This window comes from Danio rerio, chromosome 2, assembly GCF_049306965.1.
Source record: "Danio rerio strain Tuebingen ecotype United States chromosome 2, GRCz12tu, whole genome shotgun sequence".
Classification (NCBI taxonomy): Eukaryota; Metazoa; Chordata; class Actinopteri; order Cypriniformes; family Danionidae; genus Danio; species Danio rerio.
In genome coordinates, this window is record NC_133177.1 from 54,595,001 (window position 1) to 54,697,265 (window position 102,265).

The 102,265-nt window shown below is 36.1% G+C and overlaps 4 protein-coding genes and 1 long non-coding RNA gene across 9 annotated transcripts in view; 1 reads left to right on the plus strand and 4 right to left on the minus strand.

Moving 5' to 3' along the window:
• The window catches only part of lrrc24 (leucine rich repeat containing 24), a 65,793-nt gene extending 58,020 nt beyond the window's left edge, over positions 1-7,773 (plus strand). For 2 of the 3 annotated variants that reach the window (XM_689059.9, XM_009298883.5), the window contains one exon: positions 1,790-5,439. In XM_689059.9, the coding sequence (XP_694151.3) occupies positions 1,790-2,964 (1,175 nt within the window). In that variant the 3' untranslated portion in view covers positions 2,965-5,439. Of the gene's footprint in view, positions 1-1,789 lie in introns of all 3 variants that reach the window. The other variant, XM_009298884.5, reaches the window with a different exon arrangement.
• A 15,676-nt stretch (positions 7,774-23,449) lies between these two features.
• pigrl4.2 (polymeric immunoglobulin receptor-like 4.2) lies at positions 23,450-26,278 on the minus strand (the record flags this gene model as incomplete). Its single annotated transcript, NM_001306109.1, is given in 3 exon segments — positions 23,450-24,019; positions 24,114-24,428; positions 26,211-26,278. Coding segments are annotated over 3 exon segments (723 nt in total). The 5' UTR covers positions 26,257-26,278.
• Positions 26,279-33,563: 7,285 nt separating this feature from the next.
• On the minus strand, positions 33,564-64,249 carry pigrl3.9 (polymeric immunoglobulin receptor-like 3.9). Its single transcript, XM_073931097.1, is given in 11 exon segments — positions 33,564-33,863; positions 33,967-34,266; positions 56,524-56,589; positions 56,757-56,810; positions 56,908-56,955; positions 57,066-57,118; positions 57,777-57,947; positions 58,538-58,557; positions 61,769-62,111; positions 63,631-63,951; positions 64,132-64,249. Coding segments are annotated over 10 exon segments (1,191 nt in total). The 5' UTR covers positions 64,238-64,249; the 3' UTR covers positions 33,564-33,863; positions 33,967-34,257.
• A 4,592-nt stretch (positions 64,250-68,841) lies between these two features.
• LOC100332092 (uncharacterized) lies at positions 68,842-77,480 on the minus strand. The gene is made up of 12 exons (XM_073931091.1): positions 76,804-77,480; positions 76,315-76,623; positions 75,094-75,405; positions 74,968-75,004; positions 74,584-74,642; positions 71,927-71,960; positions 71,654-71,754; positions 70,360-70,412; positions 70,201-70,248; positions 70,050-70,103; positions 69,710-69,775; positions 68,842-69,454 (listed from the first exon to the last, which is right to left on the minus strand). The coding sequence occupies exons 1-12, from the start codon at positions 76,847-76,849 to the stop codon at positions 69,449-69,451; spliced, it is 1,125 nt and encodes a 374-aa protein (XP_073787192.1). The 5' UTR covers positions 76,850-77,480; the 3' UTR covers positions 68,842-69,448.
• Positions 77,481-78,298: 818 nt separating this feature from the next.
• On the minus strand, positions 78,299-101,481 carry LOC141379261 (uncharacterized). 3 transcript variants are annotated; one of them, XR_012395775.1, is made up of 4 exons: positions 101,429-101,481; positions 80,206-80,322; positions 79,678-79,764; positions 78,299-79,293 (listed from the first exon to the last, which is right to left on the minus strand). It is a non-coding gene; the product is annotated as an uncharacterized lncRNA (long non-coding RNA). The 3 variants fall into 3 exon arrangements; XR_012395777.1 differs by having other exon boundaries at positions 79,634-79,764; XR_012395776.1 differs by lacking the exon at positions 101,429-101,481 and adding an exon at positions 80,710-80,808.
• Between the last annotated feature and the right edge of the window lie 784 nt (positions 101,482-102,265).

Here is a 102,265-nt window from a genome sequence, read left to right on the forward strand (position 1 = left end):
TCAGTATCGAAAATTATTAAATATTATTTCACAATACATTCAGGAATATTAGGATTTTTAATATGTACTCATTTTATTTTAAATTATCAACATTACTAAGGCAAATAGTATTAATAGTCAAAAACCTATATATATATATATATATATATATATATATATATATATATATATATATATATATATATATATATATATATATATATTTACATTGGTTACACAATGTAAATGCTACAACGTTCCCCAGCGTCAAGCTCCATTAAACGGGGGGTTTTAATCTCTACCATAAACATCAGTGTTTATATCTGAACTCTAAACTGTTCTCCCAGTACTTCTGTGTTATTTAATTGTTTGTAACTAACTGAAAAAAAAGTGTAAAAACTGAATCTCTCTCGATCAAACAGATTTCAATGCAGCGCTTTGAAGGTTTATTAAACATCTGCAAATCATTATCATTTATCATTCATGTTGCGCCGGTTTGAATTGCGATCATAATCTTTTAATGTTTAATCATGCAGCTTTACACTGAATGCATTAATGCAGGCTAAACAAACAGTGACAGAAAATACCTTTAATTAATAGCCTAAGAAAACATTTAGGTATGTCCCACAACTTTTCCGTCATCATTATATTTAACAGGGAAGCCAAAAGGCTTTCATCCACATGATTTGAATGACACTGAAGGCGATCTCTCTGCAATTGTTATAAATGTTGGATTAACCTATGAATTCAAAAAAACTCATTAATCAGCGGGTCAACGTGTGTTCCGAACTGTGGATCCTTATGGATCACGGATAAACCATGATCCATTACACCCCTATACAGAACTCAACGTGTGCCAGCTATCAGCACTCTTCAATATCTTCTATAATGTTGAACAAAACAAACTCATAAAGGTTTAAAACCACTGGAGTGAGAGTAAATGATAAGATCATTTTGATTTAGGGCGAGGCAGTGGCGCAGTGGGTAGTGCTGTCGCCTCACAGCAAGAAGGTCGCTGGGTCGCTGGTTCAAACCTCGGCTCAGTTGGCGTTTCTGTGTGGAGTTTGCATGTTCTCCCTGCCTTCGCCTGGGTTTCCTCCGGGTGCTCCGGTTTCGCCCACAGTCTAAAGACATGTGGTACAGGTGAATTGGGTAGGCTAAATTGTCCGTAGTGTATGAGTGTGTGTGTGAATGTGTGTGGATGTTTCCCAGAGATGGGTTGCGGCTTGAAGGGCATCTGCTGCGTAAAAAACTTGCTGGATAAGTTGGCGGTTCATTCCGCTGTGGCGACCCCGGATTAATAAAGGGACTAAGCCGACAAGAAAATTAATGAATCAATAATAAGATCATTTTGATTTCCACTATTCTACAATATCGCATTGTTAAAACTAAACTAACTAACAATCAGGAAAACCTATATATTATATCTGTGAATCAATGCAAACTGCTAGATGTAATAGCAATGCATTTGGTTTGCACTGGTGCATATACAGTTAGTAATTCCAGCCCTGTTTTCCTCTGTCTAGATTTTTTCTCTCAAGAAAAGCGCCCCATGAGATTACCTCATAAATATTAATTAAATAACGTTTCCTTTGGTAGATAACCTTTAAGTAAACTAATTGATATTCATGATCCAATCCTTTACCACAGTACACTTTTGCAATGTTGTACGAGTACTGCAAAAGCACCACGCTGACATTGGATTTAGATGTCAGATCCGGCTTTACATTTGCGCAAAATGTTTCTGTTTGCATCCATATTTTATAAAGCAGTAGTTTTTTAGAGGCTTATATTGTGTTTGCTCTCCTAGATAACCCATGGCGCTGCGACTGCGCTCTACACTGGCTGCGTGGCTGGATAAACGAAGAAGGTCAGAGGCTTTTAAGCTCAGCCGAGCGCCGGATGTTGTGCGCCGAACCTCCGCGGCTTTCCCACCTCAGTCTGGTCGAAGTTCCTCCAAACAGCCTTGTTTGCATCCCACCCGTGGTCCAACTAGAACCCAGCCATTTGACAGTACGTTTAGGGGAGAGTCTCCGAGTGTCCTGCCAAGCGTCCGGATACCCACAACCACAAGTCACCTGGAGGAAAGCGTCTCACGGAAAAGCCCAGCTGTCTCCCAGAGGTCTGGTGCAGGAGGTCGGGATGGATGGAGACACAAGGAATGGTGGTAGATTGGTAACAGCGAGGCCTGGAGGAAAAGGAGGACCATCGAGTCATGGACCGATCAGAGGAGGAGCTGATGACGGAGCCGACCGGGAAAATTTCGATCCTGATACAGGAAGTGGAATGCTATTTCTTAGTAACGTCACAGTTGCGCATGCGGGACGCTATGAATGTGAAGCGTGGAATCCTGGCGGTGTCGCTCGTGTGACTTTTCACCTTTCGGTGAACATGTCTTCATCGTCATCCCGCTCAGAAATCTGGCCTCGACTGCATTCCTCATCTTACTATCATCCTTCATCGGTGGATGTGAGTCAGGAGCCGCTGTATGAACTCGAAAGCATGGACTTTAATGCGCTGGGCACTGCTACGCAGACGGCCATCGCAGTGGGAATCTCTTTGCTGGCGTTGACTGCGCTTCTGCTGCTCTGCATGATCTACAGCCGACACCGACAGAGGCAGAAAGAGGAGGGCGGATATGGAGCTAGCAAAGAGGAAAGCATCCTTTATGTCAACGACTACTCTGATGGTCCCACCACATTCGCTCAGCTTGAAGAGTACCGGGATGAACGGGGCCATGAGATGTACGTGTTAAACCGCGCCAAACCGGTGCTGGCTCCGCAACCAATGTGCATCCAACAGGGATCTGCAACTCTAAAGGCCAGCGAGTGTCAGGGTGTGTTGACCCCAGGACGAGCCGGAGGGATCGGACCCCGCAGGGCTCCCGCAGAAGGGGGAGAAGCACCTCCGCTTGATCCCGAAGGGCTGTTCATGAACCAGAGCTTGCTGTTTGATACGCAGATTGCGTATGAGATTCACTGCTAATCTGGCTTTCTCGCTGTTGGATACTATCCTGCTGAATTTTTATTTTATTCAGAGAGCACAAATGTTTTTTTGTTTGTTTGAATAGAAATAAGGGAATAACACTATAAAGCTGCGGTGTGCAATTTGAGTACAATGAAATAGACTTGCCAAAATATTGGCTGACTTTCAACATTTTCCGCAGTTAACCGGTTGTACCACTGAGTCATTGTTAATCTTTAAAAAATAAAGGTTCTTTTTTGACATTGATGGACCCATAAAGAACCTTTCATTTTAAAGGGTACATGTCGAGCTCTTCAAATGTACAATAAAATATCATTGTTAACTTCTCTTTAGGGAACCAAGCTGAAATGTCTATTATAATCGTCTCGGCACATGAAACTGAATTGCACACAGCAGCTTATAAGGAATAGTTCATCCAGAAACCATTTGCACATTTTTTTTCTATAGAATCGCAAATAGAGACTTATTGAATGCCATGCAATTCATTTTAAAATACTCTATATATTTCAGATTCAACCAGTTTTAAGGAACATTTACTCATTATCAGTGATGGGAATAATTAAACAGCGTTACTAACGGCGATACTTTTTTAATCAAATGAGTTTCCCCCGTTACAACACCGTTATTGTTACTGACAATAAAATGTTAAAAAGTTACTGTAATTAAAAACACTATAGCAGAGTCTCTCCAACACAATCTCACCGCAATTCGTATCTTTTTCATTTAGTGGCCAATGCGTATGAATTCGTACGATCTAATTCGTACCATTTAGTACGATTTGCTCATCCCCTAATGACGGTTGGGTTTAGGGGTGGGGTTAGGTGCCACGCCTCCTTTTTAAAATCGTACAATTTCGTACGACTGAACTCGTATGAATTCGTAAGAATTAGCCATTAAACTGGAAAAACGTAAAATACTTACGTTTTCTCGTGGAATCAGGCTGGTCTCTCTCAGCCATTTGATTTCTCTGGCTCTGAACACATAATCAACCAGTGATGATGATTGGTGTGTCTGTGAACGTGGTGTACGTAGCTGAGAACGTGATGATTGGCTTAGATCAGGGGGTCACCAATCTTGGTCCTGGAGGGTCGGTGTGTCTGCAGGGTTTAGCTCCAACTTGCCTCAACACACCTGCCTGGATGTTTCGAGTACACCAAGTAAGAGCTTGATTAGCTTGTTCAAGTGTGTTTGATTTAGGGTTGGAGCTAAAATCTGCAGGACACCGGCCCTCCAGGAACAAGTTTGGTGACCACTGGCTTAGATAGAGTATATTTGCCAATCAGAGGCAGAGTAGTGTGGGTGTTCACACAGGCATGCACACAGTTAGTGGCACAGACCAGCAACCAGGAGCCAGACCGATGGCAAATCCAACAAGTTCAAAGCTAGCGCTTGCAAACTGGAAAAATAAGCACTACTTTTCTCTCGTTGTGGTGAAAGGCATGAATGTTTATGTATTGTGCAACTTATGCCCATGAAAAAAAGAGACTCTTTGCATCGGTGACTAGTAATTCTAATCTAACAAAGCACCTCATGTTGTCACGTGCTGCCACAAAATTAGTGGCTAAGAACGCATGGGATAACATGAGCATACATTAATAGTCATAAGGCAAATAATTTTTTTTTTAAAAGTAACGCAATAGTTACTTTCCTTGGTAATTAGTTACTTTTATAATGGTTACTATTTGTGAGAGGTAACTATAGCTAATTACTCTTTTAAAGGAACGCGCCCAACACTGCAGGTATGCATTTATTCTGCAAGGATGAAACAAATTAGTTGAAATGTATTATTATGTTGTTACAAAAGATGTTTACAAGTACATGTTCTGTTTGTTCTTTCAAAGAAAAAGATTCAGTTTTTAAAAACCAACTATTTTATTCATATTAGTAACATTTTACGATATTATTTACGATAGTATTTACGATATGACATTTAATGAAACTATCAGATATTCTTGTGGTTTAAATGTAATTTAAAAGTCTGTGTGAATTGGAAGTTGTTGCAGACTTTTATTTCAATATGAGGATATTTTTCCAACTGAAACTGAATCCTCTCGTCTTTCACTAGCAGCAAACTAAGGGTTGGAGGGGTGTGGCTAAGCATGTTTTACCCCAGGCTTAACAATATATGGACTTATCACACAACACATGGACATGATCTCAATCATATTTGGTTACAGTATGCAACATATATCGTCAATACAAACCAATTCTATCAATACGTTAGCTGATTGTGCAACTTCTCTATCTCTACTGGAGGTGTCAGTATGGTTAAAACCACTATAGAATTACTATTATTCTGTGGGTGTCTGACAATTAAAAATAAGATCTGCTGGCTGATATCGCAGCTCCTTACTTTTTACCTTGCACTTTTTTGTTAACATTTAATATTATATAATTAGGATACGCACTTTCACTTTCTGATTCCAATGCCTGACTATTAAATAGTTAAAATGACTATAATTAAATAAAAAAAAATTAAGTATAAAATAAATATGTGTCCTTTGGAAGAGTGTACTTGCATTGTGATGTCATCCTCATATCGACAATAATATTGTTTATAAAAATAAATATTGTGACAGGCCTATTCCACCCAAGTCATCAAACTGACATCAGAGAAGGACTTCTGTTTCTGAGCAGAAGCTGGTTAGATTTTGATTAAAGATTACCACAACACGTTTGTTTTTGTCAGTGGATTAAGCTTACTCATTTCACATAAAGGGCTCTATTTTAACGCTCTAGCAAAAAGTCTAAAGCACAAGGCGCAAAAGCATTAAGGTTGTGTCCGAATCCATTTAGCCATTTTAGGGATGGAAAAATACGGTTTGTGCCCAAGCGCATGGTCTAACAGGGTTGTGCTTATTCTCTTAATGAGTTAGGGGTGTGTTTTGAGCATAACCAGGGCTTGAAATTAACTTTTTTGAACACCAGCCACTGTGGCTAGTATTTTTCCAACATTACTAGCCACTCGCTATTTTAACTAGCCACAATTTTATTGTTGGAAAAATATATTTTATACACATAAATATGACTTTGAGATGCTAAAATTACTTTTTTTTAGATTTTGCATTATCTCCACATGCCTCCTCATTCATTGTACTTTTTGTGTGTCGGATATGAGCTCAATAACCATGAACCAATCATCGAGTAATTATCCTCTCATACGGCATTCATCTGCTTTCTATTGCTCGTGCGAACGCAATTATTTTTGTCAGTCGTGTTGCTTCTCAATTCCACAATCGTCTTTTTATGCACATTGGACCATCCTTATTGTCGAGCCCTTCTTTTAAGCATTATTATCCGGGAAAATTATTTTCAATCAGCCAAAGTGGCTAGTAAAACTGTCTGTCTTACCCGCCACACACTGTAAAAAATTTCCAGGTTTTTACAACAAGTTACTGTAATTTTTCACAGTAAATTACATTAGTATAGCTTCACAGTATTTAACTGTAAAATTCACAGTAATATGTTGTATTTATAATTTTATTGTGAAATTACAGCAGGTGGCATGATTACAGCAAATTACTGTAAAAAGGGCCATATCTTCTGCATGTTAGTTATAGAAATTAAAACTTTTTTAATTCAACATAAAAATGAATACAAATTAACTTTTATGCTAGTATTGGCACTTTTTGGATATTTAGAAATAACAGGATGTTATTGCAGCCCCAAAAACGATTTGGTTACCAACATCGTTTTGGTTGTACTGCACCTTAATTTAATTTTATAAGGTTAAGATGGAAATATTAAATAATATTTAATGATCATAACTGTGTGCTTAGCCAAAACATAATAAACTGGAATAAAAAGTAATTAATTCATGAAACCAAAGACTGTTAAACAGCCAAAAACTAGGCTATTTGAATGTCAGGGTAAATGTCTGCTTTAGACCGATTCATGCAGCTGAAATCTACCCGCATTTGGGGGGTGTTAATGTCAAGCCCTGAGCATATTGTGCATTAAACCAATCAGAGTCTCCTCTCCCATTCCCTTTAAGAGTCAATTGCATAGCGCCATGGCGCATTTGCTATTTACATGGTGGACTTTGTAAGTGAAAAAAATGAACACTTGCAAGAAAAAAGTTAAACAGCGCAAGGATAAAGAACGAGCCTCCTCCATTGGTTTGACCTCTTTACTTTACACTTTATTTTACTCCTTTACTTTCGTGGATAAGGAAACGGTGTTGTACACACTCCACTAAAAAAACATCCAGTAGCTTACATATTTAATTTAGTTTAAGCAATGATATGTTTCAAAACTATTTCTAAATTCAGGTCTAATTTCCAGCAAGTTAATAAATGAACAATAATAATGAAGTGCGGTCAGAAAACTGAGTTATATCTAAACACACGTCCTGTGCCCAATATGGTCTAAAACCCGACAGGTGGACAAATCTAAACTTGTTTTTATTAAAACAATATAAATATAATAAAAATATCCTACTGAAGCAATTTGTCTTAAATTAATAGAAACTAGATTTGCTATTTAAACAACAATGGCGCAAAACGGGAAAATTTGTGTTGCGTTGGTCTGAAAGTAGCAACAAATCGCGGCAAACACATCTTGCACTTTTTTATGCCTGGTGTATGATAGGGCCCAAAGACTAACAATGTGTGCTAGTAGAATAAACTTTATCATGAAGACTTTAACAGCCTATTATCCATCATGGCCTTCATTTCGAATGACTTAAGGTGAATGAATTTCTGGATGAACTATCCCTTCGTGATAACAGTGCTGTTTCTTTCTAAAAGAAAATACTCATGGAATGAAAGCTGTTACCTTTAAAAGAAGAGGTTGCAAGGAGGAACTACCAAAAAAAAAAAAAAACTGAATATTTTTTGTCTTGTACTGTGAAATGAAGTAATCCAAGCTGAGGTCAGTGATAATGACCTTTTGGATAAGGACTACGAGGACAACAGAAAAGGACATTTGTGTGGTGAAGTCCTTTTGTCCAGCATTATCTATCAGGCAGTGTGAATAGCTTAATGTCCTTCTCGCGAACGCTGTCTACATATTTCTAGCATCCTTTCTTTTCAGATGCATTCCTCCTGTGTGTATTTATTTGTGAACGGCAGGCAGCGGAAGATAAAGGAAGAAGCCTGCTATAAACAAGAACAAAAAAAGCGGAGGGGTGATGTGTTCCTACAAATGAAGCAATCGCATCAGTTTTCAGTCTGAGGCTCGTTTGCTTTCATACTCTTGACCTCTGTTGGAATAACACTGAATAAACAATCGGGACTCTACATTCACAGCTAGCTTTTTGTAAGTTATTAGATATGCCGGTTTCTTTCATATTACAACATTGGTTTTTGTTTGAGAGTGTGGGTATTTTTTCTTCGCTTTTTTTCTTCCTCGGCATTACACGGACAATTGAGTAGTGATCCCATCAGGGTCTCCTGTATTAAAGCATTCATTACAGCTTGTGGAAACATCTCAAGGTGTTAAGCTTACGCTCAACAATACAATAGTTTGTGTATTTCTGTCAAATGTCTATGAAATATCAACCTATTTTATCCGAATAAACAATGCTTTTGTTTGATTCTTATTGCTAGTGTGTGGAGAACCAGAGAAACTGAATGTGTGACAGTCAGCATGAACTAAAATAAAATGAAGTTGCTTTAGATTCATTATGGGAGTTTGTGAAGTAGTGTAGTCGGGGCTATCCGCACATATATTCCGTATGCCTACTTTTTTCCATGAGCTGTTTGCGTATCACAACTTCTGAGGATCAATTATTGCGTATACCCTCGGCACCCTGCTGAAAAATCCAGCTTAAACCAGCCTAGGCTGGTTGGCTGGTTTTAGCCGGTCGACCAGGCTGGTTTTAGAGGGGTTTTGGCCACTTCCAGGCTAGTTTCCAGCCATTTCCAGCCTGGTTTTAGCTGGTCAGGCTGGGAGATGACCAGCTAAAACCAACTTGACCAGCCTAGCCAAGCTGGGAGTCCAGCCCAAAACCAGCTATATCCAGCTTAAACCAGGCTGGTCAAGCTGGTTTTAGCTGGATTTGGCTGGTCATTTTCCAGCCTGACCAGCTAAGACCAGGCTGGAAATGGCTGGAAACTAGCCTGGACATGGCCAAAACCCCTCTAAAACCAGCCTGGTCAACCTGCTAAAACCAGCCTAGGCTGGTTTAAGCTGGATTTTTCAGTAGTATACTCACTTATTTTGCTGATTATACTTCCCTAATGTGTATTCGTGTCCTCTTCAACTGTATACCAAATGTTACTGATCCCCTTGGCCGTCCGCTGTTCACTTTCACTTTCTTCCGCCACTCCCCAACCTCCTTCACTTTCGTCCGCGACAAATCCCACCACTCTTTACTTTCATCCGCGACACTCCTCCGCCATCCAACGCCCCGCCATCCCACCCCCCGCTCTCCACTTTCGTGTGCAGCACATCTACATCCTCGGGTAACATGCCAGATCCGTTACTCCGATCTGTTCTGGGACCTCGCAATTCACAAATTAAGCACTGAATGTTTTCATTTGACCGCAAATTAGAGTGACATCAGAGTGAAACATCATGTGTTGTATTATATTAAAAATTATTTCCTATTATGACTTAGGCCTATTATGATAGTGAAATATGCAAATTTGCCCGTATGTTTTTTTTATATGTTTATATTTATGCCATTTTGAATTTAAAAAGTGGCAGTTTTATTTAATACATGGGAAAAAATACTTGAGAATTTTTGCCTACTTTAAAAGTTTGGGTTGGGTAGTAATAGTACACCACTTATTTTTTTAAGACTAACGTACACCATTGGGTTTGTGCACATCAAACTTGTGTTTTCTTTAAAACCGTACATCTATTTTAGTTCCAGGGCTGTTTTTACTCAAGATGCTAACAAATGAGACACTTAAGGTAAGTAAAAGCAATCCATAATGTAAATGTTTCTATCAAAGAGGTTTTTATTCTTCTTCTCACTAACATTTGGATGTTGAAATCAAATAAACAAGAAATTGTCGAAGTGATTACCATTATGTTAAATTAATATTCAGGCATTTTTCCCTGTTTGTTACCATTACATTCAGAACAAAGCCTATATTAAATATAAAAGTATCCTTTACAAAGCCTATTAACTTTCCTTTAATCAGTTTTTAGGAGATACTTTTTTGCCAATTTTGGGTGTGAACTATTGATCTAAGAAAGCGTTTCACGTCTTACCTGTGCAGTACTGGTGACGGTAAAACATCAAGATAACATAGAGCAGCTGTGAACAATTGTAACAGTTTCACTTTAGGTCTGGTATTGATAGTAAAGTGTAAACGTTTTGGTTTACAGTAAATACTGTCGATAACTGAAGCGCTACTTGAATAAAATGCCAAAAGGTGCGCTGTGATGCAACTGAAAAGAGCACCGACGCCATGACAGTTTTGTTATTGGCGATGTGAACAGCAGCTACAGCCCTCAGTGTTTATTGGGTTAAAACTGATTTTGGGACATGTAAACTGACCAATCAGAATTAAGCATTTCAATTTTCATGGCGGAAAGGCGTTATGTTATGTATCAAGAAGGTTGTGTTGTAAAAAAAAAAAAGAAAAAAAAGAAGGTTGTGTTGTCTTTAAAAAAGATTATTAACCGAAACCAAAATGATTTGGCTTACATTGGTAACCATTAGTGATGTAAACAAACATGCACACACACACACCTCTCTAAGTTACAATTATTAGGTAAGCCATAGGTTTAAGCAAAATTAATTATTTGCTTTATTCTGAGGCCTAATAATCTTATAACAGTTCAAATTAAATACAGCAATTTTAATGTCTTTATTTAAAAAATTGACAATTGGTCAGAATTACAATTTTATTTTATTTTATTTTTGTTTCCAAATTGCCAAATCTGGGTTATTTTATCAAATAATGCTTTTTAAGATTTTCTAAAGCTAAGACAAACAAACTGGTTAAAACTATTTTGTGGTTAGTCAGAGACAACACAAATTTGTCCACTGAGGAAAATGCTTCCTTTTTTAATATAAAATCTTTGACCATTTAAAGACAGTCTTTGCATGGTCTAATATCTATTAAACTAACGAATACCACCATTTTATCATTTAAAAATTATTTATTAAACCATACAGGCAATTACAATATTTAACAACAATAAAAACAACTGTATTCATATTAAGAAAAAAAAAAAACAGTCTGAAAGTACAGTACTAAAGTAGTTATACAGAAGGCTTTATACAATAAAAATATTTTATGAAACTTAAGCCAAAACTACTTGCTGAGGAACAAATAATAAATTCACAAGACTGCAAATGTCCTTTAAATACCCGACAATAAAATCATAGCCTGTGTTTAACCCCTGCACAAACTTCAGAGCCAACCACAAAATCCAGAAGAACTGGCTGTGGTAAGGTGAATTTTAAAATAAAGCGAACACAAATTATTGTTACAAACCATATTTTAAGTTAAAGTGCATCCGGAAAGTATTAATAGCATTTCACTTTGTCTAAATTTTGTTATGTTACAGCCTTTGACATTTTTTTTTTCAAAAATAGATTAAATTAATTGATTTGCTCAAAATTCTACACACAATACCCCATTATGACAATGTGAAAAAACTTGTTGCAAATTTATATTATATATATATATATATATATATATATATATATATATATATATATATATATATATATATATATATATATATATATATATTTATTTATTTATTTATAAAAGCTGAAAAATCAGAATGTACAGAAGTATTCACAGCCGTTGCCGTAAAGCTCTAAATTGAACTTAGGTACATTCTGTTTCCACTGACCATTCTTGAGATGTTTCAGCTGCTTAATTGGAGTTCACCTGTGGACAATTCGGTTGTTTGGGCATGATTTGAAAAGTCGTACACCTGTCTATATGTCCCAGGGTTGACAGTGCATGTCAAAGCACAAACCAAGCATGAAGACAAAGGAATTGTCTGTAGACCTCTGAGACAGGATTTTCTTAAGGCAAAAGGCTGGGAAAGGTTACAGAAATATTTCTGCTGCTCTAAAATTTCCAATGAGCACAGCGGCCTCCATCATCCGAAAGTGGAAGATGTTTGGAACGACCAGGACTCTTCCTAGAGCTGGTCGGCCATCTAAAACGAGTTGGTAGGGGGAAAAAGGCCTTAGTCAGGGAGTTGATCAATAACCCAATGGTCACTCTGTCTGAGCTTCAGCGTTCTTCTGTGGAGAGAGGAGAACCTTACAGAAGAACAACCATCTGTGCAGCAATCCACCAATCAGGCCTGTATGGTAGAGTGGCCAGACGGAAGCCAATCCTCTGCCTGGAATTTGCCAAAAGGCATCTGATGGACTCTCAGACCATAAGAGACAAAATTCTCTGGTCTGTTGAGACTAAAATTGAACTCTTTGGAGTGAATGCCTGGTGATACATTTGGAGAAAACCAGGCACCGCTCTTCACCAGGCTAATACCATCCCTACAGTGAAGCATGGTGGTGGCAGCATCATGCTGTGGGGATGTTTTTCAGCAGCAGGAACTGGAAGACTAGTCAGGATAGAGGGAAAGATGAATGCAGCAATGTACAGAGACATCCTAAATGAAAACCTGCTTCAAAGTGCTCTTGACCTCAGACAGGGGCGACAGTTCATCTTCCAGCAGGACAATGACCCAAAGCTCACCGCCAAAATATCAATGGAGTGGCCCAGCAAGAGCCCAGACCTAAAACCTATTGAACATCTCTAGAGAGATCTGATAAGAGTTTGAGAGGTACTGCAAAGAGGAATGGGAAAAAATTCCCAAAGACAGGTGTGCCGAGCTTGTGGCATCATATTCAAGAAGACTTGAGGCTGTAATCGCTGCCAAAGGTGCATCAACAAAGTATTGAGCAAAGGCTGTGAATACATGTGATTTTTTAGGTTTTTTATTTTTAATAAATTTCCTACAATTTCAAAAACTCTTTTTTTCACATTGTCATATATATAAACATTTAAAAAAAAAAAATACAATTGCATAGCACAAAAGCCATATCCACACAGTATATTTTATGCATTAACTAAAATTCCAAAGCCATTAAAATATTCCTTAATGTACAGCAAATTGCAGCATTTTTTCAATGAATATTATTATACAGTTAGCATATTAATGTGGAAAAGGGCAAAAAAAAAATAATGTCAGCTTTAATAAGATTTCATGCAACAGACCATTATAATACCAAATATTAAACAGCACAAATAAAAAAACAATGCTTAATTGCAAAAACAAACAAGTGAGTGTCTTTTTTCTGGGCTTTTCTGAAGTGGTGCAACAAGTCTTACATTGCCTGGAACTGATTGCTTCCCTTTCTAATGTGGTCATGGCGTGTTTCAGTTTTACTTCTCACAGACCAAAGCGGAACAAAATTCACCTCCACAGACATCTGTGCTAATAAACAGGTGACACTTTCACAATAGTATTATGAAAAAAAAAAATGACACAACCATGACCCCTCATTCAAATGCAACACGTATGAAAATGTGCAGAAGGTTCCTCTTTTTATCTCTCACGTCTTTTGTGGCTTCAATCGTAGGCGGTGTAAAACCGACTAAGATGCCATTACTTCAGATTGCTATATTCATAATATGAACGAGCAGCGTGTCAAAGATCATGTTATTAGTGATGTTTCACAGCGCTGTAGATCACTTCAACTTGGTCAGGAGGATGGCTCTAAGAATGATTTAATAAAACACAAGACAGAGTGAGATGAATTTCAATGAACCACTAATTTAAAAGCACTGAGCTCACTGCACATTATGCATTTCCATGAGATCACCTGCTTGAGTATAAGTAGATTATATTATTGCTGCCCTAAGGAAATATCTTTATATGCATTAGTTGCATCAGCTATGCACTTACTCACCGGCCACTTTACTAGGTACACCTTTATTAGGCTACAATTCACACAGGCTCACCAAAATTGGACAATAGATGATTGGAAAAACGTTGCCTGGTCTGAAGAGTTTTGATTTCTGCTGCAACATTCAGATGGTAGAATCAGAATTTGGCGTCAACTACATGAAAGCATGGATTCATCCTGCTTTGTTTCAATGGTTCAGGCAGGTGGTGGTGGTGTAATGGTGTGGGGGATATTTTCTTGGCAGACTTTGAGCCCTCTAGTACCAACTGAACATTGTGTCAACATCACACCCTACCGGAGCATTGTTGCTGACCATGTCCATCCCTTTATGACCACAGTGTACCCATCTTCTGATGGCTACTTCCAGCAGGATAACCCGTCATGTCATAAAGCACGAATCATCTCAAACTGGTTTCTTGAACATGACAAGGAGTTCACTGTACTCGAATGGCGTCCACAATCACCAGATCACAATCCAAAAGAGCACTTTTGGGATGTGTTGGAACGGGAGATTCGCATCATGGATGTGCAGCCGATGAATCTGCAGCAACTGTGTGATGCTATCATGTCAATATGGACCAAAATCTCTGAGGAATATTTCCAGTACCTTGTAGAATCTATGCCACGCAGGATTAAGGCAGTGCTGAAGGCAAAAGGAGGTCTAACCCGATACTAGTCAGGTGTACCTAATAAAGTGGCCGGTGAGTGTATATAATAGCACTTACGATCGAGTTTCGTTCATCATTCTTTGCTGTCTTGAAGACCACCATGTCATATGTCAATGTACCTTCTGTCTGTCCCTAAAAAGAGACAATAATACTTAAAAAGATTGATTAGCAAAGTACAAAACTGTAAATCTGCCTGATATTGTGTATATGGCAAGACCTAAAACACATACCACTGAACAGGCATCTGGCTTTTGTGATGACAAATCTTTAAAACAGGAAGAATCATATTAAAATAGGAAGAATTACTATAACCGCATGCAAAATGCTCCTAACTGCAAAATAATACACAAATGAGCTAAGTGATATTCATGGGGACTAACATATGAGTTTTCACCAAAGTAATGTAATGCGACGGCGCAATAAATCCTGTGAAATTGGATTTGAGGCATTAGCTGTGGAATAGTGCTTAGAATTGAATATATAAGAGTTGGAACTGACTGTGTTTTTGTATAATCCTCCAGATTACCAAAACCAGCATCAGTAGCAGAAGTAGTGGCACCGCAATACAGAGCAGAAAAACCCAGATCCCGGGCTCCTTCACATTCTTTTGGTTGTCTGTATCATTTGAAGGGTTTCCACCTAAGGAGTTGTTACTAAAAGCAAAATTAGATAACAGCTTAAAATGGCACTCAGACCAAATTTAAACAGTAAAAGTGATTTTTTAAATTAAAAGATGGAAAGATCTTCAAACCAAATCTGTTATCTTATACTCTAATATTCTTTGTCATCCGATTTGTTGATTTAGGTTTTGTAGAATTACTTACGAAAAGGGATCAGCATTATCAGAGCTTTTATCACTTTCAGCTGAAACTGGAAGACAAAACAATTGGTTAAACAAGACTAAACAAGTAATTTATTTATAAACAAATACTGTTTACCAAGTACATACTGCCAAATGTTTAGGTCATGCAACCTAGTCATTGAATTTAGGTGTTCCAGTAATGCAGAGTTCAGACTGCATGATTTTCAAAGTAGTCGTGTCACAGATGTTTTCACACTGCATGACTATCTGGGCTAGCGTTTCGTCACTGCTTTGTTTACACTGCAAGATGGATCGGCGACAGGAACATTCACATTGCATGACTTCACTATAGGAAGAATCGCCAACACCTTCGTCCAAACTACTTCTCACAGCCAAAAACACGTCGTAATTCTTTTGCTATTAACTACATAATGAGAAAGAAGACTTTAATGGGGTAGAACATGTACATGTTTGCTCACCTGGGTTTAAACAGAATTAGCCATTTCTCCTCGACGTTGATAATAAACTAATTTCTTTCTGTATGAAACGTCAAACAGACACGGTTGCTCCTGAGTCCTGTCAAACCTCCACTAGTTTTTCCTCCATTTCGTGGGTCCAAATAAACCGAAAAAGAGCGCTTTTAACTTCTTCACCAGCCTCCCGCTGGCCTGCAGCAGGTACACACACGCACACACAAGTAAGCTGCTGTCTCATTGGCTGTAGGTGATCGCTGATGTTATTTTCAGTCAAAACTCAATTCACACGGCATGATTTGAATCGCCGACAGCTCTAGATATTTAGCACGCCAAATATCTCGCAGGCATCGGCGACTCATCGGCGATTCTCTCAGATCGCGTCTTTGAAAGTTCATACTGTGTGATTGTCACTCACGTGCACAAGCAGCGATTTGCTTGTGATTTCAGGCATTTGTCTGCGATTTCTCAAAACCTGTCGGCGAGCCAAAATCGGGGCTAAAATCACGCAGTCTGAACTAGGCATAACTTTCATGGCTACAGGTGTATTTCCCATCCCAGGCTCATTCTGATTACGTACCCCATCTGGAGAGCGCCAAATATGTCCCAGGAGTTACATATTTTTGCAGTTTTTGTTTTCGCGAATCCACCAGAGGCCGCTGTGTATGCTTTTTCAGATCTCAAATTTTTCTCACGAGTGCCATTCATGCCTGCTGTTCTCAAATAAATCCACCAGAAGCAATAACTGTCGACTGACCGACCAACCAACTGTTCCCCCCTCCCTCCTTTCCTAAACCAAACCAATAGTGTTTTTAAAAGCACCGATTAACCTGCCCACCCACTACCCTATACCCAACCAACAGTGTTTTCAAAAGCAATCCAGAAAAAGAAAAGCCCTTGCGGCTACCTGATTTTTACCACGTTTTCAGATTTTACCACATTCTTACTCTGTTATTTACTTGTTCATTTTGTTTTATGGCTTTTGTTTTTGTCTTACCTGCTTTCTGGAACCTCTCTTCACCCAACTCAAACCGTGTCATCGCGGTCAACTTTGATCTGCGTCTCAAGTCAGCCGACGTACTTGTCGAGCTACCGGACAAACTGACAGCAGTGGAAAAGCCATCTATACGGAGGTAAGCGGTCAGCTGTAAGCTTGAAGAAGAACAGCATCATACCGTCCCGTAGTGTTCATTTTAAAGATGAAAATTAGCCATATGTAGCTCTGCCTACATAATTCGCAATCTCCAGAAACATATTGTAGCGAAGTTCATGGCCACCCGGCCGCTGGAAAGAAGGAGGTGGAGAACTGACGAAGTTTTAAATAATTTTAGTGAAGTTTATTTATAATCAAATTTCAGAAGGATCACGTAATTATGATTGTTCACAGCTCTTCCAACTTTAGCTAATGACTAATTATCCTATAAGATGATTCTTAACTCATTATAAATAACCAGACTTTTCTCATCTCAGTATCTTCGTCTTGAAGAAACCCCCCCACTTAACCCTACTTTCCCTCCTTTCAAACAAGCGACATGGTGGTCAGTAATTAGCGCTGTTGCCTCACAGCAAGAATGCCCCTGGTTTAATTCCCTTCCAAACCAGGCAACATATCTGTGTGGAGTTTTGCTCGTTCTCCCCGTTTTCGCATGGGTTTTCTCCGGGTCCTCCGGTTTCCTCCCACAGTTTAAAAACAAGTACCCTAAACAATTAATCCAAAATATTTTAGCTAAGCTCTGAGTACACCTTCTCAGCATTCATATCTGACACTAAGCTACAATAAGCAGGAGGAGGAGCCATCGAGATCTACCTGAGCTCAAACTCTCTTCTCGCCTAGCAACGAGAGGGAGCCCAGGGCTCGAGGATCTAATAGGCTCAGGGCTCTCTCCTGGGACAGCACGCCAAACAAGCTTTAAAAACAATCATCAGCTAAGTGTGAACTTTTGAAATGAAGAAAAGAAAACAAAAGGACGGCAGAGACTACTGTCTAAACTAAAGTGTTTAAAAGTGTGTTGGTTAAAGTGTAAAAGTGTTTTGTCAGCATGAACAGTTTAAACTCAGGAGTTCATGAGCAGATAAGAATAAGTAAATGATGATGTGCCCCTCCAAGTAAAGTCATGATACAATTATACATTAACAGCTCATGAATTCATGTTGGTGACATTTAGATTAAACTTAAATTTTAATTAATACTTTAATTAATAACAAGTACAAACAAGTAACTAAGGTAGCCCCTTTTCACACATGAACTCTTGCGATTTATGTAGTTAAAGTTAGTTCAAGATTAGTGCGCACCTTAACTGAATCATTAATTCATAATAAAGTCATGTTTAGTTTATATATTTATACATCATTATTCATGTACTGTTATTGTAAAGTGTACCAAAATATTTGTAGTAGAATGGGTTGTTCACAGGAGCTCAGTGAATTAGCTCACTACTAAATATTCCACGGTTAACTTTAGAGCTATTATAGCAAAGAGGAAGTGGTAGGCCACGTAAAATCATAGAGTGGGGTTAGTGCATGCTGAAGTGCACACCAGGACAGTTTTTGCCAACACAGGCTCATTCTGAAAACGTAGCCATATATATATTCTGGAGATCTCGAATTACGTAACCAAAGGTATGTATGGCTGCATTTCATCTTTAAAACAAACGCTATTGGGCGGTATGACACATTCCTTTTCGCACTTACCAGCTGACCACTTACCTCCATGTGGACGGCTTTTTCACTATTACCAGTTTGTCCAGTTAGCTTGCCATGTACGTCGGCATACTTGAGACCCAGATTGAGTCGATCATGACAATGGGGTTCGAGTCCGGTGAAGAACGGTTCCAGAAAGCAGGTAAAAACAAACAAAATGAAAAAATATAATAATAAACAAGTAAATAACAGGGTGAGAATGTGGTGAAATCTGAAAACGTGGTAAAAATCAGACGAGGGCTTTTCTTTTTCTAGATTGTTTTTCTAAAACTGTTTGTTGGGTTTTGGGAAGGAGGAGGGTGGGTCAGTCAATCAGTCAGTCAGGCTGCGTCCGAAACCGCCTACTACTCGGTACTGCATTTAAATTTAAACGTACTACTCTGCTGTTAGAAAAGTACGTGTATGAATGTGAAAAGAATGAATGGAATTCGGACGTACTACATCCGCCATTTTGACATAGTCACGTGACGTACCTGCGTAATTTACTTCGCTTTATTCCCATTCATGAATTCGCTCGCGGGGCATCATGGGATAGAGCAGCATGCATGGGATGCGCACTCTAGAATCTCGCCGGAAGTAGTAAGTCCTCTGGGTACTTCTCGCATACTGTTTTTCGAATTCTATGAATTCGGACATACTACTTGGCTCACATACTGATTTTAGCGGACTATATAGTATAGAAGTATGCGGTTTCGGACGCAGCCTCAGTCATTCATTCCGTTGGTCAATCAGTCAGTCAGTCGACAGCGGCTCCTGGTGGATTTACGTGCAAAGAGCAGGCATAAACAGCACTCGCTAGAGAGATTTGAGATCTGAAAAAGTGTACACAGCAGCCTCTGGTGACTTGGGCGAAGACAAAAACTGCAAAAAACGTAGCTCTAGTGGCACATTAGCGCTTATGTTTTCAGAATGAGCCTGGGTTGGTTTTTGCTCATGCTTCTGGCAACATCTAAAACTTTGTGACTGGTCAAAAGGCATCAAAGGGATCATGCCCGCCAAAGTGCAATACAGCAGACATACTGTATAAGCATCATTCGTAAAGAAACATCTCATGTTCGTTTTTTTGCTCATTTAACTGCTCCACCGATGGGATTGGCACTTTTGTTCACATACCTGGAGCTGCTGAAGTTACACTAAACACAATTTGGAGGCGCTCAACCGCAAAACGATCGAGACAAGCACAGCTTCACTTTCATTCAATGAAGAAAGTGATGCACTGAGGCAAGATGAATGTGGAGCTGCGTTTTCAATTGGTGTCTGAACACAAAAAGCTGTATGATAAATGCGACAGCAACTACAATAATGTTGGCAGGAGGCAGTTTTTATGGAGAGAAGCAAATAGAATTTGATGGTAAGTTTTATTTGACGTTTCTTTCATGACTAGCAAGTTCATCTAACATCAGAAGGTGATTTTGTGCATTCACCTTGCTCAAATTGCCTGGGTTTGTATGCTGAAAAACATCTGATGATAAGAGCCAAGGCGACCTGGGGCCTGTTTCAGAAAGGAGGTTAACTGAAAACTCAGAGTATTTTAACCCTAAAATGAGAGAAATCCTGGGTTTTCCGTTTCAAAATGGAAGGTTTGTTAAACTCGAGAAAGCAGGGTAAGTCAAGCCTGTTTCTGAAAGAGAGGTAACTTCAACTCAGAGTCAGTTACCGTGGTAACTTACTCTGTGAACCTAACCTGGTCAGAAGCAGGTTTTATTCTCTAAACTCAGAGTTTCTGTTGGTCTCCTCCCCTTTGTTAAAGACGAAGCGGTATTTCTCGCCTTAACCTTACGTTTCCACCCACCTATTTTAATGCTCATTTTGGAGATGTGCATAAAAACGATTGATAGAAACGTCATGATGCACATAACTTTTTAAAATATGCATAAAAAACACGCATAACTGAGTAGGATAAACTTTTATTCGATAGAAAATGTGCGCATAAACTACGATGGAAACACTTTTACTGAACAAATTACACTATGTACATTAAAAAGGTCATGATCAAATGATGATGAAAATGTGTGTAAATGGACAAACCAGCAGGCTGAGCACACTGTAACATGTCTTAAATATTGTTTTAGTCATTCTAAAATGCCTTAACTGTTTCAGTATTATTGTATATTATTAATTACCTCCGATTGTCTGGAGCGTGTCTAGAGTCTCCGCCTCTCATGGCTTCAGACGCCCCCACGTGTTCATTGTGTTTCAGCGTTGTCTTCTGACATCGAGGCGCAAGTACATTAATTAAATAAAGAATTAATTGACACAGATTCTTCTACCACAGTAAATTGTTTTTAATGTTGATATTTGGCGGCAGTTAATCAGGAAGTGACGATTTTTTTCTCTTTGACTCGTTGGATGGAATCTTTGCTTTATTCGCATCTTTTATGCAATATTCAAGTTTTGCACATAAATTTATGTAATATATTTGGATGGAAACATAGCTATTGTCTACATTTTAGTCACACACAGAAGAACTGTACGAGAATGGCTTGTCCTTTTTTAATAAATAATTAAATTAAATTTACCTTCGACATGCACTGTAACTAGATTAATGGGATTATTATTCTTTCTAAAAATTATTTTTAGTACTGCTTACCTTCTAAATGTTATATTAACCTCTATCACTTGATCAATAAAAAAGGCAGACACACAAGTGCACTGTTAAATCATTTACAACTAATAAATGTGTATAAAAGTTTAGAAAAAAATTATAAACGTCACACATTACATTACTTATTTTATTATACTTAAATATTTAAATACTTAAAAAGTGAAATTACGCATTAACTTGAGCAGCTGTTTTCCCACGCTAACTGTCTCTTCTTCACTGATGGTTGCTTCTTTTCAAATATATACGCTCATATTTGCTATAACTTTGCATGAGAACATCAAGTTCAGCTAGAGAAAGAAATGGTGATCTCTTTTATAAGATATTGCCATAGTCACTCGTAATGTCTGCGCTCCATTAATAATGCCTTTTTAAAGTCACGGTGCGCGCGCTTAACTCTGAGTTGGTCTACTCGAAGTTGATTGACCCAACTCAGATCAGCTGTTCTGAAACCGAAAACTCTGAGTTTTTAATCTCTCTGTAAATCAACTGAGAGTTCAATTTTTAATTCTGAGTTGTTTGAACCTCCTTACTGAAACAGGCCCCTGGTGTTCAACATTCATGTGGCCTTCAGATTAGCTCAAGAACAGTGAGTAGAGAGCTTCAGGAATGGGCAGATAAGCCATACATCACTAAGTACAATGCAAAAAGTGGGATGCAGCGGTGTAAAACACACCAACACTGACTCTAGAACAGTGGCGATGGTTTTTCGGGAGTGACCAATCACACTTCTCTATCTGGCAGTTTAATAAGAGTCTTGGTTTGGCAGTTTTCAGAAGAAAAGCACTTACTGACTGCATTGTGCAAAGTGTACATTTTAATGGAGGGTGGATTATGGTGTGGGCATGTTTTTTTTTCTCCAAGATTTGGGTTTAGACTCTTTGTTCCATAGAAAGGAACTTAATGCTCAAGCATACCATTTGGGGGAACAGTTTGGAGAAGGGGATTGCTGGTTCAACATGACTGCACATCAGTGCTCAAAGCAAGCTTAGTGGGGAGAAACAGGACTGGCCTGCACAGATACCTGATCTCAACCTGAATGAACATTTTTGGGATGAATTGGAGACTGATGTTTTGCTGTGAGAGACTACAAAGACGTTTGATGTCTTGTGAAAAACTAGAGAAACTAGTGACCTCATATGGCAGAAAACGTACTGAAGTCATTTAAAGAGAAGGGCCTGTTCACTTTCTTCTTCTTTTTGTTTTTACTTCTGTAACCTTTAGAAATTTTAGTTGCAATCTTTGTTGTGTAACAGACCTCATGCTGTTCTTTAATATCAATCACTGTTTTCTACTAAATGCTAGTATGTTTTGAACTGCCTCTGCTGTTTCGTAAAAAACTGTTACTAGCAATATAACACCACTAGCATTGCCACAGAAATTCCTTGAAAAAAATGGAGATTACATTGAAAAAAAAAAACAATTATCATCTAATTTGGATGTCCACTGTGTACACATGCAGTATTTAAATGTATTTGGTGTCCATGTGCATCAAATACCTTTTCAGTTTAGCTCAGTTTATGGGGTATATGCCGAAGCATGCTAATAGGACTTTTAATTTGCCAGTAACCTGGGTTAAGCGCTTCCGGCGAATTGAATGCCAACGCAAAATCCAGTGCGTTTAAGGTCTGTTTTCTTTAAAAATCAGCGATCTCCACTGAGTGATATCCGATTTAAAGTGGGTCTCAGATTGTACAAGAAGCACTGCATTACATTACATTTCCCCCGTCATGTCTTTATAAAATGAGCATTTATTTAACTCCAGTATATTCAATGGAGCTTCTGCGCTAGCCTGCCGATTCTGACGGGCGCGTGCGAGTAAACGGCTTTTTGTCTCGTTTTACGCTTGAGCAACTAAATGAATGCCAAAGTTTATTTAACTGGTTGTATTTTAATTACATTACAACATCGATGCTGTGAAAGGAACCGTATAAAATGGAAAAAAGTTCTCAATAACAGGCCACCGGAAGTTTATCAGTATGGGAACAACACAAGCTCGGCATAAACCCTATTTATATATGTTCACTGACTTGGGGGGTGGGGAGGTTCACAGACGTGAAAGTGAACAGCGGATGGGGAGGGAGGGCGGTTGAGGAGGGGGATCAGTAAAAAGAGGTGCTGAATCTGGATCCAGCGTGTTCTGGCACAAATTAAGCCCTGCCTTTAATGAATGAGCACTGTGCTACGTCCCACAGATCGCACTATTGTGTCTTTATTTTTTTTTTCATTCTTTTAAATTCTTTTATTTTCTTTTAACATATTTTAATCTGTTTTTAATCCTTTTTACTATTTGCTTTTTATTTTCTTATACTTGTCTCTTTTCATTCTTGTTTATGTAAAGCACTTCGAATTGCCACTTTTTATAAAATGTGTTATATAAATAAACTTGCCTAGATCCACTCTCTTCTATATCAAAGGTCGTCATTTATTTATATATTCATATTATCAACATAATACAAAATAATATAACACACACACACACACACACACACACACACACACACACACACACATCAGAATGTATACTTAAATATATAATTTGTTATTAACATACAATATTTATGTGTATAGTTTTATAAAGATAGGACACCAATTTTAAATAGATGCATTTTATATTGTCAGAAGGTAACTGCATAAAAGACTTACATGTGTTTTTGTTTTTATTTTCTCCCTTATGTACTGTAAGTTGAACAGGAACCTGCAGATTTCCAGCAGAGCAGTAATACCATCCAGAATCAGAGAGTCTCAGTCCAGTCATCAGCACAGTGAAGGAGCTTTCACCATCATCAATGATCTGCACTGATGAATTCTGGGATGTGTCAGTCTTCTTCTCTCTGAAACATGTTAGATCATCGATTCTGCACCACTGTTTGAGTTTATTCTGATTTGCAGACCTGTAGAAACACCGGACACTGACATCATCACCTTTATGTCCAGATACACTGCTGCTCAACACAGACATATCAGGAGCTGAAACACAAAAAATATATAAATAAAAAATTTTGTTACATCTAAATTGTTGTTTACATATCAAGAAATAAATGCACCACGAAAAAAACTTTACCTTTTTGAACGGTTAAATACAAATATTTACTGTTATCTACATGGTTGTCAATCTCCACAGCACACCAGTAATATCCAGAGTCTGAGGATGTTGAGTTGTTGAGTGTAACAGTAAAAATATTGTGATCTGGATAATCAGTTATTGTCCATTTCCCTTTATGGTTTGCATAAGCTACAACTGAGCAACCAAGCCAAGTATTCCCATTACACCAGTATTTTTTGTTTAATTTATACTTATTGTCATACAGACAAGGGATTGTAATAGTCTCTCCTTCTATTACAGGCACACGATCTAAAGTCTTCATGCTCAGAGTTCCTGCAAACACAAAAACACACGCTTATTAAACACTTCCTAGTTACAGCACTGGGACAAAATACATGAACTAAAATACAAAGAATATATGCAGGTATATGAATATATAAAGATTATACTTCAAATAATAGTTTTGGATTATTTTGGTCAATGTATATTATTTTTAATATGTAAAGTTTAATAAACTAATTTCGAGAGCATGTGATATGATTGATCACAGCTGGTCTCTCATCTGTAATCAATAATGCAATCTGATTGCCTCCAACAAGAAAACCGATTTCACCCTACTTTGTTTTAGAAGAAAAATTACTACTGTTTTGCTTCTTACACTTTCTTTGCATACCTGAAACTTGCCTATAGCACTTATTCATTGTTGCTTTTATAGTTGTGTAAATTGCTTCCCTGTCCTTATTTGTTAGTCGCTTTGGATAAAAGTGTCTGCTAAACGTAAATGTAAATGAGACTCTATGTTCACATTTTTACTTTTGTTTTTTCTTTGTGCTACACAGTGCTGTCTTTTGCTTTCTGTATCACAATGACTAGATCTGTCAACAAATTACAGTACAAGCAGCAAAATAAATAAATAAATGTCATAGTTTACATCAGAACACTTCTCTAGAACACAGTTATGATGAAGACTAAGTCATTTGACTGTCTTATCTGTACACAATGACATAAAGATTTGTCATTCTGACTGCACTGATATTTTCATTAACACAGAAATTTAGTTTTGAGAGATGAACTAATGATTTTGAGCAGAAAACTGGCCTTTGCAGGTAAATCTACAGTGGTTTGTTTGTACATGTTGTTTTGAGAAATGTACTTACTGTTTTGCAAATTTCAATTGGGATCTGAGAAATGTACCCAAGCGACTGAGAAAAACTGTAATGTTTTTTTCGGAAATTTAGACAACCTACAGAATTAATGTTTTTAGAACAATACACTTAAATTTCACCTTAATATCAATGATAAAAAATATAATTTGAATGTACAGTCCAAGATGATTCATAAATAGAATTGTCAAAATATAATATTAAACACTTATTATAAAAAAGGTTAACCAAGAAGGACGAGTTTTTTTAGCATGCTAGTACAGCAAAGAAACAATACATTTGTGTAAACAACATTGTGTTCAGCATATTTTAATTAATAGCCTATTTTTAACATGTTTTGCAGGATACATTTAATCAATTCCGTCATCTGGAATCAGTGTTGCAATGTTGTTGTTAGCTATCAAAACCTTTAACAAAATGAATTAAACTGTTTTCATAAGCAACGTGAACATCTGTTAGTCATACAAACCACATGCAGCAGGATATAAAATGAACAGCACTAAAAATGAATGATGTTCAATATGCAACCTTAAAAATAAAGCTGTCAAATGGAGACTTTCAGTAATCAAAGAATCACTAAATAATCACCTTTATTTAACCTATAATCACTTTCATTATTATTTTATTACATTATTATTAAATTAGTCATGCTTGTTAACATTCAATACATATAATTATAATTATAATATAATTCAAGACATTAACATCAACTGACATTATTTTTAAAGCTTAGCAGCTTTTTTATTCAATTAATTTGCATTTTTGATGATAGATAGATAGATAGATAGATAGATAGATAGATAGATAGATAGATAGATAGATAGATAGATAGATAGATAGATAGATAGATAGATAGATAGATAGATAGATAGATAGATAGATAGATAGATAGATAGATAGATAGATAGATAGATAGATAGATAGATAGATAGATAGATAGACTCTTTATTACCTGCGGTGCAAAATAAAACAACGATGAGAAGAGAAGGATGAGCCATACTGTAAGTGATGGTCAGACGGTAAAAGATAGAACCTGAAATGAACATTTTACTTCCTTTCTCTGAGATTAATCAAACAGAAATGAGCCCTTCCTGTTTCTGTACTCACTTATGTCATGAAAGTCAAAGTTAGCAAACGCACATCCTGCACACACACTTACTATAATATTGCACACTCTGCTTAACCCCGGATAAAAACACCACTTTTAAACTGCGCTCCTAATCTATTTATGCTGCAAACACATTATATAAATATATTGTACATAGAATTTTTGCTTTCTAAATATCTATTGGATCTAATCTACCTAATAGCAAAAATATGTAGCTCACGCTGAACAGTTTTGTAATGTCTTAACCATAGACGGTCTTGACCCATCCCGCAAAATTGCTACGGGGCCCCCTAGTGGCTACAAATGTTTAACTGCATTTGATAACGTGGGCAAAAATATGTAGAGAGAAGCAATCATGAGAAGCACATATTCATGCTCTAAAAAGAAAAAAAAAAGTAGATTACACACAAAGTTACACAAAAACTTTGAATTATATCTTTTAAACCGCATTTATCCCATTTTACATCTATACCAGTATGTTTTATGTAGCATATTTCAGGTCAGAAAGCTTTTCTTCACTTCATATTTTTAAATTATACAATATTTTTTAAATAAATCATCAAATACCCAAAATAATCTTTGTTCGTTTGGTGTTGATCAGTCTTTCCTCAACCACATTTCTGGAGGTGCAACAGCACTGCAACTTTTTAAAAGTTTCTTGTCAGTAGCTGTGACGTCTCTCATCTCATTTTGGGTGCACTCAAAACATTCTCTGGGTTGTCTGCAAATGTCTTAATTGGGACATTCTCATTCGTTCGTTAGCAAGAACTTTGGCGCAGAGAGTAATACACGATGGCAGGGGCTCTTTGCTTTGAGGCAGTGGAATAAAACCATAGTTCAGGTAACTATCTTTATATTTCCTGCATTTCATTTCAGTATTGCTAGCGCTGTGATGTGAAATGTTTGGAGCTTCCTCACCTGTGTACAGTATGCTTGGGTCTTCATTACTATTAGCAACTGAAGGTGAACAAGTGAGACTTTTTTATGTAGGACACTTACAAATTTGTCCATTTTTTTATCAGCAAGGTAATAAAATGAATTAAGGCAACATGATCATTCTCTTAATTGTCCACTGCCAAAAATAATTTAAAACATGAAACAACCCCCCACAGAGCTCGCTGAGCCCCGCTTGTGAGCTGGGACCCTCCTGTTGAGAACTGCTACCTTTCCTACCTCTGCTAATGTGCTGCTGATCTGAATCAGGTGTGTTTGATACATGTAAATTGTGCAGAGCTGGGGCCTCATGTATCAACGCTGCGTACGCACAAAAACTTTGCGTACGCCAGGTTTCACGCTCAGAATCGCTCACGTTTGGATTTACTAACAATGAACTGAACGTGGGAATGTGCGCAACTTCACGGCAGCTTTCTGGCAGGCGTACGCACATTTTTTGTGTGTGTCTGTTTTATTTCCATTGGCGACTCCTAGAGGCAGTTGTGTTAAATTGCTCTCTACAAAGTGTCTGAGCCTTGCAATGGCAGCTGTATGAGATGGGTTCATCTAGCAGGTATGTAAGGTTTCCATACCATACAGTTGACCAGCTAAACATTAAAGCACAATTTGCAGTGGTCGTCTGTTTTCCCAATGTAATCTGAGCGATCTACCGCACGCACATTGCTATAAAGACACTATCTGAAGATGAATTTGCATGCGTGAATCAGTAACATTTCCATTCAATATTATTATATCTGTAAAATGTTACAGCACTCTGAACAGTCTCAGTGGCGCGCTCGTAAGACACATGTGAACATGTTTTGACACGTTCGAGCATGAACTCGGCTCGAATCTAGCGTCTGATGAACTCTTTCTTCTTTTTTCCCCGCTACATATCAGATTTTGCCCACTATTTATCACGAGAAAGACAAGTAGGAATCATCAATAAGTTTGTGCATCATATTTTATTTGCAAATTTATTGAATGGAAATGTTTCTGATTTACGCATGCAAATTTATCTTCAGATAGTGTCTTTATAGCAATGTGCGTGCAGTAGATCGCTCAGATTACATTGGGAAAACAGGCGACCGCTGCAAATTGTGCTTTAATGTTTAGCTGGTCAACTGTATGGTATGGAAATCTTACATACCTATCTGAAGATGAATTTGCATGCATGAATCAGAAACATTTCCATTCAATAAATGTGCAAATAAAATATGATGCTTATTGATATGAACTTATTAATGATTCCTACTTGTCTTTCTCGTGATAAATAGTTGACAAAATCTGATATGTAGCGGGGGAAAAAACAAGAAAGAATTCATCAGACGCTGGATTCGAGCCGAGTTCATGCTCGACCGTATCAATTCCTGTTCACATGGGTCTTACGAGTAGCGCCACTGAGACTGTTAACCATCCTGCAACATTTTACAGATATAAACCACAATATTTCTTTTTTCAATGCACTCAGTGCGATGTTCAGACCCAACTGTGTTAACCGCATCAGCTAAACTCTCCCGCTCTATTTATTTCTTTTATTGTTAATTCCGGAGAACAAACTTGCAAATAACACCGCTTTTCTCCGGTCTACCTCTGAAAGCACCTCCAATTCACATTCTGTTCAAAGTTTCTCTTTTTGCTTGCTTTTGCCATTGCTTTTTCGTTGGGTTTTGCCATTAGCATAGTCATTAGCATATTCATACGGGGGAGGAGGCAGGGAGGGGTTTTGTGCTCGTGCATGTTGCGCTCAGTTTCACGTTCATTCAGATGTACAAAAGAATATGCGTGAGATTCGGCGTACGCAGTGTTTCATACATCTGAAATTTTTTCTGCGTACGCACATTTACAGCTTTGTGCGTACGCAATGTTTTAGTAAGATTTCCACGCAAGTCTTCGTACATGAGGCCCCTGGTGGTCCTCCAGGAACGTGGCTGAGAAACACTGTACGGTGTGGATAATGATTGAAATGCTCTTGTTGCCTGTAATATGAAATCAAAGTAGATTCATCCTACACTCAAGCAATTATGTTTGCTGTTTGTTCAAACTACTTATTTAACATGAGCCAAAATTATACAACTCTTGAGCTTTTGTGGGACCACTTAATTGTTTTATGTTTGTAGCATTCCCAGCTGAACAGATGCACTTTACCCTCAGGGAAGGATGTTTATAAAGTGTTTCATCTTCAAAATAAATTATAGTAAGAGCTGAATTACAGAAACAAACAATACTCATTACTAGGGATGTAACGGTATTGTAAATACCGTCATACTGCAATATTAATTTTTTTCGATATTACCGTAGTCGCATGCCTCTGTAAAACTATAGCTCTTCTGAGAAAATTTGCTCAGGCGAATGAAGCGAACGGGAGGTAGCGGAAACTACAATTCCCATCAGCCCAGGCTTGGCCATAATCCCTTGCGGTTTGTTGTCGCTACTGATCCAGTAATGCGGAAATGGAGTGTGCTGCTAGAAGCGGGGATGAAAAAGAGCTGGAAAACCCTAAAGCGGGTGTTGTCGCCGTGCGCGTACTGAATAGCGGTGTTGTCGCGCGCGTACTGAATAGCGGTGTTGTCGCGCGCGTTCTGATCAGCTGTGTTGTCGCGCGCGTACTGTAAAGCGGGACGGAGGGTGTGTCGCGTCGCAGGGGCACTTTTGATCATTTTGGAAGGGAACTTTCTATCCAAGACTAAAAAGGGCATGTGCACTGCACAGGTTGAGTCCTGTGTGTGCACGTGCCTGCAAGTTGGGGAACACGACTAATAACAGTCATGGGGACTGCAGAAACACAGCACACTTCAGATTGATGCAGACATGAGACCTCTATCTCACTCATGGTTTGTCCTCTCAAGTGGGGGAAAGACAATGCACAACGTTACCCACTGCTGTCAACCTGGGCCAAGTCATATCTCTCTGTCCCAGAAACCTCAGTCCCAAATGAGAGGGTTTTTTTCTGTTGCAGGGGACATTGTAAATACCCAGAGATACCAGCTTTTACCAGATTATATTTATATGATAATTTTCCTTTAAACCCATCTCTATCTAAGTGAGTGAGTGATTAAATGTTGAATGTGATGAGTTTTCAACACTACTAAATTGAAACTTTATTTTTTTACATGGTTTAATAGTTTTTTGTCATTAAAATTGAAGTTCCTGTTTCAAAGCTTACAGATAGATGGCTAATTTGTATGACATTGACACTTTTGGCACTTTTTTGGAGTATTTTTTTAAGTTTTGTTTTTTCCTGTAAATGATTCAATAAATACCGTACCGTGACATTCATACCGAGGTATTACCGTACCATGAAATTCTGATACCGTTACATCCCAACTCATTACACATATCCTTGAAATTATGCTAAACAACTGCTCACAACAAGCCAATAAACTGCACTAACACTAACAATATTTAATGCAGATAAAGCATTTATGATTTTATGAATTGCAACAATGTCCTATTAGACTGTAATATAAACAATGATTAATTAATTTTAGTACAATAGGCGATCTCATTTAGAGAGATAAACCTAAAACATGACCAAAATAAAGACCTTAATGGCTGTTAATGTCATATTTAGAGTGCAAATTATAAGAAAATAGTAGTAAAAATAAATTACATGCAATTTTTACAAAACTAACATATAATGTGGACATCACTGATATTCAAAATACCTATATATGTGCTAACAACAATTAAACAAAGGCCGTCAACAAAGCATAAACTGTCAAGATAGACAAAGTCTTTCAAATTTCGCTCATTAAAACATAAACAATACCTTGTGCCCTTCATCAGCCACAAGCTAAAAGTGGGAAAATCCTTTTTGACTGCTTTTGAATTTACTTTCACAGAGATCACCTTAAATTTAGATTTTCCTTCACCAAATGCTTCTTTAGCTTACACCCAGCCCTGTTCCAAGACAACACCACCTTCTACTGGATGGAGGTAGAAGTGCCAGCGATTGAACGATTTAAAGGGCACCTATTTAACCCCTTCTTCAAGATTTAAAATAAAGTCTTTTGTGTTCTCTAAAAATGTGGGAGAGCTTTGCTATTATGTGACTGCGTTGTATTGCAATAAGGAGCAATAAAGTGTTGATGTTAAATTAAAAGTAATTCACAAATACTTGAAAATGAGATGATTTAATGACAATAATTCTTAATGGTTACAACTGAATTAATTACAAACAACTGTATAAAATGATCAAATATGAAATGGTAAAAACATGATATTAATGGTCTCAACTTAAGTGTAAAATGAAGAGAGAGAGAGGTAGAAAAAAGGAGTGAGGGAGACAGAGAGAGCCTGATAGCAGTAGAGTCAGAGAAGATAAACTCTAGAGCAGGAGAGGAGCAGTGCAGGAAAAGAGAAAGAGTAAAATTGACCTCTTTTAGTATATTTAACAAACTGACCAATCAACATGTGACCCCATCATAAAACCCCCAAGTATCTTAACTTGAGTCGAGATCAGGTCAATTTGAGAAATAAAAAAATTTGTAAAGCTTTACAATTAAGTATCCTTTTTTCTTAAGGTTGATATGAAGAAGCTCTACTTCCGTGACAAACAGAAAGACCCCGTGTTCCATCTGAAACAAAATACAAGTGCAAACCATCAGCACCGGAAGCGTTTCAAGGTTTGATGTTGCTAAATCATCTTGATAATGAAAACACTCACATGTTTTCCTCAGGCACAGTTTGGCTGGCAACATACTTTTCTGTCAAAAGTTAAAAAATAAAAAGCTTGTTAGGTTTTGACTTTACAGTCAGGCTCAGTCTTAGCTCCCTCACTTTTTTCATTATATATGCTTCCGTTTGGGGCCATTTAAAGAAGTCATGGGGTGTCTTTCCATTTTTATGCTGACGACACCCAGAATTACTTACCTATTAAGAGGAACGACCCTCTCGCACTCAGTACTTTACTAAGGTGCTTGGATGAGATCAAAATATGGCTGTCCCACAATTTTTATCATTAAATGAGGATAAAACAGAGGTGATTGTCTTCAGTCTTACTGAAAATGTTCAGGCCTCTTGCCTAGATTTGGGCTGCTTATCTGCCTTCAGATCGCCCCGTGTCCGCAATCTGGGTGTCATCTTTGATGAGTCATTAAAACTCGACAAACAGATCAGTTCAGTTATTTGCTCCAGTTTTTATCAATTACGTCTGCTGTCTAAAAGTTAAACACTTTTTAAATCCCACCACTCTAGAGATGGCTGTCCACGCTTTTATTACATCACGATTAGACTACTGCAATGAACTTTACTGTGGCATGTCAAAATCCCAGATTTCTCGCCTTCAGCTGGTCCAAAACGCTGCTGCTAGATTTATATGTAACAGCAGAAAACATGGCCACGTTACCCCTCTTCTAAGAGGCCTTCATTGGCTGCCTGTGAAATTCAGAATTGATTTTAAAGTGCTTTTACTGGTTTATAAATCCCTCCACAATCTAGCCCCATCCTATCACGCAGAGCTGCTTCATCCCTACACTCCTGTGAGATCTCTTAGGTCGAGTGAGCAGACTCACGGACAGAGCTTTCTCTGTGGCAGGTCCTCGGTTCTGGAACACCTTACCCTTTGAGATCAGAATGGCTCCATCATTATCCATTTTTAAATCATGTGTTAAAACCTACTTTTTTAGCTTGTCTTTTTACGATTATTTTAATAGTTCATTCTACCGCTAATTTTTAAAAATCTTTACAGATTCGCTTGCTTTATTTCTATGTTTTTATATTGTCTTTTTATTTTTTTTATCTTGTCTTATGTACAGCACTTTGGTCAGTCTTGTGACTGCTTTTAAATGTGCTTTATAAATAAATGAACTTGAACTACAGTTTTTCTCAGTCGCTTTGGTGCATTTCTCACAACACTATTTACATTTGCACAACAGTTAATGCATTTCTTAAAGCAATTAGTGCAAACTGCCAAACCTAGATGATAACCTGCAAAAGCGAGTCATTTGCTCAAAATCACAAACTCATTCCTCAAAAGCAAGTGTTGATGTTAATAAAAGTGTCAGTGCCATCAAGATGATAAGTCCTGACACCATTGTTTATGAACAAGATTCAGCGTATTCAGGAAGTATAAACCAAAAATCTAACTTTTTTTTTTTTACATTGGAAAAAATGTAGAGAGTAAACTGTCATAATGAAAACATGACTAAGCCATTTGACTATCTTGTTCATAAACAATGGTGTCAGGACTTTTCATCTTCATGACACTGACACTGGAAGCAAATGGAAGCAAAACATTTAGGATTATTGTCAGAGAAGTACCTGCTTTATTCTTTGTTACAGTGAGTCGAACAGGAACCTGCAGATCTCCAACAGAGCAGAAATACCATCCAGAATCAGAGAGTCTCAGTCCAGTCATCAGCACACTGAAGCTTTCACCATCATCACTGATCTGCACTGATGAACTCTGGGATGTGTTCGTCTTTTCCTCTGTGAAACACTTCTGATCTTTCATTCTGCACCAGCGTTTGAGTTCATTCTGATATGCAGAACTGTAGAAACACTGGACATCATCACCTTCATGTCCAAGCACACTGCTGTTCACCACAGACACATCAGGAGCTGAAACACAAATACATTCTGAATTATGCAATTTTGTTACATCGAAACTTCTGATAGTTAAGAAGCCAAACAAAAATGAATACCACAAATAAACCTTCTTTACCTTCTTGTACTGTTAAATACAAAGATGTTCTGTCACTCTCTGCAGCACACCAGTAATATCCAGAGTTAGAGGGCTTTGCTTTGTTGAGTGTCACAGTGAAAATATTGTCAGCTGGATGATCAGTTATTGTCCATATTCCGGTATGGTTTGCATGTGCTATAGTTTTGCAGGTAAGCCAAGCTTTCCCTTTACACCAGTTCTTTGAGTCTAGTTTATACTTATTTTCATACAGACAGGGGATTGTGATGGTTCCTCCATTACTCACAGTTACACGATCTAAAGTCTTCATGCTCAGAGTTCCTGAAAACAACACAAACAAATATGTAAACATTACTCATAGAAAACATTTTCAAAAGGTGCTGTTGCTGTTGTTCACCGGATGTTGGTAACAACCAGAGAAATCCATATGACGCAGGGAAAAAGCATTGAACACATAAAGGAAGGGAGGTGTAGAAAGGCAGTGAAGACCCAGACAGGAGCTAAAATCTCTCAGTTCTTCAGCAATCCTCTGCACTTCATCAGTGTAAATGAATATTAGCTGCTTCAGTCCAACATCTACATTAGCAGGATGATGAAGATGAAACCAGGGTGGACATTTCAGCAAGACAATGATCCAAAACTCAGCCAAGGAAACTCTCAAATGCTTACAGAGAAAGAAAATCAAGCTGTAGAATAACCCAGCCAATCACCTGACTTGGATCCAACATAATATTTACAAATTAAAGCTTAGATTTGATAGACAAGACCAACATAACCATCAAGATTTTTACACTCTGAAGTCTGTGAAAACAATCAAACCTGAGCAACGCATGTGACTTAATTCTACATATGAGAGGTGTCTTTAATTGCCAAAAAAACCCTTTCATATAAAGTAATAAATATGTTTAATTATTTTAGGTCTTTCTCCTTGTGTCATTTCGTTGTTATTACACATATATAAGATTTTTATTGTTTTGTTATTCCTAGAAAAAACAACATGTTCAAACCTATTCTATCTAGAAAAGATTTTGAAAAAAATAATAGATTTTATTACCTTTAGGTTGGACTACTGTAACTCATTATATTTTGGAATGAGTCCGACAACTTTATCTTATTTACAGTTTGTTCAAAATGCTGGCTTTTCAGTTTTTTCAAGGCTTTTCACTGGTACCAAAAATACAACATAGGCTCATTCTGAAAACGTAGTCCTATATACACATTTCTGGAGACCACAAATTATGTAGCCAGAGGTACATACAGTTTGGCTGCATTTATTTTTTTAAACGAACACTAAGGTGCGTTATAACACCATTTCTTTTCGCGCTTACCAGCTGACCGCTTACCTCCGTGTGGATGGCTTTCCTACTGAAACCAATTTGTCCCAACACAGGTTCATTCTGAAAGCATAGTCCTGTGGATTCAATTCAATTCAATTCAGCTTTATTTGTATAGCGCATTTACAATGTAGATTGTGTCAAAGCAGCTTCACATAAATGGTCATAGTAACTGGATCAGGGTAGTTCAGTTTTTAGTGTTTAAGTTCAGTTCAGTTTAGCTCAGTTCAGTGTGATTTAATCATTACTGAGAGTTCAAACACTGAAGAGCAAATTCATCGATGCGTAGCTCTACCAATCCTGAACCATGCGAGCCAGTGGCGACAGCGGAGAGGGGAAAAAAACTTAACCTGATGGGATTGAAGAAAAAAAACCTTGAGAGAACCAGACTCAGTTCGGCACGACCATTTTAATTTCTCCGCTGGCCAAAAGTCTTGTGCAGAGTTTCAGTCACCGCGGTGGATGTCTCTGGAGACTGCGAAATGCATCCCAGGAGGTACGTATTTTTGCAGTTTTTGTTTTGGTGAATCCGTGAGAGGCCACTGTGTGGGCTTTTTTGCATCTTAAATGTCTCTCATGAGTGCCGTTCGCACCTGTGCTGTTCTTGCGTAAACCCACCAGAGGCCGCTGTTGACTGACTAAATGATTGACTGGGCGACTGGCCAATCGACTGACCCATCCTCCTCCTTCCCTAAACCCAACTAATTTTAGCAATTGACCCGCCCACCCGCTTACTCTCCTAAACCCAACTGACGGTTTACAAAAGCCGTCCAGAAAAAGAAAAACCCTCGTCTGATTTGTACCACGTTTTTGGATTTAACCACATTCTCACCCTGCTGTTCACTTGATCATTTTATTTTTTGGATTCTGTTTTTGTTTTACCTGATTTCTGGAACCGCTCTTCCCTGGACTCGAACCCAGTCATCGTGGTCAACTTCTCTCTGTGTCTCAAGTCAGCTGACGTGCACGACAAGCTATCTGGACAAACTGGTTGCTGCGGGAAAGCCCTCCACACGGAGGTAAGCCGGTAAGCGCCAAAAGGAACAACGTTCTACCGCCCTGTAGTTTTTGCTTAAAAAAATGAAATGCAGCCATACGTACCTACAGCTACAGAATTCATGGTCTCCAGAAATGTCCGCTGGACTACGGTTTCAGAATGAGCTTGTGTTGGTTTGTCCAGTTAGCTCATCATGTACGTTGGTGGACTTGAGACACAGAGCGTAGTTGACCCTGATGACAGGGTTCGAGTCCGGTGAAGAACGGTTTCAGAAAGATGGTAAGAAAAAAACAGAATCCAAAACGTAAAAATCAGACAAGGGCTTTTCTTTTTATAGATTGCTTTTGAAAATTGTTGGTTGGGTTTAGGGAAAAGGTCGAGCGGGTCAATCGTTAAAATTGGGTGGTTTCAGGAAAGGCGGAGGGTGGGTCGATTGGTTGGTCAGTCATTCAGTCAGTCAAACAGTCAGTCAACAGCGGCCTCTGGTGGGTTTATGCGAGCACAGCAGGCGCGAAAAGAAATTTGACATCTGAACAAGCATAAACATCTGCCTTTCGTGGATACGTGAAAACAAAAACTGCAAAAATACGTACCTCCTGGGAGGTATTTTGTGGCCTCCAGAAATGCATATAGAGGTACGCTTTTAGAATGAGCCTAGGTTGAAAAATTATGACCACATCACACCAGTCTTACACTCTTTGCTCCGTGCATTGTTTTAAAATTCTTCTCTTGGTTTTTAAATCACTAAATGGCTTGGCCTTCTTATTTGTCAGATCTGTTGACTAAACATCAGCCTGGTTGGTTTTTTTGTGTCATAGAGCCAGAGATTATTATGCATTCCTAAGTCGAGGCTGAAATACAGGGGTGATCGTGCTTTCGCAGTAGCTGGTCCTATGTTGTGGATTGCTCTGCCCCTCTGTATTAAATCTATATTATACAGTATCTGTCTGTTTTTAAATCTTGGTTGAAAACTTACCTTTTTGGCATTTGATCCTTGAGAATTGTTTGTCTTAGCTATAATTTTATATCTTTCTCTTTGTGATTTGTATTGTGCAGCAATATTGTTCAACCTTTGGTTGTGTTGAAATAAAATTAACATTGATATCGTTCAATACTTATTTCTCCCACTGTATGTTTATAGGTATCTTTACACTTTACTTTTTAAAATATTCTATAACTATAATGTTTAAATTCCTTAAAAACATTGGTGTAGTTTGTTTTAAAATGAAAATTAACATATCTAAAAAAAAAAAGATATCTTTCTTGAAAGTCATAGCATGCTGATTATGAAACTTTTTTTCCCACGTTAAAAATTGATGTCGCAATTTTGTGGTACTGAGACATGAAAAAGGAAAGAAAGAAAGATAAAAAAGTGTCTGATAAAATATGAAATTAAATACATTTCCTTTGTGTACAAATGATATGTACAGTTGAAGTCAGAATTATTAGTCCCCCTGAATTATTCGCACCTGTTAATGTTTTCCCCAATTTCTGCTTAATGGAGAGAAGATTTTTTTCAACACATTTCTAAACATAATAGTTTTAATAACTCATTTCTAATAACTGATTTATTTTATCTTTGCCATGATGATAGTAAATAATATTTGACTAGATATTTTTCAAGACATTTCTATACAGCTTAAAGTGACATTTAAAGACTTAACTAGGTTAATTACAGTAAGTTAAGTAGGCAGGTTAGGGTAATTAGGCAAGTTATTATATAATGATGGTTTGTTCTGTAGACTATCAAAAAAATTGCTTAAAGGGGCTAATAATTTTGTCCCTAAAATGTTTTTCAACAAATTAGAAGCTGTTTTTATTCTAGCCGAAATAAAACAAATAAGACTTTCTCCAGAAGAAAAAAACATTATCATACATACTGTGAACATTTCCTTGCTCTGTTAAACACCATTTGGGAAATATTTAAAAAAGAAAAAAACAATTCAAAGGTGGGCTAATAATTCTGACTTCAACTGTATATAAACAAAATTGTATAGTGGAATAATTTCAATGTGACATACATCTAACTTACCCTGCAGTGTCTTCTAATAAACGAACAAAAGCAAAAGGAAAGAACTTCAGCTACAGATAGCACAAAAGAATAATTTAGCATATACAAAAACAAGCTTAAACATTGTATCTAAATTTTTTTTTTCTGTAGCTTACCTGAAGTATTTAGTAAAACACCCAAGAGAATCAGAAATGGAGCCATGTGATGATGTTCAGAGAGAGCAAAAGACAGATGCTGAAATGAACATCGCACTTCCTGAGAGATTTCAGATAGAAACGAGCTGCTACTCCTTATCAGAGACAGATCCTTTCTGTGCATAACTCAGTATGTATAAGGTTTTGCAAAATATCAACAAATAAAAGTGCTGATTTTCTCTAACAGTAATATTTTTTATGGAGTACTGCAAGGCTCGGTATTAAGACCAATAAGGCTGTTTTGTATTAGTAGTTTCACAACTGTCTTGTTTTTTGCCTGAGCTCTGTTTTTTTTTTGTTTTGTTTTGTTTTTGTATATGTGAACACAGCAATGACACTCAGATCTGGCAACAAAACAATTGACTGAGAATGATTCCAGCAAGGAAACTAATATTTTTTGTGGTAGGAAAACAATGCAATTCAAAGGTCAATGAACTAAGTTTTACAGCACTGCATACTGAGTTGTTACATACAGTGTGTGGAAAAAAAAGCTGTGTTTAATGCTTTTCAAAAGGAATATATGTTAACCTAGAGCAAAGTCAATGTAAAATGCTTACAATTGCCAATATACAATATATATACACACACACACACACACACACACACACACACACACACACACACACACACACACACACACACACACACACACACACACACACAGTTGAATTCAGAAAAATTATGTTTAACAGAGCAAGGAAATTTTCACAATATGTCTGATAATATTTTTTCTTCTGGAGCCTTTAAATGTCACTAAACTGTATAGAAGTGTCTTGAAAATAATCTAGTAAAATATTATTTACTGTCATCATAGCAAAGATTAATTAAATCACTTATAGAATAAATTAGTCATTAGAAATGAGTTATTAAAACTATTATGTTTAGAAATGTGTTTAAAAAATCTTTTCTCCGTTAAACAAAAATTGGGGAAAAGATTAAACAGGGGCGAATAATTCTCACTTCAACTACATATATTTATATATTTATAGTTATATATAATATAATGCATGCACTGAGGTTCATTGCAAATTGTTGCAAACAATTTATATGAGCTGAATTTAAACAAACAAATTAATTGAAATGACTAAATTAAATTTGTTTAAATTCAGCTCATATGAATTGTTTACAACCACACACCTTAAAAAAATTAAGTAAATACAATGAATAATTTTTTCAGTGTCAGCAAATGCTGGTCCATTTAGAAATAAAAGCAAACTGAACTAAAATGAAATTATTATTATTATTATAACCTTTATTTTACCAGGAAAGACACATTGAGATCAAAAATCTCTTTTACAAGAGCGTTTACAAGAGGTGAGTACTGATCATTTTCTAAGGAGTAATATTTCTAAGGGAGCTGTTGACAAGCAATTGAGCCTGGTTTTGGTAAAAACCCAAACAATACAAACATAAAAAATAAAACAAAACAAAAAAATCTGAGAAATGTATTGTGTAACAACAACAGAATCAGAAAGTACTGAACTACAAAATGTATTTAATACTTTATACTGTATGAAAGGCTTTTTGGTGACGGCAGCTTAAAGGCGCCTCTCATATGAAGAATGAACATGCATTGCTCAAGTGTGATTTTGTTTCACAGAATTCAACAGAGTGTAAATATCTTGATGATTCTGTGGGTCTCGTCTATCTAATCTGATTTGAAGCAGCTGATATTCATTTGCACTGACGAAGGGCAGAGTGTTGCTGAATAACTACTGAGAGATTTCAGCTGCTGTCTGGGCCTTTGCTGCCTTTCTACACCTCCCTTTCTTCATGTATTCAATACTATTCCCCTGTGTTATTCAATTTTATTACACAGAACTTTATTTGTAAAGTAATTAGTTTAGTTTTCTTATATATGGATTTTTTTGGTTGTTACCAACATCTGATAAAAATTTCAAGTCAACATCACCAAAAATCAGAAAGATTGCAATGTGTTCAATACTTATTTCCCCCCACTGTAAATCAAGTGTTACAAATTGTAGTAACATTTGTTGATTAAAATAACGATTTCATATTGTGTTTCATTTTTTGATGCTGCAATATTGCTCTATCAAATGGCAATAAAAGGACAAGTTTCCTACCTGCAAGGACTTGAGTTGTAAATTCTGTGAATCTTATTTTGGATAATAATAGATGGAATTTAGGAAGAAAAATAGAGAAAAGACGCAACACTCATTGTTAAAACCAAACACAATATAAACTTAAAAGTTCCTTTTAACAAGTTTATACCAAGGGCAAGTGTTTGTCTGAGCACTACAGTACTTTTTTCTGTGTTGAAGGACAAACTGATATTTGGTTCCAGGCTTACAGGAAGAGCCAAAACACAAAATAACAAAACCTTCCTTCAGAAGCTCTTGGAAATTAAATAAAAGCCCAAGAGTACAAAGGAAAATATTTCTCTCCCACTGCAAGCAAACATGCAGCATTACTTACTTTTCCCCCCCTCTCACTAAATCCCTTCACATCCTCCTTCAGTCATAAGGTTTTATAAGGTTTCTCATTAACCTGAATCATCAGCCTCCGCTAATTAGCACAACCCACACCATTAGCTCATCTGAGGACTGTAAATCCCAAACAGCTCCACAAGAGGGAGACAGAAAACCTGCAACTGAATTCTGTACAAACTACGTCTTGTTCATTTTTAAAAAAAAATTTTTTATTGAAAATACAAAATCCAAATACTACAAAATGGGATTCAACTTTACAACTTGTGTGTCATATATGGAAGGCTCAACACAAAATAATATACAAAGATGCAAATGTAATATACAAAAAAAAAAAAAAAAAAGTTAAAATAAATCCAAGAGTGAAAGGAAAACGCAAAAGTTAAATAAATAAATAAAAAATAAGTACAACATATATATCATCTATGGCAAGTTATATACTACAAATAAATTGAACATTTTTAAGGCAATTTTTGTTTTCATTTTAACCAGGGCATCTGAAAATATTTTAAGTTCTTTTTTAAATACAATAAGTAATGGAGGTGTTTTGAAATATCTACATTTATGAATAAAATATTTGGCTAACACAATTATCATATTTATCAAATCGTGCAAAGTAGAGCAATCTTTAGTAATTCCATATATCTTGTAATGTAAAAGTCAAACCTTCAGCATCCACATTTTTTATTATCAACCAGTCTTGTACTTTTTTCCAACTACGTCTTGTTCATGTCGAACACACCTATTGACTTATACGCAATTTCCTCTCAAAAATTCTGAGAGCTCAACAAGTGTCATTATCACCACCTGTTGGTTTGGCATGTTCTAAGGATGCATCACAGTCTGTTTTTGCATTATGTGGACAGAGATTTTTTTTTAAATGAAAGCAGGGAAAACTCTTTACAAAAATACCCATGTGGACATGGCCTGAAAGTTCTACTAGAAACACAGACATGAGACAAGTTTAGACATGTCTAGACATCACAAATACAATGTGACTGTTTAAAATATTGCTGACAGATATTTGTTAAGCTGAAAAGAGGTACATTATAAAACTGATACAGATATTGCTCACATTTTGGGTATTTTGGGTGTAAGAGGTAAAAATCACACAAATGACATCAATTGAATTCATCTTTATTTATGTAGCGCTTTCACAATGTAGATTGCGTCAAAGCAGCTTAACATAGAAGTTCTAGTAAATGTAAACTGTGTCAGTTCAGATTTCAGAGTTGAAGATCAGTTTAGTTCAGTTCAGTGTGGTTTAATTTTCACTGCTAAAAGTCTAAACACTGAAGAGCAAATCCATCAATGCGCAGACGGATCACACATATACAGTAGATGAAAAAGCACTTATTCATTTATTGGAGATGCATGTTTTTTTTTTGTTTACAATTAAAATCCACAAAGAATATTCAATTTATTTATTTAACAAAATCTAGCAAAACTGCAAAAATCACAGGTTTCATCTTCTTCTAAAACGCTGATGTGTCGCCTTCATCCTCCATTTAGTCATAAATTAATTCTGTATTATGCCTTAAACAGACACAGAAACAAATATATGTTATAAGGTTACAGTATTCAACTCATTGTGCAGTAAATGCCAGCTGACATATATTGATGTAGCAACAACTTTGAAAGATTTACATTTATCATCTGCATTAAACCTTAAGCACTGAAACCGAGAACCATTTATCATTCTAACTGCTAGTCTGTTACTCTAACTGTTACTCATTATTTGTGCCTAATTTACTTGAATTCACTTAATTTTTATTTAGCTTGTTTTACAATAGAAAGAACGCACTTAATTTTGACATTATTTCTGACAACAAGGCAATATGTTTCTCTTGTTTAGAAGATGCTTCTTGATTTAAGATTGTTTAGATATTTGGACTAGAAACCAGACAAAAATGTGATTAAGGAAATCATTTTTTGCAATGTAGCATCTTTTGATCTTAAAAAAAGTGCTGTATCTCCTGAAACACTACAAAGAACAAAAAAACTATGGGCCCTATCCAGGGCCGGAGTGGGACTCCTTTTCAGCCCTGGAGTTTCAAGCATTAGACCGGCCCACCTCAGTTCACGACTGACTATATTGAAATAAGGTAATTTCCAATTCAGTTTCTAATTACCCTATCATGTCTTTTTCAAAAAAACAGCTGCTTTAGAACTTCAAATGTTCAACAACCTTACAGTTTTATATGTCTTAGCAATTAAAGACAGTGCTCCCTAAATTCCATCAAAACATTCTCTGCCACACAAGGGGAAACAAAACATTGGACCATGTTTACACAAACATTGCTGAAGCCTATGCTGTGACCCCCCTTCCCCACCTGGGTCAGTCAGATCACCTTTCTTTGTTCCTTACCCCCAAATACTCACCCCTCATCGACCGTGTGAAGCCATCAGTGAGGACCATCAAAGTGTGGCCAGCGGGGGCAGCCTCCACACTCCAGGACAGGTTTCAACACACAGACTGGGGTATGTTTGCTTCCCAGGCCACACATGGCTCTCACAAAGACATTGACGGTTACACTTCCTCTGTTCTGGAATATATCAACACCACCATAGACAGTGTTACAACCCAGAAACAAATCACCACATACCCGAATCAGAAGCTATGGATGAACAAGGAGGTGCGCCTCCTGCTGAAGGCACGCAACACTGCCTTCAGATCAGGGGATGCACAGGCCTACAGCACTTCCAGGGCTAATCTGAAGAGGGGCATCAAAAAGGCCAAACACTGCTACAAGCTTAAGCTAGAGGAGCACTTTTCCAACTCTGATCCTCGGCGCATGTGGCAGGGCATCCAGGCCATCACCAACTACAAACCCAGCCAGTCCACAGCCACAGACGTCTCCTTCCTGAACGAGCTAAATGACTTTTATGCCCGCTTTGATAGAGAAAATAAAGAACCCTACACCAGGATCACTTCCTCCACCGACCACTCACCTATCACACTCACCTCATCAGAAGTACACACCGCACTGAGTCGTATCAATGTGCGTAAGGCTGCTGGACCAGATGGTATTCCTGGGCGTGTCCTCAAAGTATGTGCAGCTCGCTGGGGTATTCACAGACATTTTCAACCTGTCGCTCAACCTAGCAGCTGTGCCAACATGCTTTAAAACCACCTCTATTGTGCCAGTCCCCAAACACTCCAGCCCAACATGCCTGAATGACTACCGCCCTGTAGCACTCACACCCATCATCATGAAGTGCTTCGAGCGGTTGGTCCTTGCACATCTAAAAGACTCTCTGCCATCCACACTGGACCCACATCAGTTTGCCTACCGTGACAACAGGAGCACAGATGATGCAGTCTCTATAGCACTGCACTCTGTACTCACACACCTGGACAATAAAAACACTTATGCACGAATGCTGTTTGTGGACTTCAGCTCAGCATTCAACACTGTTATACCCTCCAAGTTACTGATCAAACTAAGGAACCTGGATATCGACACATCACTCTGCAACTGGATTATGGACTTTCTGACTAACAGACCTCAGAATGTTAGATCAGGCCACATCTGCTCCACCACCGTCACACTCAACACTGGTGTACCACAGGGCTGTGTGCTGAGCCCCTTTATCTACTCCCTTTTTACCGTTGACTGCAGGCCTGTTAATAGATCCAACACATTCATCAAATTTGCAGATGACACCACAGTGATTGGTCTAATCAGCAACAATGATGAGACGGCCTACAGGAAGGAGATACAGCATCCGGCCACTTGGTGCACCGACAATAATCTGCTCCTTAACACCAACAAGACCAAGGAGCTCATTGTGGACTTCAGAAAGGGACGAACAGGCTCACATGATCCCATCCACATCAAGGGGATGGCCGTTGAGCCTGTCTCATCCTTTAAGTTCCTGGGGACCCACATCTCAAAGAACCTTTCCTGGTCCACCAACACCTCCAGCCTGATCAAGAAGGCTCACCAGCGCCTATTCTTCTTAAAGCAACTGAAGAAGAACCAGCTTTCATCAGCCGTCTTGGTGAACTTCTACCGCTGCACAATAGAGAGCATTCTGACAAACTGTGTCACAGTCTGGTATGGAAGCTGGTTTGTTGCTGAGCGTAAGGCACTGCAGCGGGTGGTGAAAACTGCCCAACGCATCACAGGGACCACACTGCCAGCCATAGAGGACATCCAGAAGAAACACTGTTTGCGCTGAGCACGCAGTATTCTGAAGGACACCTTTCACCCCGCTCACAGACAGTTTTCTCTCCTGCCCTCCGGCAGGCGCTTCAGGCTCCCCCGGACAAAAACCAGCAGACTGAGGAACAGCTTTTCCACCAGAGTTGTCTCCCTCCTAAACTCTGCCCCACACTGACTCTTTTGCCCCCCCAATACACCCCCCACTCTCCTCTCACTTAAACTCCTCGCAATAACTGCACTGTTTAACATTTGCACATTTAAAATTTGCACATTCACTGCACCACATTGAACTGTTTACTTATTGAACTGTGCATACCTACTGCATATGGGCATCTGTAATTATGTACAGACCCACTATACATATACACTTGTAATCATGCTTATTTATCTGCATACTACTGATTATTAATAGCAACCTGTACATATATATATTGTAACATATACACTTGTAATCATGTTTATCTATCCCTGTACATATATTCATATATTGTAAGCTGACAAGAAAATGAATGAATGAATTTTATTTTCTGGGTTTAAAATCGTCATTGGGACGAGATCAAAATTGGTGATGTAAACTTCAACAGCTAGTAGAGTGATGATGCGTCAGTGTTTCATTATTACTCACTGCCTGAGATTTCTTATGAGAAGACCCTGCTTCTTAATTATTGATGACAGCATGTGATGCTTTCTAAAACAGACCTGCCAAGATGGGTGTTCGCAGTGGTCAGGTGTTTATGAAGGATTGTAGGAGTTTGTTTCTATGGTGTTTAAGTTTGGGTTTGTTGAATGGCTTTATCACAATGCTGACACCATGATCAGCCATCAACTACTGTTTGTGCTAAGCTGTTTGTGCATGCAAGCATTTTTGTCAGAAGAGCTTCGAAAATTGGAGAATGGTGAACTTCCACCTAAAAATTGGAGAGCGTTCGAGATGCAGACAGGGAATGGAAGCTGAGCAGCATGCATAGAATTTAATGCGCTCACCAGGGGTGGACTGGCCATCTGGCAATTCTGGCAAATGCCAGAAGGGCCGGACCATTTTTTAAATGTGGGCCGGTCAGGTATTTTTTTGTTTTTTATTTTTTAATATGTATTGTTTTTACATGCAGGCAGCTTTTATCTCGTGCAAGATGTGAGTATTATGATGATGATGATGCTAATAGTAATAATAATAATAAATGTTAAGCATTGGCCCAATCAGCAATGACCGGCTGGTTTCGAGATGGGCCGACCCAAAATTTGGCTAGAATGTCAAACTAACAGTGCAACACAAGCTAATGGTCAGAGATGGACCATAAAAAAGTAAAGGAGGTGCAAAAAAAGTCAAACTCTGCCAAATGCATAAAATTAACAGAAATAGTCTCGAAAGAGGGCAGCAGAGGGGCGTAAGAAGGTTGCTTTTTCGAGCCTCGGCTGGGTTAGTTGGTGTTTCTGTGTGGAGTTTGCATGTTCGCCTGGGTTTCCTCTTGGTTTCCCCTCACAAGTCCTAACACGTGCTGTAGGTGAATCGGGCAGGCTTAATTATTCGTAGTGCATGTATGTGAATGTGCTGTGTAGTGGTTTTACAGTGGGTTGCACTTTGGAGGGCATCTGCTGTGTAAAACATATGCTGGACAAGTTGGCGGTTCATTCCGCTGTGGTGATCCCAGATTAATAAAGGGACTAAGCCGAAAAGAAAATGAATGAATGATCGCATATATAAATTTGTTTTTGTTCCAGTCACATACATTAAGGTTTAAATATCTATTACATATATGGTACTGCTTATATTATTTCACCATCTATACACCAAAATAAGTAGTGAATGTGCGTGTCCGTGCATGGGGCTGTGTCGGTGTAGTAATGTGAGCTGTTGTGGCTACAGTGCCAGGGCTGATTTTTAGTCCCAGTCCGCCCCTGGCGCACACTTAACCACACCCTACCCCACACAATAAAGTCACTAGCTTCACTGAGTGCATTGTAGCTGACATTGCATGTCTGAGACCACAGTACACATCTTAGCTTTCATATGCACGTCTACATCCGGATACTATTGAAAAATTCCTAAATCAAGATTGTTTTCAGAAATAATCAGTCAAAATGTATTTATTTATTTATTTATTTTTTGCTTAAAACAAGCATAAGCTAGACTAGTCCTGTCAGCAGGCTAGTGGCACTCCCCATCCCAATGGATGAGCCCACACTGACCAAATTATCTTTAAAAAGCACCTGTGCTTGGTTAGTTGGCGGCAAGGTGCATCACACCATTCCAGTCGATGCCACATCGTGGCGGGTAACACTGGATGGAAAAACAGTGTCAGCCACCCTAAACACTGGGAGCTTGATGGCTCTCATCAAACACAGACTCATCCGTGTAAAACTGGAAAACGAAGCAAGCATCCCCATAACTTATGTACACGGTGATTCTCACTATATGGCAGGCCAGTGGGTCACCTTTGCAGTCGGCCCTAGCACATAGGAATTGTTACCCCAGTCTTCTGCAAGTTCTCCCTGCCAGTGGCCCCAATCCCATACCCACCCGATGGCTGGACATTTTGGGCCTTCAATACAGTTCAAAGTCTTTGGGGATCAGACGATCAGTTCTCTACATCATGTAGCATTTTTGTCAAAATTTCTGAGGTTGACTTGAATTGAAAGAAAGGGTCTCATGACTCTTTAAATACCCAATCTTTGTATCAATGCAAACAAAAAAAAGTAAAATGGTTTATGATGAGGAGGTTTTTTAAATGTAAAATACATAAATATACAATAAACAGATACAGATCTACATGTGGGCTCTAAACAAATAGATTAGACATATTACTTATTAAGGGCCCTATCATACACCCGGCGCAATGTGGCGCGACGCGATACTTGTTTGCTAGTTTCAGCTTGGCTCAAGAGTCGTTTTGAGTCGTTGTGCTACGCTCTTTAAATAGCAAATGCATTTGCGCTCATATGTGCGCGCATAGGCGTTCTGGTCTTAAAAGGAGGCGTTCTGAGGCGCACTGTTGGCGAGTTGCTGTTTTGAGAAACTATAATAGATTTTTTTTTAGACCAAAACAAACTCGGTCTAAACTCTGCTTAATACACACAAGACGTCACGCCCCCAGTGTCATCTAATGCAAGCGCGGCCAGCCCGGAGGATGGACCAGCGCTCACACTCGAAGCAGAAACAGAGCGCACTGGAGAGGAGCGAGGGGTCCGCGGGCCCGAAGGCGACGGATTAGCCCCCACTGTAATCCTCAGGTCTGCCCGAGTGCTAACCGATTGGCGGGGAGCAGCAGAGGCGACTTGCCCTAATAAAAGAGCTCGCTGCGACCTCAGTTGCGCAACAGTCAAGCCATCGCAATGCGGGCAAGAATTGTCCGCGAGCACCGCATCAACATGTTGGACCCCCAAGCATGTGACCCAATACTCGTGCCTGTCATCCGGGGCGAGGAAACCACCGCATTCAGAAACGCATGGTCGAAACGACATCTTTAAAAAGAAGCGGTGCACAACCGTGTGCTCTCTTAGGGAATTCTTCTCTTTCAGTAAACTGCTCTTTCAGATCACCAGCGAAACGCCAAGGGGACGGGAAACCCAGCTCGACCGCCGCTTACACATCTTCTCCCACACTGGTGAAGGTAAGGCTTTCTTCAATGTTGGAAGTCAGCTCAGCAGAAGAGTTCTTCAGTCTCAGATCAGGTCTGAAGCAACAATTCTGACGAACTAACTCACACAGCCAACTAATATAGCCCTAATTTGCTCATCAGTTTCAGCTGTGGAGCTAAGCTCCGCCAATTCAATTGGCATTTCATTGGCCCGTTTTTATATCTTCAGAAAATATTGGTCGTCTAAAGCACTCCCAAAGTCTGTTTATACAGACACACGTCGAAGTTCCCATATGAAGGGGAACTGAATTTAAAAATAGTTTTGAAACAATTATTTGCGCTTAACAAACGAAATTAATTATTTATAGGCTAATTGATGTCTGCGCGTAAAGGTTACCCTATCCATGAGAGCGAAAGTAAAAGTTAATAATTTATCTATCATTCTCGGGCGGTAGAATCTCTGTTTAACTGTTTTCTGTTAAAAAACAAAAACAAAAAACTGTTAACTGTTTGCTTGTAAAATGCTCATTTTTTCCACTTACACTTACTTTACGTCATGTAAATAGCAAATGCGCTTATGCGACGCAAGGCTCTTAAGGGGAATGGTAGATGAGACTCTGATCGGTTTATTTTCAAAACACACCTATAACTCATTAAGAAAATAAACTCAACCCTTTTAGACCACGCGCCACGGCGCAAAGCAGATTTTTCTGTCCTTATATTAGCAAAAATACATTCTGACACGCCCTGAAAGCGTTTGCGTCCTGCATTTTGCGCTTTGCGCATGGACCGTCAAAATAGAGCCCTAAATGTTCTACAAATGTTCAAACAACAATTGTATTTTGTTGTGTTGCTGCAATGTTGCTTTCTCAAATGGCAAAAAAGGAAGAGGGGTCTGGATGCAGACCTGGTGCAGTGCAATTTGAGCTGCATCTAATGCTTTTTATTGCGCTCACCTAACCTAACCCTAACCCTACCTGTCACCGTGACGTCACTCACTCCATTGAGTGCATTGTGTCTGACATTGCATCGCGGATTGATGCAATCTCAACCTGCATCATAAAGGCTGGATCCAGATACTATTGTAAACAGGACACTTTTTTAAATGTGACTTTTGTCTTGAATAATCTTTCATTCATTCATTTTCTATTCGGCTTATTCAGGATATGTTTTACGCAGCGGATGCCCTTTTAGTTGCAACCCATCACTGGGAAACACCCATACACACATGCATTCACACATATACACTACAGACAATTTTAGCTTACAGCCCAATTCACCTGTACCACAAGTCTTTGTGGGGAAAACCGGAGCACCATGAGGAAACCCACACGAATCCAGGGAGAACATGATAACTCTACACAAATATGCCAACTGACCCAGCCGAGAATCGAACCAGCGACCTTCTTGCTGCAAGGTGACAGCACTACCTACTGCACCACAGTGTCACCCCTTAAATAATCATAATAGAGGGAATTTAATAACAGGAAAAATAAACATCAAACAAGAATTATTAACCTACAGCCCAAACACAAAGTAAATGATCCTTGTAACAGGTTAATATAGAGAGCAAGCATTTGTCTGAGCACTACATCACTTTTTTCAGTGTTGAAGGACAAACTGAACTTTGTTTTCAGACTTACAAGAAGAGCCAAAACACAATAATAACAAAACCTTCCTTCAGCAGCTTATTAAAAAGAAATAAAAGCCAGAGCAAACAAGGAAAAGCATTTCACTATATTCTCCAACTTGCAAGAAAACTCACATTTTCTCTTTATTTCTAACTAAATCTCTTTGCAGACTCCTCTGCACGGCATAGGGTTTTTATTAGGTTTCTCCAATTAGCTCAACCCATATCATTAGCTGATCTGAGGACTGTAAATCCCAAACAGCTCCACAAGAAGGAGACAGAAAACCAAATAATGCTGGAGATCAGAATTATGAATACATTATAAGTGCCAGCGCTGTCACTTCCACTTATTTTAGCTGCATAAAAAAGGTTTTTGCTGTTCGATATTGTAATCTGATATGTTTTATTCTATTATTAAAATTTTATTTCAGTAAATAAACACAGGGCCACATGGTGGCTCAGTGATTAGCACTGTTGCCCCACAGCAAGAAGGTCACTGGTTCGAGTTCCAGCCTGTCCAATTGGCATTTGTGTGGAGTTTGCATGTTCTCCCCGTGTTAGCATGGGTTTCCTCCTGGTCCTCCGGTTTCCCCACAGTCCAAAGACATGTGCTATAGTTGAATTGATTAACTAAATTGCCCATATTTGAGTGTGTGTGAATGTAAGAGTGTATGGGTATTTCCCAGTACTGGGTTGCAGCTAGGACACCCGCTGCATAAAACATATGCCGAAAAAGTTGGCGGTTCATTCTGCTGTGGCGACCTCTGAAATAGAGACTAATATGTATAATGTTACCAGATTTGCTGTTTGAACTCTGTGTAAAAAAGTTAAAACCTTACATCAGAAGCGAAAGTTATAGCTGTGAAACATGTTAAAGAGCTGCCAAAGTGCTCTGGAAAAATGTTAAATGTTTTCTTAAAGACGACTCTTTAGCTCATTTTATTTGTGTTTATGCATCTCTTTTTATAGCAATGTGTAGGATTGTATAATGGTATTTTTAGAGTGCGTTTGTTCCGGTGACATTAGACCTATCATGAATTATAGACCTAAATAAATGACACTAAAATACCAGTAGGTGGCAACAAGCCTTTAATAATGAGCGAGTGATTCATTGAATCATTAAATTCAAATTGTTCATTCAAAAAGCTGATTTAGTTAAAAATGAAACAACTTGACAAATAAAAGGAATTAAATTACTTTGTTCAAAAACAAAATCACACAGGAATCAAACACTGAGCACTGAGAGGTGCATCTTTATGTTTCAGGTGTGTTTAAAAGTATTTTCAATTGCAGAACAGCAAAATCACAAGTAATAAACAGAAAACTTTGAGTTTCAACAGTAAGCTTGCTAATACATTTTTTATGAACTGATGTATAAAATCAATTTACATATGATCATACTAAAAAACTAAAGATCAAAGTAAACTGCACTCTCCATTGTGCTTTACACAAACATAAAAACAGTATATAAACTGATTAAAGGTGATTTTGCATCCATTGAATTTGCATCTCTGATAAAATGCTGCAGTAAATAATTAAATTTAATTTACAATATAATGTTTTATTTATTTATATGTTATATTATTATTTATATAAGCCCCAATGCCCAATTAAGTTTTTTTTTATTACATTTAAAACCCAATGGTTGGGATTCATCTACCCAAATTTACTGTAATCATGTTTTTTTTTTTTTAATACAAATACTATTCATTCATTCATTTATTCATTCATTTTCTTGTCTGCTTAGTCCCTTTATTAATCTGGGGTCGCCACAGCAGAATGAACCGCCAACTTATCCAGCGTGTTTTCACGCAGCGGATGCCCTTCCAGCCGCAACCCATCTCTGGGAAACACACACACACTCATACACTACAGTCAATTGATCCTACCCAATTCATTGGGTTTTCCACAGAATTCCGCAGATTTCTGCAGATTTTTTGCCCATTATTAATCCTGTTTATTTACTTGAGTAAATGTGTAAATCTGAATTTATTCAATTTTATTCAGTAATTTATTACTTTTTATTTAATATATTAATGTTTTATTATTATACTCCGCTGGATACTCCCAAAATAATTCCGCAGAAATCTGCAGATTTTTACCAAAATTCTCCACAGAAATAGCAAAAAATGTCCGCAGATTCCGTCTGGCCCTGCGCATGTCTTTGGACTGTGGGGGAAACCGGAGCACCCGGAGGAAACCCACGCGAACGCAGGGAGAACATGCAAACTCCACACAGAAACGCCAACTGAGCCAAGATTCGAGCCACCGACCTTCTTGCTGTTAGGCGACAGCACTACCTGCGCCACTGCGTAGCCCTTAATAAGTGCTAGTATCTAATAAATGAATAGTATCTAATAAATAACCATCATGCTTATTCTTTTAGATACTAGGTAAGCTCCAGGTTGCAGAACAAGTTGTTGATGTTGTCCTTTCTTCTGGCTGCCACTATCAGTCTTGCACAATTCTTTTCCTTTTTCGGAAAATCTTAATGACACCATTGTGGAGTTATTCTTTTATTATTTGAGCCAATAGGATTAAAACATTTTTTTGTTGTACTCTCCCATTCACTGCATCCTAAGTTTACCCAACTATGACAATTTCTGCTGCTAACAAACCTGGAAATGTGAAAAAAATGTTTGGTTTCTTATTAATCTGAAATAACAGCCTCTGCTAATTAACTCAACCCACATCATTAACTGATCTGAGAACTGTAATTCCCAAACAGCTCCACAAGAGGGAGACAAATGACAAATAGTGCCTGAGAACAGTATTGTGAGTCTGTTGTGAGTAAATGTTTAACTTAAAGAGATAGTTCACCCAAACATGAAAATTCTGTCATTATTTTTTCATCCTTCACTTGTCACAAACCTGCTTTACTTTAGTTCTTCTGTTAAACACAAAAAAAACCCTGTAACCATCAACTTATTTGTTTTTCCAGTTTGGAAGTGAATAGTTACAGGTTTCTAACATTTTTCTTCTTCTTCTTTGGCCTTAGTCCCGTATGGTTGCAGGGTCGGCTCTGTCATCTGGGCCTGTCCCCCTCATACACTCATACACTATGGACAATTAGGCCTACCCAATTCACCTGTACTGCATGTCTTTGGACTGTGGGGGAAACCGGAGCACCCAGAGGAAACCCACGCGAACGCAGGGAGATCATGCAAACTCCTCACAGAAATGCCAATTGAGCCAAGGTTTGAACCAGCGACCTTCTTGCTGTGAGGCGACAGCACTGCCTACTGCGCCACTGCTTTGCCCGGTTACAGGTTTCTAACATTTTTCTAAATATCTTATTTTGTGCTCAACAGAAAAACGAAACTCATAAAGGCGTGAAACTGTTTGAGGGTGAGTAAATGGTGAACAATCCATTTAAGTGTTGACATTTCCACTCATTGTAGCTTTAAAACAATGTCTGATCTGTGTTATATTGCAAACTATTATGTCTTAACGTAACATTTTAATAGTGCTGCAGTCATATAAACTCTTATAATGTAAGTTTTACTGTTTAAACTCTATATTTACTACAAACTGCAGCAAATTGCTACTGTAGCATATTCACAGAGAATAAAGCACTGGCTGCTAAACCATCCAGCTCTGCATAGTTATATTTATAAGAACATCACATGATGAGCAGATGAAACGTTCACAGCGGAACCGAAAGTTGAAACACAGACATGGTAAAAGGTGTTAAAGAGGACATCACACATGAAATGAGTGTTAGAAGTTTACTCATCTACCTTTAAATACTATTGTACATTTATTAAGCAGTCAAGAGGTACATTATAAAACTGTGATACAGATATTACTTGTATTGTGGGTGTAAGAAGTAAAAATAACCAACAAATGAGTCCACCTCATACAGAAAAAATGATTGGTATTGGTAAAACCGGTTGTGTTTAGGGAAGGAGGAGGAGGGTGGATCGGCCGATTGGCCGGTCGGCCAGTCAATCGTTCAGTCAGTGAGTCAGACAGACGGTAACTCGACGTTAAGCCTCCTGTGGCTTAACGCAAGAACTGCGCGGGCGAGAATGGCACTTGCGAGAGACCTTCGAGATGAAAAAAAGCAAATCTCTTTCAGATTCGTGAAAAAAAAAAACTGCACAAATACATGCCTCCCGGGGTGTATTTTGCGGCCTCCAGAAACGTCCGCGGAACTACGTTTTCAGAATGAGCCTGGGTTGTAATATTTGGTTGTTTGGTTACTAATTTATTTAACTAATTTCACTAACTAGTGCTCCATTTGGGACGACACTATATACATATGCTATGGTGTTCAGTGTTTAGGTGCATAAGTAAATAGTGCGTAGTGTATAGTGTGCCATTTGGGACGCCGTTATAGTTTTGTTTGCTGTACAATTAAAAATTCACTGAGAACGTTTTATTTATTTATATATTTACCAAAATATAGCAAAACTGCATTCATGAAATTCTAAAACAGGGGAGTCTTGAATCATGCTGAAGGACGTATTGAAGAAAATCTTTCCTTGTGTGGACCAAACCTTGCACAAAATTCCATTATTAATTAATACATTAATCCCAATACAATTTACAAGAAAAACTGTATTTTTTTTCTGAAAGATGACTCTAGCTCATTTAATGTGGGTTTATGTATCTTTCTGTAACTATAACTAGATAACAATTTAATGTGTGTTTATTCTGGTAACCTATTAATTCAGGTCTTTCCATGGCAAAAGTCAAAAACAGACACTAAAGCTACCAGTAGTTGGCGACAAGCCTTTAACAATGAGCGAGTGATTCGTTCATTTATATAATTCATTCAAAAATGCTGGTTTAGCTAGAAAGGAAGCATATGCCTTGACAAAAAAAGGAATATATATGTCATGTTAGTTATTGTTAGTTAATGAAAATACAGTTATTCATTTTTAGCTCATGTTAACTCATGGTGCATTAACTAATGTTAACAAGCTTGGACTTGGATATTAATAATGCATTAGTAAATGTTCAATTATGATTAATAAATGCTGTACAAGTGTTGTTCATGATTCGTTCATGTTAGTAAATACATTAACTAATGAACCATATTGTAAAGTGTTACCATAAATATATATATATATATATATATAGTGGAGGGGCAGCAGGGCAGCACGGTGGTGCACTGGGTAGCACAATCTCTTTATTAATCAGGGGTCGCCACAGCAGAATGAACTGCCAAATTATCCATCATATGCTTTATGCAGCAGATGCCCTTCCAGCTGCAACCCAACACTGGGAAACACCCATACATTCTTGCATTCACACACATACACTACAGCCAATTTAGCTTACTCAATTCACCTATACCACACGTGTTTGGACTGTGGGGGAAACCTATGTGAACACAGGGAAAACATGCAAACTCCACACAGAAATGCCAACTGACCCAACCGAGGCTCGAACCAGCGACCTTCTTGCTGTGAGGCGATCGTGCAACCCACTGCAACATCGTGACACCCTACCGTACACAAATATATTTTAAAAACAGTATAAAAGCATAAATAGTACCCATTAAAAGGCTATTTTGCCTCTATTTAATGAATTACAGTTGCATTAAATGGTAAATAAAATGTTGGAGCAAATTATTTGATTACATTTTCTTAATAATATTTTACTAATGTTTTTATGGTATTGTTTTTTAATCACCCTTCAGGTCCAAATCAAATTTAATAGAATTTTAAAATGACATTTTAACCCATTGGTTGAGTTTGTTGATTTTTAATCAAATTTGAACACATATTTTATTGTGTGCAGGCCTACGCTTTCTAAAATTAACTTTTTTTATTTTATTTTATTTATATTAGATATTTTAGTTAGATTTTTGGTTATTTTTGGGTTGTTTCTCTCTTTTTTTGTTGTAAAAACCTGATAAATTGTCTTTGGACTTAATGGTAATTTGGACTTAAATTTAAGGATAAAAAAAAAATTATTAAAGCAGGATTCATCTTCTTCAAATATACTGATGTGCCGCATTCATCCAATATTTGGCCATGAATTAATTCTGCATTATACCTGAAATATACACACAGCCATAATCAGTTTAGGGGATTAAAATGTTTACAGTTGTTATCTGTATAATTTATTCCTTTATCACTGAACACTATGCAAAACTGAAAACTAATACATTTATGATGACTTATTACAGAAATACAGCAAATGACTTTCACTCTTTCTAACTGCTTCAAAGAAGGATTCCTCTTTATATCTGTATATTATTAACTCACATTTTTGCGATCTTTCATGACAGCGCTGTAGAGCACATCAGGTTCTGGATCCACTGATGATAAACGCTGTGAAAAAACATAATCAGAACTGAGAGGAGTTTGAACAACACGGTTTACAAGTAGAAAACGTTCTTTGTGCTTTGACTGCGAAATGCACAACTTTTGTCACACAAACCTTATTCAGTGCAATAAGAGTCACATAATGGAAATTCAAATATGTCAGAGAGACTTACTGTCTTTGTAAAGGAGACAGGACTGTAAAGCACTGAAGCGTCATCTGCAGAAGACTGTGAACAAACACAACTGACCATCACTGATCTGAGCTCAGCATCTCAGTGTCTTCTAAGAGTTGTAAAGCAGACAGAATGAAGGATGAGGACTTACATCAGCTTCTGCAGGACTGATAGATGTCATTTGGTTTTCAGGGGGCATCTGCAGCAAACACAGATAAATATTAGTGGTGAATTAATCTTAGCCAACTGCATTCTTTTCCACAAAACTTCTGCATCAGATTGTCAGTTACTGGATTGTAAAACACTTACAGTTTTCATGATGCTGCTGTCAACACGTTCTTCTTTCTTAATTTGTTCACCTTCTGTAAGAGCGAGATTTTAAAAATTAATTTTCATAACATTCAGAGTATTATTTAATAGTACCTTTAACATTCATGGAAACATTTAATGCAAACAAATTTTTTTTAAGTGAAAATACATTCAGTAACACATTATTTTGATGGTCCATTTGAGTATTAGTAGACTGTCTACTCAATACCTGTTCATACTACTCCTTCGACAGACATTTAACTGACTATAAGAAACTTTGTCAACATGTCAACTTACACTATCCCTAATCTAATCCTAACAGTCTACTTATAATCTAATGAGAATTACTTGGCATGCAGATGCAATATAACTTAAAGGTCTCTTCTTCTGTACCTGTAAGGTTTCAAACAGGCCTGGAGGACTCAATTAGTTTGATTTGGTGTGTTTAATTAGGGTTGGAACTAAACTGTGAAGAGCTGTGGACTTCCAGGAACTGGCTTTGACACCTGTGTTTTAAGGCTGTGAACACACCCTCTTTTGGAACCTTAATTCTGATTGGTCACATTATTCTGTGGTCAAGTGTGTTTGTATTATTTTGACATTTGACCATTTTTCCATCCGTGAAAACTGAAGATTTGTGCTAGTTTGATGCCTCTTGTGTAATTATATTCCTGCTATGTCAATAAACAGCGATGGAAAAAAAGAACTCACCTGGACTCTTTCTCATCCTGCAGAATATTATGGCAAAAAAAGCCACAAGTAGTAAAAGCAGAAGTGTCGTTACAAGGCACATGATCAGAATCACATTAAACCTGTGGTGATGGAGAGACACATTTGTTAACATCATAAACATCTACAGCATGTTTATCTTTGAAGACTTAGCTTCTAATTTACATGTGTAATTAAAGCAAATACACACTGAAATAGTCTCAAGTGTGTTTTTTGTTCATCCTTGCTGTAGCAACACATAACAGTTTGGTATCAGTTATTATTTTGAATGATTGAAAAACAATATTCACATACATGTATGCCTCTTGCCTTGAATCAGTAGTCACAAGGGCTGTTAAAAGCAGAAAAAAGTGTCTGAGAATTTGTGTTTCAATTAGTGTTTTCCCTGTCATAACATATATATATATATATATATATATATATATATATATATATATATATATATATATATATATATATATATATATATATATATATATATATATATATATATATATATATATATATTATAGTCTAGGCCATTTTTATGTAAGGCAACTATTTGTTTTTCAGGTCTTCTGAGAGTTGTTTGCCATAAGGTGCCATGTTAAACTTTCAGTGGCCTTGTTGAGAGAGTGGAAGAGCTTTTATACCAAATTTAACTCACCTGCTATCTGTGGATACCCGAGACAGTGTAACACACATGAGTTACATGACACAGGGAAAGAAAATTGACTAATTGTGCTCAATTTTTACATTTTCACTTAGGGGTGTACTCACTTTTGTTGCCAGGGGTTCAGCTATTACTGGCTGTATTTGTAGTTATTTTGAGAGGACAATAAATTTGCACTGCTATACACACTTTACACTGACTACTATTCATTGTGTCAAAGAGTCATTTCTGCAGTGTTGTCCTGTGAAAAGTTCTAAATAAATGTTTGCAGAAATGGGAGAGGTGTACTCATTTTTGTGACATACTGTATATATATTTATATATCATCATTATCATCACTGTACAGGGGTTGGACCATGAAACTATTTTTAGACCTTAATAATTGATTGGTGTAGCACCTCCTTTTTTTAGTCAATACATCATCTATTTGTCTTGAGAATTACAGATATAAGTCCTACATAGTGGCTAGAGGGATTTTGTGCCATTCATCTGAAAGACAGCCCAAAGTGGCCCAATAATATTTATGTTGGCTTGAGATATCTCCTCCTAGGCCGTTTATGCCACAAGGCCCAAATGTGGTCAAAATGTGCCTTCTGCATTCAAGATTGTTGCTATATCTCCTCATGCCTATAAGACTTATATTGTTTTTTTTAATTAAAAAAAATGTTAAATATTAAATTTTCATAATCCGAGCATATAAAAAAAATTATACAAGCCCCAAATTTGGCCAAAAGCTGTATTTAGATACGTTAGATTTTGTTGCTATATCTTTAATGTTTATCAGACTTATAGTTTTCCAATAAATAATTTTTAAGTATTATTTTTCTTAAAATATGGCAAGCCATTTTTGACTTAAACTCCATATTTTTTACTGATATGGCAAACCATTATTGCATGTATCACTTTCACACTTATTAAGCATTGTATTTTCAAAAAAATACGGCAAGCCATTTTTACATAATGTTCATTCCCTTAGTCTCATTATTAATCAGGGGTCGCCACAACGGAATGAACCGCCAACTTATCCAGCACTTGTTTTACACAGTGAATGACCTTCCAGCCGCAACCCAACACCAGGAATACATAATGTTCAAGTCCAGTTTTTGACACTCATAAAGACTGTCATAGAAACATTGGGGTTGATTTAGATCACTCATATTGCCAAGAAGCTTTGATGTATCATCACTAACCTGTCAAATGTCCCCATAGCAATAAAACAGTATAACCTAGCAACCATTTAAAAACAGCAATATCTCTACATCAGAACACCAAAGGGACCTGGGCATTGTCTCGTTTGACTCATGCTAGCAAATGGGACTTCCTGTGTACTATGCATGGTAACAAAGATAATGGAAGCCAAGTGCTAATAATGATTAGCTACATGCTATGAATGATTATCTAAATGCAATAACATATGCTAGAAATGCCTACTAAGTATCAGAATCTGATCAAACATGTACACGAGCATTGCCATTTAACAACTGCTTAGCAACCACCTAACAATGCCATAAACGTTTTAGCAACTGCCTAGCAACCACTTAGCAACCGCCACCCTGCTTCCTGCCAACTGCCATTCCCAGCCCTAGCGCAGTCACGTTGGCTTTCTCAAGCCAACATCAAAGTTTATCAATGAACTTTAGGTTCTAGTTACAGCTGGTGACTGTGCAGGCCATGGGAGATGTTCAACTTCACATTCATGTTCATCAAACCACTCTGTCACCAGTCTTGCTGTGTGTATTGGTGCATTATCTTTCTTATACATGGCACCTCCTTCAGGATACAATGTTTGGTATCCTTGGCAGTAATGAACAAGTATTGGCTCTAGGGAATGCTGTGACATTGCAGTGCAAACCATCTTCGATCCACCCACATGCTTTACTCTGGGCATGCAACAGTCTGGGTGGTACACTTCTTTGAGGTTTCTCCATACTGTAACTCTCCCAGATGTGAGAGAGAAAGTGAAGGTGGACTCATCAGAGAACAACACGTTTCATATTGCCCACAGCCTTTTTTTCTGCTGGTTTCTTTGAAACTGATGTTTGCCACTGGAACGAGTGACCAAAAGTTTGACTAGAACAGCCCAGCCATGTATAATGCATATTGACCCAGTGGAGCTTCCGACATACAATTTCGGTGGAAACAGGAGAGTTGAGGTGCACATCTAATTCTGCAGTGAGGTTGGCAGCTGTGGTTTTCTGATTTTTGAATATAATCTGGATTACAACCCGGACACCCCTTTCAGACAGCTTCCTCTTGCATCCACAGTTACTCCTGTTGTGGTTCGTCCCTCTTGGTGGTTTGCTGATAATACTCTGTCTTGGTCACAGATGCGTCAGCACCAACAATCTGTCCTCTTTTGAACTCTGATATGTCATTTATAATAATAATAATTGTGTGCATTGCAATATGTTAAGCAAAACTATACTATTACTCTGCTAATTAAACCTTTACACTTTACTCTTGTTGGTGAAATGTGCAATCAATGCTGATTGGTCAACAGAATTATCAAATTTCTAAAATCTCCAACACTAACTTGGACAGTGTTTCAGTTTAATTGTCCAACCCCGGTATATGAAAGTTGGTAAAAACTACATCATAAAATAAAAAAGGTGAACTGTTAAAAATAATTCTTAATCTTTGAGCTATTGTTTTCTAAAACACGTGTTATACATTGTATATGATGTTCCAGAATTGTGTGATAAAACTTAAAATGACCTGAAACAATCGCGCAATAAAACGTAAAACTTTTCACAATTATTTATTAAACAAAATTACCACTAAATACCAAACAAATGTTAAATTCCTGAATAATTTCTAAATAATCAAATTTAGCTGCTGCTTACTGTTTATTGTTGAATGCATTTTTGCAGAAGTTGTGTTGGTGGAGAGTTGTGTTGTGTTCCTGCAAAACAATGTCAAATAATAGTCATAATTAATTAGTTACATTTGTGTTGGAGAACAATATGAGTATAGACATAAATATACGATTGATTAGGCTGATTTAGTAAATTAGTACATCAAAATACATGACCATGGTCTGTTGCATGAATATCTCAGTAATTACATTTAAAAGAGCAGTACATTCCTGAAGTAATAATGTGAGAGCATGTACAGTGGATGTTTTTAGACCATATTAATGTTTTTTTTTTTTTTCAAAAAATCTATTTGACAACAAAAGTATTTGGATGTGTTTGATTCTTTTAAAAGGTCAAAAATGTTTAAAACTTACATTTCTGTCTCAGGAGTAGTTGTTGGAGTTGTCAGTAGTGGAAAGTAGAGAAAAGACCAACAAGGGTATTTTAGGGCAGTGATAGCTTCATATGTTTTACTTCTAAACTGGTTTGTGATCTTACCTTTGTGTTCAGGTTTAGTGACAGTAAGTTGAACAGGAACCTGCAGATCTCCAACAGAGCAGAAATACCATCCAGAATCAGAGAGTGTCAGTCCAGTCATCAGCACAGTGAAGGAGCTTTCAACATCATCACTAATCTGCACTGATGAATTCTGGGATGTGTCAGTCTTTTTCTCTGTGAAACAGCTCTTATCTTTAAATCTGCACCACTGTTTGGTTTTAGCCTTATATCCAGAACTGTAGAAACACTGGACGCTGACATCATCACCTTCATGTCCGGATACACTGCTGCTCATCACAGACACAGCAGGATCTGAAACAGTCAAGATGACATTTTACTGTACAGAAATAAACAGCTGTGAACAAACTGCCACTCAAACACTGCTTTAGGGCATGTTAGTATTGAGTTTGCTTAATCTATATTTATTTCAGCACGCAGACAATATAATCATCACAGATACACAAGATCACAATGCAAAGATCTAATCCTTGTTTCAGAGCCCTAAGCTGATTTCACTAAGTAGGACATGTTCCTGGGTTAACATCTGTGATGATCCTGGAACAACATTCCAATCAGCCAATCAGAATTAAGGGATATGTTTACAGTTTATGTTAAATTTATGCTTATGGTTAGGTTTATGCCAACCCGGGCTCATTGTGGAAACGTAGCCCCGCGGACATTTCTGCAGACTGCGAAATACGTCCCGGGAGGTATGTATTCGAGCAGTTTTTGAGGCCGCTGTGCGCACTTTTTTCGCGTCTCGGACGCCTCTCGGGAGTGTGTGCTGTTTGCGCCCTTGCTGTTCTCACATGAAAAGCCGCCGGAGCATGCTGTGGAGCATCCGTCCGTCTGACTGACTGGCTGAACGACTGAATGATCAACCGGGCGGCCGGCCAATCGGCCGACCTGGCCGCCCTCCTCTTCCACCTCATTTTCCTTCACTAAACCCAAGCGACAGTTTGCAAAAGCAGTCAAGAAGAAAAAAAAAAGCAAAAGCCCTTGTCTTTGATTTCGACCGCGTTTTCGGATCTCGCCCTTATTTTTTGGATTCTGTTTTTCATCTTACCTGATTTCTGGAACCGCTCTTCCCCGGACTCGATCCCGGTCGTCCCCATGGCCGAGCTAAGCGGACTAATAATTTAAAAAGCGGACTACTAAGCGGAATTATAAGCGGAATAATTTACAGCTATGGTTGGATTTAGGGGTAGGAATAGTTATGAATTACATTTTCGAACAAAAATGATGTTCCAGGATCAACATAGAAGTTAATCCAGGATCACATCATACTTGGCAATATCATGACGTGCGTTTCAGAATGGCAGAAGACAAAAGCATAATTCTGAAGGATTGTTAGGCTGCATTAATCAGAGCATCCAGAGACAGAAACACTTCCCACACGACTTCCCACAATTTAATCTGCATCTTGTCGATAAACTTATTTGGGCACCTTTTCCTTGACAGAAGAACAGTTATGATATCTCAAAATTAAATATAGACCTGCAGTAGTCGGGCCATGATGTGTTTTTTCATTAGTCATTACACAAATCACACTGAACAGAGCTAAACTGAACTGAACTGAACTTAAACACTAAAACCTGAACCACACTGTTCCAGTTACTATGACCATTTATGTGAAGCTGCTCTGACACAATCTACATTGTAAAAGCGCTATACAAATAAAGCTGAATTGAATTGAACATCCTACACTTAACTTGTTCTCCTTTTTCAGTTCCACTTGTGTGAACAGAAATAAACTTCTATCACACATAACACAACCTTTTACATTATTTGTTCATCAGAAATAATAGAGATTATGAAAGGTTTTCTTTACCTGATTGTACTGTCAGATACACATAATAACCAGCGTCTAGTGTCCCAGGACCACCGATCTCCACAGCGCACCAGTAATATGAAGAGTTGGACTCCTGCAGATTCTCCCATTCCACTGTAAAGATACTCTGTGCTGGATAATCAGTGATGGAGAATTTATTTCTTGTTTCATTTACAAATGTCAATATAGAGCAAGAGCTCCAAATGTATCCCCGACACCAATACTTCTGGTGTTCTTTATATTGTTCTTCATATAGACATGGAATAATGCCTGGAGATCCAGATTTCACTCCTATATTCAGTTTATTGATCCAAACTCCATCTGTAGACAAGATTAAGTGTAAGAAAACACATAAGAACACTCATAATCTGTACACACACTAATGAAGTAAATGTATAGTGAAGAATAACTAGCATCAAAGTAAACAACTGTAACACATCAAGTAAATAGACCATATACTAGTGTAATAATGCAATTTGTAAAATAATTATAATTATTTACCTCCAATGTGAAGTAAAACCCCAGCGAGAATCAGAGGGTGAATCATGTCCGCAGTGTGTGTGTGTGTGAGAAAAAGAGGGAGCGAGGGGAGCTGATTGCTCTGCATTATATTCTCCGGTTTTAGAGGAAGAGCAGAAATACCATGTAAAACCACACAGGTGTAAACAAATGAGCAAATAGTCATTCTGCTGTCAGCGACACATCAACACAGCAACATCTCACTGCACAAGCCTTCAGTTTGTGAACAGGCTAATGATGAGATGAGCAGATAAGAGGTTTGAAGAAATCAATTGCTCACTGCTATATTTACCATGTTCAGGTTTTTTGTTTATCCTTTATTACTGAAACACTTCAACTGTTTTACAGCGCCATGAAGAGGACAACAACAAAACTACACACATTAATAAATTCCAAACAGTATTTTAAACATGAAGAACTGATAAGCATTTATTTTTGAAAGAGAGAGAATGAGAGAGAATTAGAATTTTCAACACGCCTTTCATACAATTTTTAAAGACATAATACAATCAAATGTTACACATAAAAAACTGCCCAATAAACCATAAATTCAACATTTTCATCACAAATTTGACATAAAAATCCTTTGTAACACCAAATCTTTTCAAAACACATAAGATCACCCATTGTTTTGTGATACTGAAAATCAATTGAAAGTTGAAAATAAATGTTTTTAAACAGCCACTTGAGTTTTGCTCAACTTGTACTTTTCCAGAGTCATAAATTGCCATTTTTGGTTGTACCCCACCAAAAAATTGACAAAAAATAAATAAAAATAAAAACTATGTTTACGTGTGTACCCAGGGGATGTGACACTGACAACAGAGGTGAGGATCCACATGCAGGTTTATTAGAATCGTCAGGCAAACAGTGGTCAATACAGGGGCAAACAGATGTATGAGGGCAATCCAGAGTCAAAGTCAAAATAATAGGCAGATGGTCAGAGGCAGGCAGCAAACAGAATTAAACAAACAAACAAGGCAAAGGATCAAAACATGGCAAAGGCAGATAAAGGAAACGTGTTGTAGAGTCACTGTAGCAGATTACAAGACTCAGCAATGAGTGTTTCAATGTGAGCTGTATTTATGTGTGTGTGTAATCAGTAGTTGAGCAGCATCAGCTGTGTGTATGCAATCCGTCAGGATCAGGAACTGGTTGTGTGTGTATTGCAAGACTGAATAAGTAGTCCATTTCAAGCAGATTTGTGGTCCTATGTTTGTGTGAGTGTTTACCAGCGACCTCTGGTGGTTAGATGGCTGGTGATCGATTATGACAACGTGTATACTTATAACCACAAATAAAAGTTTACAAAGAAAACATCTTGCCAAAACAAACAAACAAATTAGATAAGACCTGAAATATATATATATATTTGTTTATATATCTGTTTCAAAACATAAAAGCATGATATAGGGTTTCACGTTGAGAGCAAAATGAACATTCATCACTAATACCTGGATTTATAATTGATACAAACGCATTCACAGCTATGACACCGTGCAAGATTCTCCATTGCAAACCCCCCACTTATTTTGGAAGAGGGGGTTACAGAGCTCTCCACTCTGGTTTAGCATTCTCTTTTAAATGGAGAACAGAGCGCCATGAGTATCAACCATAGACTGTAAAATATAGGTATCAACCCTATTATTAACAACTTTTATAAACATTTTTTCCAAACTCAGAATTGGTTCCCATTAAAAACAACACATTATTTTGCAAAAAAAAAAAAAAAAAAATCACCTTTACACATTAAAATCAGTTGATAAATATCAATCAGGGAAAGGATCATTGCAATTTGGGATGATTAAACCATGAGCATTTCCCAACATGTTAGCTTCTTCAGGGGCAAAAAAATGATTTCCACTTTTCAAGTAGCTTTGCTATTCGTTTTGACCTAAACCCCAAACGATTCACAACAGCCTCAACATTCTTGAAAGCAGGGCATGTTCTCCCCGCGTTCAAGTGGGTTACCTCCGGGTGCTTTCCCCCCACAGTCCAAAGACATGCGCTACAGGTGAATTGGGTAGGCTAAATTGTTCATAATTTATGAGTGTGAATGAGAGTGTATGGGTGTTACTCAGAGATGGGTTGCAGGTGGAAGTGTATCCGCTGTATAAAACATATGCTGGATAATTTTGAGGTTTATTCCACTGTGGCGACCCCGGATTAATGAAGGGACTAAGCCGACAAGAAAATGAATGAATGATTGTTTCTACATGACATCTAGGGCCCTATCATACACCCGGCGCAGTGTGGCGCAAGACATGGCGCAATAGTCTTTTGTTAGTTTCAGCTTGGCGCAAGAGTGGTTTTGAGGCGTTGCGCTACGCTGTTTAAAGAGCAAATGCATTATCGCTCATTTGTGCGCCTATAGGCGTTCTGGTCTAAAAAGGGAGGCGTTCTGAGGCGGACCGCTGGCGCGTTGCTATTTTGAGAAACTATAATAGATTTTTCATTAGACCAAAACTAACCCGGTCTAAACTCTCGCTTATGCACTGCTTAGTAGTACAAGAGAGCAATAGGCAAATATCTTTACATATGGAAAAAAATAAATATTAAGGATATATATAGGATATAATAAGAATAGATATAAAATATAAATATAAAGGATTAAAATATTACAAAACATATTATTTTCTAGCCCTCATAAATATGAAAAATCACTGCTTTTATGTCTTGTTCATCTCGGGAGGCTTTTTCAGTTCATTCATAACAATTTGCTTTTGTATAATGTTATTATTATTAGCAGTATTATTTATTATATCCATATTTATATTTGTTCTATTAAAAACAAGCTTAGATTTGCTCACCTTTCAGGTTTTAGACCATATGGGGCATGGCAGGTGTATTTGGAAATAACTCAGTATTTTGACCACACTTGGTAATTATTGTTCATTTATTTGTTTGCTGGAAATTAGAACTTAATTTAAAAATAGTTTTGAAACAAATCTTTGTGCTTAACAAACTAAATTAATTATTTATAGGCTAATTGATGTCTGTGCGTAAAGGTTTCCCTATCCAAGAGCTAAAGTGAAAGTGATCCATTATCTCTCATTCTCACGCAGTAGATGCTCTGTTTAACAGTTTTCTGTTAAAAAACTGTTAACTGTTAACTGTTTGCTTGTGAAATGCTCAGTTTTTCCACTTAGACTTACTTTACGTCCTGTAAATAGCGAATGCGCTCTTGGCGTGACGAAGCTGGGTCTTAAAGGGAATGTGAGATGAGGCTCTAATTGGTTTATTCTCAAAACACACCTATAACTCATTAAGAAAATAAACTCAACACTTTTAGCTCATGCGCCTTGGCGCAAAGCGCATTTTTCCCGTCCGTAAATTAGCAAAAATGCGCTCTGACACGCCCTGAAAGTGTTTGCGCCCGGCGTTTTGCGCTCTGCGCATGGGCCGTCAAAATAAAGCTCCTAGTGGTTGAAAATGATACATGTAGTACCTTAACGGGGACCTATTATGCAAAAATTGCTTTTATAAGGGGTTTAAATACGGTTGTGTGGCAACAGTGTGTAAATATAACCTATTACTAATGGTAAAAATAATGAATAATTTTTATTTATTTTTTATTTTTTTATAATCACATTTCATAAATGCAATCAGAACAAAAACTGGGTGGCCTGGTGGGCTCAGTGCTTAGCACTGTTGCCTTACAGCAAGAAGGTTGGTGGTTTGAGTCCCGGCTGGACCAGTTGGCATTTGTATGAAGTTTGCATGTTCTCCTCCTGTTGGCGTGGGTTTCTACTAAATTGGTCATGTGTGTAAATGAGTGTGTATGGATGTTTCCCAGTACTGAGTTGCAGCTGGAAGGGCATCATCTGTGTAAAACATATGTTAGTTAGCAGATCTAGTCGCCGTTTCATTCAGCTGTGGTGACATCTGAAATAGAGACTATTTCATGCTGAAGGGCTTTATTGAAAAAAATACTTTACAATTTACAAGAAAAACTGGAAAATTTATCTTTTTTTCTCTCTGAAAGATGATGCTAGCTCATTTAAACTGTGTTCATGTATTTTTTGTACCAATAACTAGACAAAATTTTAATATGTGTTTATTCTGGTAACTTATTTATTTAGGTATTTCTATGACAAGTAAAAAACAAACATTTAAACTGCCAACAGGTGGCGCCAAGCCTTTAATAACAAGGAAGTGATTCATTGACTTGTTAATGGGTTAAAAAAAGCTGATTCAGTTAGAAAGGAATGAAATGACGACAAACTAAACAAACGAGAGGGGTCTGGATGCAGACCTGGTGCAGTACAGTCTGAGCTGCATCCAATGCTTTTAAATGGGCTCACATAAACCCCCTAATCCTACCCCTCACAGTCATGTCACTCATGAGTGCATTGTGTCTGATATTGCATTGCTGAGTGATGCAGTCTCAGCTTGCATCATAAAAGCTGCATCCAGATACTGTTGAAACAAACACCAGTTTGTTAAATGTTATTTATATACTATATTTACTATTATATACTATTATATATATATATATATATATATATATATATATATATATATATATATATATATATATATATATATATATACTTTGAACTGCTGAATGCTTGATATAAATATATATATATAAAAATCATAATCAGCTTCTAATTAATCGTAGGACGTAAAGCATCAGTGGTTCTGGTGTTCTTTGTCTTTCTGATTTTCTTTTCATTTTGCTTTTTATTTAAATTGTAAGTCTCCTAAAACTAATTTAACAAACTGGTGTGTGAAATAAATCCACTTGCAATCACTCTAATAAAACCGCAGAAACTGCACTCTCGCTCATGCATAACTACTGTACACAAAAATAAAAACAGTATAAAAAATAACTTATAAAAGGCGATTTTGCCTCTATTTAAGGAATCATCCCAAATAAAATGTAGCAAATAATTTTATTTCATTTTCAAAATATTGTTTGATTTTTCTGTTTGGCAATATTATTAATCACCCCTCAGGCCCAATTACAATTTTAGCTATTTTTTATTCTTTTTATTTATTTATTTATTTTTTAGAGTTTGTCAATTTTTACCCAATTTTTATCTCCACGTTTCTACCCTTTCTAAATTTAAACTTTTTTTTATTACAAATACTATAGTATAGCAAAACCATGGCAGATTTTTTGTTTACCATGTTTGTTTGTTCCTAATTTTTTATTTTTTTTTGTAAAAATTGTCTCTAAGATAATTTGTAAATAAAATTAAGGATGAAAAGAAATATTAAAGCAGATTTCATCGTCTTCAAAAATGCTAATATGTCGCCTTCATCCTCCATTTGGCCATAAATTAAGTCTGCATTACACCTGAAATATACACAAACATGTATTTCATAAGACTATTCATTTAGTTTAACTATAATGCAGACAAAAACAATGAAAAAGCAACAACTTTGAAATATTATTTTTTTAAATAACAATAATTACTATCTCCATGCATGAACACTATACTGAACATTGGTACATATGATGTCTTACTACTGAATTACAGTAAATGACTATCACGTTTTCTAACTGCTTCAATAAAGGATTCGTCTTTATATCTGTATGTTATGAACTCACAGTTTTGCGATCTTTCATCACAGCGCTGTAGAGCACATCAGGTTCTGGATCCACTGATGATAAACGCTGTGAAAAAGCATGATCAGATGTGAGAGGAGTTTGAACAACACGGTTTACAAGTTGAAAACGTTCTTTGTGCTTTGGCTGTTCATTTGTTTGCAAAACACAAATTCTGTCACACAAACCTTATATATATAACTTCAGTGCATCAAGAGTCGATGATAGAAATTAAACAGTGATGAATTGCAAACAAACTGAATGAAACAGACAATTCCAGTTATAACTGCGAACACATCAATTCACAAAAAATCACAATGAAGAAAATCTCAGATACACTTACTTTCTTAGTAAAGGAGACAGGACTGTAAAGCACTGAAGGATCGTCAGCAGAAGACTGTGAACAAACACAACTGACCATCACTGATCTGAGTTCAGCATGTCAGTGTCTTCTAAGAGTTGTAAAGCAGACAGAATGAAGGATGAGGACTTACATCAGCTTCTGCAGGACTGATAGATGTCATCTGGTTTTCAGAGGGCATCTGCAGCAAACACAGATGTAGAGGCTGTACTAAAGTCACACAACTACATTCTTTTCCACAGAACTTCTCTACTCAGTTTATGTCAATTACTGTAAATTCTAAAACACTTACAGTATTCATGGTGCTGCTGTCAACACGTTCTTCTTTCTTAATTTGTTCACCTTCTGTCAGGGTGAGATTTGAAGATAAATTTTCATAACAATCAGTATTATTTAATAGTACCTTTAACATTTATGAAAACTGTCCATGCCAAAAAAGCTCCTTCATGTGGAAATCCACACTTTAGATTTTATAAAGGTTTTTATCACCAGGAACAGGGTTCAGAACTGTTTGACTGAAGGATTCTTTATGGAAACACAAATGGTTCTCCTAAGGCACAGGTGCAAAAACCAGTTCCTGGAGGGCCACAGCTCTCTACAGTTTATTTCCAACTAGAGATCTGATCAGGACTTAATTTTTAGTCCAGGTTTTATTCCGCACCTGACCGCTCCCGCCGTATATTCAGCATTTGTTCACCCGCTACCCGACTCACCCCATTTTCTACCTGATCATTCCCGCTACATTTACATCAGATTTCCAAAATCTCACATTAAAATTGAGTACTACCAAAAGAGAGAGAGACAACAGATAAAACTAGTTGTGCAAGGTTTGTAAATGTCAGTTTTGTTTGCCCCTTTGTGATGTGACATGACTGCCGTGTGGTGAGATTTGTGGCTGGTGAGACATTACAAAGTGTGAAACACTTTTACAAAGCTCGAGACAAATTTACATTTTAAAAAACATTTTTACCTATCATCAGACTCAATTACATAGGAAAAACTATTTTACCAAGGACGAAACAAATTTACAAATTTTAGAAAAAAATTAACAAGATGCAACACACTTTTACAAGTCCCAAAACAAATTTACAATTACAGAGGGAATGTAGCACACAGCTCCCATATAAATTACACCAGAGTTACCGAGCGCTACAGTGTTTTATTAAGAAATTTATTCACATGCGGCAAGAAATCTGGTCGGGTCCAGACCTCCTCCAACCCTGCTCAAACACACTTACCCGGAGGTTTCAAACAAGCCTGAAGGACTCAGTTAGTTTGATCAAGTGAATTTAATTAGGGTTGAAACTAAACTGTTCAGAGCTGTGGCCCTCCAGAAACTGGCTTTGACACCTGTATTCTAAGACTGTAAGACATTTCTGTGAACACACCCCCTTTTGGATTCTTAGTTCTGTTTGGTCACATTCTTGGATAAATTATTCTGTGGTCAAGTGTGTTTGTATTATTATGACATTTGACCATTTTTCTATCCGTGAACACTGAATATGTGTGCTAGTTTGATGTTTCTTGTGTTATTATATTCATGCTATAATGAAATCATCAATAAACAGTGATAAAAACGAACTCACCTTGATTCTTTCTCATCCTGCAGATTACTATGGCAAAAAGAGCCACAAGCAGTAAAAGCATAAGTGTTGTTGCAAGGCACATGATCAGAATCACATTATCCCTGTGGTGATGGAGAGACATGTTTGTTAACATCATAAACATCTACAGCATGTTCAACTTTGAAGGCTTTTACAGATTAAATAAAGCAAATGCACACTGAAATAATAAATGCTTGTTTTGTTCATACGTAACAGTTTGGTATAAGTTATGATTGAATAAAAATATTCACATACATGTAAGCTCCCATTGGTTTAGAAGTCTTAAGTGCTGTTAAAAGCAGAAAAAAGTGAGTTAAAAAAAAAAAAAAAAAAAAAAAAAAATATATATATATATATATATATATATATATATATATACATATACATACAACAGTTATGTATATGTATATATATATATGTTATATATATATACAACAGTTCTCTCTGGTTCTCGAATCTGATTGGCTGATAGCCGTGATATATTTAGGTAATATCAACACCCGTAAAGCCTCTTTACCCTTTGTGTATTACTCCGCCCACATACAGCCAGCAAAAAGCAGACACTACAGATCTAAAGTTTAAAAGATGTTTGCTCAGCTGTTTAACTGTCAGCTTATGATTTGAATCCAATGTGGAAGTAAGTAGTTCCTCATACAAAAGAGTTTTTGAAACTCTCCATGTTTGAATTAGTTTTTATATACTCAATTATGCCGTCAAACTGTTGTATAAACGCAATTTCACACTCGTAGCAGTGCGATATGGCTGTATATCGGCACTGGTGGGGGCACTAAGGCACTCGGCCAACGCATGCCTCTCACCAGTGCGATATACAGCTATATCGCACTGCTACGAGTGTGAAATTGCTCATATATATATGAGCAATATATATTACACGTTGTTTACATAGCAAATTCATTTGGGCCGCTTTTAATGTATATATAGCGCATTTACTCTGCATGGTCATACACCCAAAGCTCTTTATAGTCATGAGGGGGCCTTTCCACACTACCAGCAGTATGCAGCATCCACTTGGATGCCTCCACTTTGTGGCGTCATGGGTGTTCCGGGCTAGAAAAGTGGTGTGTTATGGCACCAGTAGTGTTGGGTAGTATAGCATTGCTACAAATAGTGACGCTACTAGCTTAGCTACATTTCTCAGTAGTGTGGCGGTAGTGTTGCTACTTTCTGAATCAAATAGCTTTTCAGTAGCAAAGCTATTTTATTAGTTAAGTAGCGCAGTAAAGTCCACTCAAGCTACAGTTACCAGTCGCAGATCAATAAGTGACAACACAGACATTCATGGGGCCGCGAGGCCATTGTCTAGCCAATAAAAGTAAATGCATTCAATTAATGCCTATTCCAAAAATCTTTCCCTTTACTATAAATTACTATAGTATTTTAATTGTGTAACACCTGGTTTTATTGAATTTTCTGTTTTAGCTGTTATTTACTATAATGTGTTTCTGTTTAGTACAGCATACTATTTACAGTAAATAACTGAACTGAGCTATTCTGCCTCATATGTTTCATTGGCAGTTTTATTGATCACCAAGATATGATTGACCTGGATTTAAGTTGCTTCGATTTAAAAATGAAATTGTAAAAAAAAACTTAGATGTAACTAGGCTACTTTTGCCATGTAGTTTTTAGCTTAGCTTATACATTTCCCAGAGGGTACCTTTTAGTGTAGTTCAGCTACATTTTAAGTAGAGTAGCTAATAGCTTAGCTCACTACATTTTTCAAGTAGCTTGCCCAACACTGTGAGGAGCATTGTTGGCGCGCAGCTATTTTGAGGAACTGAAATAGACATTGACCAACTAAAAGCTGCGCAGAGAGCGTTAGTGTCTATGAAAGTACAAACGATCACACATTGCTTAATACTCACAGGATGTATGGCAACACACAAATATCTTTACATATGAAAACAATTAAAGGATTAAAATATTATTTTCTACATAAATACACTCCCAGAAATAAAGGTATGCAATCTGTTACTGGGGTGGTACCTTTTCGAAAGGTAAAAATTTGTACCTAAAAGGTCCATATTAATACCTCAATTAGTCCCTAAAAAGTACAAAAGTGTTCCCCTTAAAATTTTTAGGTACTAATATATACTCTTAGGGTACCAATGTGGACCCTTTAAGTACAAATGTGTACTTTTTGAAAAGGTACCACCCCAGAGACAGCTCGTGTACCTTTATTTCTGAGTGTATAAAAACACTGTCTTAATGCCTCATCTCTGGAAGGCTGCTTTTAGTTTATTTATCACAATCTGCATTTGTATAATGGTATTATTTGTAGTGCTATTATTTATTACTGTATATGCATATTTATATTTGTTTTAATTAAAACAAGTTTAGATTTGTCCACCTGTTGGGTTTTTAAGACATAGGATGTGTGTTTAAATATAACTTTAACTTTAACCACACTTTGTTATTATTGTTCATTTATTTGTTTGCTGGAAATTAGAACTGAATTTAAAAATAGTTTTGAAACAAATCTTGTGAACAATCTAATGAAATAATAAATAATAAATATGTAAGCTAATGGATGTCTTCAGTGAAGTGAGTTTCCACCGTTTCCTTACTCCATGAAAGTAAAGGAGTAAAGCGTAAACGTAAGTAGAAAGTAAAGAGGCTGAATGGAGGAAGCTTGTTCTTAACCCGTTTAACAGTTTTAGCTGTTATAACAGTTAAACTGTTTTCTCACTACAGTGAAGCGTTCAGTTTTCTCACTTAGTCTGCCATGTAAATTCTAACCTAAAATATAACGCCTATATATGAGCTAAGAAAATTGTGCAATAAAAAGTTAAACTTTTCACAATTAGTGTAAACAAAATTACCAAAATAACTCAGAAGAAACATTAAACTCCTGAATATTTCCTAAGTAATCAAATTTAGCTGCTGCTTACTGTTTATCGTTGAATGCATGATTGTAGAAGTTGTGTTGGTGGAGAGTTGTGTTGTGCTCCTGCAAAACAATGTCAAATAAAAGTCATAATTAATTAGTTACATTTGTGTTGGAGAACAATATGAGTATAGACATAAATCTATGATTAATTAGCCTGATTTAGTAAATCATTTAAAAATTTACATTGGTGTGTTGCAGCAAGTATGAATAACTCAATACAGTAATAACACTTAATCAGCAGTATATTCATGAAGTAATAATGAAAGAGCATGAACAGTGGATGTTTTTACACCACATTAAAACAATAATTTCATAAATCTACTTGACAAAAAAAGTATTTAAATGTGTTTGATTCATTTAAACAATCAAAAATGTTTAAACTTACATTTCTGTCTCAGATGTATATTTCGGAGTTGTCAGTACTGGAAAAAGAAAAGAATAAAGCAACAAGGGTATTTTAGGGCAGTAATAGCATCATAATTTTTTTAGCCTAGCTGGTTTGTGATCTTACCTTTGGGTTCAGGTTTAGTGACAGTGAGTTGAACAGGAACTTTCAGATTTCCAACAGAGCAGAAATACCATCCAGAATCAGAGAGGTTCAGTCCAGTCATCAGCACAGTGAAGAAGCTTTTACCATCATCACTGATCTGCACTGATAAATTCTGGGATGTGTCCATCTTTTCCTCTGTGAAACAGCTCTTATCTTTAACTCTGCACCACTGTTTGTTGTAAGCCTTATATCCAGAACTGTAGAAACACTGAACACTGACATTACCACCTTCATGTCCAGATACACTGCTGTTCATCACAGACACATCAGGAGCTGAAAACAGTCAAAATGACAAGATGACATTTTACTGAACAGAAATAAACAGCTGTGAACAAACTGCCACTCAAAACACTCCAGGGCACATTAGTGAGTGTTTAATCTATATTTATTTCAGCACACAGACAATATAATCATCACGGATACGCAAGATCACAATGCAAAGATCTAATCCTTGTTTCAGAGCCCTAACCTGATTTCACTAGGTAAGACATGTTCCTGGGTTAACATCTACAGTATGATGATCCTGGAACAACATTCCCATCAGCCAATCAGAATTAAGGGATATGTTCACCATTTGTGTTAAGTTTAGGTTTACGTTTAGGTTTATACACTTCTACATTAGTGTTACCCAAATATTATCCTCCTCTGATTTTGGGAATAATTTACAGTTATGGTTGGGTTTAGGTGTAGGGAATAGGTATGGATTACATTTTCAAACAAAAATGATGTGCCAGGATCAACATAGAAGTTAATGCAGGATCACTTGACACTATGACACTTGGCAATATCATGATGTGCATTTCAAAATGGCAGAAGTAAAGACAAATGCATAATTCTGAAGGATTGTTAGACTACATTAATCAGAGCATCTAGAGCAGGAAACACTTCCCACAAGATTTTTTTTATTTAATCTGCATCTTGTTGTGTCCTATCTGGGCCTGAACATTCTCCTTGACAGAATCAACAGAGAGAAGAGTCATGAGATCGCAACAATTAAATATAGACCTGCAGTAGTCGGGCGACGATGTGTTTTTTTATTAGTCATTACACATCCTATGCTTAACTTGTTCTCCTTTTTCAGTTCTACTTGTGTGAACAGAAATAACTTCTAGCACACATAACAAAACCTTTTACATTATTTGTTCATCAGAAATAATAGAGATTTTGAAAAATGTTCTTTACCTGATCGTACTGTCAGATGCACATAATAACCAGCGTCTAGTGTCTCAGCACCACCGATCTCCACAGCGCACCAGTAATATCCAGAGTCTGACGGCTGCAGATTCTGCCATTCAACTGTAAAGATACTCTGAGCTGGATAATCAGTGATGGAGAATTTATTTCTTGTTTCATTTACAAATGTCAATATAGCGCAAGTGCTCCAAAAGTATCCCTGACACCAAAACTTCTGGTGTTCTTTATATTGTTCTTCATATAGACATGGAATATTGCCTGGAGATCCAGATTTCACTCTTATAATCCAAGCTCCATCTGTAGACAAGATTAAGTGTAAAAAAAACATTAGGGGATCATAAATGGCACACACACTAATGAAGTAAATGTATAGTGAACAATAACTAGCATTAAAGTAAACAACTGTAACACATCAAGTAAACAACAGACCATTTAATAGTTTAACAATGCAATTTTAAACAAATTATAACCATTTACCTCCAATGTGAAGTAAAACCCCAGCGAGAATCAGAAGGTGAATCATATCTGCAGTGTGTGTATGTGCATGAGAGGAGCTGATCGCTTCATTTTATTCTCCGATTTTAGAGGAAGATCAGAAATGCCACTTTGCACCACAAAAGTGTGAACAAGTGAGCAAAATAGTCATTCTGCTGCCAGCGACACATCACACATCAGCACATTAACATCTCACTACTTAAGTCTTCAGTTTGTGAACAGGCTAATAATGGGATGAGCAGATGAGTGGTTTGAAGCAATTTCTGTTCTTTGGTTCTTTCTTTATCCTTTATTAACACTCACCCTGGTGCTCCAATTGTATTACATCGCCATGAAGAGGACAACAACAAAACCACACACAGATAAGAAAATTGAAAATTAGGTGACAACTTCCTTTTGAATAAACTTGACCCCCTTTGGCGAGCAGTTGGTGTTTGCATGCAGTTGTACATTGTCTAATAGATTTTAAACTTCATACCATGATGGTTTTATTTCTTTGTTTATACGCTGGGTGGCATTCTGTACATTGGGGCTACAGTGCTGTCCTGTTTTCTGGATTTATTTTGTGTTTAGGTTTATTTTGGTTTACACAAGGATTGTTTATTCAACTAACATATTTTTGTTGGTTTATCTATCCATTATTGTTTGCATTTAAGTCCTATTTCTCCTATTTGGTTGTTTGTTTTGATTGTATTAAATAGTAATAATAATAATAATAATAATATTAATAATATAAAAACATTGATTTAAAAAGTATTTTGTGACACCCACATCCCGCACTAAAATGCAGGTTTATGTTTTAAATAATAACTCAGAATCGATGCGTTAATTTTGAGCCGATAAAAACTATTTAACGTCTATATGCTATTAATGCAATACTATATATAAAAACTAAACTATTATATACTAACTTTTGGGGAGCGGCAAATCAATGAACTATGTTTGTAACGAAGAAACTTGCGACCCTAGTTGGCAAACAATAGTTTTGGGAAACGCATCCAAGGTTGTGAATTATATTTTTCCACACTATAGGCTGGCCTATGCCATGCAACAGGTGACGACTTTGCTTTTGACCTAGATATCCAGTCAAAGCACTTTGCATCCTGGCATTATGGATATATTAGCTAAATATTTTTTTTTATTAATAATAATATTATACATTAGTGGATATAATGCGCTTTTTTAAACAAGAAGATTTTTTTCTGCATACACTGTTAGACATTTCAAAGGGTTTTTACAGTAACTTACTGGCAACACTGTTGCCAGTAAGTTACTGTATTTTAGATTTACAGTATACAACTGTAAATTAGTTTACAGCATGTTACCGTAGTGTCTGAAAATGGTTAACTACTGTAAAAACCTGATTTAACAGTTAGCTACTGTAAACCTTTTAATTTTATCCTGAATATTTTATAATATTATTGTATTAATATTATTTTAATACTATAGACCTAAAAAAGACACAATTACAAAATATTAACTAAATAAACACTCTTTATTTAAAACATTGGAGATGCTTAAAACAAGCTTAAAAATGTGTAAAAACATTACATTTCAATCATTCAAAATATTTTATTTTAAGAAAAAAAACATTGAAAATGACAAAGCACATTAACATACATGTACAAAACTAATTTAAGTGTCTGACCTGCATATTGTTGAGAGAAAAAAAACCAATTGTACTAAGTACTACTGACATTAAACCAGACACAATTACAAAATATTCCATTCTTTAAAACATTAATAATGCTTAAAGCATTTAAGGAAAATGTGTGAAAATTACATTAAGCAATAAAATCAACACATTAAAAATAAATAAATCACACAAAGCACTAGAACATACATGTACAATAAAAATTTAAACTTCTGAATTGCATTTTGTTGGAAAAATAAATATTTGTAACTATTAGCCGACTCAGAAACAACCCAACTTTAAAATATTACTAATTCTGGTGTCAAATGCTCAACAAGGTCTGAATTCACATGTTCAAATGCAATTCATCTTTATTCCTATTGCACTTTTACAATGTAGATCAATGATGTCAAAGCAGCTTAACATAAAAGTTCTTGTAAATTGAAGCTGCTTCAGTCCAGTTTTCAGAATTGAAGCAGTAAATGTTACTGCTGAAAGTCCAAACACTGAAGAGCAAATCCACCGATCCACCAATCGTAGCCAAGCGATCCAGTGGCGACAGTGGCATGGAAGAAACTTCACCAACTGACGAAAGTGTAGAATAAAATCCCTTGAGAGATACCAGGCTCAGTTGGGCAAGACCAGTTCTCCTCTAGCCAAACTTGTGCAAGGCCGCAGTCTAGGCACCCGAGGCTTGAAAGTTCACCAGCGGGTGGTCAGGCTGGCCCATTGGATCAATGCGGAAACTCATTGATCACATGTGTCTTTTAGGATTCACTCCTCCATGACCACCACAGCATCTGGTCAGGATTTGGCCCAGTCCAGGATTATGAAGAACTCTGGATAAGGACAAACAGACTAACATAAGCATAGAATAAGCTTGTTTAAAAAAAATAAATCATATGCTGGTTAATTATTTTGAAGCATGGCAGCTAGGTTGGGCTAGTTTTCAGCTGGTACTGAGCAACTGGCTCCTGCTCATAACCTGCTCACTACCATGTTTAAAAGATAACTAACCAGAATGTCCTGTTTATTTTTTTCCCTAACAAGATTTTACAAAAACATTGTAGCATTTGTGATGGGTTGATTCACTGCAGGACAGATTAGACTATTTGTTTTATGTATTCCTAATAAACTAAAACAGACTGAATACTGATACAATTATTGAGAGTGTCTCACCTAATCCAAGTTCTCAGTTAGCTGGTGAAAGAAGGATAACTCACTGTTGTTCATGGTTGTCATTCTCTTCACTACTTCTCCTGCCTTCTTCTGGCTCACTCTGGTTGTTGCTGTGCATTTTGTTTCATCCTCTGGAATTATTTATACAAAATTTTTTAGTATTTTATTTATTACAAAATATTTAGGCAACATGAAATGGGGAAAAAGACATTTAATACATAGACAAATGCATGTATCCCAATACTAATTATTGTATTTTAAAATGTCTGACCCATGACAGACCTCAATCTGCTTAAAAATATTATAAACAAAGATGAAAAAAAACCCTACTAATTGGTTTAATAAAAAAGGGAAAAAGATTTTTTATTTAGCTAGCAACTAAACATGTGACACATTTTGTATTAAAGTAACGTTACTATATTGAGAAACAAATAGATGTACAGTACTTAATGTTGTATGAGGTCCAGTTTGCACAGGCAGGCTCCCAGTATTCTATATTGAGACCATAAAAAAGCCAAAAATACCATGCTACAATCCACAACCTCCACACAACTTTTTTTTTATTTGTTTACCTTGGTTGCTTACTGGTCTTGCTTATTTTTTAAGCATAAGGCTGTGCTGATCAAGATGTTCCTCCGAAATGCTGTTTGTTTCTTCAGACAAAACCTGCTGCTGTGCCAGTGCCATATCTAAACAGAAAAAATTATAATAGTAACAATTATGTTAAACCAAATGTCAAGAGTTGTGTTAAAAAAATAATTAGCAAACAAGAAATAGCAAAAAGGTGGTTATTAGCATAATGCATAGAGGTAAAGTTGGTTTTATATTAGCAGATTCAGACTTCCCCCTTAATAATTTAATTTCATAAAAGTATTATTTGCAAAACTCTAAATAGCTAAATCATTTTAGCAGCTAATGACTATCAAAGTACAACATGCTCACGGTCAAATAAACAGTGTTAATGTTGATTTCAAGTCATACTGGCATGCTAATTCTGATCGAATATTCAAAGTAACATGGTAAACAGTATAGAGTCTTCTAAATGAACGAATGTGCGAATATAAAACCAACTTTACCTCTATGCATATTGTATAGATTTACGTTAACGTTCTTATAGGTTACGTCGCACTGCGGTCAAGCCAGCCGCGGTTCGGAAAAACACAGTCAAGCCAGCCGCGCTGTATATTTCGGTGCGCGCGTATTATTATCATTACGGTAATGTCAGCAGCCACACAGAGAGCGCTCCACAGAGCACCCATTTCGCCCAGAACAGAGAGATAACAACGAAATATAAGTTTATCCCCCTTTCCTCCCACGTATGCTTTATTAAACAATTTATTAGCTTTTTTTGACTGTTGTTATTTTAAGAACTTGGTTTCTGGGCTTACCTTTAATTTCCTCAAGTTTATCTTTTTGCTTCAAATGATTTTATAGCAGATCAAACGTACAGAATAAATATACGATTTCTAAACACCCAGAATGCGTTTTTATTTCTCCTAGCCAACTACAGTACATTGCAAATAAGGTTGAATGCAATTTTATACAACGTGGCTAACCTCAGAAAGTGAAAATAATCATGAAGTAGTCCAACATAGCATTATTTGAATTACAAATTTATGTTTATTTCATTTAAAGGGGATTTAAAAGGTTATGCTTCTTTCAGTATATGGGATAAGGGGCATTATTACACTTTAGATGACTGTAAAGACCTTATTATTTGTTATAAGTAGAATAGAACAACAATAAGATCTGATGCAGGAAGTCAAATACTAAGCATACATCATATGAAGCCTGTTTTACTGCAGCATTTTGGAGAAATGTACCATTAACACACTTTAAAGTGCTATAAAGAAATAAGTAGAAAAAAAACAAAGTTTGGTTCTGATACAGGATGTACATGAATACCTCATGTAAAAGACCTAATTTAGGTGAGCAGAAGAAAACAATGGACAGGACATCCAATATTATATGCATACCTCATAATAACTTACTGCAGCATTTTGGAGAAATGTGCTATTATTGAGCTATAAAGTCTTTAAAGTGCTATAAATACATTGTTTGACATAAGTTAAATAAAATACTGATCTGGTTTGATTCTGGATGTCCCATGCTATATGCATATATACTACATCTGAATACTTTTTACTTCAGCAATTTGGGAAAAAATTGCTCATTTAAAATATGTAGAAAAAAACAATAGTCAGGTCTGATACAGGACATCACATTCTAAACTTCAAATAAAGACTTGTTACTGCAGTGTTTTGGAGAAATTGGGTATTACCTTACTCAGTGTTATAAAGACCCAATTTCCAATAAGTAGACAAAAACAATGATCAGTTCCTGTACAGAACATCCCATGCTATATGTGTACTTCATATGAAATCTTTTTACTGCACTGTTTTGGAGAAACGGGCTAATAACCTAATAAAAAGTGCTATAAAGACTTCATTTCAAATAAGTAGGAAAAAACAATGGTCAGTTCTTATACAGGACATACCATACTATATCTGTACTACACAAGAAAACTTTTAACTACAGTGTTTTGGAGGAACAGGGTATTAACATATTTTAAAGTGCTATAAAAAACCCAATTCAAATAAGTAGAAAAAAACAATGGTCAGTTCTTATACAGGACATCCCATACTATATGTGTACTTCACATTAAATCTTCTTACTGCACTGTTTTAGAGAAATTGTATATTAATATGATTTAAAGTGTTATAAGGACCCTATTTCTAATAAGTAGAAAATAACAATGGTCAGTTCTTATACAGCACATCCCATACTATGTGTGAACTTCACATGAAACCTTATTACTGCAGTGTTTTGGAGAAATTGTATATTATTATATTTCAAAGTGTTATAAAGACCCAAATTTAAATAAGTAGAAAAAAACAATGGTCAGTTCTTATACAGGCCATCCCATACTATATATGTACTTCACATGAAACTTTTTTACTGCAGCATTTTAAAGAGACAGGGTATTAACATAATATAAAATACTATAAAGACCGCATTTTAAATAAGTAGAAAAAAACAATGGTCAGTTCTTACACAGGACATCCCACACTATATATGTACTTCACATGAAACCTTTTTACTGCAGCATTTTAAAGAGATGGGGTATTAACATAATATAAAGTGATATAAAAACCCCATTTCAAATAAGTAGAAAAAACAATGGTCATTTCTTACACAGGACATCCCATACTATGTGTGGACTTCACATGAAACCTTATTACTGCAGTGTTTTGGAGAAATTGTATAATATTATATTTCAAAGTGTTATAAAGACCCCAATTTAAATAAGTAGAAAAAAACAATGGTCAGTTATTATACACGACATCCCATACTATATCTGTACTTCACATGAAACCTATTTACTGCAGCATTTTAGAGAAATGGGGTATTAACATAATATAAAGTGCTATAAAGACCCCATTTCAAATAAGTATAAAAAAACAATGGTCAGTTTTTGTACAAGACATTCCATATTTTGTGTGTACATCACATGAAGCATTCTTACTGCACTGTTTTGGAGAAATGAGGTATTAACATAACATAAAGTTGTATAAAAACCCCATTTCAAATAAGTAGAAAAAAAACAATGGTCAGATCTTATACAGGACATGCTAATCTATGTGTGTTCTTCACATGAAACCTTTTTACTGCAGCATTTTAAAGAAACGGGATATTAACATAATATAAAGTACTATAAAGACCGCATTTTAAATAAGAAGGAAAAAAAAACAATTGTCAGTTGTTATACAGGACATCCCATACTATATGTGTACTTCACATGAAAACTTCTTACTGCACTGTTTTGGAGAAGCGGGGTATTAACATGATAATATAAAGTGATATAAAAACCCCATTTCAAATAAGTAGAAAACACAATTGTCAGTTGTTATACAGGACATCCCAGACTATATGTGTACTTCACATGAAACCTTTTTACTGCAGCATTTTGGAGAAACAGGGTATTACATAGAGAAAGTACTATAAATATCCCCTTTCAATTAAGTAGAAAAAAACAATGGTCAGATCTTATACAGGACATCCTAATCTATGTGTTTACTTCACATAAAAGCTTTTTACTGCAGCATTTTAAAGAAACAGGGTATTAACATAATATAAAGTACTATAAAGAGTTTATTTTAAATAGGTAGAAAAAAACAATGGTCAGTTCTTATACAGGACATTTCATACTATGTGTGTACCTCACATTAAACCTTCTTACTGCACTGTTTTGGAGAAATGGGGTATTAATATGATTTAAATTGTTATAAGGACCCTATTTCTAATAAGTAGAAAAAAACAATGGTCAGTTCTTATATAGGACATCCCATACTCTATGTGTACTTCACATGAAACCTTTTTACTGCAGCATTTTTCAGACATGGGGTATTAACATAATATAAAGTGCTATAAAGACCCCATTTCTAATAAGTAGAAAAAAACAATAGTCAGTTCTTATACAGGACATCCCATACTATATATGTACTTCACATGAAACCTTTTTACTGCAGCATTTTAAAGAGACAAGGTATTAACATAATAAAAAATACTATAAAGACCCCATTTTTAATAAGTAGAAAAAAATAATGGTCAGTTCTTATACAGGACATCCCATACTATGTGTGAACTTCACATGAAACCTTATTACTGCAGTGTTTTGGAGAAATTGTATATTATTATATTTCAAAGTGTTACTGTATAAAGACCCCAATTTAAATAAGTAGAAAAAAACAATGGTCAGTTCTTATACAGGACATCCCATACTATATATGTACTTCACATGAAAGCTTTTTACTGCAGCATTTTAAAGAGACGGGGTATTAACATAATATAAAATACTATAAAGACCGCATTTTAAAAAAAGTAGAAAAAAACAACGGTCAGTTCTTACACAGGACATCCCATACTATATATGTACTTCACATGAAACCTTTTTACTGCAGCATTTTAAAGAGACGGGGTAATAACATAATATAAAATACTATAAAGACCGCATTTTAAATAAGTAGAAAAAAACAATGGTCAGTTCTTACACAGGACATCCCATACTATGTGTGGACTTCACATGAAACCTTATTACTGCAGTGTTTTGGAGAAATTGTTTAATATTATATTTCAAAGTGTTATAAAGACCCCAATTTAAATAAGTAGAAAAAAACAATGGTCAGTTATTATACAGGACATCCCATACTATATATCAACTTTACATGAAACCTATTTACTGCAGCATTTTAGAGAAATGGGGTATTAACATAAAATAAAGTGCTATGAAGACCCCATTTCAAATAAGTAGAAAAAAACAATGGTCAGTTCTTATACAGGACATCCCATACTATATATCTACTTCACATGAAACCTTTTTACTGCAGCATTTTAAAGAGACGGGGTATTAACAAAATATAAAATCCTATAAAGACCGCATTTTAAATAAGTAGAAAAAAAACAATGGTCAGTTCTTACACAGGACATCCCATACTATGTGTGGACTTCACATGAAACCTTATTACTGCAGTGTTTTGGAGAAATTGTATAATATTATATTTCAAAGTGTTATAAAGACCCCAATTTAAATAAGTAGAAAAAAACAATGGTCAGTTAATATACATGACATCCCATACTATATCTGTACTTCACATGAAACCTATTTACTGCAGCATTTTAGAGAAATGGGGTATTAAGATAATATAAAGTGCTATAAAGACCCCATTTCAAATAAGTAGAAAAAAACAATGGTCAGTTTTTGTACAAGACATTCCATATTTTGTGTGTACATCACATGAAACATTCTTACTGCACTGTTTTGGAGAAATGAGGTATTAACATAACATAAAGTTGTATAAAAACCCCATTTCAAATAAGTAGAAAAAACAATGGTCAGATCTTATACAGGACATGCTAATCTATGTGTGTACTTCACATGAAATCTTTTTGCTGCAGCATTTTAAAGAAACAAGATATTAACATAATATAAAGTACTATAAAGACAGCATTTTAAATAAGAAGGAAAAAACATTTGTCAGTTGTTATACAGGACATCCCATACTATATGTGTACCTCACATGAAAACTTCTTACTGCACTGTTTTGGAGAAGCGGGGTATTAACATCATAATATAAAGTGATATAAAAACCCCATTTCAAATAAGTAGAAAAAACAATTGTCAGTTTTTATACAGGACATCCCATACTATATGTGTATTTCACATGAAACCTTTTTACTGCAGCATTTTGGAGAAACATGGTATTACATAGAAAAAGTACTATAAATACCCCCTTTCAAATAAGTAGAAAAAAACAATGGTCAGATCTTATACAGGACATCCTAATTTATGTGTGTACTTCACATAAAAGCTTTTTACTGCAGCATTTTAAAGAAACGGGGTATTAACATAATATAAAGTACTATAAAGAGTTTATTTTAAATAAGTAGAAAAAAACAATGGTCAGTTCTTATACAGGACATTTGATACTATATGTGCACTTCACATGAAACATTTTTACTGCAGCGTTTTTGGGAAACAGGGTATTAACATATGATAAAGTGCTATAAAGAGCCCATTTCCAATAAGTAGAAAAAAACAATGGTCAGTTCTTACATAGGACATCCCATACTATGTACTTGACATAAACCTTTCTTACTGCACTGTTTTGGAGAAATTGGGTATTAAAATAATATAAAGTACTATAAAGACCCCATTTCCAATAAGTAGAAAGAAACAATGGTCAGTTCTCATTCAGGACATCCCATACTTTTTGTGTACTTCACATAAAAACTTTTTACTGCACTGTTTTGGAGAATTGAGGTAATAACCTAATATAAAGTGTTATAAAGACCGCATTTCAAAAAAGTAGAAAAAAACAATAGTCAGTTCTTATACAGGACATACCATACTATATGTGTACTTCACATGAAACCTTTTTACTGCAGCATTTTGGAGAAAGGGGGTATTAACATAATATAAAGTGCTATAAAGACCCCATTTCAAATAAGTAGAAATAGACAATGGTCAGTTCTTATACAGGACATCCCATACTATATCTGTACTTCACATAAAACCTATTTACTGCAGCGTTTTGGAGAAAGGGGGTATTAACATAATATAAAGTGCTATAAAGACCGCATTTTAAATAAGTAGAAAAAAACAATGGTCAGTTCTTATACAGGACATACCATACTATATGTGTACTTCACATGAAACCTTTTTACTGCAGCACTTTGGAGAAATGGGGAATTAACATAATATAAAGTGCTATAAGGACCCCATTTTTAAATAAGTAGAAAAAACAATGGTCAGTTCTTATACAGGACATCTCATACTATACATGTACTTCACATTAAACCTTCTTACGGCACTGTTTTGGAGTAATGGGGTATTAACATACTATAAAGTGATATAAAAACCTCATTTCAAATAAGTAGAAAAAACAATGGTCAGTTCTTTTACAGCACATCCTATACTTTGTGTACTTAACATGAAACCTTTTTACTGCAGCATTTAAAAAAAAAATCGGGTATTAACATATTATAAAGTGCTATAAGAACCGCATTTCAATTAAGTAGAAAAAAACATTGGTCAGTTCTAAAACAGGACATGCCATACTATATGCGTCTTCGACATAAAAACTTCTCACTGCACTGTTTAGAAGAAATGGAATATTTGCATAATATAAGGTGATATAAAAACCCAATTTTAAATAAGTAAAAAAGAAAACATTGGTCAGTTCTTATTCAGGACATCCTATACTATATATGTACTTCACATGAAACCTTTTTACTGCAGCATTTTAAAGAAACGGGGTATTAACCTAATATAAAGTGCTATAAAGACCACATTTCAAATAAGTAGAAAAAAATAATGGTTAGTTTTTATACAGGACATCCCATACTATATGTGCACTTCACAAAAAGCCTTTTTACTGGATCATTTGGAGAAACGGGGTTTTAACATATAAAGTTCTATAAAAAACCTATTTTTAATAAGTAGAAAGAAACAATGGTCAGTTCTTATACAGGACATCCCATAATATGTGTGTACTTCACATGAAACCTTTTTACTGCACTGTTTTGGAGAAATGGGGTATTAACATAATAATATAAAGTAATATAAAAACCCCATTTCAAATAAGTAGAAAAAACAATGGTCAGTTCTTATACAGGACATCCTATACTTTCTGCACTTGACATGAAACCTTTTTACTGCAGCGTTTTGGAGAAATTGGGTATTAAAATATTATAAAGTGCTATAAAGACCGCATTTCAAATAATTAGAAATAAAAACAGTGGTCAGTTCTTATTCAGGACATCCCATACTATGTGTGTACCTGACCTGAAACCTTTTTACTCCAGTGTTTTGGAAAAATTAGGTATTAACATATTATTAAGTGTTATAAAGACCCCAATTCAAATAAGTTGAAAAAAAAACAACAATGTCAGTTCTTATACATGACATCCCATACTATATCTGTACTTCACATGGAACCTTTTTACTGAACAATTGGGTATTATAATTCAAAATGTTATAAAGACCCCATTTCTAAAAAGTATAAAAAAACAATGATTAGTTATTGTACAGGACTTCCCATACTAAATGTGAACTTCAAATAAAAACCTTATTACAGCAGGGTTTTTGAGAAATGAGGTTTAACATAATTTAAAGTGTTTCAAAGACCCAATTTCTTGTAAGTAGAAGAAAACAATGGTCAGCTCTTATGCAGGACATCCTATATTATAAGCATACTTCACATGAACACTTGTTACTTCAGTTTTTTGGAGAATTGGGACATTATTACTTTTCAGATGGATATAAACACCCAATTTCTAATAAGTACATAAAATCATCAGTTCTTGTACATATGAAGACTTCTTACTGCAGCAAGTTCTATAATGACCCAATTTCTACTAAGTAGAAGAAAACATTGATCAGTCGTACAGGACATGCAATGCTATATGCATATCTCAGACGAAGACTTGTTACTGCATCGTTTTGGAGAATTGGGACATTGTTACCTTTTAGATTGCTACAAACACCTCATTTCTAATAAGTAGAAAAAAGAACAGTCATTTCTTTTACAGGACGTCACATACTATATGCATACCTCATAGGAAGACTTGTTACTGCAGTGATCTGGATTAATGGGGCGTTATTACTCTTCAGATGACTATAAAGTGTCCATTTCGAATGAGTAGAATAAAATAATGGTCAGTTTTGATACAGGACGAATGTGTCAAGGACAGACAGCACATCACAGTTTTCCACAACTCCAAATGTGTCAGGGATACACAAAATTGCAGTTCCCTTCCTGCTGAGGAACTATATTTATTGACCTCCATAGTAATTGTTTTTTTTTCTAAAATGGAAGTCAATGGTTACCAGTTTTCAAGTTCATTCTAAATATCTTTTGTGTTCAACCAAAAGAAGGAACTAATAAATGTTTGTAACCATTTGATTGCCAGTGCATAGTGCGTTCATTTTCACTTTTGGGTAAACTATCTCTATGAAATTAACCAAACATATTTGTTTTGTCTTTGTCTTTGTACCCTACATTTGGAGCAGCACCACTCATCATCCCCAATAATATCATTTTGTTGTAATAGTACAATAATAGCTTGAGACAGTTGGGATGATGCCATCAACCTAACTGACCACTGAATTGTCCATTGAAGAACTGACCGTTTTTTTTTTTTTTTACTTATTAGAAATGGGATCTTGATAGCCATCTAAAAGGTAATTATGTCCCTTTTCTCTAAAACGCTGCCGTAAGAAGTCTTCATATGAGGTACGCCTTTAGTATGGGACGTCCTTTTTAAGAACAGACCATTGTTTTCTTCTACTTATTAGACATTGGGTCTTTATGACACTTTGAATGTTATTATTCCTCCATTTCTCCAAAATGCTGCAGTGACAAGGTTTCATGTAAAGTATGCATATATTATGGAATGTCATGAACGTGAACTGCCCATTGTTTCTACTTATTAGACATTGGGTATTTAAAGCACTTTATATAATGTTTATGCCCAAATTCTCCAAAACACTGCAGTAACAAGTCTTCATCTGATAAATACATGTAGTATGGGATGTCCTGTACAAGAACTGACTGTTGTTTTTTTCTACTTATTAGAAATTAGGTCTTTATAGTACTTTAAGTTGATACCTATTTCACCCAAATGCCGCAGTAGGATGGTTTCATGTAAATTATGCATACAGTGAGGGACGTCCTGTACAAAAACATAAAGCACTTTATATTATGTTAATGGCCCAATTCTCCAAAAAGTGGCAGTAAGAAGGTTTCATATTAGGTATGCATACAGTATGGGATGTCCTCTACGAGTATTCAGCAATAGGAAGAGCTGAGCATTGTTATTTTTTTCTACTTTTTAGAAAAGGGGTCTTTAAAGCAATTTATAAGTTTAATACCCAATTTCTCGAAAATGGTGCAGTAATAAGTTTTCACATGAAGTATGCATAAAGTATAGGACATCCTGTATGACAACTGACTATTGTTTTTTCTACTTATTAGTAATGAGGTCTTTACAGTACTTCATATTATGTTAGTGCCCCATTTCTCTAAAATGTAGTAGTAAGAAGGCTTCATATGATGTATGCAAATTTTATGAGATGTCCTCTACAAAAACTGACTATTTTTGTATTCTACTTCTAAAAAATGGGGTCTTTAAAACACTTGAATTTTGTTATTTCCCAATTTCTCCAAAATTATTTGGTGAGAAGTCTTCACATGAAGTATGTGTATAGTATAGGACGCCCTGTATAAAAACTGGCAATTGTTTTCTTCTACTTATTAGAAATTGGGTCTTTATAGCACTTTGTAATATGTTAATATCCCATTTCTCGAAAATGCTGCAGTAAGAATGTTTCATGTGAAGTACGCATATAGTATGGGATGCCCTATATAAGAACTGACCAATTTTTTTTCTACTTATTTGACATGCGGTCTTTGTAGCACTTTATAATAGGTTAATACCCCATTTCTTCAAAATGCTGCAATAAAAAGGTTTCATGTGAAGTACACACATAGTATGGGATGTCCTATATATGAACTGACCATTGTTTTTTCTACTTATTTGAAATGGGGTCTTTATAGCACTTTGTAATATGTTAATACCCTGTTTCTCCAAAACACTGAAGTAAAAAGGCTTTATGTGAAGTACCCATATAGTATGGAATATCCTGTATAAGAACTGACTATTGTTGTCTTCTACTTATTTAAACTGTGGTCTTTATAGCACTTTATAATGGGTTAATACCCCATTTCTCCAATATGCTGCAGTAAAAAGGTTTCATGTGAAGTATATATATAGTTACATATATAGTATTGGATGTCCTATATAAGAATCAACCATTATTTTTTTCTACTTATTTAAAATGCGGTCTTTATAGTACTTTATATTATGTTAATACCCCGTTTCTTTAAAATGCTGCAGTAAAAAGATTGTATGTGAAGTACACACATAGTATGAGATGTCCTGTATGAGAACTGACAATTGTTTTTTTCTACTTGAAATGCGGTCTTTATAGCACTTTATATTATGTTAATAGCCAGTTTCTTTAAATTGCTGCAGTAAAAAGGTTTCATGTGAAGTACATAAATAGTATGGGATGTCCTGTATAAAAACTGACCATTGTTTTTTCTACTTATTTAAAATGAAGTCTTTATAGTACTTTATATTATGTTAATGCCCCGTTTCTTTAAAATGCTGAAGTAAAAAGGTTTCATGTGAAGTACATATATAGTTTAGGATGTCCTGTATAAGAACTGACCATTGTTTTTTATACTTATTTGAAATTAGGTTTTTATGTCACTTTATAGTATGTTAATACCCCATTTCTTTAAATGCTGCAGTAAAAAGGTTTCATGTGAAGTACACATATATTATGGGATGTCCTGTATAAGAACTGACCATTGTTTTTTCTACTTATTTTTTAATGAGGTTTTTATATCACTTTATATTATGTTAATACCCCATTTCTTTAAAATGCTGCAGTAAAAAGGTTCATGTGAAGTACACATATACTATGAAATGTCCTGTACAAGAACTGACCAATGTTTTTTTTCTACTTATTTAAAATGCTGTGTTTATATTATGTTAATACCAAATTTCTTTAAAATGCTGGAGTAAAAAGGTTTTATGTGAAGTAGATATATAGTATGGGATGTCCTGTATAAGAACTGACCATTGTTTTTTCTACTTATTTGAAATGGGTTTTTTTATATCAGTTTATATTATTATGTTAATACCCCGCTTCTCCAAAACAGTGCAGTAAGAAGTTTTCATGTGAAGTACACATATAGTATGGGATGTCATGTATAAGAACTGACCACTGTTTTTTTCTACTTATTTGAAATGGGGTTTATAGCACTTGATATTAGCTTAATACCCCGTTTCTCCAAAACGCTGCAGTAAAAAGGTTTCATGTGAAGTGCACATATAGTATGGGATGTCCAGTTTAAGAACTGACCATTGTTTTTTTCTACTTATTGGAAATGGGCTCTTTATAGCACTTTATAATATGTTAATACCCCGTTTCTCCAAAACGCTGCAGTAAAAAAGATTTCATGTAAAGTGTACATATAGTATGGGATGTTCTGTATAAGAACTGACCATTGTTTTTTTCTACACTGTTAACCCTTACTGTAGATTATGCAGTAAATAACTGTAAAATAGCCAGTGTTTTGCTGTATTAAAAGGAAACAGTATTTTACTGTAAAAGGAGCAGGATTTGTATGAAATTTTGTAGTGCAAAGAATAAATTACAGTAATTTACTTTATGTACCCATTACAGATAGTTACTGTGATAATAAATGGTAAATTACTGCTCAACCATTATTACCCCATGTACTGCTTTATGTTGATATATATATATATATATATATATATATATATATATATATATATATATATATATATATATATATATATATATATATATATATACTGTTCAGTTTTGGTATGTGTATGGTCAGTATTGAGGAGAAAGTGAGACAATGCATTGATGATAAGCTAAATTTCTCTGCAGCCATCTCTGTGTTTTCTTTGGTTCCTTTTATGTTTTTAACATTGAGTATCAGGAGTCAACCAATGTCAATGTCACAGAGCTAATTAAAAGGTAAAGATATCGACGAGATGCATTTAAAGGCAAAAATATTCACACAGAGTAACCAAATTATCACAATCATTTTTATAACTTTGTTTACTTTTCTATAATTAATTTAATTTTCCTAGTTTAGCCAATAGTTAAGCTTTTAAATTGCACTTTAAGCTGAATATTAGTATTTTACTAATTAACTAGTAAAAATGTGTTATTTAAAAAATATGTTAAACAGCATGTACATACATTTTCGCAGAGACTCAATGAATTTGTTTGGAGAAGCTGGTAAAAATGGCATTAACAGTATAGTATAAAGACTTTCCTAAATAAATGTATTAATCAGGTTATTTGTTTTTTATTATTATTACTACTACAGGTTTGGAACAACATGAGGATCAGATTATTTATTTATTTTTTCTTTTTTTGCTTTGGATGACGTTTGTATATTGTTTGTATATTATTGTTTTTATTCAATGATATGTGCATGATTGTGATAAATGTAGGCAATTCCTTTGAAAATATGCTATGTACCAAGGATGTCAAACTCCTGGAGGGCCGCAGCCCAGCAGAATTTAGTTCCAGCCCTGCTTCAACACACTACCTTTAGATTTAGTTTAATCAGGTGTGTTTAATTAGTATAACTGCACTGTTACTCTGTAGATTGTGCAGTAAATAACTGCAAAATAGCCAGTGTTTTGCTGTAATAAAAGAAAACATTTATTATTTATTAACACATTATTTTACTGTGAAAGGAGTAGACTTTGTATGAAATTGTGTAGTGCAAAGAATTAATTCCAATAAATTCTCTGATGGTTTATGTTGCTATTTATAGAGACGTGCATTTTAAAGGCAGAAAATAATGATTTAGGCATCACCATACACTCCCACAGGCTGTCTGTCTTATTCTAAACACAAAGGTGTTAGAAATAGTTTTCAGAAAATGCTGGCCCTTTAAGGGAGCCAGGTGTTTGATTTGTTTACTGCTGAGTGCGCTCTATTCTCTGTCCATCAATTCAGATGTAGAGTCTGATATGTATTAGGCTTTAAATAAGAATCTATAATGAGTAAGTAAAATGTGTTCAAATGTTTTTGAGGGTTTCTAAAATAAGGCTGTGTTTTAAGTTATATTGTTGTTATCTTGAACTGTGTACTTGAAAGCTACATTGTTAGCTAGTTAGCCTCTCCTCATATAACTTCTTACATTACTTTTGTTTAAGTATTTATTGGATATTGCATACTGCCATAATGTACAGATGCTAACAGTTGTATGTATCCTTCTGGCAACTAAGCCAAAATTAAATTCCTTCATCTCAGTAAGGTAACTTGTGCACATCGTCACAGGGAATCACAAAAACATGATACACATAGCCATCCACACACAAAAGCTCCACTGTCCGGTCCCAGGTTGTGAGTTTGTTGCTAAGTATTTTTCAGAGCAGTGTTTCCACCTATGAATTTATATTAGAAACAATAATAAAGTTTGTTGTCATGAGATAATTATAACAATAAAAGATTGGATCCTTTGGTTTTTTGGTGTTGCCAACTTTATTTTTTATAATTACTTTAAACTTTTTATTGAGATTTAACACAGTTTTTAATTATTTAAAACTTTAAACTTTAAAATAATTATGTTGTGTTTTTTGCTGTTCATTTGCTGATCTACCTTCCTGCAGATTTTAGTTGCTATTCATTTCAAACACACCTAAACCAATTAATTAGGACCTGAACGCCACTTGATAATTACAGGCAGGTGTGTTTGATATGGGTAGCAACTGAAATCTGCAGGAAGGTAGATATCCAGGAACAGGATTGAGCACCATGGGGGTCAAACTCCAAGTTCCTGGAGAACTGCAGGGCAGCACAGTTTAGTACCCACCCTGCTTCAACATTACCTGTAGATTTCTAACAAGCCTTAATTAGTTTGATCAGGTGTGTTTAATTAGAGTTACAGCTTAAAGTCCCGGTCACACTGCACTTTTCTCCCTATAGACTTCCATTCATACGCATGTGAGTACTGCAGACCTGGAATGATAGCTCATGCGACAAATTTCATAATTCGCAGCATTGGAAAGTTCAAGCTTGGAGAACGCTGACATGCGAAATCACATCATGTGATTGCTTGATACCAATCAAAGATCAGAACATGACCTCTCTGGCTTACTTTTTCAATCTCTAATTATTTTGTTTAATTCCACTACTCGCTTTGTTTAATTCCACTTCACAGTGCAGTATGACAGAATTTTGCTTGCTCAAATGTTAGTGTGACTGCAGCCTTACTGTGCAGACCTGTAATATGCAAGACAATATTTATATCTGCTGATTTCTTAATTTTGTTATACTTTTTCTGTTATTTGTTTCGTGCAAAAACAATAAAATAAATTTGTCTGAAAAATTTTATGCCTTCTATTTTTAAATAACAGCTAAGAATACTGATTCATTTTAGTAACACTACAATAACTATATATGACATACTATTAATGTGTATGCAGTATAATGCTGTGATTTGTAACACTACAATACAGTAATTAACTGTACACAGTTTCCAGTTAGTTACCACTGCTGCTCTATTACAGTAATTAACTGGCAACACTGTTGCCAGCTACTCCCTGTATCGGTTCAGTTACAGTAAATAACTGGCAACACTGTTGCCAGCCACTCACTGTAATGGTTCAGTTACAGTAATTAACTGGCAACACTGTTGCCAGTTACTTACTGTAACCAAACTTTTACAGTGAGTGGCTGGCAACAGTGTTGCCAGTGTTCTACTGTAAAAAACCCCGGTAAGGTCTAACAGTGTACTTATTGGAAATGGGCTCTTTATAGCACTTTATAATAAGTTAATACCCCGTTTCTCCAAAACGCTGCAGTAAAAAAGATTTCATGTGAAGTGTACATATAGTATGGGATGTCCTGTATAAGAACTGACCATTGTTTTTTTCTACTTATTAGAAATGGGGTTTTTATGTCACTTTATAATAGGTTAATACCCAGTTTCTCCAAAACGCTGCAGTAAAAAGGTTTCATGTGAAGTGCACATAGTATGGGACGTCCTGTTTAAGAACTGACCATTGTTTTTTTCTACTTATTGGAAATGGGCTCTTTATAGCACTATAAAATATGTTAATACCCAGTTTCTTTAAAATGCTGCAGTAAAAAGGTTTCATGTGAAGAGCACATATAGTATGGGATGTCCTGTATAAGAACTGACCATTGTTTTTTTCTACTTATTTAAAAAGGGGTCTTTGTAGCACTTGATATTAGCTTATTACCCCGTTTGTTCAAAATGCTGCAGTAAAAAGGTTTCATGTGAAGTACATATGTAGTTTGGGATGTCATGTATAAGAACTGACCATTGTCTTTTTCTACTTATTTGATATGGGGTCTTTATAATGTTTTGAATTACATTAGTAACCTAATACTCCAAAATGCTGCAGTAAAAAAGATTTAATGTGAAGTGCACATATAGTTTGGGACGTCCTGTATAAGAACTGACCATTGTTTTTTTTTCTACTTTTTAGAAATGGGCTCTTTATAGCACTTTATAATATGTTAATACCCTGTTTCTCCAAAACGCTGCAGTAAAAATGTTTCATGTGAAGTACACATATAGTATGGTATGTCCTGTATAAGAACTGACCATTGTTTTTTTCTACTTATTTGAAATAGGGTCTTTATAGCACTTTATATTGGCTTATTACCCCGTTTCTCCAAAATGCTGCAGTAAAAAGGTTTCATGTGAAGTACATATATAGTATGGTATGTCATGTATAAGAACTGACCATTGTCTTTTTCTACTTAATAGAAATGGGGTCTTTAAAGCACTTTATATTATGTTAATACCCCCTTTCTCCAAAATGCTGCAGTAAAAAGGTTTCATGTGAGGTACAGATATAGTATGGGACGTCCTGTATAAGAACTGACCATTGTTTTTTTCTACTTATTTGAAATGGGGTCTTTAAAGCACTTTATATTATGTTAATACCCCCTTTCTCCAAAATGCTGCAGTAAAAAGGTTTCATGTGAAGTACACATATAGTATGGGATGTCCTGTATAAGAACTGACCATTGTTTTTTTCTACTTATTTGAAATGCGGTCTTTATAGCACTTTATATTATGTTAATACCCCCTTTCTCCAAAACGCTGCAGTAAATAGGTTTCATGTGAAGTACAGATATAGTATGGGATGTCCTGTATAAGAACTGACCATTGTCTTTTTCTACCTATTTGAAATGGGGTCTTTATAGCACTTTATATTATGTTAATACCCCCTTTCTCCAAAATGCTGCAGTAAAAAGGTTTCATGTGAAGTACACATATAGTATGGTATGTCCTGTATAAGAACTGACTATTGTTTTTTTTCTACTTATTTGAAATGGGGTCTTTATAGCACTTTATATCAGGTTATTACCCCGTTTCTCCAAAGCAGTGCAGTACAAAGTTTTTATGTGAAGTACACATATAGTATGGGATGTCCTGAATAAGAACTGACCATTGATTCTTTCTACTTATTGGAAATGGGGTCTTTATAGTACTTTATATTATGTTAATACCCCATTTCTCCAAAACAGTGCAGTAAGAAAGTTTCATGTCAAGTACATAGTATGGGATGTCCTATGTAAGAACTGACCATTGTCTTTTTCTACTTATTGGAAATGGGCTCTTTATAGCACTTTATCATATGTTAATACCCTGTTTCCAAAAAACGCTTCAGTAAAAATGTTTCATGTGAAGTGCACATATAGTATGGGATGTCCTGTATAAGAACTGACCATTGTTTTTTTCTACTTATTTGAAATGGGGTCTTTATAGCACTTTATATTATGTTAATACCCCCTTTCTCCAAAATGCTGCTGTAAAAAGTTTTCATGTGAAGTACACATATAGTATGGTATGTCCTGTATAAGAACTGACCATTGTTTTTTTCTACTTATTTGAAATAGGGTCTTTATAGCACTTTATATTGGCTTATTACCCCGTTTCTCCAAAATGCTGCAGTAAAAAGGTTTCATGTGAAGTACATATATAGTATGGTATGTCATGTATAAGAACTGACCATTGTCTTTTTCTACTTAATTGAAATTGGGTCTTTAAAGCACTTTATATTATGTTAATACCCCCTTTCTCCAAAATGTCGCAGTAAAAAGGTTTCATGTGAAGTACAGATATAGTATGGGACGTCCTGTATAAGAACTGACCATTGTTTTTTCTACTTATTTAAAATGGGGTCTTTAAAGCACTTTATATTATGTTAATACCCCCTTTCTCCAAAATGCTGCAGTAAAAAGGTTTCATGTGAAGTACACATATAGTATGGGATGTCCTGTATAAGAACTGACCATTGTTTTTTTCTACTTATTTGAAATGCGGTCTTTATAGCACTTTATATTATGTTAATACCCCCTTTCTCCAAAACGCTGCAGTAAATAGGTTTCATGTGAAGTACAGATATAGTATGGGATGTCCTGTATAAGAACTGACCATTGTCTTTTTCTACCTATTTGAAATGGGGTCTTTATAGCACTTTATATTATGTTAATACCCCCTTTCTCCAAAATGCTGCAGTAAAAAGGTTTCATGTGAAGTACACATATAGTATGGTATGTCCTGTATAAGAACTGACTATTGTTTTTTCTACTTATTTGAAATGCGGTCTTTATAGCACTTTATATCAGGTTATTACCCCGTTTCTCCAAAACAGTGCAGTAAAAAGTTTTTATGTGAAGTACACATATAGTATGGGATGTCCTGAATAAGAACTGACCATTGTTTCTTTATACTTATTGGAAATGGGGTCTTTATAGTACTTTATATTATGTTAATACCCCATTTCTCCAAAACAGTGCAGTAAGAAAGTTTCATGTCAAGTACATAGTATGGGATGTCCTATGTAAGAACTGACCATTGTCTTTTTCTACTTATTAAAAATGGGGTCTTTGTAACACTTTAAATCATATTAATATACACTTTCTCCAAAACAGTGCAGTAAGAAGGTTTAATGTGAAGTACACATATAGTACGGGATGTCCTGTATAAGAACTGACCATTGTTTATTTCTACTTATTTAAAACGGGGTCCTTATATTACTTTATACTATGTTAATTCCCCCGTGTCTTTAAAATGCTGCAGTAAAAAGCTTTCATGTGAAGTACACACAGAGATAAGGGTGTCGGGTATAAGATCTGACCATTGTTTTTCTCTACTTATTTGAAAGGGGGACTTTATAGTACTTTTTTTCTATGTTAACACCCCGTCTCTCTAAAATGCTGCAGTAAAAAGGTTTCATGTGAAGTACATATTTAGTATGGGATGTCCTGTATAAGAACCGACCATTGTTTTTTTCTACTTATTTGAAGTGGGGTTTTTATATCACTTTGTTGTGTTAATACCTCATTTCTCCAAAACAGTGCAGTAAGAAGGTTTCATGTAATGTACACACATAATATGGGATGTCCTGTACTAGAACTGACCATTGTTTTTTTCTACTTATTTGAAATGAGGTCTTTATAGCACTTTATATTATTTTAATACCCCATTTCTCCAAAATGCGGCAGTAAAAAAGTTTTATGTGAAGTACAGATATAGTATGGATGTCCTGTATAGGAACTGACCATTGTTTTTTTCTACTTATTTGAATTGGGGTCTTTAGAACACTTTGAAATATATTATATACAATTTCTCCAAAACACTGCAGTAAAAAGGTTTCATGTAAAGTACAGATATAGTATGGTATGTCCTGTATAAGAACTGTCCATTGTTTTTTTCTACCTATTTAAAATGTGGTCTTTATAGTATTTTATATTATGTTAATACCCCGTTTTTTTAAAAATGCTGCAGTAAAAACGCTTCATGTGAAGTACATATATAGTATGGTATGTCCTGTATAAGAACTGTCCATTGTTTTTTTCTACTTATTAGAAATGGGGTTTTTATATCACTTTATAATAGGTTAATACCCAGTTTCTCCAAAACGCTGCAGTAAAAAAGATTTCATGTGAAGTACACATATAGTATGGGATGTCCTGAATAAGAACTGACCATTGTTTCTTTCTACTTAATCGAAATGGGGTCTTTATAACACTTTATATTATGTTAATGTCCCACTTCTCCAGATTGCTGGAGTAAGAAGTGTTTATATGTAGTATGCATATTGTATGTGATGTTCTGTACAGGAACTGATCATTGTTTTTTGTCTATTTATTGAAAATTGGGTCTTCATAACACTTTGAGTAATGTTAATGCCCAATTTCTCCAAAACGCTGCAGTAACAAGTCTTTATATGAGGTTTAGTATAGGATGACCTGTATAAGACCTGACTATTGTTTTTTTTCTACATCTTTTAAATGAGAAATTTTTTTTCCAAATTGCTGCAGTAAAAAGGATTCATATGTTGTATATATGCATATAGCATGGGACATCTAGTATCAGACCTGATCACTCTTTTATTTAACTTATTCCAAACAATGTATTTATAACACTTTAAAGACTTTATAGCTCATTAATAGCTCATTTCTCCAAAATGCTGCAGTAAGTTATTATGAGGTATGCATATAATATTGGATGTCCTGTCCATAGTTTTCTTCTGTTAACTTAAATGAGGTCTTTCACATGAGGTATTCATGTACATCCTGTATCAGAACCAAACTTTGTTTTTTTTTTCTACTTATTTCTTTATAGCACTTTAAAGTGTGTTAATGGTACATTTCTCCAAAATGCTGCAGTAAAACAGGCTTCATATGATGTATGCTTAGTATTTGACTTCCTGCATCAGATCTTATTGTTGTTCTATTCTACTTATAACAAATAATAAGGTCTTTACAGTCATCTAAAGTGTAATAATGCCCCATATCCCATATACTGAAAGAAGCATACATTTTTAAATCCCCTTTAAATAAAACCAACATATATTTGTAACTTAAACAATGCTATGTTGGACTACTTCATGATTATTTTCACTTTCTGAGGTTAGGCACGTTGTATAAAATTGCATTCAACCTTATTTGCAATGTACTGTAGTTGGCTAGGAGAAATAAAAACGCATTCTGGGTGTTTAGAAATCGTATATTTATTCTGTACGTTTGATCTGCTATAAAATCATTTGAAGCAAAAAGATAGACTTGAGGAAATTAATGGTAAGCCCAGAAACCAATTTCTTAAAATAACAACAGTCAAAAAAGCTAATAAATTGTTTAATAAAGCATACGTGGGAGGAAAGGGGGATAAACTTATATTTCGTTGTTATCTCTCTGTTCTGGGCGAAATGGGTGCTCTGTGGAGCGCTCTCTGTGTGGCTGCTGACATTACCGTAATGATAATAATACGCGCGCACCGAAATATAAAGCGCGGCTGGCTTGACTGTGTTTTTCCGAACCGCGGCTGGCTTGACCGCAGTAACGTAGCGATGTTATTTTCTCAAGCTAACGTTATAAGTTACTCTAAACCAGAGAAAAATAAGTTCACAACATCAAATACATATAGTATAAATCAATATAAGTTAAACGTTGCACGTTAAAATGAGTTTGAGTCCAATTCAGTATAAACTTAGCTCAGTTTAGCTAACAGTTAACATTACCATTTTAAGATCGCTTTAGCCAATGTTGCCGAGCAAACAAATGCTAATAGAGGTGCTCAAATCAATGTCGAGTGTTGTCAGCACAGACAGACGCGCTTTTACCTGGATTATTTGATGGTCTTTCATTCATATTCTTCTGGGGGAAAACACTCTCTGCCGGACCGTTGTCTCGTGCTAAGTGTCCTCCAAAACTGTCTGCATACCTCTGGTTCCCTCCTAAACCAAAACCCGCTGCAACACCGGTTCCTATGTAAATAAATAAAAAGATATGACGAGAACAATGGCTAATAGTCATAAACAGTCTTATTTAAAGTAATAGTAGTGTTAATGTAATAAATTAAATAAAGGTAACATCTTAATAGATGATATATTTCTCAAATGGGCGAAATAATGCCAAGCCAGAGAAAATAATAATAGCCAACTTTATACTTTACTTTGTTCTATTCTCGTCCACAAAACATTCTGTAAAATGAAACACTGCCCCAGCTTACCAGAGTAAAGTTTGTTAAATCCAGTATGTTCTTCAGGCACACTAATAAATTGTCCTCCAGAATTGCTACAGGTTCCTCAAGCAAAATGTGCTGCAGAGTAGTCGAATCGCCGCAGGGTGGCGTTGAAGCAGTTGTGGAAAATACAGTATAATACACGAATTTTTACAAATACAGTACATCGCTGTATATGTTGTTCGACAACACACTAAATTCCCATAATGCAGCGGTAAATACAGTTATTTACCGTAAAAGGAATTTGCAGTATTACACTGGGTGAAATACAGTAAATAACTGTGTAATTTACAGAAATGTCTAACAGTGTATGTGTGAAAGAGAAATAAACTATGAGGTGCCGTATAGGATTTAAATCAAACTTTGCTTATCAACACATACATAAAACACGTGTATATACACCTATAAATTACTCGCATATACACCTATACTACTT

What these genes read in the sequence shown, in the direction of transcription:
- LOC100332092 (XM_073931091.1), bottom strand. Translation starts at nt 76,849, where the DNA reads ATGATTCACCTTCTGATTCTCGCTGGGGTTTTACTTCACATTGGAG. An exon ending in GGTTTTACTTCACATTGGAG is followed by an intron (nt 76,624 to 76,803) that starts GTAAATGGTTAT and finishes TCTTGTCTACAG; the next exon opens with ATGGAGCTTGGATTATAAGA. An exon ending in GCATCTGACAGTACGATCAG is followed by an intron (nt 75,406 to 76,314) that starts GTAAAGAACATT and finishes GACTGTTTTCAG; the next exon opens with CTCCTGATGTGTCTGTGATG.